Source organism: Bufo gargarizans, chromosome 7 (assembly GCF_014858855.1).
Source record: "Bufo gargarizans isolate SCDJY-AF-19 chromosome 7, ASM1485885v1, whole genome shotgun sequence".
Taxonomy (NCBI): domain Eukaryota; kingdom Metazoa; phylum Chordata; class Amphibia; order Anura; family Bufonidae; genus Bufo; species Bufo gargarizans.
Genome location: NC_058086.1, coordinates 150101602 through 150230162, shown reverse-complemented (window position 1 = coordinate 150230162; position 128561 = coordinate 150101602). Strand labels below are relative to the sequence as shown.

The 128561-nt window shown below is 45.0% G+C and overlaps 1 protein-coding gene across 3 annotated transcripts; it reads left to right on the top strand.

Moving 5' to 3' along the window:
* Nucleotides 1–13323: 13323 nt before the first annotated feature.
* On the top strand, nt 13324–124914 carry LOC122943764 (dimethylaniline monooxygenase [N-oxide-forming] 2-like). 3 transcript variants are annotated; one of them, XM_044301773.1, is made up of 9 exons: nt 13324–13350; nt 17210–17347; nt 58537–58725; nt 60712–60874; nt 66728–66870; nt 84052–84251; nt 106386–106741; nt 108390–108462; nt 121925–124914. In XM_044301773.1, the coding sequence occupies exons 2-9, from the start codon at nt 17216–17218 to the stop codon at nt 122298–122300; spliced, it is 1632 nt and encodes a 543-aa protein (XP_044157708.1). In that variant the 5' UTR covers nt 13324–13350; nt 17210–17215; the 3' UTR covers nt 122301–124914. The 3 variants fall into 3 exon arrangements, with proteins under 3 accessions (XP_044157708.1, XP_044157706.1, XP_044157707.1); XM_044301771.1 differs by lacking the exon at nt 13324–13350 and adding an exon at nt 14580–14711; XM_044301772.1 differs by lacking the exon at nt 13324–13350 and adding an exon at nt 16500–16583.
* The last annotated feature ends 3647 nt before the right edge of the window (nt 124915–128561 follow it).

The window sequence follows — 128561 nt, the reverse complement described above, 5'->3', positions numbered from 1 at the left end:
TTTTTTCAAGGTTGCTGAGTTCTGAAGTGTGAATGCGTTGATTCAACATCCACTGGTGCATGCACAGTTTGGGTCTTCTTTCTTACAAATCCACATCCTTTTTTGATAAGCCATGGCTCTTTGACAGGCTTGAAATTCTCTGAACCTAAATGTACCAAATTGTGCTATATTTTGGCGCAATTTACACCAGAATCTAGGTGCACTGGCAGTAAATATGGGCCATTGAGTTTTTTCTAACATACTACTTATAAAACGGTGACACTATTACGAAAAATAAGTGTTGACTGTTAGGTATTATGAGATATTTTCCACTCAAAGCATTGAGTCTAGGCTAGAATATGTCACTTAATGCAGACACAATACAGTAGTCATGACACTACACCAAAAGCTTTGGTACTGGGGACATTTCCAGTGCCAGGTCGCTGATTTGAAGAAAATGTTTAATAGGCTATGTGGTTACAGTGACACATGCAGTACAAGGTGCAGGCATACTGAGCACAATATTGTCAAGCAGTTTGTAGTTCCTCTCTTGCCATATTGCTCTCCTGTAGAGTCTCGGAGATGAAAGACGCCATCTAGGATGTTGCACATGTGCATCTCAAAGAGGAAAATGAGTTTGCCACTTAAAGCACCTTAGTTCTTCTGTTTCAATAATTTAATCCACTATGGCACATATACAGTACAAGAGTTGTGCATTGTCAAAAGTCTAGTCTTATTGGCCCCCTAAGTGGCCAGACAAAATGCTAGAAGCAAGCATCTTTGAACACATGGAAAAGTGTAAGTGAACTCAACTTGATGTGCAACCATAAATTGACCACCACTGTCTTCATAGTGGTCCGATTCATGGATGTTGGAAGAAATATACCAGGCTCATGCCATATAAGGCACAGCAGGAATCAGCAAACTTAACATGAATCAATAAATAGTATATAGCTCTACAGTCTATATCCAAGCATGAAATATCTCTGCACCAGGCTACAAATAGGCTCTTCTGTGGGCAGAGTACATCATTCTGTATATTGATATGTAATCGCCAGTGTTTGACATGTTTGAAAAACATTTGTAAGCCTGTAGCCAAGACCAATAGAAAGGAATGGGTCCATTTGCAAAATCCTGCCCCAGCTGTGCCACAGAATACCTCTACAGAAGCTGGGTTTCTGTGGTGGCCAGTGCGAGCTGCTAACATCTGTTCTATTCTTTCTCCAGTTGTCTCTAATTATGATATGGTAAAAAATGGCCAAGGAAAGAAAAAGGCGCTCATAGGGTAAATAAGTTAAAAGCCGAGCCTCCAAAGTAACAGGAAGAGTGGTACTGCTCACCTGTTGTTGTTGCACCTATTGTTCGGTGCAACTGAGCTGGAGGTGAATAGGAGTAATAACGTCTCACTGGTTGATGCTGCCGATTCTGCCCGCGTTTTCCTTTGGCGGGTGCCAAGCCGCCATCTGGGTCGATGAATAGGGTATTCTCTCCTCTTATTGTAAATGTTCTCTTTCCTCATCTTCTCCAGACCACCATGATGACTTCTTCCAGCCATGTCTCTTCTGTGCAGAGTTTGCCACACAAACATCTATTTCTCACTTTTCATCAACCTCCTCAGCTTCTTAACACAAACTCCCCATTCTGATTCTCCAACTGTGTACTCCTGCTGTTATTCCTATTCTGTGCCCACAGTGCTCCTCAAGGATCATTTTCTACTGGTAAATACAGGGCACAGTATAATACACTAGAATCTATATAATATAAAGATATTAGCCCTACCCCCAAATAATAATACAATTAGGTCATCATTTATTATATAGAAATAGGTCTATATTAGGCGTATTTCTGACACAGATTGTGATGCAAAGGTCCTTAGCACCGCAATCTGCATATTTTTCCCGCTCATGCCAGGTCTAAAAAAGGATGGTGTGGGCAGGAAAAGGGATACAGTTATGACCATTCAGTTATTGGATACCACCGCCATACATTGACCGGATAACACCTCTGTACAGTGACCAGATAACACTGCCTTACTGTTACCAGATAAAAGGGTATAAGAGGGCACAGTGCAGGGAATGACTAGGGGCACTGCACAGGGTGCGGTAAGAGGGCAAAATGCAGGGTATAAGGGGGCACAGTATGGGGTGAGGGGCACAGTACAGGTTGGGGGGCACTGTCACATGACCCTGTGAAATTAGAAGTAGGGATGAGCGAACCCGAACTGTATAGTTTGGGTTCGTACCGAATTTTGGGGTGTCCGTGACACGGACCCGAACCCGGACATTTTCGTAAAAGTCCGGGTTCGGGTTCGGTGTTCGTCGCTTTCTTGGCGCTTTTTGAAAGGCTGCAAAGCAGCCAATCAACAAGCGTCATACTACTTGCCCCAAGAGGCCGTCACAGCCATGCCTACTATTGGCATGGCTGTGATTGGCCAGTGCAGCATGTGACCCAGCCTCTATTTAAGCTGGAGTCACGTAGCGCCGCACGTCACTCTGCTCTGATCAGTATAGGGAGAGGTTGCAGCTGCGACGTTAGGGCGAGATTAGGCAGTGATTAACTCCTCCAAAAGACTTCATTCAGAGATCGATCTGCAGCTGTGGATGATTGAACTGCTGCTATTCAATTGCTCACTGTTTTTAGGCTGCCCAGAGCATTTTTCAGTCACTTTTTTCTGGGGTGATCGGCGGCCATTTTGTGTCTTGTGGTGCGCCAGCACAAGCTGCCACCAAGTGCATTTAACCCTCAATAGTGTGGTTGTTTTTTGGCTATATCCTACATCAGGGTGAAGCTGTCACACCAAGTGCATTTAACCATCAATAGTGTGGTTATTTTTTGGCCATATACTACATCAGGGGCAAGCTGTCACCAAGTGCATTTAACCCTCAATAGTGTGGTTGTTTTTTGGCTATATCCTACATCAGGGTCAAGCTGTCATACCAAGTGCATTTAACCATCAATAGTGTGGTTATTTTTTGGCCATATACTACATCAGGGGCAAGCTGTCACCAAGTGCATTTAACCCTCAATAGTGTGGTTGTTTTTTGGCTATATCCTACATCAGGGTCAAGCTGTCACACCAAGTGCATTTAACCATCAATAGTGTGGTTATTTTTTGGCTATATCCCAGTCTAATTCTGTATGTAAACGTATACCTGTCACCCAGCGCCTAAATAATAGGCCTCAAATTTATAGTGATCCAAATCTGTCGTTATTGCTGTAGCTGGTCAAGTTATTTAGTGTCCGTCAAAGCACAGTTTTTGTTCTGGGTTGAAATACAATTCCCAATTTAGCAATTCTCTAAATTAGTGGTTTCTGCTGTATCAGGCCTACTTTAAATTTATCCCTAAAAGGGTATATTAGATTCAAGGTGCAGATAGGGTCATTCTCAATAACTTCACACACATACTACTGTGCATATCCCAGTCTAATTCTGTATGTAAACGTATACCTGTCACCCAGCGCCTAAATAATAGGCTTTAAATTTATAGTCATCCAAATCTGTCGTTATTGCTGTAGCTAGTCAAGTTATTTAGTGTCCGTCAAAGCACAGTTTTTGTTCTGGGTTGAAATATAATTTCCAATTTAGCAATTCTCTAAATTAGTGGTTTCTCCTGTATCAGGCCTACTTTAAATTTATCCTTAAAAGGGAATATTAGATTCAAGGTGCAGATAGGGTCATTCTCAATAACTTCACACACACGCTACTGTGCATATCCCTGTCTAATTCTGTCTGTAAACGTATACCTGTCACCCAGCGCCTAAATAATAGGCCGAAAATTTATATTCAGCTAAATCTATGGTTACTGCTGTGTCTGTATTAGTGTAATACGGTACCTAAATAGATAGCCAGATAGTTTTAGGTGTCTTTAAAAAAAGGCCTGAATTTGAATTCAATACATTGGGCCAAATAATATTTTTGTTGTTGTGGTGAACGATAACAATGAGGAAAACATCTAGTAAAGGACGCGGACGCGGACATGGTCGTGGTGGTGTTAGTGGACCCTCTGGTGCTGGGAGAGGACGTGGCTGTTCTGCCACAGCCACACGTCCTAGTGTACCAACTACCTCAGGTCCCAGTAGCCGCCATAATTTACAGCGATATTTTGTGGGGCCCAATGCCGTTCTAAGGATGGTAAGGCCTGAGCAGGTACAGGCATTAGTCAATTGGGTGGCCGACAGTGGATTCAGCACGTTCACATTATCTCACACCCAGTCTTCTGCAGAAAGCGCACAGATGGCGCCTGAAAACCAAGCCCATCAGTCTGTCACATCACCCCCATGCATACCAGGGAAACTGTCTGAGCCTCAAGTTATGCAGCAGTCTCTTATGCTGTTTGAAGACTCCGCTGGCAGGGTTTCCCAAGTGCATCCACCTAGCCCTTCCCCAGCGGTGGAAGACATAGAATGCACTGACACACAACCACTTATGTTTCCTGATGATGAGGACATGGGAATACCACCTCAGCATGTCTCTGATGATGACGAAACACAGGTGCCAACTGCTGCGTCTTTCTGCAGTGTGCAGACTGAACAGGAGGTCAGGGATCAAGACTGGGTGGAAGACGATGCAGGGGACGATGAGGTCCTAGACCCCACATGGAATGAAGGTCGTGCCACTGACTTTCACAGTTCGGAGGAAGAGGCAGTTGTGAGACCGAGCCAACAGCGTAGCAAAAGAGGGAGCAGTGGGCAAAAGCAGAACACCCGCCGCCAAGAGACTCCGCCTGCTACTGACCGCCGCCATCTGGGACCGAGCACCCCAAAGGCAGCTTCAAGGAGTTCCCTGGCATTGCACTTCTTCAAACAATGTGCTGACGACAAGACCCGAGTGGTTTGCATGCTGTGCCATCAGAGCCTGAAGCGAGGCATTAACGTTCTGAACCTTAGCACAACCTGCATGACCAGGCACCTGCATGCAAAGCATGAACTGCAGTGGAGTAAACACCTTAAAAACAAGGAAGTCACTCAGGCTCCCCCTGCTACCTCTTCTGCTGCTGCCGCCTCGGCCTCTTCTGCTGCTGCCGCCTCGGCCTCTTCCTCCGCCTCTGGAGGAACGTTGGCACCTGCCGCCCAGCAAACAGGGGATGTACCACCAACACCACCACCTCCGTCACCAAGCATCTCAACCATGTCACACGGCAGCGTTCAGCTCTCCATCTCACAAACATTTGAGAGAAAGCGTAAATTCCCACCTAGCCACCCTCGATCCCTGGCCCTGAATGCCAGCATTTCTAAACTACTGGCCTATGAAATGCTGTCATTCAGGCTGGTGGACACAGACAGCTTCAAACAGCTCATGTCGCTTGCTGTCCCACAGTATGTTGTTCCCAGCCGCCACTACTTCTCCAAGAGAGCCGTGCCTTCCCTGCACAACCAAGTATCCGATAAAATCAAGTGTGCACTGCGCAACGCCATCTGTGGCAAGGTCCACCTAACCACAGATACGTGGACCAGTAAGCACGGCCAGGGACGCTATATCTCCCTAACTGCACACTGGGTAAATGTAGTGGCAGCTGGGCCCCAGGCGGAGAGCTGTTTGGCGCACGTCCTTCCGCCGCTAAGGATCGCAGGGCAACATTCTTTGCCTCCTGTTGCCACCTCCTCCTACTTAGCTTCCTCCTCCTCTTCTTCCACCTGCTCATCCAGTCAGCCACACACCTTCACCACCAACTTCAGCACAGCCCGGGGTAAACGTCAGCAGGCCATTCTGAAACTCATATGTTTGAGGGACAGGCCCCACACCGCACAGGAGTTGTGGCGGGGTATAGAACAACAGACCGACGAGTGGTTGCTGCCGGTGAGCCTCAAGCCCGGCCTGGTGGTATGCGATAATGGGTGAAATCTCGTTGCAGCTCTGGGACTAGCCGGTTTGACGCACATCCCTTGCTTGGCGCATGTGCTGAATTTGGTGGTGCAGAAGTTCATTCACAACTACCCCGACATGTTAGAGCTGCTGCATAAAGTGCTGGCCGTCTGTTCGCGCTTCCGGCATTCACATCCTGCCGCTGCTCGCCTGTCTGCGCTACAGCGTAACTTCGGCCTTCCCGCTCACCGCCTCATATGCGACGTGCCCACAAGGTGGAACTCCACCTTGCACATGCTGGACAGACTGTGCGAGCAGCAGCAGGCCATAGTGGAGTTTCAGCTGCAGCACGCACGGGTCAATCGCACTGCGGAACAGCACCACTTCACCACCAATGACTGGGCCTCCATGCGAGACCTGTGTGCCCTGTTGCGCTGTTTCGAGTACTCCACCAACATGGCCAGTGGCGATGACGCCGTTATCAGCGTTACAATACCACTTCTATGTCTCCTTGAGAAAACACTTAGGGCGATGATGGAAGAGGAGGTGGCCCAGGAGGAGGAGGAGGAGGAGGAGGAAGAGGGGTCATTTTTAGCACTTTCACGCCAGTCTCTTCGAAGTGACTCAGAGGGAGGTTTTTTGCAACAGCAGAGGCCAGGTACAAATGTGGCCAGCCAGGGCCCACTACTAAAGGACGAGGAGGACAAGGATGAGGAGGAGGTGAAGGAGGATGAGGACGAAGCATGGTCACAGCGGGGTGGCACCCAACGCAGCTCGGGCCCATCACTGGTGCGTGGCTGGGGGGAAACGCAGGACGATGACGATACGCCTCCCACAGAGGACAGCTTGTCTTTCCCCTGGGCAGCCTGGCACACATGAGCGACTACATGCTGCAGTGCATGCGCAACAACAGCAGAGTTGCCCAAATTTTAACGTGTGCGGACTACTGGGTTGCCACCCTGCTGGATCCACGGTACAAAGACAATGTGCCCACCTTACTTCCTGCACTGGAGATAGGAAGATGCGCGAGTACAAGCGCACGTTGGTAGACGCGCTACTGAGAGCATTCCCAAGTGTTACAGGGGAACAAGTGAAAGCCCAAAGCCAAGGCAGAGGAGGAGCAAGAGGTCGCCAAGGCAACTCCTCTGAGGGCAGGGTTAGCATGGCAGAGATGTGGAAAAGTTTTGTCAACACGCCACAGCTAACTGCACCACCACCTGATACGCAACGTGTTAGCAGGAGGCAACATTTCACTAACATGGTGGAACAGTACGTGTGCACACCCCTCCACGTACTGACTGATGGTTCGGCCCCATTCAACTTCTGGGTCTCTAAATTGTCCACGTGGCCAGAGCTAGCCTTTTATGCCTTGGAGGTGCTGGCCTGCCCGGCAGCCAGCGTTTTGTCTGAACGTGTATTCAGCACGGCAGGGGGCGTCATTACAGACAAACGCAGCCGCCTGTCTACAGCCAATGTGGACAAGCTGACGATCATAAAAATTAACCAGGCATGGATCCCACAGGACCTGTCCATCCCTTGTGCAGATTAGACATTAACTACCTCCCCTTAACCATATATTATTGTACTCCAGGGCACTTCCTCATTCAATCCTATTTTTATTTTCATTTTACCATTATATTGCGAGGCAACCCAAAGTTGAATGAACCTCTCCTCTGTCTGGGTGCCGGGGCCTAAATATATGCCAATGGACTGTTCCAATGTTGGGTGACGTGAAGCCTGATTCTCTGCTATGACATGCAGACTGATTCTCTGCTGACATGAAGCCAGATTCTCTGTTACGGGACCTCTCTCCTCTGCCTGGGTGCCTGGGCCTAAATATATGACAATGGACTGTTACAGTGGTGGCTGACGTGAAGCCTGATTCTGTGCTATGACATGCAGACTGATTCTCTGCTGACATGAAGCCAGATTCTCTGTTACGGGACCTCTCTCCTCTGCCTGGGTGCCTGGGCCTAAATATATGCCAATGGACTGTTCCAATGTTGGGTGACGTGAAGCCTGATTCCCTGCTATGACATGCAGACTGATTCTCTGCTGACATAAAGTCAGATTCTCTTTTACGGGACCTCTCTCCTCTGCCTGGGTGCCTGGGCCTAAATATATGACAATGGACTGTTACAGTGGTGGCTGACGTGAAGCCTGATTCTCTGCTATGACATGCAAACTGATTCTCTGCTGACATGAAGCCAGATTCTCTGTTACGAGACCTCTCTCCTCTGCCTGGGTGCCTGGGCCTAAATATATGACAATGGACTGTTACAGTGGTGGCTGACGTGAAGCCTGATTCTCTGCTATGACATGCAAACTGATTCTCTGCTGACATGAAGCCAGATTCTCTGTTACGTGACCTCTCTCCTCTGCCTGGGTGCCTGGGCCTAAATATATGCCAATGGACTGTTCCAATGTTGGGTGACGTGAAGCCTGATTCCCTGCTATGACATGCAGACTGATTCTCTGCTGACATGAAGCCAGATTTTCTGTTACGGGACCTCTCTCCTCTGCCTGGGTGCCTGGGCCTAAATATATGACAATGGACTGTTACAGTGGTGGCTGACGTGAAGCCTGATTCTCTGCTATGACATGCAGACTGATTCTCTGCTGACATGAAGCCAGATTCTCTGTTAAGGGACCTCTCTCCTCTGCCTGGGTGCCTGGGCCTAAATATATGACAATGGACTGTTACAGTGGTGGCTGACGTGAAGCCTGATTCTCTGCTATGACATGCAAACTGATTCTCTGCTGACATGAATCCAGATTCTCTGTTACGGGACCTCTCTCCTCTGCCTGGGTGCCTGGGCCTAAATATATGCCAATGGACTGTTCCAATGTTGGCTGACGTGAAGCCTGATTCTCTGCTATGACATGCAGACTGATTCTCTGCTGACATAAAGCCAGATTCTCTGTTACGGGACCTCTCTCCTCTGCCTGGGTGCCTTGGCCTAAATATATGACAATGGACTGTTACAGTGGTGGCTGACGTGAAGCCTGATTCTCTGCTATGACATGCAAACTGATTCTTTGCTGACATGAAGCCAGATTCTCTGTTACGGGACCTCTCTCCTCTGCCTGGGTGCCTGGGCCTAAATATATGACAATGGACTGTTACAGTGGTGGCTGACGTGAAGCCTGATTCTCTGCTATGACATGCAAACTGATTCTCTGCTGACATGAAGCCAGATTCTCTGTTACGTGACCTCTCTCCTCTGCCTGGGTGCCTGGCCCTAAATATATGACAATGGACTGTTACAGTGGTGGCTGACGTGAAGCCTGATTCTCTGCTATGACATGCAGACTGATTCTCTGCTGACATGAAGCCAGATTCTCTGTTACGGGACCTCTCTCCTCTGCCTGGTTGCCTGGGCCTAGATATATGACAATGGACTGTTACAGTGGTGGCTGACGTGAAGCCTGATTCTCTGCTATGACATGCAGACTGATTCTCTGCTGACACGAAGCCAGATTCTCTGTTACGGGACCTCTCTCCTCTGCCTGGGTGCCTGGGCCTAAATATATGACAATGGACTGTTACAGTGGTTGCTGACGTGAAGCCTGATTCTCTGCTATGACATGCAAACTGATTCTCTGCTGACATGAAGCCAGATTCTCTGTTAAGGGACCTCTCTCCTCTGCCTGGGTGCCTGGGATTAAATATCTGACAATGGACTGTTACAGTGGTGGGTGACGTGAAGCCAGATTCTCTGCTATGGGACCTCTCTCCTCTGCCTGGGTGCCTGGGCCTAAATATATGACAATGGACTGTTACAGTGGTGGCTGACGTGAAGCCTGATTCTCTGCTATGACATGCAAACTGATTCTCTGCTGACATGAAGCCAGATTCTCTGTTACGTGACCTCTCTCCTCTGCCTGGGTGCCTGGCCCTAAATATATGACAATGGACTGTTACAGTGGTGGCTGACGTGAAGCCTGATTCTCTGCTATGACATGCAGACTGATTCTCTGCTGACACGAAGCCTGATTCTCTGTTACGGGACCTCTCTCCTCTGCCTGGGTGCCTGGGCCTAAATATATGACAATGGACTGTTACAGTGGTTGCTGACGTGAAGCCTGATTCTCTGCTATGACATGCAAACTGATTCTCTGCTGACATGAAGCCAGATTCTCTGTTAAGGGACCTCTCTCCTCTGCCTGGGTGCCTGGGATTAAATATCTGACAATGGACTGTTACAGTGGTGGGTGACGTGAAGCCAGATTCTCTGCTATGGGACCTCTCTCCAATTGATATTGGTTAATTTTTATTTATTTTATTTTTATTTTAATTCATTTCCCTATCCACATTTGTTTGCAGGGGATTTACCTACATGTTGCTGCCTTTTGCAGCCCTCTTTCCTGGGCTGTTTTACAGCTTTTTTAGTGCCGAAAAGTTCGGGTCCCCATTGACTTCAATGTGGTTCGGGTTCGGGACGAAGTTCGGGTCGGGTTCGGATCCCGAACCCGAACATTTCCGGGAAATTCGGCCGAACTTCTCGAACCCGAACATCCAGGTGTTCGCTCAACTCTAATTAGAAGGTCATTATGGTGAATGCGGTTCATACGCCACCATAATGAGAGGCAGAGGAGTGAGACAGGGGTGTGACTATGTGGCTAGAGATAAAAAAAATGTACAGTGCTTTGCAAAATCGCCCCCCCCCCTTGACTTTTTTTGTATTTTTGTGTCTGACAACCTGGAATTAACATGGATTGTTTGAGGATTTGCATAATTTCATTTACATAATATGCCCAGAATGTTAAATATGTTTTTTTTTTTTTTTATTGTGAAGCAAACAACAAATAGGTCAAAATAACAGAAAAAGCCAATGTGCATAACTATTCACCCCCCTAAAGTCAATACTTTGTAGAGCCACTTTTTGCAGCAATCACAGCTCCAAGTCGCTTTGGATATGTCTCTATAAGCTTGCCACATCTTACTACTGTGATTTTTACCCATTCCTACTTGTAAAACTGCTCCTGCTCCTTCAAGTTGGATGGTTTGCGCTTGTCAACAGCAATCTTTAAGTCTGACCACAGATTTTCTATTGGATTGAGATCTGGGCTTTGACTAGGCCATTCCAACACATTTAGGCCTCATGCTGTTAAAAACTGACACACTGTCAGTTTTTCATGGCCATTTTGCATCAGTGTGTGCATCCATTTCCTAGCCGTGTGTACATTTTTTATATCCATTTTGCGTCCATTTTTGATCAGTTTTTCATGAAAAATTGATAAATTTGATTAGCAGTTATTTCTAGACCCACCCTTCTGAGAACACCCACAGGATAGTAGGCCCCCAGCTAAAATAATGTCCCCCATGTAGGCCCCCAGCTAAATAAATGTCCCCCAGGGTGTATATAATCTTTTTTAACTGCTCCTAGGTTTAATAATGCCCCCAATGTAGGGCCCCATCTTAAATAATGTAACCCATAGAGTGTGTTTTTATTTTTTGGGCCCCTAGCTTTATAATGTCCCCCGTGGTTTATAGATGCCCCCATGGAGTCCCACAGCCCCAAAACCCCCCAAAAACTCACCTTATCCACTTGCTCACGCTGCAGCAGTCTCTTCTCTCTTCCCAGAACGGGACCTGCTAAAGGTACGTGATGACGTCACTGCGCGCTCCCACGTGGTTAAGTCACCATGTAGATCGCAAGTCCTTCGGCAGGTCTTGCTCAATAAAGAGAGAAAAGATTGCCAAGATGTCGTGTGCATGTAGCCTTACATGTTTCCCCCTTAAAACACTCAAGTGTTGCTTTAGCAGTGTGTTTGGGAACCTCTGTCCTAGCCTCAAATCACGCACAGAGTGGTACAGGTTTTGCTCAAGAATGTCCATGTATTAGCACCATACACCTTTCCCTCAACTCTGACCAGTTTCCCAGTCCCGGCTGCTGAAAAACATCCCCACATCATGATGCTGCCACCACATCTTTCACTGTGGGGATGGTGTTCTTTGGGTGATGTGATGTGTTGGGTTTGCACCAGACATAGCGTTTTCTTTGAAGGCCGAAAAGTTCAATTTTAATCTTATCAGAACAGAGCACCTTCCTCCATACATTTTGGGAGTCTCCCACGTGCCTTTTCGCAATTTTAAGGGAAAAATATGCTGAATCAGAATTTCATGGTGTCAACAAATCCCAAGAAAGTTGGGGCAAGGCCATTTTCACCACTGTGTGGCATCTTCCCATTCTGTGATTTCCTTTACAGCAGCATTCCTGTTTGTGGTGCAGTGCCGTTTAAGGGCCCGGAGATCACGGGCATCCAGTATGGTTTTACGGCCTTGACCCTTACGCACAGAGATTGTTCCAGATTCTCTGAATCTTCGGATGATGTTATGCACAGTTGATGATAGATGCAAAGTATTTGCAATTTTTCGCTGGGTAACACCTTTCTGATATTGCTCCACTATCTTTCTGCGCAACATTGTGGGAATTGGTGATCCTCTACCCATCTTGGCTTCTGAGAGACACTGCCACTCTGAGAAGCTCTTTTTATACCCAATCATGTTGCCAATTGACCTAGTTAGTGTTAATTGGTCTTCCAGCTCTTCGTTATGCTCAAATTAACTTTTTCCAGCCTCTTATTGCTACTTGTCCCAACTTTTTGGGGATTTGTTGACACCGTGAAAATTTGAATCAACGTATTTTTCCTTTAAAATGATACATTTACTCGGATTAAATGTTTGATCTGTCATCTACGTTCTATTACAAATAAAATATTGACATTTGCCATCTCCATATCATTGCATTCAGTTTTTATTCACAATTTGTTTAGTGTCCCAACTTTTTGGGAATCCGGTTTGTACATTGCACCCCTAAATCTGTATATTTTGGAAGCAGGTATATCAAACCCCTTAATCAGTATTTTGTAAAAGCAGGTATATCACTCCCCTCAATCTGTATTTTGTGGAAGCAGGTATATAGAACCCCTCAATCAGTATTTTGTGGAAGCAGGTATATAGAACCCCTTAATCAATATTTGGTGGAAGCAGGTATATCGCACCCCTCAATCTTTATTTTGTGGAAGCAGGTATATTGCACCTCTCAATAAGTAATTTGTGGAAGCAGGTATAGCACACCCCTCAATCAGTATTTTGTGGAAGAAGGTATATTGCACCCCTCAATCAGTATTTTGTGGAAGCAGGTATATAGAACCCCTTAATCAATATTTGGTGGTAGCAAGAATATTGCACCCCTTAATCTGTATTATGTGGAAGCAGGTATATCAAACCCCTTAATCTGTATTTTGTGAAAACAGGTATATAGAACCCTCTTAATCAATATTTTGTGGAAGTAGGTATATCGCACCCCTCAATCTGTATTTATAGTCTATGGGGTCCTTAGGCTCTGTTCGGCTCACTTATGTGCCTTTTCCGTGCTTTCCATTCTCCTACGGAAAGGCTGAACGGTGATGTGAACGAAGCCTTAAAATGATTTCACATTATATGCACTAGATGGTGTACAAGAGCTATAGAAGATAGAATCAAATAATGTGCTTTTACAATTCAAAGAGGAAGGCATTCATTGTGTTGACAGACCAACCTCAACAAGCAAGCAACTAAGGTAAGGTCTTGAAAATCACCTCTGTATTTTTACCTTTTAAAAATGCTTTATTTTGTGAGATTTTAACCACATTTGATGGTGTTGTCATCAAATGATAGTGATATGTTTGTGGCTCCTTTGCGTTGATCTGTATTAGTACTAATGTTTGCCATGGTTATTTGTTAGCAGCTTAGACTTTAAGGGCTCATGCACACAACCATGTGCTGGCTGGTCCCGTGTTGTGGACTGAAAATTGCGGTCCACAATGCACAGGCACCAACTGTGGGGTCGCCGCATGCCGGTAGTGCAAGTCCTAATTTTTTGCGGTGCGGAGGCACTCCATAGTGCTTCCGTGGGGTTCAGATCTGTGCCTCCGTTCCGCACTGCATCTCCCGGATTGCAGACCCATTCAAGTGAATGGGTCTGCATCCGTGATGTGGGGTGCATACGGCCGGTGCCTGTGTATTGCGGACACGCTGTATGCGGGCCACAATATGGCCATGGCCGGGCAACAGCCGTGTGCATGAGCCCTAAGGCTGAGTTTTCACATTTTGTTTTTTTATGTAGTTTTTGATGCCAAAGTCAGGAGGTGATTCAAAAAAACAAAAAAACTCGGGAGTACTTTACTATGGGATATACGCCAATTTCCTCGCATTTATCTGCGACTTTTCACCGCTCACACAAGGACTAAAAAATGGGCGGGGCGTGGAAGGCGATGTGTCGGCATACCCGTCTCATTTATCATTTTGTACACCAGTTTTAGGCATAGAAAATGGTCTAAATTTAAGCCAGCAACAAAACTGGCTTACATTTAGGCTGGCGGTGGATTCGGGGCCGGCACCTCTTCATAACTTCAGTTGATCCACCGTCAGGGCAAGGGGTTATTAAGGCCAGCCTCTAAAATGCCGCTCTTAGGCCTCTTTCACACTTGCGTTGTCCGGATCCGGCGTGTACTCCACTTGCCCGAATTACACGCCGGATCCGGAAAAACGCAAGTGTACTGAAAGCATTTGAAGACGGATCCGTCTTCAAAATGCTTTCAGTGTTACTATGGCACCCAGGACGCTATTAAAGTCCTGGTTGCCATAGTAGGAGCGGGGGAGCGGTATACTTACAGTCCGCGCGGCTCCCGGGGCGCTCCAGAATGACGTCAGAGCGCCCCATGCGCATGGATGACGTGCCATGAGTTAAGCCAATACCTGCTGATGACCAAGATATTGTTTGTAAACTGTTTGGATTACCAGTTCATGCCTAGTAAAAGCAACTGTTCAACGTTACTACAAAGTATGGACTCCATCTATTCTACGTATTCCCCATCCAAGTTCACTTACCCTTTTGCACTGCTTCGGACCACACCATGTTTGGGATCCACAGATATCCAGGTAGGAACACCATGACACATGTATATAACATCTGCAGAGACTGTAGGTCACCCTGCACCACTCTGGAAATCCTACCCTGGGTATCAGTATTACCATCTACAAAAGGGAGCCTTGTGCGTCCGCTGCTTAACCGCAGCTGGCGTCACGTTTACTTGCTCTATAAGAGGGACATATTTTGTAGAAATCTCCTAAGGGGCAAGAGATTCCCCAGGCCCAGCCTTGTGGGCCCGAGGTCACTGCACACACATCACATTGATGACACTTACCCTCTCCACACCCACTTCAGTCCTACTCCTGTGCCCTGCTTGGCTGAAGGACTTTGAGCAGGTGACTGTGACATCACCAAAGGTCCTGCAGGTTTCTGCTGTGTACAGCTTGTAGCCCTGCCCACTGTCCAGTCCTCAGCTCACTTCTGGATTGCTGGGGGAGGGTCTTGCTGCTGGATCTGGAGGAGAGGCATCCCATGCAGGAGAAGAAACTGCCCAGGTAGCACAACTCTGAGCACAGCCTGGAGGAAACCAAAGAGATGGGGAGAAAAGAGCCATGACAGCTCTTCTCTCCCCCACCTCCTGCAGACTAGTGAGCGCTTGCATAATGGAAGCGTCCACTAGTATTCGCTTTATAAGATGCACTGCATCTTATAAAATGAAAAATAAGTAATTAGCAGTTTAGCTCATAACTGTGAACTCTGCGATCCCTAACGCTGCATTCTTCTATAAGCCTTTCCTAGATCAGTGATTACACGTTCATCGGTCACGTGATCTAGGCGCAGCTCAGCCTCATTTAAATAAATGGGGTTGAGCATGATACCAAGCACAGCTGCTATATAATGTTCGGCAATGTATTTGGTATGGCTACTTTCACACCTGCGTTCGGTGCGGATCCGTCTTGTATCCGCACAGACTGATCCGCACCGATAATGCAAACGCTTGTATCCATTCATAACGGATCCGTTTGCATTTTTATTTAAAAAAAAGTCTAAGTCAATACGGATCCGTCCTGACTTACATTGAAAGTCAATGGGGGATCAGATCCGTTTTCAATTGCACCATATTGTGTCAGTGAAAACGGATCCGTCGACATTGACTTACATTGTAAGTCAGGACGGATCCGTTTGGCTCTGCATCGTCAGGCGGACAACAAAACGCTGCAAGCTGCGTTTTAGTGTCTGTCTCAAAAGCGGAATACAGGCGCAACGGAGACTAAACGCAGCCAAATTGATGCATTCTGAACGGAACCTTATTTATTCAGAATGCATTGGGGCTGAACTGATCTGTTTTGGGCCGCTTGTGAGAGCCCTGAAACAGATCTCACAAGCGGACCCAGAAACGCCAGTGTGAAAGTAGCCTAAGCTGTGAGAAGGCCGCAACACTCACAGAAGTGACGCTGCCTTCTCAAACAGCTGATTGGAGGGTGTCCTGGACCCCCAATGATCAGATACTGAGGACCTATCCATAGAATAGGTCATCATCAGTATTAAAGTAATAGAAAACCCTTTTAAAGAGCTTGAAAGGGGTTAGATACAGTCCTAGGAGAACTCAGATTGGTATGTTTGACTTTTCATGGCAATTGAGGCACTTTCAATTCAGGTTGAACTTCAGACCCAAATCGAATCTGACTATTGACTCATGCAAATTGAACTTAAAGCGAATTTCAAGAAAAATGTTCATCTATGCCATCCACAGTATGACAACTGAGTCACCAATCCCCTCCCGAATGATCTTCTTGGCTGAATTACAATCAAACCAAAGTTCAATAAGAGGGAATTTATCAACTGACATGCCTTGATCTAGTTTGTGGTGGCGTGATCTGCAGTTCCATACTCCAGTAGCTGGCATACATTTCAGATGCAACCTGAACCAGAAAACTGGTGTAAGTAGTCTTAAATCTTTTAAGGCTCTGCCCTTCACACCCTCATCCTTTAATTTTAATATTTTTTAACAAAAGGGGAAAACATGGCATAAGATGATAAAAAGTGGCAAACTTTTCTACATCAGGCATAGGACCTTAAATAAGTGTCACCCTAATTGTATTGACAGGTTAAGTAGATCCCTTTAAAAGTTATTCTAATATGCATTGTTCCCCTCCTTGTGAACATAGGAACCATATCAGGAAATGCATTCTGTGTGTAGCACTGGATAATGTCAGCGTTGTGACTAGTTTACCATATTAGTAACCAAAAAAAGTCAAAAAGTAATCAAGTTCAACCTATTTTTAGGGGACAAAACTCCTTTCTACAATCAAATATGGCACAGTACACAGTCATGGAGGACAGTATACAGTCATGTATGGTTGCATGGAACATACATAACTGCATATGGTAGCCATAAATTCCTTTGCATGTCAATTTTACCAAGTGGTTTTTCACAGTATAACTTTACATTTACCAGGGTTAGGCTTTATTAGACTCCCCTGTTAGTATGTTAAAGTTCACTATATTACGGGTACAAATGCGTAAACTATTCATTAAAGAATTTGCTGTATTTCTTTATTTTCAGAACACTATGGCTAAGACAGTGGCTATAATTGGTGCAGGTTGCAGTGGACTTGCAGCCATTAAATGTTGCCTGGAAGATGGTCTTGAACCCACATGCTTTGAGAAAAGTGATGACATTGGTGGTCTATGGCGATACACAGTAAGTAGAATTGTACATTAAGAACCATGGCATTTGTACACGATTAAGCTTTTAAACTAAATCTGGAAGTTCAGTTTTTATCAAGATTTCAATGCGATTACCCAGAGTGAAGGTTAAAGAAAAAGGTGCCAATTTCAGCAGGTGGACATCGAAAGAGTAACTGATCTGGCACAATCTCTCATTTCTATGGTGGTGGAAATGAAACAAGTCAGATCAATGAACAAAGGTAACTGTTCGAAGAAGCGAATCGAAATTGATGAAGTGTAATTTGGTCTGAATTGTAGGAAAAATTCATTTTGCACCGAATCCAAATTTCCCAATGCTTTGTGGTAACGAATTACATTTTTTTCTAAAATGGCTGCTGCACGTGTGAGAACATGGAGCAAGGAACAATGGGAAGGCGGGATCACTCATAATGCCATGCATGCAGCCAATCAGCAGCCAGCCAGCCCTGTGATGTCACAGCCCTATAAATAGCTTTAGCCCTCCTAGATTCTGCCATTTTCCAGTGTACTTAGTGCAGGGAGAAACGTCAGCAGGCGCTAGGGACAGTGCTAGAAAAAACTTTATTGTGATAAAAAATATTTACAAGTGCAGGGAAAGAATATTCAAGGCGTAGGTAAAGGATGGGGAGGAATCATTCAATAGCATTTATGTTGAATAGGGTTCAGTAGGGGAAGTTACAGACTGGGTAATAGGAACAATCCTATTACACCTTGCTGCACTGACTGACTGGGGATACAAATTGCCATTATACAGGTCTAATTCCAGCAAAGCGTTCTTGTTATTGGGGTACAAGTGCTGTTTGATACAGCCATTAACAAGGTGTCATGGAACCATGAACCAGACGTACAACAAGAGATAAGTGGAAATAAGAAGGCTTTATTGAAAATCAAGCTGTAAGCAAAAGTCCAAACGGATGGCTAAACCGAAGCAGGGTCTTGTGTAGACAGAGGTCAGGAACCAGAAGGGTAGTCAGACGAAGCCTGGATCAGAAACCAGCAGGGTAGTCAGACGAAGCCAGGATCAGGAACCAACGGGGTAGTCAGACGAGGCCAGGATCAGGAACCAGAAGCAGCAGCAGTCTTAGAAGCATTTGAACACAGGAGGACCAAGCAAGGAACTGAAGCCACAGACCTCCTATATATATGAGCTAGGCATCCAGCTCCTCCCAGTGGGAAGGAGAAGCCGCAGGGTGGGAGGCTACAAGAAACCCAGAAACCAAGATGGCCGCCAGCACATGTCAAACGAAGGAGAACAGTAAGAAGGTAAGACCATGACAGTACCTCCCCCTCAAGGGCCCCTCCTCCGCGGAGTAAGGAACGGTTTCTGAGGGAAGCGTGCGTGGAAGGCTCGGAGCAAAGCAGGAGCATGGACATCTGCGGAGGGAACCCAGGAACGCTCCTCTGGACCATAACCACGCCAATGGACCAAAAACTGCAACCGACCGCGGACCAGGCGTGAGTCCAGGATATTGCTCACCTCATATTCCTCACGATTGCCCACTTGGACCGGACGGGGCCGAGGAACCGAGGAAGTGAAACGATTACACACCAATGGCTTCAACAGGGAGACATGAAACACGTTGGAGATCCGCATGCCAGGAGGAAGCGCAAGGGCATAGGCTACCGGGTTTACCCTGCGAAGCACTCGGAAGGGACCAACAAAGCGAGGCGCCAGCTTGGGAGTGGGCACTCGAAGGTTGAGGTTGCGGGTGGACAACCATACACGGTCTCCAACCTGGTAGGAAGGAGCGGGCGCTCGTCTGCGATCAGCCTGGAGTCTCTGGCGCTGCGCAGAGACCTCAAGGGACCTCTGGATCTGTACCCAAGAAGCACGTAGGACGAAAAGGTGATCCTCCACAGCCGGAATATCCTGGGGAGAGAATACCTCCGGTAACACGGCAGGTTGGAACCCATAATTGGCCATGAAGGGAGACGTCCCAGAGGAAGAGTTCACCGCCGTGTTCCTGGCAAACTCAGCCCAAGGCAGGAGGTCAACCCAATTGTCTTGGTGATCGGAGACATAGCAACGAAGGAATTGCTCCAAGGCCTGATTGGATCGTTCTGCGGCCCCATTGGACTGAGGGTGGTAGGCCGAGGAGAAAGAGAGATGAATCCCCAACTGGGAGCAAAAGGCGCGCCAGAACCTGGACACAAACTGACTCCCCCGATCCGACACAATCTCCTTGGGCAAACCGTGCAACCGGAAGACCTCCCTGGCGAAAATCGTGGCCAACTCTTGTGCAGAGGGTAACTTCTTGAGAGGAACACAGTGGCACATTTTGGAAAACCGATCCACAATCATGAGAATGACCGTATGGCCTCGGGATGCAGGGAGGTCCACAATGAAATCCATCCCCAGGTGTGACCATGGGCGCTCCCCGGTGGCTATGGGTTGCAAAAGGCCCAACGGAAGGTGCCGAGGGGACTTACTCTGGGCACAAACGGAGCATGCCGCTACATATGCGGCGATGTCGGAACGTAGAGAAGGCCACCAGAACAGACGTGAAACAGCCCAGGACAGCTGATTCTTTCCAGGATGCCCCGCGGCCTTGGAGTTATGGTAGGTTCGCAACAACCGAGTGCGCAACTCCTCAGGCACAAAACACCTGCCGTTGGGTCTCCCAGAGGGAGCACCAGATTGAGCCGCCAAAATCTGCTCACCCAGGGGAGAGGTCAGGCTGGTGCGAATGGCGGCCAGGATCTGATTCGGAGGTATGACCGAAGTCGGAATCGACTCCTCCCCGGACAGCTCGGAGTACTGCCGTGATAAGGCATCCGCTCTGATGTTCTTGGAACCGGGTAGGTAGGAGACCACGTAATTAAAACGTGACAAGAACAGAGCCCATCTGGCCTGACGTGGTGTCAATCTCTTGGCCTCAGAAAGGTAGGTCAGATTCTTGTGGTCCGTCAGGATGAGAACCGGAACCACCGAACCCTCGAGCAAGTGCCTCCATTCTTTAAGGGCCTGCACGATGGCCAATAACTCCCTGTCACCAATCTGATAGTTGCACTCCGCGGAAGACAGTTTCCGGGAGTAAAACCCACAAGGAAGCAGAGGACCCTCTGGTGTTCTACGCTGAGACAGAAGGGCGCCTACTCCCGTCTCAGACGCGTCCACCTCGAGGACAAAGGGCAACCCAGGGTTGGGATGCGACAGAATCGGAGCCGACACAAAGGCGGACTTTAGAGCCTCAAAAGCTCGGATGGCCTCGAGCGGCCAGACCTAAAAATTACTGCCCTTCCTGGTCAGATCCGTGAGAGGCTTGGCTAGCATAGAAAAGTCCCTGATGAACTTCCGATAATAATTGGCGAAGCCCAAAAAGCGCTGCAGGGCACGGAGACCACTGGGCTGGGGCCACTGTAAGACAGCCGAAACCTTCTCAGGATCCATGGAGAACCCCTCAGCGGAAATGATGTAACCTAAGAAGGTTACCTGGGATCGGTGAAATGCGCATTTCTCAAGCTTACCGAACAGCTTGTTCTCTCGTAACCGTTGCAACACTCGTCTGACATCCATAATGTGGGCCTCCATGGATTCAGAATATACCAAGATGTCATCCAAATAGACCACCACACACTGCTGCAACAGGTCACGGAAAACATCGTTGATGAATTCCTGGAAGACTGCGGGCGCATTGCACAACCCAAAGGGCATAACCAAGGATTCATAATGACCGGTCCTGGTGTTAAACGCGGTCTTCCACTCATCGCCCGCCTTGATCCTTACCAGGTTATATGCCGCCCTCAGGTCGAGTTTGGTAAAGACCGTGGCCCCTTTGAGGCGATCGAACAGCTCGGAAATCAAGGGTATCGGGTAAGCGTTCTTGATCGTGATGCGATTGAGACCCCTGTAATCGATGCAAGGCCTCAACTCACCGCCCTTCTTTTTCACAAAGAAAAATCCAGCCCCTGCCGGGGACAAGGATTTGCGAATGTGTCCGCGTGAAAGCGCCTCCCTCACGTACTCCTCCATGGCCTCATTCTCCGCTACCGACAGTGGATAGACTTTGCCACGAGGAGGAACGGCACCAGATTGTAACTCTATGGCACAATCGTATGGGCGGTGCGGAGGTAGGGCAACCGCGCGCACCTTATCGAATACATCCCGGTACTCTTCGTATTCAGGAGGCAACAGAGAGTCCGAGGAAGTACACAGCAACTTGACAGGCCCATGGATGCAACTAGCCCCACACTGCGGTGACCACGAGAGGATCTCGGCCGATCTCCAATCGAAAGTCGGATTATGCTTCTGGAGCCAGGGGTACCCCAAGACCACCGAGTAGTGTGGAGACGAAATCACCTGGAGACAGACCGTCTCTCTGTGAACTGCACCAATGGCTATCCCCACTGGAAGGGTCTCATGAGTCACGTGTGGCGGCAGAAGGGGTCTGCCGTCTATCGCCTCAAGGGCCAGTGGGGAACCTCGAGGCTGCAGAGGAATGGAATTGGCGGCAGCGAACACACTATCAATGAACAAACCACCAGCACCAGAGTCCACCAACGCCTGGGTCGTCACCGAGTCCCCGACCCAGGAGAGGACAACAGTGATCAGTGGTTTGTCAACACGGGAAACCGGGGACGAGGAGACTCCACCCAAGATCTGCCCCCGACAGGATCTCAGGTGCGAGCGTTTCCTGGACGGTTCGGACATGCCAACCGAAAATGCCCACCGAGACCACAGTACATGCATCGGCCCTCGCGTCTCCGGAGTACCCTCTCCCCCTCGGACAGGCGAGCAAACCCCAGCTGCATGGGTTCACCCCCAGACAAGTCATCCCCAGGAGGCGTGGGAGGAGAGGGAGGCACGGGTGGGACAGCAAACGTAGGCGCCAATCTGTTAGAAGACCTCCGCAGGCTCTCCTTAAAGGAAGGTCTCTCCCTGAGTCTGGTGTCAATCAAAATCAGGAAAGAAATAAGAGACTCGAGCTCCACTGGTAGGTCCTTAGCTGCAACCTCATCCTTCAAGGCATCCGAGAGACCATGAGAGAAAGCAGCGACCAGAGCCTCATTATTCCAGCCCACCTCTGCTGCCAGGGTACAAAACTCAATGGCGTATTCAGCTACGGATCGTGAACCCTGTCTGATGGACATAAGGAGCTTCGCAGCAGAGGCAGCACGAGCCGGCACATCGAATACCTTCCGAAGAGAAGCAACAAAACCGGAAAACTCGGCAACCACCGGATTGTTGTTCTCCCATAAAGGGCTGGCCCAGGCCAAGGCCTTGTCCGAGAGCAGCGAGATCAAGAAGCCCACCTTTGATCTCTCAGTAGGAAAGGCATGTGGCAGCAACTCGAAATAAATGCCCACCTGGTTAAGGAAACCTCGGCACTGAGTTGGCTCTCCCCCAAAGCGCTGTGGAAGGGGGGCAGAACCGGTCATACCCCGAGACACCGCAGGCGCAGCAACAGGTGTCGGGGTAGACTCTGGCGCAACAACCGGAGCGGCAGTAGGAGCGGGCCCAGGAGCGACAACCGACCCATCGGCAACGGAAGCGAAATGAGCCATGCCTTCAAGCAGGGTTTGCAACGCCACAGCGAACCGACCCAACAGGTGATCCTGCTGATCAAGTTTGGCAACCAGCGTAGGTAGCGAGGATGGCCCTGTACCGTCAAAATTCATGGCTTGGTCCTAATGTCATGGAACCATGAACCAGACGTACAACAAGAGATAAGTGGAAATAAGAAGGCTTTATTGAAAATCAAGCTGTAAGCAAAAGTCCAAACGGATGGCTAAACCGAAGCAGGGTCTTGCGTAGACAGAGGTAAGGAACCAGAAGGGTAGTCAGACGAGGCCTGGATCAGGAACCAGCAGGGTAGTCAGACGAAGCCAGGATCAGGAACCAGCGGGGTAGTCAGACGAGGCCAGGATCAGGAAACAGAAGCAGCAGCAGTCTTAGAAGCATGTGAACACAGGAGGACCAAGCAAGGAACTGAAGCCACAGACCTCCTATATACAGTCATGTGAAAAAATTAGGACACCCTTTGAAAGCATGTGTTTTTTTGTAACATTTTTAATAAAAGGTTATTTCATCTCCGTTTCAACAATACAGAGAGATTAAAGTAATCCAACTAAACAAAGAAAACTGAAGAAAAGTCTTTTCAAGATCTTCTGTAAATGTCATTCTACAAAAATGCCTATTCTAACTGAGGAAAAAGATAGGACACCCTCACATGTATTCCCTCTTAAATTGGCTCAGATCTCACACAGGTATATCACACCAGGTGCACATAATTAGTAGATCGTTACTCTGCATGTTGAATGAGGCTTGCCCTATTTAAACCTCAGACATTTAGTTTGGTGTGCTCCTGACTGTTGAAGTGAGAGTGAGCACCATGGTGAGAGCAAAAGAGCTGTCAGAGGACTTCAGAAAAAAGATTGTAGCAGCCTATGAGTCTGGGAAGGGATTTAAAAAGATCTCAAAAGATTTTGAAATCAGCCATTCCACTGTCCGGAAGATAGTCTACAAGTGGAGGGCTTTCAAAACAACTGCCAACATGCCCAGGACTGGTCGCCCCAGCAAGTTCACCCCAAGAGCAGACCGCAAGATGCTAAAAGAGGTCTCCAAAAACCCTAAAGTGTCATCTCGAGAACTACAGCAGGCTCTGGCTACTGTTGATGTAGAAGTACATGCCTCTACAATCAGAAAGAGACTGTACAAGTTTAACTTGCATGGGAGGTGTGCAAGGAGGAAACCTTTGCTTTCCAAGAGAAACATCGAGGCCAGACTGACATTTGCCAGAGATAAAGTTGACAAAGACCAGGACTTCTGGAATAATGTTCTTTGGACAGATGAGTCCAAAATTGAATTATTTGGACACAACAGCAGAGGACATGTTTGGCGTAAACCAAACACAGCATTCCAAGAAAAGAACCTCATACCAACTGTGAAGCATGGAGGTGGAAGTGTCATGGTTTGGGGCTGCTTTGCTGCAGCAGGACCTGGTCAGCTCACCATCATAGAATCCACGATGAATTCTACTGTGTATCAGAAGGTGCTTGAAGAACATGTGAGACCATCAGTTAGAAAATTAAAGCTGAAGCGGAACTGGACCATGCAACATGACAATGACCCAAAACATACTAGTAAATCAACCAAAGATTGGCTGAAAAAGAAGAAATGGAGAGTCCTGGAATGGCCAAGTCAAAGTCCAGATTTGAATCCCATTGAGATGCTGTGGGGTGACTTGAAAAGGGCTGTACGTGCAAGAAACCCCTCAAACATCTCACAGCTGAAAAAGTTCTGCATTGAGGAGTGGGGTAAAATTTCCTCAGACCGATGTCGAAGACTGGTAGATGGCTACAAGAACCGTCTCACTGCAGTTATTTCAGCCAAAGGAGGTAACACTCGCTATTAGGGGCAAGGGTGTCCTATCTTTTTCCTCAGTTAGAATAGGCATTTTTGTAGAATGACATTTACAGAAGATCTTGAAAAGACTTTTCTTCAGTTTTCTTTGTTTAGTCGGATTACTTTAATCTCTCTGTATTGTTGAAACGGAGATGAAATAACCTTATATTAAAAATGTTACAAAAAACTACATGCTTTCAAAGGGTGTCCTAATTTTTTCACATGACTGTATATGAGCTAGGCATCCAGCTCCTCCCAGTGGGAAGGAGAAGCCGCAGGGTGGGAGGCTACAAGAAACCCAGAAACCAAGATGGCCGCCAGCACATGTCAAACGAAGGAGAACAGTAAGAAGGTAAGACCATGACACAAGGTTTATTGCAAGTAGATATTTCTATGTCTTATTTGCCCTTGTGCGGTGCGGTTCTATGTTCTAAAGAATTTTTTGGCTTGTATTAGTGGTAAAAAAAAGGGCTTATTAACCGTTGTTTGGTGAAGTGAAAAAATGACAGCCCTTTTTGTTGTGTAATAGTGGCAAAGTAAAAATATATTTGCCATTCAGCGGTGTGGTTAGATGTTCTAATGTCCTTTTTGAGTGTATTAGTGGCAAAATAATTTTTTGCCGTTCAGCGGTGCAGTTATAGGTTCTAAAGCCTTCTGTGGCGTATATTAGTGGCAAAATAAAAATATATTTGCCATTCAGCGGTGCATTTATATGTTCTAAAGCCTTCTGTGGCGTGTATAAGTGGAAAAAATTAAGGGCCTATTTGCCATTAACACGTTCAGGACCTTGGACTATAATGCACGTCCTAACTGGCCGGTACTTAATGTCTTAGGACGAGCATTCTCGTCCTAGGGTTAACCGGCTGCCCCACACGCACTGCCACAATCAGCAGCAGGAGCCTGGATGATACTGGGCCCCTGCTATATCTGCCAGCATCGGTGAAAACACTGATGCCGGCGGATTAACCCCCTGCATGCCGCGGTCACATTAACCGTGGCATACAGGGGGTTTGCGGTAGCTTGTACATCCCCATCAGGTCCCCGTGCTGCAGTGACAGGGACCCGATGGTTGGTATGGCAGTGAGGCATCGGGACTACCAGCTACAGAAGCCCAAGAGATACAGACCCAGGGCTGTGTCTCCTAAGCAAATGTCAGTGTCTTACAATGTAAGGCACTGACAGTTCAATACAGCACAATACAGATGTATTGTGCTGTATTGAAACATGGATCAGACCCTGAAATGTTGAAGTCCCATAGTGGGACAAAAAAATTAATAATTAAAGTGAAATAAAAGTGTTTTTAACAATAAAAATAAATAAAGTTTCAATAAAAAAGCCCCTTCCCTATAAAAAGAGACATATAAAATTGTAAAAACTAGAAAATATTAAAAAAACCACACAAATTAGATATTGCTGCATCTGTAACAACCTGCTCTATAAAAATATCCCATGATCCACCCCGTCCGGTCAACACTGTAAAAAATAAAAATAAAAAAAACTGTGCTAAAAAAAGCCATTTTTGTCACCTTTTATCACAAAAAGTGTAATACCAAGCAATCAAAAAGTCATATGTACCCAAAAATAATACCAATCAAACTGTGATGTCATCCTGCCAAAAATGAGTCCCTACATAAGACAATCGACCAAAAAATAAAAAGAAATGGTTTCAGAAAATGGAGACATAAAAACATAATTTTTTGTTTCAAAAATGCTTTTATTGTTTAAAAACCAAAATATATTGAAAAAAACAGACATATTAGGAATCACCACATCCATAACGACCTGTTCTATTAAAATATCACATGAGGTAACCTGCCTAGTGAACACCGCAAAAAAAAAAAATCTGTGCCACAAAAAAACATTTTTTATCACCTTACATCTCAAAAACTGTAATACCAAGCAATCAAAAAGTCATATGTACCCAAAAATAATACCAATCAAACTGTGATCTCATCCTGCCAAAAATGAGTCCCTACATAAGACAATCGGCCAAAAAATGAAAAGAAATGGCTTTCAGAAAATGGAGACATAAAAACATATTTTTTTGTTTCAAAAATGCTTTTATTGTTTAAAAATAAAATATATTTTAAAAAAACAAACATATTAGGTATCGCCGCATCTGTTACAACCTGCTCTATAAAAATCACATGAGCTAACCCATCTGGTGAACACCGTAAAACAAAATAAATAAAAACTGTGCCAAAAAAAATATTATTTTGTTACCATACATCACAAAAAGTGTAATACCAAACGATCAAAAAGTAGTATGTACCCCAAAATATTAACATTCACAACGTCATCTCATCCCGCAAAAAAATGAGACCATAACTAAGACAATCACCCAAAAAATAAAAAAGATTTAGCTTTCTGAAAATGGAGACCTAAAAACATTATTGTTTTACTTTCAAAAGTCTTGCGCTCTGCCATGTTCCTGTACAGCAGTTTACGACCATATATGGAGTGTTTCTGTAAACTGCAGAATCAGTGTAATAAATATTGAGTTTTATTTGGCTGTTAAACCTTGATGTGTTACAGAAAAAAATCTCTTTTCCTTTAATTCTTGTGGAAGGGTTAAAAAAGTTTGTAAAATCAGTTTTGAATAACTTGAGGGGTGTAGTTTCTACAATGGGGTCATTTATGGTTGTTTTCCACTATGTAAGCCCCACAAAGTGACTTTAGAATTGAAGTGTTCATAAAAAAAAGTGGGTTTTGAAAATGTATATAAAAATGTAAAGATTTGCTTCTAAAATTCTAAGCCTAAGGGTACTTTCACACTAGCATTTTTTTTTTTCGGTATTGAGTTCCGTCACTGGGGCTCAATACCGGAAAAAAACCCTGATCAGTTTTATCCTAATGCATTCTGAATGGAGAGCATTCCGTTCAGTATGCATCAGGATGCATCAGTTCAGTCCCTCTTACATTTTTTGTATACAGCATGCTGTATTTTTCTCTCCGGACAAAAATACTGAAAATGAAATGTATTAGTGCTGGATCCGGCATTAAAATTGGCGCATTGACGGATCCATTCTTCCGGTCTGCGCATGCGCAAACCTTTAAATCTGTGGAAAAATGAATATCAGATCCGGATGACACAGGAAAGAACGATACAATATTTCAATGCAAACCGTTTACGTCCGGATTGCCGGATCCGGCAGGCAGCTCCCGCAACGGAACTGCCTGCCGGAATTCTCTGCCGCAAGTGTGAAAGTACCCTTATAAGATCCTAAAAAATAAAATTACATTTACAAAATGATGCAAACATGAAACTGGAAATCACCAATGTAATATGCACATATAACTTCATTACCTATAACATACAATAACACAAAGGCTATATGCCAAAAGCTGGGTATGTGCAAGGCAACAACCTATGGCCTCATGCACACGACCGTTGTGTGCATCCGTGGCCGTTGTGCCGTTTTCCGTTTTTTTTCGCGGACCCATTGACTTTCAATGGGTCCGTGGAAAAATCGGAAAATGCACCGTTTTGCAGCCGAGGCCGTGATCCGTGTATCCTGTCCGTCCCAAAAATATGACCTGTCCTATTTTTTTGACGGACAACGGTTCACGGACCCATTCAAGTCAATGGGTCCGTGAAAGAACACGGATGCACACAAGATTGGCATCCGTGTCCGTGATCCGTGGCCGTAGGTTGCTTTCATACAGACGGATCCGAAGATCCGTCTGCATAAAAGCTTTTTCTGATCTAAGTTTTCACTTCGTGAAAACTCATTTCCGACAGTATATTCTAACACAGAAGCGTTCCCATGGTGATGGGGACGCTTCTAGTTAGAATACACTGCAAACTTTGTACAACAAGACTGCCCCCTGCTGCCTGGCAGCACCCGATCTCTTACAAGGGGATATGATAGCACAATTAACCCCTTCAGGTGCGGCACCTAAAGGGGTTAATTGTACTATCATATTCCCCTGTAAGAGATCAGGGCTGCCAGGCAGCAGGGGGCAGACCCCCCCCTCCCCAGTTTGAATATCGTTGGTGGCACAGTGTGCGCCCACCATCGCCCCCCCTCCCTCCCTCTATTGTAATAAATCGTTGGTGGCACAGTGTGCCCCCACCATCGCCCCCCCTCCCTCTCTCTATTGTATTAAATCGTTGGTGGCACAGTGTGCCCCCACCATCGCCCCCCCTCCCTCCCTCTATTGTATTAAATCGTTGGTGGCACAGTGTGCCCCCACCATCGCCCCCCCTCCCTCCCTCTATTGTATTAAATCGTTGGTGGCACAGTGTGCCCCCACCATCGCCCCCCCTCCCTCCCTCTATTGTATTAAATCGTTGGTGGCACAGTGTGCCAACCACCATCGCCCCCCCTCCCTCTATAGCAGTAACATTGGTGGCAGTGTGCGGTCTCCCATTCCCCCCCCCCATCATTGGTGGCAGCGGAGTTCCGATCGGAGTCCCAGTTTAATCGCTGGGGCTCCGATCGGTAACCATGGCAACCAGGAAGCTACTGCAGCCCTGGTTGCCATGGTTACTTAGCAATAGTACAACAGTAGAAGATTCATACTTACCTGCTTGCTGCTGCGATGTCTGTGAACGGCCGGGAGCTCCTCCTACTGGTAAGTGACAGTTCTTTAGCAATGCGCCGCACAGACCTTTCACTTACCAGTAGGTGGAGCTCCCGGCTGGACACAGACATCGCAGCAGCAAGCAGGTAAGTATGAATCTTCTACTGTTGTACTATTGCTAAGTAACCATGGCAACCAGGGCTGCAGTAGCGTCCTGGTTGCCATGGTTACCGATTGGAGCCCCAGCGATTAAACTGGGACTCCGATCGGAACTCCGCTGCCACCAATGATGGGGGGGGGATGGGAGACCGCACACTGCCACCAATGTTACTGCTATAGAGGGAGGGGGGGCGATGGTGGTTGGCACACTGTGCCACCAATGATTTAATACAATAGAGGGAGGGAGGGGGGGCGATGGTGGGCGCACACTGTGCCACCAACGATATTCAAACTGGGGAAGGGGGGGGGCTGCCCCCTGCTGCCTGGCAGCCCTGATCTCTTACAGGGGAATATGATAGTACAATTAACCCCTTTAGGTGCCGCACCTGAAGGGGTTAATTGTGCTATCATATCCCCCTGTAAGAGATCGGGTGCTGCCAGGCAGCAGGGGGCAGTCTTGTACAAAGTTTGTAGTGTATTCTAACCTGAAGCGTCCCCATCACCATGGGAACGCCTCTGTGTTAGAATATACTGTCGGATCTGAGGTTCACGAAGTAGCTCATATCCGACAGTATATTCTAACATAGAGGCGTTTCCATGGTGATGGGGACGCTTCAAGTTAAAATATACCATCGGATTGGAGAAAACTCCAATCCGATGGTATAAAAGAACTCCAGACTTTACATTGAAAGTCAATGGGGACGGATCCGTTTGAAATGGCACCATATTGTGTCAACATCAAACGGATCCGTCCCCATTGACTTGCATTGTAATTCAGGACGGATCCGTTTGAAATGGCACCATATTGTGTCAACATCAAACGGATCCGTCCCCATTGACTTGCATTGTAATTCAGGACGGATCCGTTTGGCTCCGCACGGCCAGGCGGACACCAAAACGACTTTTTTTTCATGTCCGTGGATCCTCCAAAAATCAAGGAAGACCCACGGACGAAAAAACGGTCACGGATCACGGACCCACGGACCCCGTTTTTGCGGACCGTGAAAAAAAACTGTCGTGTGCATGAGGCCTATCCATGAGACAGGTACAGTCAGCATACCTTACAATGGCAGCATTATGGACTACAAGACATTCAAGTCCAGCTCTCTATCCACATAGACTTTATAGACATGAGCCTCAAAGTTGCTTGACTTTTGTTGGATGGCTTGGGGATCCTGCGCACCTAGATCATTATTATTAGGGTGACAAGAATTGTAATTTTTTATTTATTTTTTGGGGATGCCAACTAACTCTTCTCTCACTGCTTAGGAGGGCTGCATAAAAATGTTCAGTTTTCTAATTGTCCTAACATTTATATTCAATAACCTTTCTAGCCACAGGTTACCGCTGAGCGCAGCGCCCAGGACTGCGGCAATAAGCGGGCGAACAGCGACGTAAAGCAGCCGCTGTTACACTTTCCAGGCACTTCAGCCACTCGTACACAGCAAAGCACACCCTCCTTGAGCTGCAGTGGCAGAATGGCATCCCCCAACATAGGCTGATATGCGACGTTTCCACCCATTGTAATTCCATTGTATGTTGGACTGACTGTATGAAAAGATAAAGCCATAAACGATTTCTTGATGATCCAAGCCGACAAGAGTACTCCAGTGTGTAACTTCAATGTCAGCCAGTGGCAGCTCATGCGTGACACCTGCCGTTTGCTCAGGCCCTTTGAGGATGCCACGTTATTTGTCAGTCGCCAGGACTACGGGATGATGTCATTCCACTGCTTAATGTCCTGGAACAGATGCTGCTACATATGACTGGTCAGGGCACAGGAGACGTGGCACCTAGATCTCAGGGCCACATGAGCCCTGTGGGGGCTGAACTAAATTGGAGCACAAGCAATGTCTAGTGAAATGTGTGGTTTTGCTACAAAGGTGACAGGAGAGGAGGAGCAAGAGGGAGACGAGGCAGATGACCCAGACACATTGTGGCAGTATGCAGTGGAGATGGAGGCAGGGAGTCCCTCCGAGTCACTTGAGCAAATGCCCCGCTGCATGCTCACTTGCTTCTGTAGTGGTGTAGTGACAGCCGAATGGTCACCATTCGGCAGAGGGATGACTTCTGGCTCTCCACCTTGTTGGACCCTTGCTACCGGTCCAAAATGGGGGCCCTGAAAGGGAGGACAAACTGAACTACTATAGAGACATTCTATGTAGTCAGTTGGCCGCTGCCTATCTGCGTCATCGTCCATCCTCTCACAGGTCTGAACGGGGGGGCCCTATGCGCTCATGTTCCACTGCAATGGGTGCTGGTGAGGGGTGGGGTGGCAGGAGCAGTACCAGCTCCATCAGCAGCAGCCTGAGTCTAGAATCACTGATGAGCAGCTTTCTTCACCCGCTTAGTGAATAAACTACTCACCAGCAGCAGCATCTAGACCTGGAGCAGAACCTGAACCAGGAGGTGGTGGCATACTTGGCAGCTAAACTGGATTTGTGGCCGCAACTGGCCGAGTTTGCCCTGGAAAAGCTGTTCTGCCCGGCCAGTAGTGTGGCATCAGAGTGGGTGTTTAGTGCGGCAGGGGCTATAGTTACCCCAAGAAGAACTCGTCTGTCCACCCTCCACGCTATGTCACCTTGCCACTCTGTGGTCTTCTGGTGCTGCTGTCACCTCCACACTATGTCATTGTGCCAGTGGCGACTCTAAGAACAATATATAGGGGAGGGGGGGGGGGGACATAAGATACCACAGTCAAAAATGGGGGGACACTAATAATTTTTACCACTTAATTATACTGCTGAATAAAACTAAATAAGTATATATAAATAAGATTACAAAATATGAGAGTATTGCAGTATGCAGGGATACCATTTTATTGTACTAACCTAATACTTAAAAGACACGCTTTCAAGAGTTTTCATTTCTTCCTCTGTATTGCTGCAGACCTGAGATAGAGAGAAACACTCTCAAAAACTTTTCTTTATAGTTTAAAGCAGTTTCAGCAAATACCAGACCAGGGCTATGTAAATAATTCCATATGTTAAACATGTCACTAAAGAAGACCAATGAACAGACACTCACAGGCTTATTCAAAAAAGGGTGAAGAGTTTGGAAAAGGGAACAACCAAGGACAACATAACTGAATATGAAAGTGAGCTGAATTGGAGAATTTGTTTCAAATCAGCTATGTTGTCCTATATTGTTTACTTCTGACTTCTCCAAACTCTTCACCCTTTTGCAAAATAACCATGTGGGTGTAGTTGTGTGTGCAACTACTACTACTTATTCTGTTTGTAATGCAGAATGCGGCGGTCAGGGGTGCGTGTAACACAGAGTGCGGCGGTCAGGGATGTGTGTAACTCAGGGTGTGCTGGTCAGGGGTGCTTGTAACGCAAGGTGTGCTAGTCAGGGGTGTATGTGACGCAGGGTATGCTGGTCAAGAATGCATGTAACGCAGGGGGAGCTGGTCATGAAAGCATGTAACACAGAGGGCACTGGTCAGGGGTGCATGTAACGCAGGGGGTGCTGGTCAGGGGAGCATCGCAGATAGAAAAGGTACTTACAGTTCTGATGTGCTCTGTCCTTGTGCCTTCTTCCTCTAGGCGTAGTGGCGGGGGGAGGAGCGCACAACAATGTTTCCTGATGTTAAATCCCCAAGCCGCATTCTTTGCTGCCTCTGCAGGCCTTCTAGGCTGAAATACACAGCCAATGGCAGTGCTGCCCTCTTCCTCCCAGCCAATAGCAACTGAGGTGGGCGGGGGAAGATTCACTTGGCTGCCGAATGCCGAGGAGCCCGTAGTGAAGCAGGTGGGCAGCATGGGCAGTACTTTCAGTTTGGCAAAACTGACAGATCCAGGGCTGTCTTTAATATTGATTGGACCCTGGGCAAGAATTTACTTGGGCCCTCTGGATCCCCCCTTCCCACACCCTAGCATGCAATCACAATCTCCACCACAACACACATACACACAAAAAATCCACACACCTCATAGAGTAGTAACTTTTAATAATGATGAGTGGCCACTAGAGGTGTTCCTTGGAAGTAATGTAAATACTGCCTTTTTTTCGGAAAAGGCAGTGTTTACATTAAAAAGCTTGCAGAGATATGCTATAAGCACCAGAACTACTACGTTTAGCTGTTGTGGTTCTGGTGACTATAGTGTCCCTTAATATAGGGGGGGGGGGGAAGAATCATCACAAAAGTATCAAATAAAATGGCTGTATTATTATTCTAAAAACTTCTGACACAAATATATAGTATTTTGCAGATTACTTTTTTTTTTACAATGTGCAGATAGTACTGTACTACTCACCCCTTCCTTCAAACCCCTACATACAGGGTAATACAGCGCCACATACCTCTTACATCCAGTGACTTCTCTTTGATGTAGTGTCATGGTCCCTCAGGTGACTGACGTTAGGAAATCAAGGAGATTGGCTGAGCGCGGAGGAATCTAGCAGCCTCCTTTATTTCTCTTGATTCAGTGTTGATAGGGTTATGACCCCTTCCCTTTTCTCAGCTGTTGCTCAGTGGTCATCACTTATACCCTTCATAGTCTCACCCTTCTGACTATGCGGTTGATAGCTTCATTTGGGTTTGGCTGAGCTGGTGTGAGGTCATCTCTGGTGTTCCTATTCTTCCATAACTACAGAAGTTAAATGTTGAGCTTGTTTGTATTTGTTATATTCCCTGTTGTATCTGGACATGAGACAGAAACTTCCATTCGTCCATCTGGGGAGGAAAGGGTTGTCTCTGGTCCTATACTTATTCCAGGGCCTTATAGGGAAATCAGGACTTAGGTAACCTGTTTATAAATATTCCTACCTTCAAGGTCTATTCATATTGATAGGTAGTCGGGGCTTGGATTAGGGTTGTCTAGGAGGTGACCTGTTTTTTCCCTAGTTTCCAGGCCCAGTTATTGTTCCCCTTCCCTCCTGTGTTCAGTGTGGAGTCCCCCCCCCCCCACACACTGATCGTGACATTTAGATGTTCTCTTTACATCTTCTCCTTTCAGACCTTCAGACCAGACCACCATTTTTAAGCCATTTCTTGTCTCTGCAGTTTGACAAACAAAATTTTAGTTTACTACTTTTCCATCATCCTCCCATCTTCTGGATAAATCATCCTACCACCCCCAATACTGTGTCGCTGTGCTCCCCAATACTATACTGCAGAAACAGATAAACCCCCTGATAATAGTAGTACCATGCAGATAGTGCCCTTCAATAATTATTGGCATACAGTGCCCTAAAATAACTGCGCCTAGCAAATAGTGCCCCTTACACTAATAGTGTAAACATAATGTCCCCAAAAAATAATTGTGGTAAGCTGACACTGTGTCAAGGTGCCCCCACAGTAATAGTGCTCCCAAAAGTCCCACCAATAGGAATTATTCTCTGCTAGAGCACACATGGTAGTAATAGTGCTCCTACAGTGTCCCAACATGTTCCCACTGTGCCCCAGAAGTAATAATGCTCCCATAATGCCCATACTAGTAATCATGTTCCCCATAGACCCCTAGTAGTAATAAAGCCCATCATAATGCCCCCCAGTAGTAATAATTCTCCTTATAATGTGCCAGTGCAAAAAATACACCCTTTTAATGCCCCCAGTTAAGCTAATGTTCCCATAGTGCCCCCATAATGTGACAGTATAAAATACCCCTATATAGTGCCCCCAGTAAATGCCCCATAGTGCTCCTCTCCCTCTTCTTCCTAGTGCCCCCCATAATGTACCAGTATAAAATGCCCCATATATAGTATCCCCCATAATTTGCAAGTATAAAATACCCCTTCTTAGTGCCCCCCGTAGATGAGCCCATAGTACTCCTCTTTCCCCTTCACCATAGTACCCACCATAATGTAGCCCAGTATAAAATGCCCCTATACAGAGCCCCCCCATATAAAATCCTTCCTTGTGGCCTCAGTAGATGCCCCCATAGTGCCCCCAATAATGTGCCAGTAAGAAGTGCCCCCATAGTGCCACCCAATAATGTGCCAGTAAAAAGTGCCACCAATAATGTGGCAGTAAGAAGTGCCCCCATAGATGCCCCCACAGTGCCCCCCAATAAAGTGCCAGTAAGATGTGCCCCCATAGATGCCCCCAATCCTGTGCCAGTACCAAGTGCCCCATAGATGCCGCTAAATCATGTGCTAATAACAACTGCCCCCATAGATGCCCCCTAATCATGTGCCAGTAACAAGTGCCCCCATAGTTGCCCCCCAATCATGTGCTAGTAACAAGTGCCCTCATGGATGCCCCCCAATCATGTGCCAGTAACAGGTGCCCCCATAGATGCCCCCCAAGTATAAACACTTATACTTACCTCCATCAGTCTGGCAGCTATGCGATGCAGGCCTCTTCCAGCCTTTGTCCCGCGCTGTATGGCTCAGGCGGCGTGATGACGTCATTGCGCCGCCTCCCTCAGCCTCTGATAGGCTGCAGGCACTAGGCCTGCAGCCTATTAGAGGAAGGGGAAGGCAGACGCCTCTCCCTCCCCTGCCCTGCCGCAGCACTTCCATATGTATCGCTGTCCTGATATACCTGTAGATGACTATGGAGATGAGCTCTTCCACAATAGAAGCGCATATCTCCCTGTGCCCTTCCGCCACCCGCCCCCCCATGTCACCAGTGGCCAGCAGGGCTCAAGAGGCAGCTTTGGCCACGCTGTACTAGCGGCAACCAGCGTTTTAAAGGGGGGAATAACCCTTGGCCCCCCTGTAGTGACGCCTATGCATTGTGCCGCTCTGTGGCCTCCTGATGCTGCCGCCACCTCCACACTATGTCACCTTGCCACTCTGGTCTTCTGATGCTGCTGCCACCGCCACACTATGTAACTTTGCCACTCTGTGGTCTCCTCATGCTGCTGCCACCTCCACACTATGCCACCTTGGCACTCTGTGGCCTCCTGATGCTGCCCCATCTCCACACTGTCATTGTGCCACTCTGTGTCCTCCTTCTGATGCTGCCTCCACCTCCAGACTCTAACATTGGGCCACTCTGTGGTCTCCTCATGCTGCTTCCACCTCACAACTATGTCATAGGGCCACTCTGTGGACTTCTTATGCTGTTCCCACCCTCCCTACTTCATGACTGGGACACTATTTTGCCTTTCGGCCTGGCTTACATCATAATTTATTTGACCCTTCTTTTGATCTGTCAGAAGGAAGGAAAAATGAGACGCATAATGGATTCTGTCTGTATAGCAGCTGTAAGGCCTGTATGGTCCCATCAGAATTGGCTTGTGATTTGGTAGCCAAAAGCAGAAGTGGGTACAAAACACAGAAGACATGCAAATATTCCATTCATGTGTCATCTCTGTTTTGGATCCGCTCCAGTTTTTTTTGGCATTAGCAATACTGATGGATTACTGACCAAATGCCGACCGAGTGAAGGCGGATGCTCAACAGACAGGATCAATTTTTATGGGGGTTATTGTTCTGACGGATCAGAGGAAGAGCAAAATAATCAGTGACATCAACACACACTTACTGCTGACATCCTCTCCACTCTGTCAGGGGGGCTCTACTTGTATAAGCGTTTTATAGAACAGGTTCTGTAGACATCTATGTGGAATCAGCTGATGAGGGTGTAAAAGGAGTGCACTTCTTATTGGTGCTAACATCGACCTGTAAGGCTGAGTTCATACTTGAGTTATTTGGTCAGTTTTGAAGTGAAGTGTGCAGTGATTCTAAGAGCGACGCCTGTTATCGGTATGTCATACTGACTCACAGTATTATTTAACTACCACAGCAGACTCCCTATGCATGTTACTGCAAGGCACAGTGTTCTACACCATTGTAAAGGCTCTCTGCAGCCAGGAAATAGCTGTTTTTAATGCGATTCACCGCAAATAAATTACATTTTTTTTCGAAAAATTTGGCAAACCTCCGAATATATTTTTTTTTTAATTTGCTCATCTCTGTTACAGTAAATTTGACCAAAAACATAGCCTCAAATCACAGTCCTGGGGAGCAATACAGGTAACATAGGGTAGTCTGCAAACACTCCTATTTATAAATACAAAGTATAGTCAACACCTGTCACTCAAAACCCAACACATACACATTTAATGAAAAAAAATGATCACAGCTGAAAAAGCATTCAGTAACCGTGTATAGAAGAAATGAGCTATACAAATCTGTTTACATTTATCAGTTCGTATACAGTAGGTCTGCAATACTTAGGTATTTTTCTTCATTTAGTACAGGTGAACGTAAGTAACTTTGTAATATATTTTATTAGGAAAAAAATATAGCTTTTTTTCTACTTCAGGATCAGGATCTTCCTCCCCCTATACTAATATTCTTCATCTTGAGAGAGCAAGGTGGACTGTCAGCACACTGAAGAGTCAGGTGACATGCTGCTCGTAGAAGTGTTTGGGGAGGGAAGGGGAAGGATGAATGACAGACCTTTTTTTTCTCTATCTGATATGTGGAGAAAGAGCATTTTTTTAGAGCAAAGTTTCTAATAGTTACCTGTACTATTATTTTTTTAAAAGCTGTGTGAACTTTTATTTGTACATGATTAAGCTTTTAAACTAAATCTGGAAATTCAGTTTTTATCAAGATTTCAATGAGATTACCCAGAGTGAAGGTTAAAGGAAAATTTGCCAATTTCAGCAGGTGGACCTTGAAAGAGTAACTGATCTGGCACAATCTCTTGTTTCCATGGTGGTGGAAATGAAACAAGTCAGATCAATGAACAAAGGTAACAGTTACATTAAATTTGACCAAAAACACAGCCTCAAATCACAGTCCTGGGGAGCAATATAGGTAACATGGGGTAGTTTGCAAACACTCCTATTTCTAAATAGTGATGAGCGGGATGTGCCATATTCGATTTCGACTAAATTTGCAAATATTCACTAGAATATTAGTTTCATATTAGTCGAAATCGAATATTCGTCATTTTTCTAGTTATCGCGATTATTATGCGATTTAAAGAGGACCTTTCACTAGTTTAAAAACTAAAAACGAACTATATCAGTGTGCAGAGCGGCGCCCAGGGGTCCCCCTGCACTTACTAGTATGTCTGGACGCCGCTCCGTTTGCCCGGTATAGGCTCCGGTGTCTACAGCTCCCTCTGTTGTACTGGGCGGAGTTTTTGTATTAGGGTTGTCCCTTGCTGCAGCGCTGGCCAATCGCAGCGCACAGCTCATAGCCTGGGAGTCCAGGCTATGAACAGAGGGAGCTGCAGACACCGGAGCCTAGGCGCCGCTCTGCCCACTGATATAGTTAGTTTTTAGTTTTTAAACTAGTGAAAGGTCCTCTTTAAATAATCGCGTATTGCGATTGTAACTTAAGGCTACTTTCCTATTGGTTTGATATCTAGAATTAGCAAAGATGACGAAAATGACGAATGTATTCGTCATATTCCTCAAAACGAAGATAACGAAGTATTCTCCATCTTCGTTTTAGCTACCTATTCGTCAACTTCGCTAATTCTAGCAATCAAATAGGAAAGTTGACTATAGAGACAGCTAAGTTTAATTCGCAATGTGATTATATTACTTTGCTTTTTTTTATAAATAGAATAATTATAATACTTGATAATTATTATAATTATTCTATTTATAAAAAAAAAGCAAAGTAATATTATCGCATAGCGAATTAAACTTAGCTGTCTCTATAGTAAACTTTCCTATTTGATTGCTAGAATTAGCGAAGTTGACGAATAGGTAGCTAAAACGAAGATGGAGAATACTTTGTTAACTTCGTTTTGTGGAATATGACGAATACATTTGTCATATTCGCTAATTCTACCAAGCCAACCATAGTAAACCAGGTCCAAGTTGAAATCGCAATTCGATTATTATAACTTGAATTAATCAAATTGCGATTTCAACGTAATTCTCAAATCCGACAGTACATTCTAGTATGTAGATGTTCCCATGGTGATGGGGGCGCTCCATGAGCACGGAAGTCGGCAGAAGCGGCAACGGGCACTGACTGGAGCAGCCAGGAATCCTAAGGACAGGTAAGAACTACTTTAGGGAAGTGGGAAAGAAAAAAAATAACAATAAAAAAACAAACAAAAAAAAAAAGAATATTCGAAATATCGAATTTTTTGCACTATATTCGAAATATTCGCGAATTAGCGAAGTGCCGATGTTCGCTAAAAAAAATTGATATTCGAATATTCGCGCTCAACACTATTTCTAAATACAAAAGTATAGTCAACACCTGTCACTCAAAACCCAACACATACACATTTAGGCCTCTTTAACACGGGCGTCAGTTTTTTTGCCCGGATAAGAGGCGATGCGTTGCGGGAAAATGCGCGATTTTTCCACGCGAGTGCAAAACATTGTAATGCGTTTTGCACTCGTCGCGTGAGCAAAATCGCGCATGTTTGGTACTCAAACCCGAACGCTTGGGATTGATGTTCTGAAGATTGTATTATTTTCCCTTATAACATGGTTATAAGGGAAAATAATAGCATTCTGAATACAGAATGCATAGTATAATAGTGCTGGAGGGGTTAAAAAAAAAAAAAAAAAAGTTAACTCACCTTCTCCTCTTGATCGCGTAGTTCCCGGTCTCTTTACTTCTTGAATGAGCTGTGGGCTAAATGACCTGTGGTGATGTCAGATCACATGGTCCATCACCACAGGTCCTTTAGCCCACAGCTCATTCAAGAAGTAAAGAGACCGGGAACTACGCGATCAAGAGGAGGAGGTGAGTTAACTTTTTTTTTATTTTTTTTAACCCCTCCAGCCCTATTATACTATGCATTCTGAATTCAGAATGCTATTATTTTCCCTTATAACCATGTTATAAGGGAAAATAATACAGTGAATAGACTGTCACCTAGCAACCATGCGTGAAAATCGCACCGCATCCGCACTTGCTTGCGGATGCTATGCGATTTTCACGCACCCCATTCACTTCTATGGGGCCTGCGTCACGTGAAAATCGCACAATATAGAGCATGCTGCGATTTTCACTCAACGCACAAGTGATGCGTGAAAATCACCGCTCATGTGCTCAGCCCCATAGAAATGAATGGGTCAGGATTCAGTGCGGGTGCAATACGTTCACCGCACGCATCGCACCCGCACGGAAAACTCGCCCGTGTGAAACGGGCCTTAATGGAAACATTTTTATTACAGCTGAAAAAGCATTCAGTCACCGTGTGTAGAAGAAATTAGCTATGAAAATCTGTTTACTCTTATCAGTTCGTATACAGTAGGTCTGCAATACTTAGCTGTTTTCCTACATTTAGTGGATGTATCTTTAACCTGTTTTTGTATATAAGCTTTAGAGCTGAACCCAGACATGCCTCCGTTTTTACCCAGGCAGCCCCCCTGACTTGAGCATCGGAGCAGTTCATGCTCCCAAGCTCTCCTTTGCCCTGCGCTAAATCGTGCAGGGCAAAGGCATTTTCAGGAGTTCCGGTGACAAACCGGGAACTCCATGGGGCTGCCAGGAAGCCCGGTGACGTCACCGGCACTCATGGGCAGGCTTTATCGCTGCCCTAGCCAGTAAAACAGCTAGGGCAGCACTAAAGCACGTCCATCAGAGCCGGTGACGTCACCGAACACACTGTCGGGCAGAAGCCTCCACCCGGCAGTGTGTCATTGTAAACAAAAGAGCAAGGAAGCGCATCGGAGCAACCCGGACAACCCCTTTAAATGGTCCCTAAATGCAGTGTGTTGTAAATAAAAATCAATCCTTTAGGCCTCATGACCATGGTATGCAGCTAAAAAATGCGGCTAGGATGCGGACCCATTCAATTCAATGGGGCCGGATCCGCACGTCTGTTCCACAGCCCCGCCCCCAAAAAATAGAACATGTCCTATTCTTCTCCATATAATGTTCTACTGAGGGCCGGACGTTGCGTTTTGCAAAATGCGGAACGCACGCAGCTGGCAACGGTGTCTTGCAGATCCTCAATTTATGGACAACAAAGAAGACACGGTTGTGTGCATGAGGCCTTATTGTAATAAATCGCATTAAAAAATGCACATCCCCCTGTGATCTGATGCATTTCAAATAATAAGCAGTCTTAATATACAGACGTGGACAAAATTGTTGGTACCCTTTGGTCAATGAAAGAAAAAGTCACAATGGTCACAGAAATAACTTTAATCTGACAAAAGTAATAATAAATTAAAATTCTATAAATGTTAACCAATGAAAGTCAGACATTGTTTTTCAACCATGCTTCAACAGAATTATGTAAAAAAATAAACTCATGAAACAGGCATGGACAAAAATGATGGTACCCCTAACTTAATATTTTGTTGCGCAACCTTTTGAGGCAATCACTGCAATCAAACGCTTCCTGTAACTGTCAATGAGACATCTGCACCTCTCAGCAGGTATTTTGGCCCACTCCTCATGAGCAAACTGCTCCAGTTGTGTCCGGTTTGAAGGGTGCCTTTTCCAGACTGCATGTTTCAGCTCCTTCCAAAGATGCTCAATAGGATTGAGGTCAGGGCTCATAGAAGGCCACTTTAGAATAGTCCAATTTTTTCCTCTTAGCCATTCTTGGGTGTTTTTAGCGGTGTGTTTTGGGTCATTGTCCTGTTGCAAGACCCATGACCTGCGACTGAGACCAAGCTTTCTGACACTGGCTAGTACATTTCTCTCTAGAATTCCTTGATAGTCTTGAGATTTCATTGTACCCTGCACAGATTCAAGACACCCTGTGCCAGACGCAGCAAAGCAGCCCCAGAACATAACAGAGCCTCCTCCATGTTTCACAGTAGGGACAGTGTTCTTTTCTTGATATGCTTCATTTTTTCGTCTGTGAACATACAGCTGATGTGCCTTGGCAAAAACTTCGATTTTTGTCTCATCTGTCCACAGGACATTCTCCCAGAAGCTTTGTGGCTTGTCAACATGTAGTTTGGCATATTCCAGTCTTGCTTTTTTATGATTCGTTTTCAACAATGGTGTCCTCCTTGGTCGTCTCCCATGTAGTCCACTTTGGCTCAAACAACGACGGATGGTGCGATCTGACACTGATGTTCCTTGAGCATGAAGTTCACCTTGAATCTCTTTAGAAGTCTTTCTAGGCTCTTTTGTTACCATTCGGATTATCCGTCTCTTAGATTTGTCATCAATTTTCCTCCTGCGGCCACGTCCAGGGAGGTTGGCTACAGTCCCATGGATCTTAAACTTATGAATAATATGTGCAACTGTACTCACAGGAACATCTAGTTGCTTGGAGATGGTCTTATAGCCTTTACCTTTAACATGCTTGTCTATAATTTTCTTTCTGATCTCTTGAGACAGCTCTTTCCTTTGCTTCCTCTGGTCCATGTCGAGTGTGGTACACACCATATCACCAAACAACACAGTGATTACCTGGAGCCATATATATAGGCCCAATGGCTGATTACAAGGTTGTAGACACCTGTGATGCTAATTAGTGGACACACCTTGAATTAACATGTCCCTTTGGTCACATTATGTTCTGTGTTTTCTAGGGGTACCATCATTTTTGTCCATGCCTGTTTCATGAGTTTATTTTTTTACATAATTCTGTTGAAGCATGGTTGAAAAACAATGTCTGACTTTCATTGGTTAACATTTATAGAATTTTAATTTATTATTACTTTTGTCAGATTAAAGTTATTTCTGTGACCATTGTGACTTTTTCTTTCATTGACCAAAGGGTACCAACAATTTTGTCCACGTCTGTACATACACATACCCTGCTTATATATAAGGTAAGCCAGCCCACTATAGCGTGCACACAATCAGCACAAATATGATTATTTATGCAACACAGAATCACAGTTTAGCAAAGCTCAAGATCCTAAATTTGAGCAATATGAGGAGAGCGTCAAATAAGGGACGTGGCCCAGGTCGTGGTGCTGCTGGTGCAGCTCCTGTTGCGGAAAGAGGACGTGGTTAGGGATGAGCGAACTCGAACTGTATAGTTCGGGTTCGTACCGAATTTTGGGGTGTCCGTGACACGGACCCGAACCCGGACATTTTCGTAAAAGTCCGGGTTCGGTGTTCGTCGCTTTCTTGGCGCTTTTGTGACGCTTTCTTGGCGCTTTTTGAAAGGCTGCAAAGCAGCCAATCAACAAGCGTCATACTACTTGCCCCAAGAGGCCGTCACAGCCATGCCTACTATTGGCATGGCTGTGATTGGCCAGAGCACCATGTGACCCAGCCTCTATTTAAGCTGGAGTCACATAGCGCCGCCCATCACTCTGCTCTGATTAGCGTAGGGAGAGGTTGCGGCTGCGACAGTAGGGCGAGATTAGGCAGATTAACTCCTCCAAAGGACTTGATTAATCGATCGATCTGCAGCTGTGCATCATTGAGCTGCTGAAATTCAAATGCTCACTGTTTTTAGGCTGCCCAGACCGTTTGTCAGTCACTTTTTTCTGGGTTGATCGGCGGCCATTTTGTGTCTTGTGCGGTGCTGCGACCAAGTGCATCCAAGCTGCGACCAAGTGCATTTAACCCTCAATGGTGTGGTTGTTTTTTGGCTAAAGCCTACATCAGGGTGAAGCTGTCACACCAAGTGCATTTAACCAGCAATAGTCTGTTTATTTTTTGGCCATATACTAAATCAGGGGCAAGCTGCGCCCGTCACCAAGTGCATTTAACCAGCAATAGTCTGTTCATTTTTTGGCCATATACTACATCAGGGGCAAGCTGCGCCCGTCACCAAGTGCATTTAACCCTCAGTAGTGTGGTTGGTCAAGCTGTCACACCAAGTGCATTTAACCAGCAATAGTCTGTTCATTTTTTGGCCATATACTACATCAGGGGCAAGCTGCGCCTGTCACCAAGTGCATTTAACCCTCAATGGTGTGGTTGTTTTTTGGCTAAAGCCTACATCAGGGTGAAGCTGTCACACCAAGTGCATTTAACCAGCAATAGTCTGTTCATTTTTTGGCCATATACTACATCAGGGGCAAGCTGCGCCCGTCACCAAGTGCATTTAACCCTCAGTAGTGTGGTTGGTCAAGCTGTCACACCAAGTGCATTTAACCAGCAATAGTGTGGTTATTTTTTGGCCATATCCCAGTCTAATTCTGTCACTAAATCCATACCGGTCACCCAGCGCCTAAATACTAGGCCTCAAATTTATATCCCGCTAAATCTGTCGTTACCGCTGTACTGTTGTGGCTGGGCAAGTTATTTAGTGTCCGTCAAAGCACATTTTTTGTTCAGGGTTGAAATACAATTCCCAATTTAGCAATTTCATAATTTAGTGGTTTCTGCTATATCAGAGCTATTTGAAATCTATCCCTAAAAGGGTATATAATATTCAAGGTGCACATAGGATCATTCAGAATAACTTCACACACACGCTACTGTGCATTTCCAAGTCTAATTCTGTCACTAAATCCATACCGGTCACCCAGCGCCTAAATACTAGGCCTCAAATTTATATCCCGCTGAATTTGAATACAATACATTGGGCCAAATAATATTTTTGTTGTTGTGGTGAACCATAACAATGAGGAAAACATCTAGTAAGGGACGCGGACGTGGACATGGTCGTGGTGGTGTTAGTGGACCCTCTGGTGCTGGGAGAGGACGTGGCCGTTCTGCCACATCCACACGTCCTAGTGTACCAACTACCTCAGGTCCCAGTAGCCGCCAGAATTTACAGCGATATATGGTGGGGCCCAATGCCGTTCTAAGGATGGTAAGGCCTGAGCAGGTACAGGCATTAGTCAATTGGGTGGCCGACAGTGGATCCAGCACGTTCACATTATCTCCCACCCAGTCTTCTGCAGAAAGCGCACAGATGGCGCCTGAAAACCAACCCCATCAGTCTGTCACATCACCCCCATGCATACCAGGGAAACTGTCTCAGCCTCAAGTTATGCAGCAGTCTCTTATGCTGTTTGAAGACTCCGCTGGCAGGGTTTCCCAAGGGCATCCACCTAGCCCTTCCCCAGCGGTGAAAGACATAGAATGCACTGACGCACAACCACTTATGTTTCCTGATGATGAGGACATGGGAATACCACCTCAGCATGTCTCTGATGATGACGAAACACAGGTGCCAACTGCTGCGTCTTTCTGCAGTGTGCAGACTGAACAGGAGGTCAGGGATCAAGACTGGGTGGAAGACGATGAAGGGGACGATGAGGTCCTAGACCCCACATGGAATGAAGGTCGTGCCACTGACTTTCACAGTTCGGAGGAAGAGGCAGTGGTGAGACCGAGCCAACAGCGTAGCAAAAGAGGGAGCAGTGGGCAAAAGCAGAACACCCGCCGCCAAGAGACTCCGCCTGCTACTGACCGCCGCTATCTGGGACCGAGCACCCCAAAGGCAGCTTCAAGGAGTTCCCTGGCATGGCACTTCTTCAAACAATGTGCTGACGACAAGACCCGAGTGGTTTGCACGCTGTGCCATCAGACCCTGAAGCGAGGCATTAACGTTCTGAACCTGAGCACAACCTGCATGACCAGGCACCTGCATGCAAAGCATGAACTGCAGTCGAGTAAACACCTTAAAACCAAGGAAGTCACTCAGGCTCCCCCTGCTACCTCTTCTGCTGCTGCCGCCTCGGCCTCTTTCTCTGCCTCTGGAGGAACGTTGGCACCTGTCGCCCAGCAAACAGGGGATGTACCACCAACACCACCACCACCTCCGTCACCAAGCGTCTCAACCATGTCACACGGCAGCGTTCAGCTCTCCATCTCACAAACATTTGAGAGAAAGCGTAAATTCCCACCTAGCCACCCTCGATCCCTGGCCCTGAATGCCAGCATTTCTAAACTACTGGCCTATGAAATGCTGTCATTTAGGCTGGTGGACACAGACAGCTTCAAACAGCTCATGTCGCTTGCTGTCCCACAGTATGTTGTTCCCAGCCGCCACTACTCTCCAAGAGAGCCGTGCCTTCCCTGCACAACCAAGTATCCGATAAAATCAAGTGTGCACTGCGCAACGCCATCTGTAGCAAGGTCCACCTAACCACAGATACGTGGACCAGTAAGCACGGCCAGGGACGCTATATCTCCCTAACTGCACACTGGGTAAATGTAGTGAGAGCTGTTTAGCGCACGTCCTTCCGCCGCCAAGGATCGCAGGGCAACATTCTTTGCCTCCTGTTGCCACCTCCTCCTTCTCGGCTTCCTCCTCCTCTTCTTCCACCTGCTCATCCAGTCAGCCACACACCTTCACCACCAACTTCAGCACAGCCCGGGGTAAACGTCAGCAGGCCATTCTGAAACTCATATGTTTGGGGGACAGGCCCCACACCGCACAGGAGTTGTGGCGGGGTATTGAACAACAGACCGACGAGTGGTTGCTGCCGGTGAGCCTCAAGCCCGGCCTGGTGGTGTGTGATAATGGGCGAAATCTCGTTGCAGCTCTGGGACTAGCCAATTTGACGCACATCCCTTGCTTGGTGCATGTGCTTCAATTTGGTGGTGCAGAAGTTCATTCACAACTACCCCGACATGTCAGAGCTGCTGCATAAAGTGCGGGCCGTCTGTCCGCGCTTCCGGCGTTCACATCCTGCTGCTGCTCGCCTGTCTGCGCTACAGCGTAACTTCGGCCTTCCCGCTCACCGCCTCATATGCGACGTGCCCACCAGGTGGAACTCCACCTTGCACATGCTGGACAGACTGTGCGAGCAGCAGCAGGCCATAGTGGAGTTTCAGCTGCAGCACGCACGGGTCAGTCGCACTACAGAACAGCACCACTTCACCACCAATGACTGGGCCTCCATGCGAGACCTGTGTGCCCTGTTGCGCTGTTTCGAGTACTCCACCAACATGGCCAGTGGCGATGACACCGTTATCAGCGTTACAATACCACTTCTATGTCTCCTTGAGAAAACACTTAGGGCGATGATGGAACAGGAGGTGGCCCAGGAGGAGGAGGAGGAGGAAGAGGAAGAGGGGTCATTTTTAGCACTTTCAGGCCAGTCTCTTCGAAGTGACTCAGAGGGAGGTTTTTGGCAACTGCAGAGGCCAGGTACAAATGTGGCCAGCCAGGGCCCACTACTGGAGGACGAGGAGGACGAGGATGAGGAGGAGGTGGAGGAGGATGAGGATGAAGCATGGTCACAGCGGGGTGGCACCCAACGCAGCTCGGGTCCATCACTGGTGCATGGCTGGGGGGAAAGGCAGGACAATGACGATACGCCTCCCACAGAGGACAGCTTGTCCTTACCCCTGGGCAGCCTGGCACACATGAGCGACTACATGCTGCAGTGCCTGCGCAACGACAGCAGAGTTGCCCACATTTTAACCTGTGCGGACTACTGGGTTGCCACCCTGCTGGATCCACGCTACAAAGACAATGTGCCCACCTTACTTCCTCCACTGGAGCGTGATAGGAAGATGTGCGAGTACAAGCGCACGTTGGTAGACGCGCTACTGAGAGCATTCCCAAATGTCACAGGGGAACAAGTGGAAGCCCAAGGCCAAGGCAGAGGAGGAGCAAGAGGTCGCCAAGGCAGCTGTGTCACGGCCAGCTTCTCTGAGGGCAGGGTTAGCATGGCAGAGATGTGGAAAACTTTTGTCAACACGCCACAGCTAACTGCACCACCACCTGATACGCAACGTGTTAGCAGGAGGCAACATTTCACTAACATGGTGGAACAGTACGTGTGCACACCCCTCCACGTACTGACTGATGGTTCGGCCCCATTCAACTTCTGGGTCTCTAAATTGTCCACGTGGCCAGAGCTAGCCTTTTATGCCTTGGAGGTGCTGGCCTGCCCGGCGGCCAGCGTTTTGTCTGAACGTGTATTCAGCACGGCAGGGGGCGTCATTACAGACAAACGCAGCCGCCTGTCTACAGTCAATGTGGACAAGCTGACGTTCATAAAAATGAACCAGGCATGGATCCCACAGGACCTGTCCGTCCCTTGTCCAGATTAGACATTAACTACCTCCCCTTAACCATATATTATTGGACTCCAGGGCACTTCCTCATTCAATCCTATTTTTATTTTCATTTTACCATTATATTGCGAGGCTACCCAAAGTTGAACCTCTCCTCTGTCTGGGTGCCGGGGCCTAAATATATGCCAATGGACTGTTCCAATGTTGGGTGACGTGAAGCCTGATTCTCTGCTATGACATGCAGACTAATTCTCTGCAGACATGAAGACAGATCCTCTGTTAAGGGACCTCTCTCCTGTGCCTGGGTGCTGGGCCTAAATATCTGACAATGGACTGTTGCAGTGGTGGGTGACGTGAAGCCTGATTCTCTGCTATGACATGCAGACTGATTCTCTGCTGACATGAAGCCAGATCCTCTGTTACGGGACCTCTCTCCTCTGCCTGTGTGCTGGGCCTAAATATATGCCAATGAACTGTTGCAGTGGTGGCTGAAGTGAAGCCTCATTCTCTGCTATGACATGCAGACTAATTCTCTGCTGACATGAAGCCAGATTGTCTGTTACGGGACCTCTCTCCTCTGCCTGGGTGCTGGGCCTAAATTTATGAAAATGGACTGTTGCAGTGGTGGGTGACGTGAAGCCTGATTCTCTGCTATGATATGAAGACTGATTCTCTGCTGACATGAAGCCAGATCCTCTGTTACGGGACCTCTCTCCTCTGCCTGGGTGCTGGGCCTAAATATCTGACAATGGACTGTTGCATTGGGGGCGTCATTACAGACAAACGCAGCCGCCTGTCTACAGTCAATGTGGACAAGCTGACGTTCATAAAAATGAACCAGGCATGGATCCCACAGGACCTGTCCGTCCCTTGTCCAGATTAGACATTAACTACCTCCCCTTAACCATATATTATTGGACTCCAGGGCACTTCCTCATTCAATCCTATTTTTATTTTCATTTTACCATTATATTGCGAGGCTACCCAAAGTTGAATGAACCTCTCCTCTGTCTGGGTGCCGGGGCCTAAATATATGCCAATGGACTGTTCCAATGTTGGGTGACGTGAAGCCTGATTCTCTGCTATGACATGAAGACTGATTCTCTGCTGACATGAAGCCAGATTGTCTGTTAGGGGACCTCTCTCCTCTGCCTGGGTGCTGGGCCTAAATTTATGAAAATGGACTCTTACAGTGGTGGGTGACGTGAAGCCTGATTCTCTGCTATGACATGAAGACTGATTCTCTGCTGACATGAAGCCAGATCCTCTGTTACGGGACCTCTCTCCTCTGCCTGGGTGCCGGGGCCTAAATATCTGAGAATGGACTGTTCCAGTGTGGGTGACGGGAAGCCAGATTCTCTGCTATGGGACCTCTCTCCAATTGATTTTGGTTAATTTTTATTTATTTAATTTTAATTTTTATTCATTTCCCTATCCACATTTGTTTGCAGGGGATTTACCTACATGTTGCTGCCTTTTGCAGCCCTCTAGCCCTTCCCGTTTTAGTGCCGAAAAGTTCGGGTCCCCATTGACTTCAATGGGGTTCGGGTTGGGGACGAAGTTCGGATCGGGTTCGGATCCCGAACCTGAACATTTTCGGGAGGTTCGGCCGAACTTCTCGAACCCGAACATCCAGGTGTTCGCTCAACTCTAGACGTGGTCGATCTGTGCAAGCTACACGCACAATTGAAACCCCTTCCTCAGGTGCGAGTTGGCAACAGAATCTGCTGCGGTACTTGATCGGGCCTAATGCGGCTCTATGAATGGTGAGGCCAGAACAAGTACAGGCGATAGTAGATTGGGTTGCTGACAGTGCCTCCAGTTCCTTCACATTGTCTCCCACCCAGTCTCCTGCTGAAAGATCAGAGTTGGCACCTGCCGATGTCCATCAGTCTTTCACCTCACCCCCTTGCAAATCAACCAAGCAGTCTGAGCCCCAAGTTCCTTCTGCATTTTAATGACTCTGTTAGCAGGGTTTCCCAGGGCCATCCACCTAGCCCTGCCCCAGAAGTGGAAGAGATTGAGTGCACCGATGCCCAACCACTTATGTTTCAAGATAAGTACATGGGAGGGCCATCGCAGCATGTTTCGGATGATGACGAAGCACAGGTGCTAACTGCTGGGGCTTTCGAAAGTGTGCAGACTGACAAGGAGGGCAGGGGTGAAGACTGGGTGGAAGATGATGTGGAGGACGATGAGGTCCTCGACCCCACATGGAATCAAGGTCATGCGAGTGACCTATGTAGTTCGGAGGAAGAGGCGGTGGTCGCACAGAGCCACCAGCACAGCAGAAGAGGGAGCAGGGTGCAAAAGCGGAGCGGCCGTCCCCTAGACAGTACACCTGCTACTGCCCACCGCAGCAAGGGACCGAGCACACCAAAGCCAGCTCCAAGGAGTTCCCCGGCGTGGCAGTTCTTCAGACAATATGCTGACTACAAGACACGAGTGGTTTGCACACTGTGCAATCAGAGCCTGAAGCGATTCATAAACGTTCTCAACCTGAGCACAACCTGCATGACCAGGCATTTACAGACGTGGACAAAATTGTTGGTACCCTTTGGTCAATGAAAGAAAAAGTCACAATGGTCACAGAAATAACTTTAATCTGACAAAAGTAATAATAAATTAAAATTCTATAAATGTTAACCAATGAAAGTCAGACATTGTTTTTCAACCATGCTTCAACAGAATTATGTAAAAAAATAAACTCATGAAACAGGCATGGACAAAAATGATGGTACCCCTAGAAAACACAGAACATAATGTGACCAAAGGGACATGTTAATTCAAGGTGTGTCCACTAATTAGCATCACAGGTGTCTACAACCTTGTAATCAGCCATTGGGCCTATATATATGGCTCCAGGTAATCACTGTGTTGTTTGGTGATATGGTGTGTACCACACTCGACATGGACCAGAGGAAGCAAAGGAAAGAGCTGTCTCAAGAGATCAGAAAGAAAATTATAGACAAGCATGTTAAAGGTAAAGGCTATAAGACCATCTCCAAGCAACTAGATGTTCCTGTGAGTACAGTTGCACATATTATTCATAAGTTTAAGATCCATGGGACTGTAGCCAACCTCCCTGGACGTGGCCGCAGGAGGAAAATTGATGACAAATCTAAGAGACGGATAATCCGAATGGTAACAAAAGAGCCTAGAAAGACTTCTAAAGAGATTCAAGGTGAACTTCATGCTCAAGGAACATCAGTGTCAGATCGCACCATCCGTCGTTGTTTGAGCCAAAGTGGACTACATGGGAGACGACCAAGGAGGACACCATTGTTGAAAACGAATCATAAAAAAGCAAGACTGGAATATGCCAAACTACATGTTGACAAGCCACAAAGCTTCTGGGAGAATGTCCTGTGGACAGATGAGACAAAAATCGAAGTTTTTGCCAAGGCACATCAGCTGTATGTTCACAGACGAAAAAATGAAGCATATCAAGAAAAGAACACTGTCCCTACTGTGAAACATGGAGGAGGCTCTGTTATGTTCTGGGGCTGCTTTGCTGCGTCTGGCACAGGGTGTCTTGAATCTGTGCAGGGTACAATGAAATCTCAAGACTATCAAGGAATTCTAGAGAGAAATGTACTAGCCAGTGTCAGAAAGCTTGGTCTCAGTCGCAGGTCATGGGTCTTGCAACAGGACAATGACCCAAAACACACCGCTAAAAACACCCAAGAATGGCTAAGAGGAAAAAATTGGACTATTCTAAAGTGGCCTTCTATGAGCCCTGACCTCAATCCTATTGAGCATCTTTGGAAGGAGCTGAAACATGCAGTCTGGAAAAGGCACCCTTCAAACCGGACACAACTGGAGCAGTTTGCTCATGAGGAGTGGGCCAAAATACCTGCTGAGAGGTGCAGATGTCTCATTGACAGTTACAGGAAGCGTTTGATTGCAGTGATTGCCTCAAAAGGTTGCGCAACAAAATATTAAGTTAGGGGTACCATCATTTTTGTCCATGCCTGTTTCATGAGTTTATTTTTTTACATAATTCTGTTGAAGCATGGTTGAAAAACAATGTCTGACTTTCATTGGTTAACATTTATAGAATTTAAATTTATTATTACTTTTGTCAGATTAAAGTTATTTCTGTGACCATTGTGACTTTTTCTTTCATTGACCAAAGGGTACCAACAATTTTGTCCACGTCTGTAAGTGCAAAGCACGAGCTTCAGTGGAGTAGACACCTCAAAAACCAAGAAAGGTCTCTTGCTCCTCCTGCTTCCTCTTCTGCTGCAGTCTCGGCCTCTTCATCCACCTCTGGAGTGACAGTGCCACCTGGCACCCCACAAACAGAGGATCTGGTGGCAACACCACCACCTGGGTCACCAAGCATCTCCCCAAAGTCCCACGGAAGCGTTCAGCTCTCCATCTCCCAAACACTGGAGAGGAAGAGGAAGTACCCCCCTACCCACTCGCGATCCCTAGCCCTGAATGCCAGCATTTCTAAATTACTGGCCTTTGAAATGCTGTCATTCCGTCTGGTAGAGACGGAGAGTTTTAAAGGCCCTATGGCGCTGGCTGTCCCACAGTACGTCATGCCCAGCCGCCACTACTTTTCCAGGCGAGCCTTTCCTGCACAACCAAGTGGAGGACAAAATCAGGTGTGCACTGCGCAACGCCATCTGTGGCAAGGTGCACCTCACTACGGATATACGTGGACCAGTAAGCACGATCAAGGCCGTTATATCTCTATAAGAGTACACTTGGTAAATGCAGTGGCATCTGGGGCTGAGGTGGATAGCAGTTTGGCGCATGTCCTTCCACCACCGAGGATTGCAGGGTGCTTCAGTTTGCCTTCTGTTGCTTCCTCCTCTTACTCCGCTTCCTCATCCTCAACCGGCTCATCATCCGGTCAGCATAACACCTTCACCACCAACTTCAGCACAGCCAGGGGTAAACGACAGCAGGCAGTTTTAAAACTTATCTGTTTGGGGGACAAACCCCACACCGCGCAGGAGCTGCGGATGGGCCTAGAACAACAGACCGATGAGTGGTTGGTGCCAGTGAGCCTAAAGCCCGGCCTGGTGGTGTGCGATAATCGGGCGAAATCTCGTAGCAGCTCTGGGACTAGCCGGTTTTACGCACATTCATTGCCTGGCGCATGTGCTGAATTTGGTGGTGCAGAGATTCCTTAAAAATTACCCCGATAAGAGCTGCTGCATAAAGTGCGGGCTGTCTGTGCACGCTTTCGGTGTTCTCACCCTGCTGCTGCTCACCTGTCAGAGCTGCAGCATAACTTCTGCCTTTCCGCTCACCGCCTCATATGCGACGTGCCCACAAGGTGGAACTCCACCTTGCACATGCTGGCCAGAAGACTGTGCGAGCAGCAGCAGACGATAGTGGAGTTTCAGCTGCAGCACGCACGGGTAAGTCGCTCTGCGGAACAGCACCACTTCACCACCAATTACTGGACCTCCATGCAAGACCTGTGTACCTTGTTGCGCTGTTTCGAGTACTCCACCAACATGGCCAGTGCCGATAACGCCGTTCTCAGCGTTACTATCCCACTACTATGCCTCCCTGAAAAAACGCTTCGGGCGATGATGGAAGAGAATGTGGCACAGGAGGAGGAGGAGAAAGAGGGATAATTTCATATAGTTTCCAGCCAGTCATTCACAAGTTTCTCCGAGGGTGGGTTCCTGCACCCGCAACGCCAGGTACACAATTATCCAGCCAGGGCACAGTTCTGGAGGATGATGAGGTGGAGGATTAGGAGGAGGAGGAGATGGAGGAGGAACCGGTTAAAGACAGGTTAAAAAAATTAAAAAATTTGTCTGTTGCATTTTTGTGTGAAATTCACCAATTTTTGGGTGTGATGTACAACTGCTATACCTAGTAGACAGGTAAAAAAAAATATAAATATAAAATTTTCAGGTGAAATTCACAAATTTTTGGGTGTAATATACCCCTCCTCTACCTATTTATACCAGCTTAGTAGATTTCAATAATTTTTCTTTTACATTTTCGGGTGACATTAAAAAAAAAATTCTGTCATAGACCACTGCTCTGGTTAATACATTTCTGTAATTTTTCAGTTATATTCTTGGGTTGACATTTTACAATTTTGGACGTGAATAAACCCCTGCTCTGCATAGGTGACAGGGAATACAATTTCTGAAATTCTTCTTTAATTGATGCGCGCCACCTCCTTTCATTCAATGCTTAAACTTTAACAAGTTGTCCCACATTTGCGCTTCAATAATTTGTCCCACATTTGCGCTTCAATAATTTGTCCCACATTTGCGCTTTACTAATTTGTCCCACATTTGCGCTTCAATAATTTGTCCCACATTTGCACTTCAATAATTTTTCCCACATTTGCGCTTCAATAATTTGTCCCACATTTGCGCTTAAATAATTTGTTCAACTTTTGCGCTTTAACAGCTTTTCCCACATTTTCGCTCGATTCTAAAAAAATGTAATCCATTTCTCTCCCTTGGATGTGGTCTCCCTTTCTCACGCTCCCTCTCCGGTGTGGAACCCTGATTCGCCGATAACCGTGATCAACATGGCAGGCTCAAAAAAGTATATCGAAAGTTGATGGAGAAGATATCCAAAATGGATGGTGGACGTCACAGCGGCACCTTAGAAACCCCTGCTCTGCATAGGTGACAGGGAATAAAATGTAAGAAATTCTTCTTTAATTGATGCGCGCCACCTCCTATCATTCAATGCTTAAACTTGAACAAGTTGACCCACATTTGCGCTTCAATAATTTTTCCCACATTTGCGCTTCAGTAATTTGTCCCACATTTGCACCTTAATAACTTTTCCCATATTTCCGCTCGATCCAAAAGAAAATTAATACATCCCTTGGATGTGGTCTCTCTTTCTCATGCTCCCTCTCCGGCGTGGAAGCCTGATTCGCCGATAACCGTGATCAACATGGTAGGCTCAGAAAAGAACATCGAAAGTTTATAGCGAAGATATCCAAATGGATGGTGGACGTCACAGGGACATGCGATCAGGCATAAGTTATCTAGAGTCAACAAAGCGGCAGCAGGGCCTCTCCTGGCTAATGCTTACAAATCCAAAATACCACAGTGACAGTCCCTATAATTTTTTATTAATCATTCCAATAACAGGGCATCTTAAGAGTCCTGTATTGTTATTTATCGTCACTACCTCTTCAAGTCGGGAGTGGGTAATTGCCGCGCGCCCCCTCCTTAACTTGGAAGCTTGTGCTTCAATACTTTATCCCACATTTCTGCTCAATTACATTAAATTTTATCCATTGACCTCCCCTGCATGTGGTATCCTTTTCTCAGGCTCGCTCTCCGGCCTGGAGCCCTCATTCCCTGCCACCCGTGATCACCATGGTAGGCGCATAAAAGAACATCGAAAGTTTATAGAGCAGATATCAAATTTGATCGTGAACATCACGGGGACGTGCGACATGGTGGGGCAGTAAGTGTGCACACACCTACCAGGGGTTAGCCCCTACAACTTCTGGGTCTCCAAATTGGGCACATGGCCTGAGCTTGGCCTTTACCCCTTGGAGGGTCTGGCCTGCCCTGCAGCCAGTGTATTGTCTGAGCCTGTGTTTAGCACAGCAGAAGGGGGTTATCACAGGTTATATTTCCCAATGTTTTGGGGTGTACCCTAATTTAGAAAAATAAAATAAAAATTTAAAACCAAAAAGCAGTGTAGGCTACCTCCTCCGCCGCTTCCACATACACCGCCTCCTCAACCTCCTACTCCATATGGACCTCGTCCTCCTAGATCAAGATTATTATTTTTTCTTTTTACGTATATTTTATGTAATTTAAAGTCATTTCCCTATCCACATTTGTTTGCAGAGCACTTGCCATGCTTTTAACCACATTTGATGACATTTGCAGCCCTCTAGCCATTTCCATGACATTTTTACAGCCATTTTAGTGCTCAAAAGTTCGGATCCCCATTGACTTCAATGGGGTTCGGGTTCGTGGTCAAGTTCGGGTCCCGAACTCAAACTTTTTTGTGAAGTCAAACCGGTCGAACCCGAACATCCAGGTGTCCGCTCAACTCTATTAGAGACCCAAATGTCTTTTCAAGGACTATTGTTGTATCTGGCAGCAATATATATTTTTAGTGCAACCTGCGCTAAATAGCTTGCAATTGTTTGGCGACTGCAGACAGCGACATTATCTGCGCTACATCTCCTGTGTAACGTATGCACAGCCTTAAAATATCTGTGACATCCATTGTACTTTTTCAATTCCATTGAAATGTCCCGTTTCTGGGGTTTATGGCATAAAGTGAAGAGATAAGCATATTTGCAAAAAAAGTTGGCCACATGTTGAATAATATCCTTGAGCAATAACAAGTTTTAGGTTCAAACCTCTTACCAGCATACTCTATATTACAATAAATTAACAATGGGTGTAGTTTGTGGGAGAATGAATAAAACACTTGTGATACTGTAGGTAGGAGATGATGTACACTACATACCAAGACAGGGTGAAAAGTTATTGCTTAATTTACATACTTATGAAAGCCTCCAAATATCTACCACAGTGCTCCACAACCAATGGCTTGGGGGCAACATGTGGCTCATGACCCTCAGCAATGTGGCTCATTAAAGGAGTTCCTGAGCTATGGTAATGCATTGACAATTACAATTTTACATCTACATTGACAATATTGCAGATGTAATCTCAGATGGCTCATAAAGTTGACAATATTGCAGATAGCTCATAAAGTTGTGGAATGCGTTGAATGTAGCAAGCTGTGGAAAAGCTTTAAAAACCTTGGATATTATAGTCTAAATTATGTACCCAGCTAATGTCTGACACAGGCTTTCTTATCTCCTTCTTCTAGACTTCCACTGCAGGCATCATTGACATATCTATAAGATTTAACTGGAGAAATGCATTACTGACTTGTTAAAGCAAATAGACAGCTACGCTATGCTTGTTGGTGTTGTTGTAGGCATTCATAGAGGTCTGAGAGATCTTAAACTCACAGATGAGATATTCTATCAATATTCCATAAATGCCTATAGTGGGAAGACCCCTTTAAACTGGCCAAGATTTTCATTATCAACATGGTCATCATGGATTCCACTGGAGCAGCTGCAATGTGGCGGCCAGAACTCCTTCCACCTAGGGAGACCTAAGCCCACAGACCACATACATTTCAAGATTATACCTCAGTGCAGCTGTCCAATGGAAAGGGGTTGTCCAGATTTTTTTTTTTTATCCCCCACCCAGCCATGCATGTGAATAGATCTATACTTACCTTCTCCCCACCACCACTCCATTCCAGTTCTTTGGCTCATAAGCAGTTTTTACTCGACATCCAGTCCCCACCTTTCCACTCCCACATGGACAGGGTCTTGCGCGCTGCTACACCCAATGAATGGCCAAAAAGGTGACGTGTCCAGCATGGATGGAGTCATGACAGCACATAATCCAGCCAGTAATGACTTCATCCATGCTGAAGTTGACAGTCAAGAATCTGAAGTCCAGTAAAGACAGCCTGGGGGCCAGAAGCTGGACTGGAACAGAGCAGTGGTGAGCAGGCAATTAGATATATCTTCACAGATACCAAATTTGTTTTGGGGGGGCAATTAAAAAACGAAAACAAATAAGGGTCAGGAAAATTTTAATTCATTTCTGACTTCTATTTGTCAGAAATCATTAATGTTTTCACCATGAATGTAAATATTTACCCATTCAGTAATATTGACATAGAACCAAAAAAGAAGGCCTCACTATAAAGCCGTAAAGTAGGGCAAACGGAGAACCAATCATATAAACCTAAAAGTGTTGCTAAAAAACAACCATGGAATACCCAGTATATTTAAAAATATATATACTTTATTATGTCATAAATTAATCAAAATTCATAAATATAAGACATTATTACACAGAATTAATTTGGAAAAAGTCAGCAAACAACCTGGATGCCGTATTCCCCCCGCCGGTGTCTCAATAACCCGCCAAACAGATGGAACACATGTAAGGTGTATGTGCAATATGCAGTGGGGTGATTTACAAGTAAATAGTATCTGGTACAAAACAACTACAAGTAACTGTGATCCTCACTCCACTGCATAGCCCTGAGGCGAGTCTATAAAGGTGTAGGGCCCTAAATAATGTATAAATAATGACAAAGCAGATAACACAGTATCTATCTGGAATGTTCAGGTAGATACGTCCCTATACACCAAGCCATCAATATGGAGGCTACAAGCAAAAAACTCGCCCATAGGTACCTGCTGGAAAAACAAACATACCCAAGGACATGATGGAGGTCAGAGACAACGGTCACAGGGCAGGCTGCCTATATTGATACTATTGATACTTTGGCCTTCAGTCTCTATGCTATTTCTATAACTATATATAAAATTAATCCTTACTATATATAGTGCAAACTCATTAAGATCTGGTAATTTCCCATTAATTTACTTACAGGAAATGGTGGAGGATGGAAGAGCAAGTTTATATAGCTCTGTGGTAACCAACATTTCCAAAGAGATGATGTGTTACACAGATTTCCCAATGCCAGAAGATTTTCCAGCTTATCTGCACAATTCAAAGGTCCTGGAGTACCTAAGACTTTATGCTGAGCATTTTAGACTCCTAAAGTACATAAAGTTCAAGGTAAGAGTTTCACAATGCTTCCTATAGCTGGAAATAGTTTTTGAAACTAAATTAAGGCTGTCTATACACATTTTTGCCGGCCATAGAATCCAAATTGCCACAGATGGACTACACCTTAAAATAAAAAAATACATTGCAAAGTCATGAGAAACAGCTTGCAATTTAACCCACCATATTACCCAACACATAATCCACATGAGTGTTTAGAGTAAAGGTTTGCAGTTTTAGAAGCCTAAGGCCTCTTTCAAACGGGCAAGTTTTCTTTGCGGGTGCAATGCGTGAGGTGAACGCATTGCACCCGCACTGCTTCCGGACCCATTCATTTCTATGGGGCTGTGCACATGAGCGGTGATTTTCACGCATCACTTGTGCGTTGCGTGAAAATCACAGCATGCTCTATATTGTGCGGTTTTTTTGCGCAACACAGGCCCCATAGAAGTGAATGGGGCTGCGTGAAAATTGCAAGCATCCACAAGCAAGTGCGGATGCGGAGCGATTTTCACGCATGGTTGCTAGGAGACGATTGGGATGGGGACCCGATCTTTATTATTTTCCCTTATAACATGGTTATAAGGGAAAATAATAGCATTCTTAATACAGAATGCTTAGTAAAATAGGGATGGAGGGGTTAAAAAATAATAAACAAATTTAACTCACCCCATCCACTTGGTCGCGTAGCGGATCTCCTCTTGTTTCTTCAGGACCTGGGTAAAGGACCTTTGATGACGTCACTGCGCTCATCACATGGTCCATCACATGATCCATCACATGGTCCATCACATGGTTCATCACCATGGTGGCTGAGCTTTTCTTTACCTCGAACAAAAATTCAGTTGGCCACCCCAGGACTATATCTAAAGATTCTGGACACTGCAAGACCTCATCTATACAACTATTACCCCTGCCTTATCCTATTAGAACTGATACCTTTATGAAAACCTGGTATCATTGGAATCAATGGCTGTAAAAGTGAATCCAGCCATTCTGACATCCTTTCTGAAAAGGTTCCAATGCCCGCCACTATAGGTCTCAGTGGCGGAGGAAACGAGCCCTTATGGATTTTAGGTAGGGCATCGAAGACAGGGATGACCGGATTTAACACAAATATATAATCACGTTCTTTTTTAGTCAGAAATCCTGACTCCATTCCTAGGGTTAAAATTCTACCAAGTTCTATTTGAAAAGAGGGGAGCGGGTTACTCCTCAGCTCAGCGTATATTGCGTTATTCTATAACATAGTAGAGACCTGTGTCTTATACACTGAGCTGTCTAGAACAACTACCGCTCCACCCTTATCTGCGTTTTTTATAATCAGGTCATCCCTGTCTTCCAAAACCCGCAATGCCTTTTTTTCTTCAGCAGACAAATTTATCCGGCGTGTACCTTTGCGAACACCTGATTGTAACTGTCCTATTACCTTGTCATTCAGGGCACAAAGGTCTCTTTCAACAAATTCTTGGAAGCGGTCCAAAGCCGGCGACCTGGACTGCAGGGGATAAAAATCCCTAATGCTAGTTTTGAACAATAATGATTTATTAACCAGTTCATGGTCAGCCGGCTTGGTACGCATCTCCTGTAAAGAAGCTGAATGCATAAGTTCAATCAAATTCATCGAACTACAAATAGGTACAACATAAGTATCGAATAAAGGGGTAACTATAACTGTCTTGCTAAAAGGATTGTCATCTACAAGTATTATAATAGTCATACATATAAATGTTACACTAACAATACATTAGCTTTAATATGAAAGGAATCTAGACCTTATATTGCATGGTGTGTGCTGGTTATGCAGTGTCTGATAGGCCTGAATTAGAATATAACAATTTTGACTAATACAGTTTTTTTGGACCATAGTAACGCATCACGTTTCATGTTCTTATAAACGTGTTTCAATCATCAGAATTGGATTTTTTACACTAAGGTTATAAGTTTCTCAGCTAGCAATTTCCAACCAACAGTGTTATTATTTCTGATTTCTTCAAGACTGAAGTTTGCGTTGTGACAAGGAGTCCAGATTACTCAAAGACAGGTCAATGGGAGGTCATAACAAAGAAGAGTGGTGTAAAGGAGAAGGAGTGCTTTGATTCTGTTTTGGTCTGCAATGGCCATCACGTGGATCCATATTTACCTTTAGGGTCTTTCCCAGGTAAGTGACTGGCACACAGGCATGAGCTGTTAACGCCCTCGCATGCCACATGTCTGTACTGGTCCATGTTTCTGAGAATTTATAAATTTTGTTGCTTCTCCCATTTATCGGTAATTGTTTCTATCTATGAAACTGGTAATGTGTAAGCGACAGTGCTACAATCTGATTTATTTAATTGCTTTCAATAGTAGAACACATGAAACATGCAAGTCTATATGCATGGGCCTACATTAATAACTACAGGCTACCACAGGGCACCAATGTCCCAGCGTAAACATTTCTGAATTTCAGATTTGTACCTATGACACTGGCTGACCAGTTACATGTGTGCTTGGGAGCTAAAGGCATCTGTGTTGGTCCCATGTTCATGTGTTCCTGCGTTGGTGAGAAAAATGCTGTTTTGATATAAGTAAATGAGCCTCTAGGAGCAACAAGGGTGTTTCCATTACACCTCGAGGCACTGCTCTCTCTGCAACTGCCACGCCCTCTGCACTGTAAGTGATAGGGCCTGACATGAAGATTTTTTCAATGACTGGTCCTGTTAATCAAAGTGCGGAGGACACGGCAGTTGTAGAGAGAGCAGAACTTCCAGGAGTAACGGCAAGTACACGCTGCTCCAAGAGGCTTATTTGCATATATTAAAACACTATTTTTCTGAGCAATGTGGGCATATTTGAAGTTAAATAAATAAATAAAAGTATACATATTAGGGATTGCCACATCTGTAATGACCTGCTCTATAAAAATATCACATGGCCTAACCCCTCAGATGAACACCGTAAAAAAATATAAATAAAACGGTGTCAAAAAAGCCATATTTTTGTCACCTGCCATCACACAAAGTGTAATACCAAGCAATTAAAAAGTCATAAGCACCGCAAAATTGTACCAATCAAACCGTCATCTCATCCTGCAACATATTAGCCCCTACCTAAGACAATTGCCCAAAAAGTAAAAAAAACTATGGCTCTCAGAATATGGAGACACTGAAACATGATTTTTCGGGTTTAAAAAATGCTGTTATTTTGTAAAACTTCAAAAAATAAAAAAGTATACAAATCAGGTATTGACCCGTTCATAACAACCTGTTCTATAAAAATATCACATGATCTAACCCCTCAGGTGAACACCGTAAAAAAACATAATAAAACAGTGTAAAAAAAGCCACCTTTTGGCACCTTACATCACAAAAAGTTTATTACCAAGCAATTAAAAAGTCATATGCACCCTAAAATAATACCAATCAAACCATCATCTCATGCCCAAAAAAATGAGCCCATATATAAGACAGTCGCCCAAAAAAAAAAAAAAAAAAATGTCATTCAGAATATGGAGACACAAAAAAAATTTTTTTTTCAAAAATGCTTTATTATGTTAAACTGAAACAAACAAAAGAGAGTACTCAAATTTGGTATTGTCGCGTCCATAACAACCTGCTCTATAAAAATAGCTTATGATCTAACCTGTCAGATGAACAATGTAAATAACAAAAAATAAAAACAGTGCTAAAAAGAGCTATTTTTTTGTTTTTTGTTGCCTTGCCTTACAAAAAGTGTAATATAGAGCAAAATCATCTGCACCCTAAAATAGCACCAACAAAACTGCCACCTTATCCCGTAGTTTCCAAAATGGGATCACTTTTTTGGAGCTTTTACTCTAGGGGTGCATCAGGGGGTCTTCAAGTGTGACATTAAGTGATCCCAGTAAAATCTGCCCTCCAAAAACCATATGGTGTTCCTTTCCTTCTGCTGCCTGCCGTGTGCCTGTACAGCAGTTTACGACCATATATGGGGTGTTTTTGTAAATTACAGAATTAGGGCAATAAATATTGAGTTTTGCTTGGCTGTTAACCCTTGCTTTGTTAGCGGAAAAAAATTATTAAATTGGAAAATCTGCCCAAAAAGTGAAATTCTGAAATTTCATCTCCAATTTCCATTAATTCTTGTGGAAAACCTAAAGGGTTAAAAAAGTTTGTAAAATCTGTTTTGAATACCTTGAGGGGTGTAGTTTCTAAAATGGGGTCACTTTTTGGAGTTTCTACTCTAGGGGTGCATCAGGGGGTCTTTGAATCGGACATGGCGTAAAAAGTCCATCAAAATCTGCCTTCCAAAAGGCGTTCCTTTTCTTCTGCGACCTGCCATGTGGCCTTATAGCAGTTTACAACCACATATGGGGTGTTTTTTTGTAAACTACAGAATCAGGGCAATAAATATTGAGTCTTGTTTGGCTGTTAACCTTTGCTTTGTTAGCGGAAACAAAATTATTAAAATGGAAAATCTGCCAAAAGTGAAATTCTGAAATTTCATCTAAATTTTTCCATTAATTCCTGTGGAACACCTAAAGGGTTAACAACATTTGTAAAATCAGTTTTTAATACATTGAGGGTGTAGTTTCTAAAATGTTTTTTGGGGTGGTTTCTATTATGTAAGCCTTCCAAAGTGACTTCAGACCTGAACTGGTCCTTAAAAAGTGGGTTTTGGAACTTTTCAGAAAAATTTAAAGAAATAACTATTATATGAGGTATCTGTTTTCAAAGCCGAGAAAAAGAAATTTGGAAAGTTGCAAATTTTTCAATTATTTTGGTGACATTTTTTTTTTATAAATAAAAATTAAATATTTTGATTCAAACTTACCACTGGCATGAAGTACAACATGTGATGAGAAAACATTCTCAGAAAATGGCTTGGATATGTAAAAACGTTTTAAAGTTATCACAACATAAAGTGACACATGTCAGATTAGCAAAAATCAGTCTGGTCCTTAACCTGTTGGGGACACATCACATACCAGTACATCATGATGCCCTGGTACTTAAGGACACATGACGTACTGGTACGTCATGTGTATTTACGATCACCGCGGCGTGGCTTGTGGTGATCGGAACAGAGTGCCTGCTGAAATCATTCAGAAGGCACTCTGTGACAATGCTGAGGGGGGGGGGCGGGTCCTGTGACCCCCCTGTATCGGCGATCAATGCAAACCACAGGTCAATTCAGACCTGCGGTTTGCAGGGCTTTCGGAAGTTTCTGTTCCCCACTGTTCGTGACAGCGGGGATCAAAAACTTTAAAATTACATATCTTGTAATTTTTAACCTCCCCTGCAGCCCTCATTATTAGTTCCTGGCGGGCTGTGCGTGGGGGAGGGGGGGCGGTGCGGGCGGTGCTGGGGGGGCGGGCGCGCAATCATCCACCCGTCCTCTCATTTCCAGGATGGCCGAGCAGTTAGCAGAGTGTCATCACATTGCTGTCACTCTGCTTGAAACAGCCTACAGATGTCAGCCGTTTAACCCCTTCCATGCCGCGGTCCATAGGGACCGCTGTATGGAAGAGTTTAACAGGGAGGGAGCTACCTCCCTCTCCCATCGGGGGCTGCTGTGCCATTTCAGCCCCCGATTCTTGATGGGATCACAGAGGGAGGGGGCCCCCCTCCCTCCCCATCACCCGCTGCTCTGTTGTGGCAGTGAGTGATGGTTACCATGGCAACTGGACGACTTCACAGGCTTCCGGCTTGCCATGGTAAGGCTAAGTCTGATCAGACTTCTGCTAAAGGCAGAAGTCTGATCAGACTAAGTGTAAAGTAAAAATACAGTAGGGTACACTATATAGTGTACTGTATTGTATTATACAGACATCAGACCCACTGGATCTTAAGTGGGTCTGGGTTAAAAAATAAAAAAAAAACACATTTATCACTGATTAAAAATTAAAACAATTAAATGCACTACACATGTTTGATATCGCCGTGTCTGTAATGACCTGATCTATAAAATGGTCATGTTACTTTCCCCGCACGGTGAACGCCATAAAAAACAAAAAACTATGATGAAATTTAAATTTTGCCCACCTTACTTCCCAAAAAAGGTAATAAAAGTGATCAAAAAAGTCGTATGTACGCCACAATGGTACCAATCAAATCTGCACCTCATCCCGCAAAAAAACAAGCTCCTACATGAGACAATCCGCCCAAAAAGTAAAAAAAAAAAATATGGCTCTCAGACGATGGAGACACTAAAACTTTTTTTTCAAAAATGCTGTTATTGTTTTAAAATAAAATAAAATAAAATAAACTATACATATTAGGTATGGCTGCATCTGTAAGAACCTGCTCTATAAAAATATCACATGACCTAATCCCTCAGGTGAATATCAGAAAAAAAAATATATATATAAACGGTGTAAAAAAAAGCCATTTTTTGTCTCCTTACATCACAAAAAGTGTAATAGCAAGCGATCAAAAAGTAATACGCACCCCAAAATAGTGCCAATCAAACCGTCATCTCATCCCGAAAAAAATTGGCCCCTACACAAGACAGTCACCCAAAAAATGAATAAAACTATGGCTTTCAGAATGTGGAGACACTAAAGAATATATATATTTTTTAAATGCTTTGTTATGTAAAACTGAAACAAACAACCAAAAAAGTCATTTGGTCATATTTGGTATTGTCGGGTCTGTGACAACCTACTCCCTAAAAATACATGATTTAACCTGTCAGATGAATGTTGTAAATAACAAAAAATAAAAACGGTGCCAAAAGAGCTATTTCTTGTTACTTTGCCTCACAAAAAGTGTAATATAGAGCAACCAAAAATCATATGTATCGTAAAATAGTACCAACAAAATTGCCACCCTATCCCGTAGTTTCCAAAATGGGGTAACTTTTTGGGAGTTTCTACTCTAGGGGTGTATCAGGGGGGCTTAAAATGGGACATGGTGTCAAAAAAAACAGTCCAGCAAAATTTGCCTTCCAAAAACCATATGGCGTTCCTTTCCTTCTGCGCAATGCCGTGTGCCCATAGAGCAGTTTACGACCACATATGGGGTGTTTCTGTAAACTACAGAATCAGGGCCATAAATATTTAGTTTTGTTTGGCTGTTAACCCTTGCTTTGTAACTGTAAAAAATGTATTAAAATAAAAAATCTGCCAAAAAAGTGAAATTCAGAAATGAAATCATCTCTATTTTCCATTAATTCTTGTGGAACACCTAAAGGGTTAACATAGTTTGTAAAATCAGTTTTGAATACCTTGAGCGGTGTAGATTGTAAAATGGGGTCGTTTTTGGGTGGTTTCTATTATGTAAGCCTCAAAAAGTGACTTCAGACCTGAACTGGTCCTGAAAAAGTGGGTTTTAGAAATTTGTCATGAGAAATAACGTTATGTAGCTGACTGACATTAGTGATGTGCTAATGTCAGTAGGACATAACAGTATGCTTTATAACTTCCTGTCTGCCGCCGTTCTCTTAAAATAAAGACTTTAAAAATATGCTAATGAGCCTCTAGATGCTACTGGGGCGTTACTTTAGCAGTGAAGGAATCACTCCTGCTGCCGGCTTCCTCACTGCGCCTGCGCCAAAGGATGGAAAGCAGGCGCCAGGATCGCATATTTCACTCACTGCGCCTGCGCCGAATACTTAATTTACTGGATTTACGTGACGATGAGGAGAACTCGACAGTCAATCAACGGGACCTGGGCGTGCCAAAGGGTGCGTAGACCGAGCCTCTAGATGCTGAAGCAATGCCCCAGTAGCACCTAGAGGCTCATTAGCATATTTTAAAAGTCTTTTATTTTAAGTGAACGGCAGCAGGCAGGGAGTTATAAAGCATACTGTTATGTACTGCTGACATTAGCACATCGCTAATGTCAGTCAGCTACATAACCTTATTACTGATAACAGAAACCCTTTAATGTGAAAAAAGCCCGTTCCTTAAGGGGTTAATAAAAGAAACAAAAACACTATAAAATAAAAAGTCCTGAGTTCTGTTACAAAGGTTTGATTAATCATCGACAAGAGTTAATACAAAATGTTTTTTCTTCTTTGGACTGACTTTAATTTTCTGTACTGCTGTCAGGTATTGATAAATTTAAAGGTTGCTACATCCACAGCCGGTTTTATAAGAAATATGAAGATTATTGTGGGAAAACTGTATTGATCGTAGGAATTGGGAATTCAGCAGGAGACATTGCTGTGGAAATTAGTGGCATAGCTAAGCAGGTAAAGTCTCTACTTTCCATAACTCGATGATATTTTGTAAACATAGGAAACAACAGAATAATGAACCTGACTTCTGACCTCCTGACTAGAGTTGAGCGAACACCTGGATGTTCGGGTTCGAGAAGTTCGGCCGAACATCCCGGAAATGTTCGGGTTCGGGATCCGAACCCGATCCGAACTTCGTCCCGAACCCGAACCCCATTGAAGTCAATGGGGACCCGAACTTTTCGGCACTAAAAAGGCTGTAAAACAGCCCAGGAAAGAGCTAGAGGGCTGCAAAAGGCAGCAACATGTAGGTAAATCCCCTGCAAACAAATGTGGATAGGGAAATGAATTAAAATAAAAATTAAATAAATAAAAATTAACCAAAATCAATTGGAGAGAGGTTCCATAGCAGAGAATCTGGCTTCCCGTCACCCACCACTGGAACAGTCCATTCTCAGATATTTAGGCCCCGGCACCCAGGCAGAGGAGAGAGGTCCCGTAACAGAGAATCTGTCTTCATGTCAGCAGAGAATTAGTCTGCATGTCATAGCAGAGAATGAGGCTTCACGTCAGCCACCACTGCAACAGTCCATTGGCATATATTTAGGCCCAGCACCCAGGCAGAGGAGGGAGGTCCCGTAACAGAGAATCTGTCTTCATGTCAGCAGAGAATTAGTCTGCATGTCATAGCAGAGAATGAGGCTTCACGTCAGCCACCACTGCAACAGTCCATTGGCATATATTTAGGCCCAGCACACACACAGGCAGAGGAGAGAGGTCCCGTAACAGACAATCTGGCTTCATGTCAGCAGAGAATTAGTCTGCATGTCATAGCAGAGAATGAGGCTTCACGTCAGCCACCACTGCAACAGTCCATTGGCATATATTTAGGCCCAGCACACACACAGGCAGAGGAGAGAGGTCCCGTAACAGAGAATCTGTCTTCATGTCAGCAGAGAATTAGTCTGCATGTCATAGCAGAGAATGAGGCTTCACGTCAGCCACCACTGCAACAGTCCATTGGCATATATTTAGGCCCAGCACACACACAGGCAGAGGAGAGAGGTCCCGTAACAGAGAATCTGTCTTCATGTCAGCAGAGAATCAGTCTTCATATCATAGCAGAGAATCAGGCTTCACGTCACCCACCACTGTAAGAGTCAATTTTCATAAATTTAGGCCCAGAACCCAGGCAGAGGAGAAAGGTCCCGTAACAGACAATCTGGCTTCATGTCAGCAGAGAATCAGTCTTCATATCATAGCAGAGAATCAGGCTTCACGTCACCCACCACTGTAAGAGTCAATTTTCATAAATTTAGGCCCAGAACCCAGGCAGAGGAGAAAGGTCCCGTAACAGACAATCTGGCTTCATGTCAGCAGAGAATTAGTCTGCATGTCATAGCAGAGAATGAGGCTTCACGTCACCCACCACTGCAACAGTCCATTGGCATATATTCAGGCCCAGCACCCAGGCAGAGGAGAGAGGTCCCGTAACAGAGGATCTGGCTTCATGTCAGCAGAGAATCAGTCTGCATGTCATAGCAGAGAATCAGGCTTCACGTCAGCCACCACTGCAACAGTCCATTGTCATAAATTTAGGCCCAGCACCCAGGCAGAGGAGAGAGGTCCCGTAACAGAGGATCTGGCTTCATGTCAGCAGAGAATCAGTCTGCATGTCATAGCAGAGAATCAGGCTTCACGTCAGCCACCACTGCAACAGTCCATTGTCATAAATTTAGGCCCAGCACCCAGGCAGAGGAGAGAGGTCCCGTAACAGACAATCTGGCTTCATGTCAGCAGAGAATTAGTCTGCATGTCATAGCAGAGAATCAGGCTTCATGTCAGCCACCACTGCAACAGTCCATTGGCATATATTTAGGCCTAGCACACAGGCAGAGGAGAGGTTCATTCAACTTTGGGTAGCATCGCAATATAATGGTAAAATGAAAATAAAAATAGGATTGAATGAGGAAGTGCCCTGGAGTCCAATAATATATGGTTATGGGGAGGTAGTTAATGTCTAATCTGGACAAGGGACGGACAGGTCCTGTGGGATCCATGCCTGGTTCATTTTTATGAACGTCAGCTTGTCCACATTGGCTGTAGACAGGCGGCTGCGTTTGTCTGTAATGACGCCCCCTGCCGTGCTGAATACACGTTCAGACAAAACGCTGGCTGCCGGGCAGGCCAGCACCTCCAAGGCATAAAAGGCTAGCTCTGGCCACGTGGACAATTTAGAGACCCAGAAGTTGAATGGGGCCGAACCATCAGTCAGTACGTGGAGGGGTGTGCACACGTACTGTTCCACCATGTTAGTGAAATGTTGCCTCCTGCTAACACGTTGCGTATCAGGTGGTGGTGCAGTTAGCTGTGGCGTGTTGACAAAAGTTTTCCACATCTCTGCCATGCTAACCCTGCCCTCAGAGGAGCTGGCCGTGACACAGCTGCCTTGGCGACCTCTTGCTCCTCCTCTGCCTTGGCCTTGGGCTTCCACTTGTTCCCCTGTGACATTTGGGAATGCTCTCAGTAGCGCGTCTACCAACGTGCGCTTGTACTCGCGCATCTTCCTATCACGCTCCAGTGCAGGAAGTAAGGTGGGCACATTGTCTTTGTAGCGTGGATCCAGCAGGGTGGCAACCCAGTAGTCCGCACAGGTTAAAATGTGGGCAACTCTGCTGTCGTTGCGCAGGCACTGCAGCATGTAGTCGCTCATGTGTGCCAGGCTGCCCAGGGGTAAGGACAAGCTGTCCTCTGTGGGAGGCGTATCGTCATCGTCCTGCCTTTCCCCCCAGCCACGCACCAGTGATGGACCCGAGCTGCGTTGGGTGCCACCCCGCTGTGACCATGCTTCATCCTCATCCTCCTCCACCTCCTCCTCATCCTCGTCCTCCTCGTCCTCCAGTAGTGGGCCCTGGCTGGCCACATTTGTACCTGGCCTCTGCTGTTGCAAAAAACCTCCCTCTGAGTCACTTCGAAGAGACTGGCCTGAAAGTGCTAAAAATGACCCCTCTTCCTCATCCTCCTCCTCCTCCTCCTGGGCCACCTCCTGTTCCATCATCGCCCTAAGTGTTTTCTCAAGGAGACATAGAAGTGGTATTGTAACGCTGATAACGGTGTCATCGCCACTGGCCATGTTGGTGGAGTACTCGAAACAGCGCAACAGGGCACACAGGTCTCGCATGGAGGCCCAGTCATTGGTGGTGAAGTGGTGCTGTTCTGTAGTGCGACTGACCCGTGCGTGCTGCAGCTGAAACTCCACTATGGCCTGCTGCTGCTCGCACAGTCTGTCCAGCATGTGCAAGGTGGAGTTCCACCTGGTGGGCACGTCGCATATGAGGCGGTGAGCGGGAAGGCCGAAGTTACGCTGTAGCGCAGACAGGCGAGCAGCGGCAGGATGTGAACGCCGGAAGCGCGAACAGACGGCCCGCACTTTATGCAGCAGCTCTGACATGTCGGGGTAGTTGTGAATGAACTTCTGCACCACCAAATTCAGCACATGCGCCAAGCAAGGGATGTGCGTCAAATTGGCTAGTCCCAGAGCTGCAACGAGATTTCGCCCATTATCACACACCACCAGGCCGGGCTTGAGGCTCACCGGCAGCAACCACTCGTCGGTCTGTTGTTCTATACCCCGCCACAACTCCTGTGCGGTGTGGGGCCTGTCCCCCAAACATATGAGTTTCAGAATGGCCTGCTGACGTTTACCCCGGGCTGTGCTGAAGTTGGTGGTGAAGGTGTGTGGCTGACTGGATGAGCAGGTGGAAGAAGAGGAGGAGGAAGCCGAGAAGGAGGAGGTGGCAACAGGAGGCAAAGAATGTTGCCCTGCGATCCTTGGCGGCGGAAGGACGTGCGCCAAACAGCTCTCCGCCTGGGGCCCAGCTGCCACTACATTTACCCAGTGTGCAGTTAGGGAGATATAGCGTCCCTGGCCGTGCTTACTGGTCCACGTATCTGTGGTTAGGTGGACCTTGCCACAGATGGCGTTGCGCAGTGCACACTTGATTTTATCGGATACTTGGTTGTGCAGGGAAGGCACGGCTCTCTTGGAGAAGTAGTGCCGGCTGGGAACAACATACTGTGGGACAGCAAGCGACATGAGCTGTTTGAAGCTGTCTGTGTCCACCAGCCTAAATGACAGCATTTCATAGGCCAGTAGTTTAGAAATGCTGGCATTCAGGGCCAGGGATCGAGGGTGGCTAGGTGGGAATTTACGCTTTCTATCAAATGTTTGTGAGATGGAGAGCTGAACGCTGGCGTGTGACATGGTTGAGACGCTTGGTGACGGAGGTGGTGGTGGTGGTGTTGGTGGTACATCCCCTGTTTGCTGGGCGGCAGGTGCCAACGTTCCTCCAGAGGCGGAGGAAGAGGCCGAGGCGGCAGCAGCAGAATAGGCCGAGGCGGCAGCAGCAGAAGAGGTAGCAGGGGGAGCCTGAGTGACTTCCTTGGTTTTAAGGTGTTTACTCCACTGCAGTTCATGCTTTGCATGCAGGTGCCTGGTCATGCAGGTTGTGCTCAGGTTCAGAACGTTAATGCCTCGCTTCAGGCTCTGATGGCACAGCGTGCAAACCACTCGGGTCTTGTCGTCAGCACATTGTTTGAAGAAGTGCCATGCCAGGGAACTCCTTGAAGCTGCCTTTGGGGTGCTCGGTCCCAGATGGCGGCGGTCAGTAGCAGGCGGAGTCTCTTGGCGGCGGGTGTTCTGCTTTTGCCCACTGCTCCCTCTTTTGCTACGCTGTTGGCTCGGTCTCACCACTGCCTCTTCCTCCGAACTGTGAAAGTCAGTGGCACGACCTTCATTCCATGTGGGGTCTAGGACCTCATCGTCCCCTGCATCGTCTTCCACCCAGTCTTGATCCCTGACCTCCTGTTCAGTCTGCACACTGCAGAAAGACGCAGCAGTTGGCACCTGTGTTTCGTCATCATCAGAGACATGCTGAGGTGGTATTCCCATGTCCTCATCATCAGGAAACATAAGTGGTTGTGCGTCAGTGCATTCTATGTCTTTCACCGCTGGGGAAGGGCTAGGTGGATGCCCTTGGGAAACCCTGCCAGCGGAGTCTTCAAACAGCATAAGAGACTGCTGCATAACTTGAGGCTGAGACAGTTTCCCTGGTATGCATGGGGGTGATGTGACAGACTGATGGGGTTGGTTTTCAGGCGCCATCTGTGCGCTTTCTGCAGAAGACTGGGTGGGAGATAATGTGAACGTGCTGGATCCACTGTCGGCCACCCAATTGACTAATGCCTGTACCTGCTCAGGCCTTACCATCCTTAGAACGGCATTGGGCCCCACCATATATCGCTGTAAATTCTGGCGGCTACTGGGACCTGAGGTAGTTGGTACACTAGGACGTGTGGATGTGGCAGAACGGCCACGTCCTCTCCCAGCACCAGAGGGTCCACTAACACCACCACGACCATGTCCACGTCCGCGTCCCTTACTAGATGTTTTTCTCATTGTTATGGTTCACCACAACAACAAATATATTATTTGGCCCAATGTATTGTATTCAAATTCAGCGGGATATAAATTTGAGGCCTAGTATTTAGGCGCTGGGTGACCGGTATGGATTTAGTGACAGAATTAGACTTGGAAATGCACAGAAGCGTGTGTGTGAAGTTATTCTGAATGACCCTATGTGCACCTTCAATATTATATACCCTTTTAGGGATAGATTTCAAATAGCTCTGATATAGCAGAAACCACTAAATTATGAAATTGCTAAATTGGGAATTGTACTTCAACCCAGAACAAAAAATGTGCTTTGACGGACACTAAATATCTTGCCCAGCAACAACAGTACAGCGGTGGGTAACGAGAGATTTAGAGGGATTTAAATTTGAGGCCTAGTATTTAGGCGCTGGGTCACCGGTATGGATTTAGTGACAGAATTAGACTTGGAAATGCACAGAAGCGTGTGTGTGAAGTTATTCTGAATGACCCTATGTGCACCTTCAATATTATATACCCTTTTAGGGATAGATTTCAAATAGCTCTGATATAGCAGAAACCACTAAATTATGAAATTGCTAAATTGGGAATTGTACTTCAACCCAGAACAAAAAATGTGCTTTGACGGACACTAAATATCTTGCCCAGCAACAACAGTACAGCGGTGGGTAACGAGAGATTTAGAGGGATTTAAATTTGAGGCCTAGTATTTAGGCGCTGGGTCACCGGTATGGATTTAGTGACAGAATTAGACTTGGAAATGCACAGAAGCGTGTGTGTGAAGTTATTCTGAATGACCCTATGTGCACCTTCAATATTATATACCCTTTTAGGGATAGATTTCAAATAGCTCTGATATAGCAGAAACCACTAAATTATGAAATTGCTAAATTGGGAATTGTACTTCAACCCAGAACAAAAAATGTGCTTTGACGGACACTAAATATCTTGCCCAGCAACAACAGTACAGCGGTGGGTAACGAGAGATTTAGAGGGATTTAAATTTGAGGCCTAGTATTTAGGCGCTGGGTCACCGGTATGGATTTAGTGACAGAATTAGACTTGGAAATGCACAGAAGCGTGTGTGTGAAGTTATTCTGAATGACCCTATGTGCACCTTCAATATTATATACCCTTTTAGGGATAGATTTCAAATAGCTCTGATATAGCAGAAACCACTAAATTATGAAATTGCTAAATTGGGAATTGTACTTCAACCCAGAACAAAAAATGTGCTTTGACGGACACTAAATATCTTGCCCAGCAACAACAGTACAGCGGTGGGTAACGAGAGATTTAGAGGGATTTAAATTTGAGGCCTAGTATTTAGGCGCTGGGTCACCGGTATGGATTTAGTGACAGAATTAGACTTGGAAATGCACAGAAGCGTGTGTGTGAAGTTATTCTGAATGACCCTATGTGCACCTTCAATATTATATACCCTTTTAGGGATAGATTTCAAATAGCTCTGATATAGCAGAAACCACTAAATTATGAAATTGCTAAATTGGGAATTGTACTTCAACCCAGAACAAAAAATGTGCTTTGACGGACACTAAATATCTTGCCCAGCAACAACAGTACAGCGGTGGGTAACGAGAGATTTAGAGGGATTTAAATTTGAGGCCTAGTATTTAGGCGCTGGGTCACCGGTATGGATTTAGTGACAGAATTAGACTTGGAAATGCACAGAAGCGTGTGTGTGAAGTTATTCTGAATGACCCTATGTGCACCTTCAATATTATATACCCTTTTAGGGATAGATTTCAAATAGCTCTGATATAGCAGAAACCACTAAATTATGAAATTGCTAAATTGGGAATTGTACTTCAACCCAGAACAAAAAATGTGCTTTGACGGACACTAAATATCTTGCCCAGCAACAACAGTACAGCGGTGGGTAACGAGAGATTTAGAGGGATTTAAATTTGAGGCCTAGTATTTAGGCGCTGGGTGACAGGTATGGGTTTAGTGACAGAATTAGACTTGGAAATACACAGTAGCGGGTGTGTGTGAAGTTATTCTGAATGACCCAATGTGCACCTTCAATATTATATACCCTTTTTGGGATAGATTTCAAATAGCTCTGATATAGCAGGAACCACTAAATTATGAAATTGCTAAATTGGGAATTGTATTTCAACCCAGAACAAGAAATGTGCTTGAACGGACACTAAATAACTCGCCCAGCTACAGCACTAGGGACAGATTTAGCTGGATATAAATTTGAGGCCTAGTATTTAGGCGCTGGGTCACCGGTATGGATTTAGTGACAGAATTAGACTTGGAAATGCACAGAAGCGTGTGTGTGAAGTTATTCTGAATGACCCTATGTGCACCTTCAATATTATATACCCTTTTAGGGATAGATTTCAAATAGCTCTGATATAGCAGAAACCACTAAATTATGAAATTGCTAAATTGGGAATTGTACTTCAACCCAGAACAAAAAATGTGCTTTGACGGACACTAAATATCTTGCCCAGCAACAACAGTACAGCGGTGGGTAACGAGAGATTTAGAGGGATTTAAATTTGAGGCCTAGTATTTAGGCGCTGGGTCACCGGTATGGATTTAGTGACAGAATTAGACTTGGAAATGCACAGAAGCGTGTGTGTGAAGTTATTCTGAATGACCCTATGTGCACCTTCAATATTATATACCCTTTTAGGGATAGATTTCAAATAGCTCTGATATAGCAGAAACCACTAAATTATGAAATTGCTAAATTGGGAATTGTACTTCAACCCAGAACAAAAAATGTGCTTTGACGGACACTAAATATCTTGCCCAGCAACAACAGTACAGCGGTGGGTAACGAGAGATTTAGAGGGATTTAAATTTGAGGCCTAGTATTTAGGCGCTGGGTCACCGGTATGGATTTAGTGACAGAATTAGACTTGGAAATGCACAGAAGCGTGTGTGTGAAGTTATTCTGAATGACCCTATGTGCACCTTCAATATTATATACCCTTTTAGGGATAGATTTCAAATAGCTCTGATATAGCAGAAACCACTAAATTATGAAATTGCTAAATTGGGAATTGTACTTCAACCCAGAACAAAAAATGTGCTTTGACGGACACTAAATATCTTGCCCAGCAACAACAGTACAGCGGTGGGTAACGAGAGATTTAGAGGGATTTAAATTTGAGGCCTAGTATTTAGGCGCTGGGTCACCGGTATGGATTTAGTGACAGAATTAGACTTGGAAATGCACAGAAGCGTGTGTGTGAAGTTATTCTGAATGACCCTATGTGCACCTTCAATATTATATACCCTTTTAGGGATAGATTTCAAATAGCTCTGATATAGCAGAAACCACTAAATTATGAAATTGCTAAATTGGGAATTGTACTTCAACCCAGAACAAAAAATGTGCTTTGACGGACACTAAATATCTTGCCCAGCAACAACAGTACAGCGGTGGGTAACGAGAGATTTAGAGGGATTTAAATTTGAGGCCTAGTATTTAGGCGCTGGGTGACAGGTATGGGTTTAGTGACAGAATTAGACTTGGAAATACACAGTAGCGGGTGTGTGTGAAGTTATTCTGAATGACCCAATGTGCACCTTCAATATTATATACCCTTTTTGGGATAGATTTCAAATAGCTCTGATATAGCAGGAACCACTAAATTATGAAATTGCTAAATTGGGAATTGTATTTCAACCCAGAACAAGAAATGTGCTTGAACGGACACTAAATAACTCGCCCAGCTACAGCACTAGGGACAGATTTAGCTGGATATAAATTTGAGGCCTAGTATTTAGGCGCTGGGTGACCGGTATGGATTTAGTGACAGAATTAGACTGGGATATGGCCAAAAAATAAACAGACTATTGCTGGTTAAATGCACTTGGTGTGACAGCTTCACCCTGATGTAGGCTTTAGCCAAAAAACAACCACACCATTGAGGGTTAAATGCACTTGGTGACAGGCGCAGCTTGCCCCTGATTTTGTATATGGCCAAAAAATGAACAGACTATTGCTGGTTAAATGCACTTGGTGTGACAGCTTCACCCTGATGTAGGCTTTAGCCAAAAAACAACCACACCATTGAGGGTTAAATGCACTTGGTGACAGGCGCAGCTTGCCCCTGATTTTGTATATGGCCAAAAAATGAACAGACTATTGCTGGTTAAATGCACTTGGTGTCACAGCTTCACCCTGATGTAGGCTTTAGCCAAAAAACAACCACACCATTGAGGGTTAAATGCACTTGGTGACAGGCGCAGCTTGCCCCTGATTTTGTATATGGCCAAAAAATGAACAGACTATTGCTGGATAAATGCACTTGGTGTGACAGCTTCACCCTGATGTAGGCTTTAGCCAAAAAACAACCACACCATTGAGGGTTAAATGCACTTGGTCGCAGCTTGTGCTGGCGCACCACAAGACACAAAATGGCCGCCGATCACCCCAGAAAAATGAGACTGACAAACGGTCTGTGCAGCCTAAAAACAGTGAGCAATTGAGGATCAGCAGCTCAATGATCCACAGCTGCAGATCGATCAGTTAATCAAGTCCTTTGGAGGAGTTAATCTGCCTAATCTCGCCCTACTGTCGCAGCCGCAACCTCTCCCTACGCTAATCAGAGCAGAGTGACGGGCGGCGCTATGTGACTCCAGCTTAAATAGAGGCTGGGTCACATGGTGCTCTGGCCAATCACAGCCATGCCAATAGTAGGCATGGCTGTGATGGCCTCTTGGGGCAAGTAGTATGACGCTTGTTGATTGGCTGCTTTGCAGCCTTTCAAAAAGCGCCAAGAAAGCGTCACAAAAGCGCGAAGAAAGCGACGAACACCGAACCCGAACCCGGACTTTTACGAAAATGTCCGGGTTCGGGTCCGTGTCACGGACACCCCAAAATTCGGTACGAACCCGAACTATACAGTTCGAGTTCGCTCATCCCTACTCCTGACCAACCATTTTGGTTTTGTAGAGTACAGTTTGAGGAAGTACTGGTGACACATGAAAAAAAATAAACATGCAACCAGCTTTTCTATAATAACAAAGGTGACCATGCTGGAGGTTGAGGGTCCTATGCAAGAACAGGAAAGTGTTCTCGATTAGGGCAATGTTTCTTTAAGAAGGCCTGAGTGTGTTATAGTTCTGTGCTCTGAAATAACCCGTTGTGCCACAAAAGTGGCTTTAAAAAGTCCCAAGCTGTGTGTTTGTGACTTTTTAAATGCAACTTGTTTTAAATAGTTGGAAGTGCCTCTATTTACGTCACTTTCTTTACTTTTCTAAAAGGGGCATGGCAAAGGTGAGAAAGTGGCGTGACTAACATCCAAAACAAATTTATCCTCATTTACACCAGTTTTCTGGTGCAAATAAAGCAGAATTCTACAGCAGCTCTGAACTGTTGTACATTTCTGTTAAGGCGCACGTACTGCTAGAGTATGCGCCTAATTTATGCACAGGAGAAATCTTGGAGTCTATTGTGGGAAGAGGCGATAAGAGGAGAGGAGAGAAGAAGGTCTTGTAAGGATCGGAGAGTGCGTGTGGGGATGTATCGGGAAAGTAGCTCAGAGATGTGGGGAGGGGACCGGTTATGGACAGCCTTGTATGTATTTGTTAGTACTTTGAAGTGAATTCGCTGGGCAATGAGGAGCCAGTGAAGTGATTGGCAGAGGGGACAGTCAGAGGAGTAATAGGGTGAGAGGTGGATTAGTCGGGCAGCAGAGTTCAGGATAGATTGGAGGGGTGTGAGAGTGCTAGATGGAAGGCCACAGAAGTGAGTGTTGCAGTAGTCTAGGCGGGAGATGATGAGGGCATGTGCAAGCATTTTCGCAGATTCAAAGTTAGGGAGTTGGAGGCGGCAGGTGGTGGAAAGGGCTTGGATGTGCGGTCGGAAGGAAAGGGCAGAATCCAAGGTCACTGCAAGTCAGCGGACTTGGTTGACCGGGGAGAGTGTGCAGCTATTGATCGTGATAGATAGGTCTGTTGGGGGGGTTGAGCAAGATGGGGAAAGATGATGAATTCTGTTTTATCCATGTTAAGTTTTAGAAAGCGAAAGGCGAAAAAGGATGATATAGAAGATAGACATTGTGGGATTCTTGATAGTAAGGTGGTGATGTCTGGACCAGAGAGGTAGATTTATGTGTCGTCAGCATAAGAGTGATATTGAAAGCCGTGGGACTCTATGAGCTGTCCCAGGCCAAAAGTGTAGATAGAGAAGAGCAGGGGTCCTAGGACAGAGCCTTGCGGGACACCAACAGAGAGGGAATGAGATGAGGAGGTGGTGCGCTAGTGAGAGATGCAAACGTCTGGTCTGTGAGGTATGATGTGATCAAGGAGAGGGCCAGGTCAGTGATGCAAAGAGATGAGCGAGTTTGTAACAGAAGGGAGTGGTCAACAGTGTCGAAGGCAGAGGACAGGTCAAGGAGAAGGAGGACAGAGTATTGTTTCTTGGTTTTGGCTGTTAGAGGGATAAAGAAGAAAAAAATCACCAAATGGCGCCAACTGCTGATAACATGTAGTGAATGCTATGGTATAGAGTGTCTCAGAATACGGCAGAAGAAACACTGTTAGATAAATAATTAATTAAAAGCCCCTATGGGGTCACGAGGAGTAACAAATATAAAAGAATGTAGAATAAAAGGTAAACAACACCGAAACTCACTTCACCAGGGAGGGGTGTAGAGGGATAAAGCTCAAGACACCCAATACAGCCGCCTCCCTCGCCTGGTTCGTATGTAGAGTGGTAGAAAAATACGGCAGTCCACACCAAGGGTCTTCAGGTATAATCCCTTTAATTGAAGAATAAATCAGGTAGGCTCAACGCGTTTCGGGGACACATAAACCCCTTCCTCAGGAGCAGAGTCAGTAATAGTCATTGGTGACTTTGGTGGGGCAGTCTCAGTCGAGTTGTGGTTTCGGAAGCCAGATTGTAGGAGGTCAAAGAGGGAGCAGGAGGAGAGGTGAGAGGACAGTTCAGAATGGACATGTTGTTCAAGTAGCTTTAAGGCATACGGAAGAAGTGATATGGGGCGATAACTAGACAAAGAAGATGGGTCAAGTGAAGGCTTTTTGAGGATGGGTGTAATGGTGGCATGTTTAAAAGCAGAGGGGAAAACACCAGAGGTGATAGGTTGAAGAGATGAGTTATGGCTGGGATAAACACTGTGGTGAGGTTTGGGATGAGGTGGGATGGGATTGGGTCAAGTGCACAGGTGGTCAGATGAGATCTGGAGTAGAGTGGAGAGTTATTCTTCTGTAATGGTGGAGAAGCGGGTTTTGGGAGAAGAGGACCAAGCAGTTGTGTAGAGGGTCTGTGGGGACTGTGTAGTGAAGCTTTCTCTGATGTTGACTATCGTTTGTTTAAAGTATTTGGCAAAGTCCTCAGCTGAGAAGAGAGGAGAGGGTGGGAGCTCTGGGGGACAGAGAAGAGAGTTAAAAGTGTTAAAAAGTTGTTTAGGGCTGTGGGACAGGGAAGATATGAGAGATGAGAAGTAGGCCTGTTTTGCATCAGCGAGTGAGGATTTGAATATGAGGAGGGATTGCTTGTATGCGGTGAAATGATCTTTAGAATGGGATTTCTTCCATCGCCGCTCAGCAGCCCTGGAAGCTTGTCTGAGTTTTTTGGTCAGGTTGATGTGCCAGGGTTGTCTGTTATTTTTCGGGCTTTGTTGTGTGTCAGTGGGGCAACAGTGTCCAGAGCTGTACTTATTGTGGTGTTATATAGTGTGGTGGCAGCATCTGGGTCTTGGAGGGAACAGATGGTAGAGATCGGGAGAAGAGAGTCAGAAAGCAAGTGAAAGTCGAGATGTTTAAGGTTCCTGCGGGGGTGTGCTAGTGTGTGGACCGGGGGAGCAGCAGAAGAGACCAATGAAGAGAAGGAGAGTAGGTTGTGGTCGGATAGGGGGAGAGGCGAATTAGAAAGGTTAGACAGGGAGCAGAGACAGGTAAAGATAAGATCCAGAGTGTGACCATTTCTGTGGGTGGGAGCTGAAGACCACTGTGATAGGCCGAAGGAGGAAGAGAGTGATAGGAGTTTAGCAGCGGCTGAGTGGTAAGTGTCAATAGGGATGTTGAAGTCACCTATAATGATAGTGTAGTAGCCAGATGTTAAAGTGGTCAAGAAAGATGGTGGCTGGGCCTCGGGCGGTAAATGATGGCTACTTGAAGGTTGGAGGGTGAGTAGATGCGAACTGAGTGTACCTCAAATGAGGTGAGCGTAATGGAGGGTGGCAGTGGGGTTGGGCTGTAGGAGAAGACCTATGACCCATGTTTGCAGCCGGGGCAGGGGGTGTAAGTGAATTGAAATCCACTATATGAAAGTGCAACAGGGGAGGAGGTGTCAGAGGGTGTCAGCCATGTTTCTGTGAGACCCAGAAAGGAAAGTTTTTGAGAGATTAAAAGTTCATGAATGTAGGACAGTTTGTTACAGACAGAGCGTGCATTCCAAACTGCTCCTGCAAGAGGAACCAAAGGAGCAGGGGTCAGAGGAATGGTTATTAGGTTTAAGGGGTTGCAGAAATTTGTAGAAGGAGATTTGTACTGGGACATAGATGTGATAGTGGGGATTTGCTGAGGGGGGCGAAAGTGTGAATAGGTGAGAATAAGAGTGGGCAGGAGGTATCTGTGTGTGTGTTTGGGAAGGATGTGCTTTATGTTCGCAAACAGGTTTGTGCAAGCTGTCAGATGAGAAGGTAAAGTGGAGAGAGAGATGAACAGTTCCTTGCTGGGTAAATGGATGTTGGGATATTTCAGGAGGTTGTGGAAAAGTTGGAAGAGTAAGTTGAAAAATTGAAACATTGTTTGCAGTAACTATGTATGTAATCACCTGCGGTCCCCGTATGGTCCCATTCTAGTATAATTCAGTATGTGCACTTAAGAGTTGCATTTGAGAGATGTTGCATTTGGAAAAACCAAGGTCTGGAAGACCTAGGAACTTAGATTTATACCACTCAGTGTTCAGTCAGGTGTGACCAAGAGGGGAGGCGGCTACATTTGGCCTAATCAAGGAGGACCAGATACAGGGGTGAAATAGTCAATGTAAACAAATACTCAATAAATCCAGCAGGGAAAGAGACAATAAAGTTCAGTCAGGACAAACCAGGATTTAGAAGGAAAGATGAGAGGGGTTGACAATATCAGACTGTGGAAAAGCTGGGTGCAGCAGTAAGCTTCAGTCAAGACATACCAGGATTTAGAAGTAAAGATGAGAGGGGTGGACAGTATCAGACTGTGGAAAAGCTGGGTGCAGCAGTAAGCTTCAGTCAAGACATACCAGGGTTTAGAAGGAAAGATGAGAGGGGTGGACTGTGGAAAAGATTGGGTGCAGCAGTCTTATCAGACTGTGGAAAAGCTGGGTGCAGCAGTAAGCTTCAGTCAAGACATACCTGGAGATGAGAGAATTGGGTGATGGTCAGTAGGCAGTGATGACAAAGTGAATTTATGACAAGGTATCCGCCTGATCATAAATTAGGTGCATCTTTCGGCAGCGTAGAGAATACCAAGCCCAAACAAATTGTATGAAACTCCAAATGGATGATCACCTTTTAGGGTTGTGGTATAATAGGCACAACTCTATTGTAGTTATGCATGGGTAATAATAAACTCCAAAAGTGTCTGGTATTCAGCCATAGAAGTTAAAACTTATTCGGCGGAGATGCTGATGCGCCTGAAGATGGGTACTTTCAGTGATAGAGAACCCTTCGGCGCAAGGAACCAGAAGGGGACACGGAAATAAAGTGAAGTTGATCCTCTTGTTTTATTTTTGAAATATAAACATGTTTCGTAGGAAAAAAAACTTCATCAGGTTGAGCAATTGAAACCTGATGAATGTTTTTTTTTCCTCTGAAACGTTGTTTTGTTACATTGCTGAAATAAAACAAGAAAATCTACTTCACTTTGCTTCTGTGTCCCCTCCTGGTTCCTTGGGCTTCTCTACTACTGCCGGCCTGTTATTCAGGCCTTGTCTGCTATTGGAATAATTGAGCTCAACGCCTCAGCTCTGGCCTCAACTCTTCTTCAGTGCTTAGTTACATCTGTGCCCTAACTAGGCCTTGAGATGGTGTACCTTTATGGGTAGTACCACTCACTTCCACTGCAGTCTGCAGCTGTCTAGCTACATAAAGGAATCTGCAGCATCTTCTTTAGGCACGGCTGCATCTGACCATGTGGTTTGCCTGCACATCTTCTAACAGGTATGTGCTCTCACCACAGTTTAAGAACCTGAATAATTGTAACATTACGAAAACAGCAAATAACCTAACAGCAATAATACAAATAGTCACTAAGTGGCAGCATAACCTAAGTGTTGTTTACAGCAGGCACATATGCAGTACCTTTTTCGTGGTACCCCGGCTGGCATTTCCTTACTTGTGAGAGACCCACATTGCACATTATGGAACATGTCAAGTAGCATGTCAAAACATAGCCTGTCCTTATTGGTCCAAGTTACAAGGCACGCTTAAGTCTAAGGAAAGCATATGTTTTGTTTTCTTTTTGCAAGAGGAGCTGTACTGTACTTCGTTTCAACCCTCTTACATATTCAAGAAGTCCTTAAGTGGACAGGGATTTTAGATATATATTTTCTGAATGATTTGTTTTTGATAGTATGTAAAGGTTTATATTTTAGACAAAAAAAATCCTTGGGTTAAAATTTTCAGCTGAATCTCTGCCATAATCTTTGGCTTGGTCTGGCTTTCTGTTGATAGGAGGCAGGTTTGTCTTTTGACATGGATGACTTTTCAATGACGACACCTGGAATCCATAAAAAAATCCAACATGACAGATCAACCTTTGCACAGATACTTTTTATCTGCCTTCATTCACCATCACTCATGCTTGGCAGTAATAGTTACCAGAAAATGTTGTAAATAGTTTTGCTGGCCATCCAAAATCTCTAGTGTATGGTCAGCTTTACCCAAGGTTATGTACAGAAAAATAATATAGCAAAAAATGAATGACCCACTGCATTACAAAAACTCTGATTGGCAACTTGATTTGCTCTTTTTTAATTCAATGGCACTAAGCTGTGGCTCTTTGCGGAATAATGAACATGGTATAGATTTTAAAAGCTGTAGTGCCATGCAGAATTTTTTCTCCGCATTGTACAGTAAATGGGGTATGAAATATTCAATTTACTTACAGTAGCTTTGAAATGTCAATGGTTTCCATTTAGGAATTTTTCCAAATTCCTGGGATACTCCCTTATGCTATAAAAATTACAATTATAGTGATGCTTTAAATTTTGTGAACCCGTCAAATTGTTCTATAGTTCTGACCTTAAAGTACATTATATCAGTATTGGAATTCAATAAAGATACTCGGAAGGAAAAACCCACTTGTAGGTGGGGTTTATGTTAACCCCTCACATTTTTAGCCCAGGACAGCTCAAATTTTCTGGCACTGTCTATGAAAATCAGGGACAGTCCCGGCATATTCAGGACAGTTGTCAGCTATGCGAAAGATAAATGTGTTTAATATTAGACCACAACATTCAACTTTTTGCAATTAACTTTTAGCAGGGATGATACAAATGAGAAGTGCTTGTGTGAACCCATCCTAGACCTACCTTAATTTTACATTAAAAACACTAAAAACATTTCATCTATGCAGAATAATTAAAAATATTTAACAGTTGCTGACAGAAAATGCAAGTACCCATCTCATTTTTTTTTCTTTAGAAAATATAGGAAATCAGAAATGCTAGCTCAAGATAAGAATGGGTTTTGGCTTATATTTATTACAACTTGTTGTATAGATTCAATATCTGGATTTTGTTTCAGGTGTATGTAAGTACCAGAAAGGGAACCTGGGTATTAAGCCGCATTTACCATGATGGTCTACCCATAGATATGGCCCTCACAACACGCTGTGGTTTCTGGATCAGCAGCTCTTTACCTGCTGGACTTTTACACAAACTGCATCAAAAGCAGATGAACAGCTGGTTCGACCATGCAAATTATGGCTTACAACCTGAAGACACGTAAGTTCAAGATAAATAAAGTGTGGTCATTTTATGCTGGTCTATGATATCCGCTGCGCTGCCAGAAGATGTGCCTAATTTATGCTAAGGCACAGGCCTTGTCATGCATTAGGGGTATCCTCTGGCAGCCCTTGCACCTAAATAAAATCTATAGTACAGGATCTCTGAGCTACCATAGATTTTTATTCTTCATTTGCACCAGAGAATTGGCATAATGAAGATAAAAGTGCCCAGCCTGTTGGCTCCAACCCCTTCCCCACCCCTTTTTGGAAAGTGGCAAGGGCACCTTTATTGGGTGAATAAAGGGTGAATAAAAGACTTCACATTTATATATATTTATATCAATCAAATCACCCATCTCCCCCTAGTAATAGGCATTATTAAATCACTGGAACCAATATCCAATGGTTTAATATGTCTAATTTATATTTACTTGCAGCTTGGTTCCCCTGCTTCCTGGTGCTAAGCTCTAAAAATGGATGCTTATAAAGGGTATCATTCATCTGAGGCATCCATTCACTGTGCATAGAGAAGGGAGCTTGCGCATGCTCAGTCCACTCCAGTCTCCAACACTAAGAAGAAAAAGACAGGGTCTTGAACATCCCCCTCAGGTCCTGTCTAGGCTTTTTTTTTTTTTATAAATATTTTATTGTTTTAATGCAAAATTAATAACCATGTTACATATCTAATATTTTATAATCCATAAATCCGTCTAATCTAGTCCATGGACGTAGTTAACAATAATTGCATACAAATGTCCATATTTATGTGAAGAATTTAAAAACCAAGTGGAGGACTCTATCTGAGGAGAATGGCAGGATTCGCCCGGCATCCAAAGCCTAGTAAAGGAGTTGTGCGAGGTAGCCCATTTTACCTAAGTTCTCTATAATTGGCGTGGGCAGAGGCCCGGAGTCCGGACAGCCCCCCCAGCAACGAGCGCGCCCCGTGCACGCTCTCTCCCAGACACGGGCAGGCACGATCGACAGAGTCAACACTCATGTGGCCGATCACTTAATACTCGCATGCTACATACTGCATAAAAGATGAGCTTGCAGCAAGCTTTAATCTCAAGCTTTTTATAAGACAAAGGACAGAAAAGTTAGTGATGAAAGAACATCGTCCAGGCCCCATTCATTTTAATGGCAAGCAAACCTAACAAACCTTCAGGTCATTATTGCAGCCACCAAATACTTACAAGAAGCACACAAATCGTCCCACAACATGGGAGATACATTCACTTGCCGCTGAACATGGCCATGTAGCTCTGGGATGCCCTTCTGGGAAAAATATTTCCTTCCTGGGACCTTCCATTGCGGTGTGCCAATGGCCACACATTTTTTAAAGGTCTCCAAGTCCACCAGTTTATATGGCAATAGTTGGTGGGGCTAGCAGTTCCGACAAGCCGGCGGTCAGCCGTTGGGGAAGAGGGTTATCCGGCGTCATCAACTTTTCAGGTTCGAACATTTGGGCCACGGAAGCCTCTCTTTTTCCAGATAAATGCAACGACGGCACGGTGGAATTTGGAGTGGAGGACAAATAAGAGGAGAGAAGAGAAGAGAAGAGAAGGAGAAGGAGAAGGAGAAGAGGCAGGATGTGGCTTTGTGGGTGTTGCTCCCACTGAGCTCGGTGATGGGAGGCCAGGTGCCTTCTTAAGGCGGTTGTCCCTAGGTGAGTGTTGGGCTTACCGCGACTTATGCGTTGACAGCACAGGCTGCAGATGGAAACACAATTGTCAGCAGCTGGCACATTAAGAAAAGCCCATGTGCCGGTGTCCTGGGAGCGCCAGATGTGACCGTGCATGGTGGATGGCTCGCTCCAGATACATTTGCAGTCTGCTTTTTGCCTCCTGTGCACTGTGAGTTTTGCCTGATTCTCCTCCTCCTCCCTATCTGCTGCTCCGTCTCTACTCTGAACTCCCCTCCTCTTCCTTTCTTGTGGGCACCCACGTGACGTCCATCGACACGTCATCAACATCACCTTCACCACCACTGACATTAAAGATCTTGGAGTAGGCAGCAACAGCGGAGACCACCCTCCTTTGACTAATCTGGGTAATGTCGTCAGACCGCTGGGTGGCGGTCGTTGATACCTCCTCTTCCTGATCTGATGCCAAGAATGGCTGCGCATCGGTATGGTCTGTGAATGGATAGGAAAATTATTCCTCTGACTCGAGTGGAGGGGCTATGGTGTCTTTGGGGGTGCAGACAGCAGAGAGTGAGGAGGGTGCTGATACAGAGGATGAGGAGGGTGCAGAAACGGAAGGCTGAGTGAGCCACTCAACGAACTCTGGTGCATTCTTTGACATAATCGCACGCACCTTCTCCAACTTCCTACTTAGGCTCCGGCCTGGTGCACTTGCCCGACTCCTACCATCCCTGTATATTATAGGTATATCAGACCCCTGCCTCAATTAGTTTTTTGGGGGGGCAACTGCTATATCTTACTAGTTGCAATTAGTTGTTCCAATAGCGTTTGTCCCTTTGTATAGCTGCGGTATCACAGCAGAACCGCACACAAATGCTGCACAATACAAATGCACTATATAGAAAGTATATTATAGGTATATCACACCCCTGCCTCAATCAGTTTTTTCAGAGGGAAACTGGTATATCACACCAGTTGCAATTAGTTGTTCCAATAGCGTTTGTCCCTCTGTATAGCTGCGGTATCTCAGCAGAACCGTACACAAATGCTGCACAATACAAATGCACTATATAGGATCTATATTTTAGGTATATCACACCCCTGCCTCAATCAGTTTTTTTGGGGGGCAACTGGTATATCTCACCAGTTGCAATTAGTTGTTCCAATAGCATTTGTCCCTCTGCATAGCTGCGGTATCTCAGCAGAACCGCACATAAATGCTGCACAATACAAATGCCCTATATAGAAAGTATATTATAGGTATATCACAGTCCTGCCTCAATCAGTTTTTTTTTTTGGGGGGGGGGGGAACTGGTATATCACACCAGTTGCAATTAGTTGTTCCAATAGCGTTTGTCCCTCTATATAGCTGCAGTATCTCAGCAGAACCGCACACAAATGCTGCACAATACAAATGCAGTATATAGAAAGTATATTATAGGTATATCAGACCCCTGCCTCAATTAGTTTTTTTGGGGGGCAACTGCTATATCACACTAGTTGCAATTAGTTGTTCCAATAGCGTTTGTCCCTCTGTATAGCTGCGGTATCACAGCAGAACCGCACACAAATGCTGCACAATACAAATGCACTATATAGAACGTATATTATTAGTATATCACACCCCTGCCTCAATCAGTTTATTCGGAGGGAAACTGGTATATCACACCAGTTGCAATTAGTTGTTCCAATAGCGTTTGTCCCTCTGTATAGCTGCGGTATCTCAGCAGAACAGCACACAAATGCTGCACAATACAAATGCACTATATAGGATCTATATTTTAGGTATATCACACCCCTGCCTCAATCAGTTTTTTTGGGGGGGGGGCAATTGGTATATCTTACCAGTTGCAATTACAAACCGGATTCCCAAAAAGTTGGGACACTAAACAAATTGTGAATAAAAACTGAATGCAATGATGTGGAGATGGCAAATGTCAATATTTTATTTGTAATAGAACGTAGATGACAGATCAAACGTTTAATCCGAGTAAATGTATCATTTTAAAGGAAAAATATGTTGATTCAAATTTTCACGGTGTCAACAAATCCCCAAAAAGTTGGGACAAGTAGCAATAAGAGACTGGAAAAAGTAAATTTGAGCATAGCAAAGAGCTGGAAGACCAATTAACACTAATTAGGTCAATTGGCAACATGATTGGGTATAAAAAGAGCTTCTCAGAGTGGCAGTGTCTCTCAGAAGCTAAGATGGGTAGAGGATCACCAATTCCCACAATGTTGCGCAGAAAGATAGTGGAGCAATATCAGAAAGGTGTTACCCAGCGAAAAATTGCATAGACTTTGCATCTATCATTATTAACTGTGCATAACATCATCCGAAGATTCAGAGAATCTGGAACAATCTCTGTGCGTAAGGGTCAAGGCCGTAAAACCATACTGGATGCCCGTGATCTCCGGGCCCTTAAATGACACTGCACCACAAACAGGAATGCTACTGTAAAGGAAATCACAGAATGGGCTCAGGAATACTTCCAGAAACCATTGTCAGTGAACACAATCCACCGTGCCATCCGCCGTTGCCAGCTGAAACTCTACAGTGCAAAGAAGAAGCCATTTCTGAGCAAGATCCACAAGCGTTTTCACTGGGCCAGGGATCATTTAAAATGGAGTGTGGCAAAATGGAAGACTGTTCTGTTGCCAGACGAGTCACGATTCGAAGTTCTTTTTGGAAATCTGGGACGCCATGTCATCCGGACCAAAGAGGACAAGGACAACCCAAGTTGTTATCAAGGCTCAGTTCAGAAGCCTGCAGCTCTGATGGTATGGGGTTGCATGAGTGCCTGTGGCATGGGCAGCTTGCATGTCAGGAAAGGCACCATCAATGCAGAAAAATATATTCAGGTTCTAGAACAACATATGCTCCCATCCAGACGTCATCTCTTTCAGGGAAGACCCTGCATTTTTCAACAAGATAATGCCAGACCACATTCTGCATCAATCACAACATCATGGCTGCGTAGGAGAAGGATCCGGGTACTGAAATGGCCAGTCTGCAGTCCAGATCTTTCACCTATAGAGAACATTTGGCGCATCATAAAGAGGAAGGTGCAACAAAAAAGGCCCAAGACGATTGAACAGTTAGAGGCCTGTATTAGATAAGAATGGGAGAGCATTCCTATTTCTAAACTTGAGAAACTGGTCTCCTCGGTCCCCAGACGTCTGTTGAGTGTTGTAAGAAGAAGGGGAGATGCCACACAGTGGTGAAAATGGCCTTGTCCCAACTTTTTGGGGATTTGTTGACACCATGAAATTCTGATTCAACATATTTTTCCCTTAAAATGGTACATTTTCTCAGTTTAAACTTTTGTTCCGTGATTTATGTTCTATTCTGAATAAAATATTAGAAGTTGGCACCTCCACATCATTGCATTCAGTTTTTATTCACGATTTGTATAGTGTCCCAACTTTTTGGGAATCCGGTTTGTAGTTGTTCCAATAGCATTTGTCCCTCTGTATAGCTGCGGTATCGCAGCAGAACCGCACACAACTGCTGCACAATACAAATGCACTATAATATACTTTCTATGTTCTACGTATATCACACCCCTCAGTATGTCACACCTATCGATAGCACACCTATACCAGTCCTTAAAAGGACTTTTATGGCTCTATTAGCTAGCGTTTGGTGTCTCTAACAGTCTGTCCCTGTTCCACACTGCAACCTCTCTCTACACTGGCAAAAGACTGAATGTAAAATGGCGGCCATATCGAGTTTATTTATAGGGTAAGGGTGTGTCCATGTGCTAAAACATCTCAATTGGCTGTCCTGTCCCACCTGATGGATTTGTCATGGGTCAAAGTTCGGCACAATGCATAAGAATATGGTGCCGGCGACATCGCCATATGTTCGCATGTTCGACGAACCGCGAACCGCAAGGCCATCTCTAATGAGCATTTGTACAAATGATTATTCCCCATAATAGGCCAAATAATTATCCAATTCAAGGAGATCTTGAAGGGGTTATCCCATGAGTAATGAAACAAAAAGATAAAAACCATAAAGTACATGACAAGCTCTTTCTAACAAAGCTAGAACCAGCCATTTACCGTACCTTACATGGAACCAGAGATCATTCATTGCTCCAGTTGCTCCAAAAGGTTGTCAGCTGACAGGGTGAGTCCTTTCTCAGGGGGTTTGTTCTTTCTGCTGCAGCTTTCTCCCTGTAACTGGTGATGGACGAACATCGGCCGGGACGGTTCGCAAACGCGATTGCGCAAACGCTGTCAAATGTTTCAGCTCATATTTACAGCCACCAAATACTTACAAGATGTGCACACATCGTCCCACAACATGGACAGTGACATACCAGAGGGGGATCAATATCCAAAATTCCCACCAAAAATATGTATTTTAATCAGGGGCCATTTTTATGCGTCTTAAATTGAAACTCTAAAAAATGTGCCCTGCTGGAGCCTAGAAATTTTTTATTTTAGGCCACGGGAGTACAGGCCCCAAACATTAGGCATTCACTGGACAGAAAACATCAAGTGATTATGTGGCTGGAGGTATATTAGACGGTCATTAGATATAAATTTTACTGCAGGCCAGTGGAGTACAGCCCCCAAAAATTATTCATTTAATGTACAGAAAAGAACAAGCTTTGTCTTCTTCTCATTGTCTGTCGCTAGTAGAGGCCTAAGCATGACAGGCAGGTTCCCCCAGAAGTATCTTGCTGGATGAGCAGCCAATGAGCAGCCAATACCGCACTTGCAACACCCTCCACGTCGTTGAATAAACTGACTGGCCGATTCTCTCCTAAGAATTTTTTTTAATGTTATTATTAAATTTATTAAACATTTTATTATGAAATTTATTCTACATATATTATAACATTCGGTGTCTCCATGATCAATCTTCAGCGTGGGGGTCGCACATCGGTTCTACACACTTCCAAAATAAAGTGGGGCGAATAGATGATGGATGATCTTCCCAGAAGCTGCTTTTGGGAAACGCGGTTCATTTCTGAGACGTCTGTGTGGGAATCCGAACACCCTCTCCATCTCCGTGCACCACAGGATGTCCTCCTCCTCCTATGTTAGGAAAAATTTTATTTTTATTATAAAATGTTTTAAACATTTTATTATTAAATGTATTAAATAAAATAGGGATGCCCTCCTTTCCATTCCATGATGACTGGGAACCCCTGACGAAGAGACTGGGCCCTGGTTGGTTTGAATCGTGATTAAATTCGCAACTCTTCTGGGTTCCATGCAATCTTGAAGCTTTGTCTTCTACTCATTGTCTGTTGCTAGTAGAGTCCTAAGCATGCCAGGCAGGTTCCTCCAGAAGTGTTTTGCTGGCTAAGCAGCCAATACTGCACTTGCATCAATCTTGACAGGATTCGGCTCCAGGTGAAGAGTCATTTATTTTTATTTTTTTATACTTTCTCCATCGCAACACCATGTCATGGAATAAACAGAAGACTGGCAGATTCTCTCCTGTCTTACGCAACATTTAATTTTTATTATTAAATGTAATAAATATTTTAGCATTGATTTTATTAAACCAAAACTTGATTGAAATGATAAGAAAGTATACTTAAATTTGCCAAAACTGGCCTAATAACTCAAGTATGAACTCTGCCTTATAGGTCGATGTTAGTGTCAAGAAGAAGCACACTCCTTTTACACCCTTTTCAGCTGATTCCACATAGATGTCTACAGAACCTGTTCTATTACACGCTTATACAGGTAGAGCCCCCCCCCCCCCCCCCCCCCCCCCTGACAGAGTGGAGAGGATGTCAGCAGTAAGTTTGTGTTGAAGTCACTGATTATTTTGCCCTTCCTCTGATCCGTCAGAATAATAACCCACAAAAAACGGATCCGTTCTTTGGAGCATACGCCATCACCCGGTCAACATTTGCTCAGTATTGCTAATGCCAATAAAAACAGGAGTGGATCTAAAACAGAGATGACATGTGAATGGAATATTTGCATGTCTTCTGTATTTTGTACCCACTCCTGCTTTTGGCTACCAAATCATAAGCTAATTCTGATGGGACCATAGAGGCCTTACAGCTGCTACACAGACAGGATCTGTTGTGTGTCTAATTTTTCCTTCCTTCTGACAGGTCAGAAGAAAGGTCAAATAAATGATGATGTCAGCCATTAGGTGTGCCGAGGTAAATACAGTTCTGGTTACTCACCGTTATGTCGTCCCTGGGCAGGCCTGCACAAGTGATGAAGAGAACAGCACAGGAATTCCCTGGGGCACACTCTGGTTTAACCACCTCAGCCCCCTAGCTTAAACACCCTTAATGACCAGAACACTTTTTACAATTCTGCACTACACTACTTTCACCGTTTATTGCTCGGTCATGCAACTTACCACCCAAATGAATTTTACCTCCTTTTCTTCTCACTAATAGAGCTTTCATTTGGTGGTATTTCATTGCTGATGACATTTTTACTTTTTTTGTTATTAATCGAAATTTAATGAAATTTTTGCAAAAAAATGAAATTTTTCACTTTCAGTTGTAATATTTTTTTTTTAAAACAACATCTATATATACATTTTTCACAAAATTTATTGTTCTACATGTCTTTGATAAAAAAAAATGTTCGGGTAAAAAAAAATAGTTTGGTTAAAAGTTATAGCGTTTACAAACTATGGTACAAAAATGTGAATTTCCGCTTTTTGAAGCAGCTCTGAGCACCTGTCATGTTCCCTAAGGTTCTACAGTAAAAAAAAAACACAAATGACCCCATTACAGAAAGTAGACACCATAAGGTATTCGCTGATGGGCATAGTGAGTTCATAGAACTTTTTATTTTTTAAAGTTAGCGGAAAATGATGATTTAAATAAATAATAAACTTTTCCCATTTTTTTATACAAAGTTGGCATTTGGCCAAGATATTTATCTCACCCAGCATGGGTATATGTAAAATGACACCCCAAAACACATTCCCCAACTTCTCCTGAGTACGACGATACCACATGTGTGACACTTTTTTGCAGCCTAGGTGGGCCCCTAAAATGCCAGGGCAGTATAACTACCCCACAAGTGACCCCATTTTGGAAAGAAGACACCCCAATGTATTTCGTGATGGGCATAGTGAGTTCATGGAAGTTTTAATTTTTTGTCACAAGTTAGTGGAATATGAGACTTTGTTTGAAAAAAAAAAAAAAATCATTATTTTCCGCTAACTTGTGACAAAAAATAAAAAATTCTAGGAACTCGCCACTCACGGAATACCTTGGGGTGTCTTCTTTCCAAAATGGGGTCACTTGTGGGGTAGTTATACTGCCCTGGCATTTTAGGGGCCCAAATGCGTGAGAAGTAGTTAGAAATCAAAATCTGTAGAAAATGCCCTGTGAAATCCGAAAGGTGCTCTTTGGAATGTGGACCCATTTGCCCACCTAGGCTGCAAAAAAGTGTCACACATCCGGTATCGCTGTACTCAAAATAAGTAGAGCAATTTGTTTTGGGGTGTCTTTTTACATATACCCATGCTGGGTGAGAGAAATATCTCGGCAAAAGACAACTTTTCCCATTTTTTTTATACAAAGTTGGCATTTGACCAAGATATTTATCTCACCCAGCATGGGTATATGTAAAATGACACCCCAAAACACATTGCCCTAATTCTCCTGAGTACGGCGATACCACATGTGTGACACTTTTTTGCAGGCTAGATGCGCAAAGGGGCCCAAATTCCTTTTAGGAGGGCATTTTTAGACATTTGGATCCCAGACTTCTTCTCACGCTTTAGGGCCCCTAAAAAGCCAGGGCAGTATAAATGTGACCCCATTTTGGAAAGAAGACACCCCAAGGTATTCAATGAGGGGCATGGCGAGTTCATAGAATTTTTTTTTTTGGCACAAGTTAGCGGACATTTTTTATTTTATTTTTTTCTCACAAAGTCTCCCTTTCCGCTAACTTGGGACAAACATTTCAATCTTTCATGGACTCAATATGCCCCTCAGCGAATACCTTGGGATGTCTTATTTCCAAAATGGGGTCATTTGTGGGGTGTTTGTACTGCCATGGCATTTGAGGGTCGCCGCAATCATTACATGTATAGCCAGCATTAGGAGTTTCTGCTATTCTCCTTATATTGAGCATACAGGTAATGAGATTTTTTTTTTCCCGTTCAGCCTCTGGGCTGAAAGAAAAAATGAACGGCACAGATTTTTTCATTCACATCGATCAATATGGATGAAAAAATCTCTGCCAAAAAAAAAAAAGGAGGGGAAAGGCGTCTGCCAGGACATAGGAGCTCCGCCCAACATCCATACCCACTTAGCTCGTATGTCCTGGCAACCCCGATTTCTCCATTCACATCAATCGATGTGGATGAATAAATCATTGCCGGGATTTTTTATTTAATTTTTTATATACAAAGTGTTTGCCAAAGCATATGAACACCGCCGCCTCCTCAGCTCATATGCCTCGGCAAATGTATCTTTTACTGCAGAGGAGAAATCTCGTCTTGCAGCGCCGCATACACCGACTTTTGTGTAATCTGACAGCAGCGCAATGCTTCTGTCAGAATGCACATTAGTGCTGCAGCTAGTCAATCGGTTGGTCCACCTGGAAGGTAAAAAAAAAAAAAAAAAGAAAAAACCAGGCCACAACGCAATCAATTTATTAACTTTATAATAACATTTGAACGGAACATATAAACTTTATTTAACTTTTTGAACAGAACGTTAACTTTTTTGCTTACTGGTGATTTATTTTTTATTTTTATTTTTTACCTTTATAGGACAAACCTCTCCTTCCCCATGGGACAATGTGCAAAGGGCAAATCGCTCAAAGATGTGGTGAAGTACATTATGCACTTTGTCCCAGGTGAAAGGAGATGTTTGCAGCAACTGTGAGTAAAAGGGCCCTAATAGCCCTGTGTGCCTGTCCTGTCAGATGCAATCCCTATGCTAAGTGTACCTGTGTGTGGTACTTCCGGAAACACTCCCCAAAGCATAGGGCAGGGTGGTCAGGGCAGTCAGGACAGAAATAGCGGGTGTCACGCCTTATTCCACTTCTGCTACAGACACAACATCTTTTTCGGGGTGACGGTTGGGTTGAGGTACCAGCAACGACATTGGGGAAATGTCGCTCGTGCAGACGGCTCACTACACTGGTGGATGGGGCCACAGAACCTCCTGGATACAGGAGGTTCTCGATGATCTCTTCCTGAAATTTGAGGAAGGATCCTGTTCTCCCAGCGGCTCCATTCACACGTCCGCAATGTGTTTTGCGGATACACGGAGCCAAGGATCCGCAAAACACGGAAAGCGGCAATGTGCGTTCCGCATTTTGCGGACCGCACATTGCCGGCACTAATAGAATATGCCTGTTCTTGTCCGCAATTGCGGACAAGAAGAGGACATGTTCTATTTTTTTGCGGAAACGGAAGCACGGATGCGGAAGTGCAGATCTGCAAATGTGGATGCGGACAGCACATTCCGGCCCTATTGAAAATGAACGGGTCTGCACCTGTTCCGCAAAATTGCGGAACGGATGCGGATCCATTTTGCGGACGTGTGAATGGACCCTTACTGTAGAGAACAAAACTATTATATGCAGCCAACTGAATTAAATATACAGACACCTAGTTATACCAGCGTCTGGTGCGTTGGAAAACTAAATAGGGAGCCAACATCTGGTCATTGAACTCCACCCCTCCCATGAGCGAATTGTAGTCATGGACACAGAGGGGCTTTTCAATGACACTGGTTGCTCGTTCAATTTGTATTGTCGTGTCTGCGTTAATTGGAGGAGAGCATGTAAACGTCACGCTTGTCTCTCCATTTCACCGCGAGCAGTTCTTCATTACAGAAGGCAGCCCTCTCCCCCCTTGCAAGACGGGTGGTAACAAGCCGTTGGGGGAAGCCTCGGCGACTAGGTCGCGCGGTGCCACAGCAGCCAATCTGTTCTAGGAACAAATGCCTGAAGAGGGGCACACTTGTGTAGAAATTGTCCACATAAAGGTGGTACCCCTTGTCAAATAAGGGTGACACCAAGTCCCAGACTGTCTTCCCACTGCTCCCCAGGTAGTCAGGGCAACCGACCGGCTCCAGTGTCTGATCTTTACCTTTATAGATCCGAAATTTGTGGGTATAGCCTGTGGCCCTTTCACAGAGCTTATACAATTTGACCCCATACCGGGCACGCTTGCTTGGGATGTATTGTTTGAAGCCAAGGCGCCCGGTAAAATGTATAAGGGACTCGTCTACGCAGATGTTTTGCTCAGGGGTATACAAATCTGCTAATTTGTTGTTGAAGTGGTCTATGAGGGGCCGAATTTTGTGGAGCCGGTCAAAAGCTGGGTGGCCTCTGGGACGGGAGGTGGTGTTATCGCTAAAGTGCAGGAAACACAGGATGGCCTCAAATCGTGCCTTGGACATGGCAGCAGAGAACATGGGCATGTGATGAATTGGGTCCGTCTACCAATATGACCGCAATTCATGCTTTTTGGTTAGACCCATGTTGAGGAGAAGGCCCAGAAAAATTTCGGAAACTTGGACGGGTTTCCACCGGAAAGGCTGGGCATAAAAGCTTCCCGGGTTGGCGGATATAAATTGAGTGGCATACCGGTTTGTTTCTGCCACGACTATGTCCAAGAGCTCCGCAGTCAAGAACAGCTCAAAAAATCCCAGGGCCGAACCGATCTGAGCTGTCTCAACCCGAACTCCAGACTGGGCGGTGAAAGGGGGAACTAATGTTGCGGCTGAAGTTGGGGACTGCCAATCAAGGTTTGCTAGCACCTCAGGGACTCTAGGGGGTCTACGGGCCTGTCTGTACGGTGGCTGCGACGGGGTAACTATTGCACGTGCCACCGTACCAGCTTCAACTGCCCTTCTGGTGCTCGCCACTTAACCATGTTGTACGGCAGTGCTGGTACTAGGTCCAGGGTGGGCTGCGCTTCTGGTGTATGCCTCACCACGTAATCCGACAGCGCCAGCCCCACTCTGCTGCCCTTGAAGCGGATCCTGCGCAACCTGTGGTCTAGCAACACGGGGCCGGGTACGCCTGGTGCTATCAGGGACCTCAACCTCCTCGTCCGAACTTTGGGTCAGACTGCCACTGCTTTCTACAGGTTCATATTCTGACCTGCTAGATTCGTCAGATGAGGGTTCCCATTCCTCATCCGACTTGGTCAGAATTCTGTAGGTCTCTTCAGAAGAATACCCCTTGTTTGACATTTGGACTACTAAATTTAGGGGGTATTCCCTGAGACTACCCAAGAAAAAAAGCAAGCCTGTCTTACAAATGAGAGGCTAGCAAAGTACCAGAGGCCGCTGCGATTGATAAAAAATATCAAAACTGATTTTTTTATTGCCACAGCGCTTGGAAAGTGATTGTGCAGTGAGAAAAAAATAAAATAAAAATGTGTCACTGCGACGGGGCGGGCGTGGGTGAACGCACGTGTGGGCGACCGATCAGGCCTGATCGGGCAAACACTGCGTTTTGGGTGGAGGGCGAGCTAAGGTGACACTGATACTATTATAGATCTGACTGTGATCAGTTTTGATCACTTACAGATACTATAAAAGTACAAATGCTGATTAGCAGTACACTAATCAGTGAATCAGTGACTGCGGTGTGGTGGGCTGGGCGCTAACCGATTGCTAACTACCTAACCAAGGGGCCTAAACTATCCTAAAACCTATCAGTCAATACCAGTGAAAAAAAAAGTGACAGTTTACACTGACCACTTTTTTCCCTTTCACTAGGTGATTGACAGGGGCGATCAAGGGGTTAATTGGGGTGATGGTGGTGATCTGGGGGCTAAGTGAAGTGTTTGGTGTACTCACTGTGAACTGTGCTCCTCTGGTGAGACCAACCGACGAAAAGAATCAGCAGAGGAGCACAGCAGCCATTTAACACTTTATATTTATAAATATAAAGTGTTAACTGGCCTGTGATTCGTTTTCTTAAAAATCATCAGCCTGCCAGCGATGATCATTGGCTGGCAGGCTGATGATGCAATCCCCCTCAAACTTTTTCCGGCCCGCGATGCGCATGCGCGGGCCGGCTGTGAGCGTCATCTCGCGTCAATATGCGTGACTGTGCCTGAGACTGCCGCCTCCGGACCGCGATCCTGCGTTAGGGACACAGGCCAGATGGGTGTTCGAGGTGCCCTTGATGGTCTGTATTAATGTGCTTATGGCAAGGTCCCTTGTAGTCGTGACGCCAGTACCTTTTATGGTGGTACAACCATTTACTGTAGTGTTAACTGAGGAATTTGAGACTGAGACAAGGATGGTGCAAACTAGCTTATAATTATTACTGAACATTGCTCCTGGTAACAGTTACATCCAAGTATAAAACAGTCTCTAGTACATCCAGATATGAAATACAGTCTCTCTTGCATATGGGGGTAGGATATTGTAAATCCTCAGATAAAACAGGCTCTTTGTCTTTTACATATATGAAAGCTACTGCTTCAGACTAGGCTTTTGAAGTATAAAAGTCTTAGGCTGGTATTAACTCTCACCTTATTCTAACCTGAATCCTTGAACCTCTATTTTCAGTGCTTTTCTGACAGTTGGCCTAACTGTACTCATGATTTAAACTGGAGGTGTGAATGCCGGAAGCTGTGTCCTACACCTAATTGCAAAGGTGCCTGGGAAGCCGTTGAGTGCGGCCGTTTGCTATCTTTTGACTTGAATAAAATATACTAGTCCACTTGAATACTTGCTGTTTGCAGCTTATCACTGGTCACCCCAGAGGAGCGGGCTATAGAAGTAGATTTCTCACCTCTAGGCTGAATCTTGTAGGCTTTAACCCTGGACTGTGGAGCCAGCAGGCAGCTACATCATGGCTGCTCACTGACTAGACTTCAGGAAAGAACCTGAACACACACTCTATCTAACTAGGCCTGAGCTAAGCTATATATACACTGTAACACTGCCCCATCTAGTGGAGAATTTCGTGTAGTGCATACTAACTAGACCTGTATAAAGGATCTTACACATAGAATCACATAGTGACATGGAAGAATATGACATTAAATGAAGTAAAGCATACAGGCATAATATATGACAATAAAACACAATAAAACTAGTTTGCGGTGCCCATGATCATGAGTGGGACACTGCAGAAGCAGCATGAGGAGACAACACAGAGGCCCAATGACAAAGTCTGGAGGTAGCGGCAGCATCAGGAGGCCACAGAGTGGCACAATGACAGTGTGGAGGTGGCAGCAGTATGAGGAGGCCACCGAGTGGCACAATCACACAGTATGTAGTTGGCAGTAGTATGTGGAGGCCAACGAGTGGCCAGGTTACATAGTATGGAGATGGCAGCATCAGGAGGCCAGAGTGGCAAAGTGACATAGTGTGGACATGGCAGCAGCAGCATGATACAACAGAGTGGCACTGTGACATAGTGTGGACATGGCAGCACTAGGAGGCCACAGAGTGGCAAGGTGACAGCGTGGACATGGCAGCATCAGTAGGCCACAGAGTGGCAAGGTGACATAGTGTAGAGGTGGGTGGGAATACTAGTTCTTGATAAAGATGGTGGGTGAAAGAAGGAGCACTTGGCATCAGATGTGTGGCATCAGGCAGGTAACAGTATCAGAATAGTCGCTGAGGCAGGTAGCCAGAAAAAAATGGTCTCTTTTGTCAAAATGTTGGTGTGGCACCATGGATGATCTAGTTTGATGCATCAGGCATTGGTTGTGTGGAAATCCTGGCTGATCCACGCCTGATTCATCTTGATGCAGTGTCCAACTATGTGCTATATGTGGGCAATTTAAACTCTTGCTAATAATGCGATTTGTTACCAGCCACAAAGCGTGAGGAAATTCGCATTCGTTCAGAATCAAATTTTTCCTGAAATTCGGAATGAATTCTACTTCGTCAGCTTTGATTTGCTCAGATCACAACAGTTGCAATTAGTTGTTCCAATAGCGTTTGTCCCTCTGTGTAGCTGCAGTATCTCAGCAGAACCTCACACAACTGCCGCACAATACAAATGCACTATACAGGGAGTGCAGAATTAGTAGGCAAGTTGTATTTTTGAGGATTAATTTTATTATTGAACAACAACCATGTTCTCAATGAACCCAAAAAAACTCATTAATATCAAAGCTGAATATTTTTGGAAGTAGTTTTTAGTTTGTTTTTAGTTTTAGCTATTTTAGGGGGATATCTGTGTGTGCAGGTGACTATTACTGTGCATAATTATTAGGCAACTTAACAAAAAACAAATATATACCCATTTCAATTATTTATTTTTACCAGTGAAACCAATATAACATCTCAACATTCACAAATATACATTTCTGACATTCAAAAACAAAACAAAAACAAATCAGTGACCAATATAGCCACCTTTCTTTGCAAGGACACTCAAAAGCCTGCCATCCATGGATTCTGTCAGTGTTTTGATCTGTTCACCATCAACATTGCGTGCAGCAGCAACCACAGCCTCCCAGACACTGTTCAGAGAGGTGTACTTGTCACGACCCTTGGTCATGGTCGTGACTCCTTGGGTGCCGCATGCTGTTGCCCGCGGTTGGGGAGTTTGTCAACCGCAGCTGGGGCACTTAGTTGTTTGCCTCAGGTGCGGTTGCCGCGGACAACAAGTGTGCGTGCGGTTGCCCTTGGCAACGGGTTTTGTGTGAATGCCCGTTTGTGTGTCTGTGTGCACTTTGTGTTGTTTGTTGTGCACGAGGTGATGTTTTATGTGCACCTGGACTCCTCCCTTCACCTGCGGTTGTCCGCGGCAACGTCTGGCGATGTTTGCATGCTGTGGAGGTGTCTCGGCCTGTTGGCTGTTCTGGAAGACACGGTTGCCACGCATGCCGTTGCCGTCGGAGACAGGTGAGTGAGGTTGCGTGTTTTCCCCTTTATGTGAGTTTCCCTTCTGTGTTGCTGGAAGGGTTAACTCCCTTCCCAGTGTGTGTGACTTCACTGGGTGTGTGCTGATCGTTGGGTGGGGCCTCTTGGCCTATAAAGCCTCAGCCCCTGGCTGGGCTCAGTAGGTTGCTCTCAGCCATGCTGGCTGGAGCAGCCTCCTGTCTCCTCCATCTGCCTGGTGGGGACCATCCTTCTGGTCATAAACCTTTGTCAGTTTATTCTATGTTTCATGGTGTTATCTAGGTGTGTGTGGGGTTATCTTGTTAGTGCAGCTTATGGTTTCCTGGTTTCCCTTGTATGTCTGGTGTGTGCTGTGTCCTTTATGTTGCTGTGGACATCAGCACTTGTTCTTGGGTTCCAGGTTTGTGTGTCTGTGGCAGGTAAGTGCAGGACTAGTCTCACTTACCTGTCATTTCCATAAGTCTGTTATTGTATTCCCCTGTGTTGCTTGGCCGTTGAGACTCCTGCTCCCCCGTGCCAAGGAGGAGCAGGTCGTCTCACTCTGTCCCCTAGTACAGGGCCGACTTGAGGGTTCGTAGGGACTTTTAGGTTCCGGCGTATGAGCCCTCCTACCACCAAGGTCGGCTCATACTGACAGGAGACAGGGTCAGCGTTAGGGACGCTATAGGAGGTGACCTGCTCCCTAACTCTGTGGTCCCGGCCAAGGGGTAACCCCACCATCTCCTGGCACCGCACGGCTGGGGGTTTCCCCCACCGCCAGCCGTGACAGTACTCTTTTCCCTCCTTGTAAATCTCACATTTGATGATGGACCACAGGTTCTCAATGGGGTTCAGATCAGGTGAACAAGGAGGCCATGTCATTAGATTTTCTTCTTTTATACCCTTTCTTGCCAGCCACGCTGTGGAGTACTTGGACGCGTGTGATGGAGCATTGTCCTGCATGAAAATCATGTTTTTCTTGAAGGATGCAGACTTCTTCCTGTACCACTGCTTGAAGAAGGTGTCTTCCAGAAACTGGCAGTAGGACTGGGAGTTGAGCTTGACTCCATCCTCAACCCGAAAAGGCCCCACAAGCTCATCTTTGATGATACCAGCCCAAACCAGTACTCCACCTCCACCTTGCTGGCGTCTGAGTCGGACTGGAGCTCTCTGCCCTTTACCAATCCAGCCACGGGCCCATCCATCTGGCCCATCAAGACTCACTCTCATTTCATCAGTCCATAAAACCTTAGAAAAATCAGTCTTGAGATATTTCTTGGCCCAGTCTTGACATTTCAGCTTGTGTGTCTTGTTCAGTGGTGGTCGTATTTCAGCCTTTCTTACCTTGGCCATGTCTCTGAGTATTGCACACCTTGTGCTTTTGGGCACTCCAGTGATGTTGCAGCTCTGAAATATGGCCAAACTGGTGGCAAGTGGCATCTTGGCAGCTGCACGCTTGACTTTTCTCAGTTCATGGGCAGCTATTTTGCGCCTTGGTTTTTCCACACGCTTCTTGCGACCCTGTTGACTATTTTGAATGAAACGCTTGATTGTTCGATGATCATGCTTCAGAAGCTTTGCAATTTTAAGAGTGCTGCATCCCTCTGCAAGATATCTCACTATTTTTGACTTTTCTGAGCCTGTCAAGTCCTTCTTTTGACCCATTTTGCCAAAGGAAAGGATGTTGCCTAATAATTATGCACACCTGATATAGGGTGTTGATGTCATTAGACCACACCCCTTCTCATTACAGAGATGCACATCACCTAATATGCTTAATTGGTAGTAGGCTTTCGAGCCTATACAGCTTGGAGTAAGACAACATGCATAAAGAGGATGATGTGGTCAAAATACTAATTTGCCTAATAATTCTGCACTCCCTGTATATAAATTATATAATTATATAAAAGGTATATCACACCCCTGCCTCAATCAGTTCTTTTTGGGGGGGCAACTGGTATATCACACCCAGTGGTGTAGCGTGGGTTGCCAGCACCCAGGGCAAGCCATGTATTGCGCCCCCCCAAACCTGTGGACTCGCCCCTTTTTACAGATAATGTAGTAGATGTCACCTGCAGTCCTATGTAACACCACAGATAACACAGTGATAACTCTGAGTACAGATAATGTAGTTGATGGGTGTGAGGCCCCAGAATTCAGAACACGTACAGTGTGACCTGAATTCTGGGGCCAGGATGCGGCAGGGTGGGCCAAATTCTATATCCACCCCCCAAACCCTACCGTGAAACAGCATCACAAACCTCATCCATCCAGTGACATCTCCTGTGATGTAGACTTTCCTCAAAGTCTTCATTCAGAGATAAGACCTCCATGACACCTTCTTTCAGCTGCGTCTCTACAGAGTTTGACAGAAAACATTTTTAGATTCCTCACTTTACTATCATCTGCCCCTCCTTGTACCTCAACACTGTTATCCTGCTGCCCCCCAATACTGTGGTAGAGCCCGACAGATAGGAGGACCAGAGTTGAGGCACACTCTTATATACTAATATTACAGAGGGGCCATTATATATTATAATAATACATAGGGGGCTATTATATATTATAATAATACACAGGGGGCTATTATATATTATAATAATACACAGGGGGCTATTATATACTATAATAATACAGAGGGGGCTATTATGTATTATAATAATACAGAGGGGCTATTATATATTATAATAATACAGAGGGCCCATTATATATTATAATAATACAGAGGGGGCTATTATGTATTATTATAATACAGAGGGGCCATCATATATTATAATAATACAGAGGGGCCATTATATATTATACTAATACAGAGGGGACATTATATATGATAATAATAAAGAGGGAGCTATTATATATACTAATAATACAGAGGGGGCTATTATATATACTAATAATACAGAGGCGGCCATTATATATTTGAATCCGTGTGAAGGGGGCACAGCGGAGGCAAAACCACTGTGTAGGGATGAGCGAATTTCATGTTATAAAATTTGTTTGTGCTTTGTTTGGTGGTAGAAGCAGAATTGCATTATGGATTCCGTTGGATTCTAAGTCATAGAACTGCGTTATGGTCCGTGGTAACGGAATCCATAATGCAATTCTGCTTTTACCACCAAACAAAGTGTAAACAGATTTCAAAATCTGAAATTCGCTCATCTTTACCACTGTGTGGAGGGGGCACAGAGGAGACAAAACCCACAGTGTGGAGAGCGCACGGACGAAGCAAAACCACCTTATGGAGTTAACATACCTAATGTAAGGGGGATGTACTGTATGGTGAGCAATGTAACTGTGGGTGACTTTATAAAAGCTTCTAGCAGCTCTCACACCCCTCATATACTCCACTACAAACACATAATACAGGCCCCAAACCCCTCACCAGAAATCACTGACCACAGCATACTGTAAGTGCCTGCACTCTCCCTGCTCTGCTTCTCCTTACAGCCCTTTTCCTGCATCTGGCTCAGTCTGTAAGGGGCGGGAGGAAGCGGTCACATGATCTCATGACGTCATGCCCTCGAAGAAGCCAATACATTCTAGACCTGTCCTGAAGCCTATGAGGCAGAATGAAATGCCTGCTTCCCTCCTTTAAAAAATGCCTGCTGCCGGGCGCCCCCTGCAATTTGGCGCCCGGGGCAATGTCCCCCCCCCCCACGCTACGCCAGTAGAAATTATTGGTTCCAATAGTGTTTTTCACTCTGTGTAGATGCGGTTTGTGTCCCTAACAGTCTGTCCCTGCTCCACACAGCAACCTCTCCCTACACTGGCAAAAGACTTAATGTAAAATGGTGCCCAGATCAGGTTTATTTATAAGGTAGGGGGTGTGTCCATGTGCTGAAACGTCTCAATTGACTGTCCTGTACCACCTGATGGATGTGTCATGGGTCAAGGTTCTTCACAATGTAAAAGAATATGGCGGGCTCGAATATCGCCATATGTTCGCCCGTTCGGCGAACAGCGAACGAGCAAAGTTCACCGCAAAGAGACCACCGGGCGAACTGTAAGGCCATCTCTCCCTGTAACTATTACAGTTTCTAACAGAAGATATGGCAGTTAAAGGATGTAACTGAGCATGTGTGACCACCTCAATAAGGTAATGAAAAATAAGGAGAAAGGAAACAGCAGTTGGCATTACACAAATTTATTTTATTAAGTTCCTCAGTCGCTGTATTAAATATTTAATTACCGTACATCCAAAAGTATTGAGATCCAGTTGCTGTTTTGAAATATGTCAAATATTTTTTCATGGTACAACCCCTTTAAGTTAATACTTTCCATATAGTAGACAGTATTAGCAGATCTACCCCACTGTATTAGTTTTGCCTGGAGTGTTGTACTGAAACATGTAAATTCAATATATTTAGACATTGTGTTACTAATAACACTTATCTGATATCCATAGTATAGGGATAAGGATTTGGTCACTGAGGGTTTGACAGCTGGGACCCCCCTATGATCACAAAAATGGGGGTCTGCAATTGCTGCTGAACTGACCCATAAGAATGGAGTATGTGCCAACTCTGCGCCATTCACTTGCATACAGTGCTCGTAGAAGTCCCATCAAACTGAATGGAATGGAGGACACACATGTCGTCCACTGCTACATTCTCATGGGTCAGTCCGGCAGCACTTGCGGAACCTCATTTTGGTGATTGCAGAGGGGTCAACCACTGGATAGGAGATAAGGCACAACCCTTTTAACCAGTGGCAATTTACGGTAGTTTCGGATATTTAGTTTTGTTGTTGAAGGCTTTAAGGGTGCAACCATGTGGAGCAGGCAAGCCACAGTTTCAATATGTGAGCGCAGTACCCACAAAACCATGCTCCTATTAACAATGAAAACCAAATAAACAATTCAGTCCTAATAAGTTAATTTGAGCCCATTGTGACTCGCTTGGTAATTAGTGATGAGCGGCAGGGGCGAATATACTCGTCATATATTCGCAAATTCAAGATTATTTTCTTGATTGCGAAAAATCGGCAATGTAATACAGGCGTGGGTCACTTTTGCTACATTTTCCAAGCTGCTAGAAGTTTCCAGAGACTGGAGAAAATGGTTGGCACGGCAGAACAATAAAAATGGCTTTATATGCAGTTAGAATGCTCCAATATATTTGCGATTGCGCCAATCAGCACTAATGATGTAAGTATTTTGGCGCAATACGTGAAACTTCCCATTTTAGCAGGTCTACATATATGTATGGACAGCAGAACCTATCACACTACCTAACACCCTGCACTGCAACAGCTACACTATATCAGGATATAACCTACACTGACTATCTGTATATATATATAAAAGCTATCTAACTATCTATCTACTGTAGTGTGGAAAGCACAGAGCACAGCAATGACACTGCGGTCTCTCTCAGAACTTTAAAAAACTGGAGAAAATGGCTGCTGGGGAGGTTCTTATATAGTAAGGGGTAGGCAGCTTTCCTATTGGTTGCTAGGGATGTTGCTAAGCTCAGACAAAGTCATTGCAGCCTTCTCATTGGCCCACAAGTAAGAAGGGAGGTTACTGATGAATTCACAATTCGAATATTCGCACTATTACTAGTGGTAATCTGTCAAAAGGAATTGTGCTTTGCTGAAATAAAACTTTATCAATTCTAAAGGGCATTCTCAAATATATCTACTGTATGCATAATAGATTATGTAGATCATGTAAATCATTTTCATTATTTTCAAATATATGTTGAATATACAGGTCCTTTTTAAAAGAACCGATGGTTAATGACCATTTCCCCAGCCAAATTTTATGTGGAGCAATAAGGATAAAACCACACATCAGAAAGTTCACTGAATCATCCGTCGTGTTTGAGGATGGCTCTATAGTAGATGGTTTGGATGAAGTTATCTTTGCAACAGGATACAGCATCTCCTTTCCATTTCTGGATGACTCCATCGTCAGAGTGAATGATAACAATGTTACCCTGTACAAGAATGTTTTCCCTCCTCACCATGAGAAACCTACTCTGGCATTTATAGGGCTTGTCCAACCTCTTGGATCTCTACTTCCAGTATCGGAGCTTCAGGTCCGTTGGGCTACCAGAATATTTAAAGGTACTTTTTTTTTATACAATACATTCATCATAATCTCAAAATTGCAATGTGTTTATCAGAATGATAGCACCACAGTCTTCTTAGCACTTTTTAACATTGAGTTATCAAACATGAGACGACACAGCAGGGAATTATCGGAACAGTTTTTTCCCCCCAATAATTGCCTTCTAGTTATGGGAGGTGAAAGGAACATTTACATGTATAGGGGTGAATGATGGCTAGAGTGATTGCTTGTCCTCATGTGCATTCATTGTCTCTGAGCTTGAAATCACTGTTTAGGAAGCACAATCTGCTGCCCAGAAACAATGATTTTAGTGTCTGTACCAGTGATACTCTTACCCAATCAACAAGCATTTGCTCATTCATTGGGTGATTGGCATAACCACCTTTAGACAGGGCAATTATCAGAAATGAGCGTTCCTAGGACTGCTCAATCCCTATAATTGCCTAAAACATTGGCCCGTGTAAAGGAGTCTTAAAAGTTATGGATCTGCAGCTGATTTTCACATCCTAATCTTTGTTATGAGGCCCTATGAGATCTTATTAAGTGTTTGGCAGTGCTCTAGTCCCTACTCCATCTCGATGTCATCTGGGTGGGATGCACAGCTGGACACGGTAGTTACAGATCCGGCAGGCTGTTCCCCTGCCGGAACAGCCTGCTGGAACCAATAACGCTTGGGTGAAACAAGCCTAAGGCTTAAATGGCATTTTATTTCCCAATTTCAACCCACAAAGTATATTATTTCCCATTTATCAATACAAGTTATGGTGAATTAAATGGTGCTGTTAACAAATCCAACTTTTCACGCAAAAAACAAGCCCCCATACAACTATGTAAATCTAAAAATGAATAGAAAAGTAACAAAAAAAAACATTGCTCTTGGAAGACAGGGAGGAAAAAAAAAAGTTTTTTTTTAATGTTTCATGAAAGGGTTAATTTAAACATAGTCTGCAGGTAAATGAGTGTTAAACCAGGCACAATGAGTGGTAGGGCTTGCACCCCATAGTCTAACAGTACTTCTTTGATCTGTTGCATTCATGAGATGATCAGAGATTAGAGTGCTCTGGGAGCCAGTTTGAGCCTGTCAGTGCATCCTAGTTTTGATCCTTTTCTTTGCCAGCCATCCTCTCTTTTGTAGACGATTGTGAGGACCAGACTTCTGAATTGCCATCTCACCTGACCCTGAAATCTCCTACCTCTGCCATTCGATACACAACAATGGCACATGCATAGTACAGAAAATTACTCTGGCTGGTTCCCGCATCTCACAAGTACCTATAAAAATGGTGGAGATGGGGAAAGGGGGGGGGGGGGCTCAGAGAAGATGAAGGAGGAGCAAAAGGTGCACAGAGTGGCTTGGGTCCACCCTCCATAAACTTAGCAGACTATTGGCATATTGACTAAAGTATGTTTTTCTCCAGAATAGAGAAAATGATCACTAATTGAGGTTTCATCATATTCAGCAGTGCTGGCCCTACAAGATATTGTGCATGGTTTACCAGAGCAGTTCCTGGTGACAAGCACCCTTTAAGTTAAGTTGTATTACGTATGTGACCATAATTGAAATACCACATCAACTGCACAGTGAAAGATGAATTTCAAATAGTTCTCTTTGGTTTACGACATCTTATTATTATTTTTTTACAGGTGCTGCATGGTTACCTCCTGTGGCAAAAATGGAAGCCCACTTTAAGAAGAGTTTAGAACTCAGAAGAAAACGGTGAGTTTCTTCAGTATGTTACATTATTTTATGGCATAACAAGCAGATCATAAACAGGAAACTTCTTAGGTAAATAGTAATAATATAACTAATTCATATTTCAGAAAGAATTTGTAACACAATTGAGTGCTGCACTAATGCACCATCCAGAGGCTAGTTACACCATCCATAGCAGGGCTAGATTTAGGTTACATGGCACCCTCTGCGAGTCTTTTTGGTGCCATCCCCCCGGCCCCAACACACACACCTCTGCCACCATTATAGGATATTAAAAACATACATTTTTAAAAGTAACCTAATTTTATTGAGAAAAGAATGCACAGCTAATGCTTTAAAGGGGCTGTCTCACTTGAGAAAATTATATTTATCATGTACATATCGTTATACAGTTCAGACCAAAAGTTTGGACACACCTTCTCATTCAAAGAATTTTCTTTATTTTCATGACTATGAAAATTGTAGATTCACACTGAAGGCATCAAAACTATGAATTAACACATGTGGAATTATATACATAACAAAAAAGTGTGAAACAACTGAAAATATGTCATATTCTAGGTTCTTCAAAGTAGCCACCTTTTGCTTTGATTACTGCTTTGCACACTCTTGGCATTCTCTTGATGAGCTTCAAAAGGTAGTCACCTGAAATGGTTTTCACTTCACAGGTGTGCCCTGTCAGGTCTAATAAGTGGGATTTCTTGCCTTATAAATGGGGTTGGGGGGAACATCAGTTGCGTTGTAGAGAAGTCAGGTGGATACACAGCTGATAGTCCTAGTGAATAGACTGTTAGAATTTGTATTATGGCAAGAAAAAAGCAGCTAAGTAAAGAAAAACGAGTGGCCATCATTACTTTAAGAAATGAAGGTCAGTCAGTCCTAAAAATTGGGAAAACTTTGAACGTGTCCCCAAGTGCAGTCACAAAAACCATCAAGCACTACAAAGAAACTGGCTCACATGCGGACCGCCCCAGGAAAGGAAGACCAAGAGTCACCTCTGCTGTGGAGGATAAGTTCATCCGAGTCACCAGCCTCAGAAATCGCAGGTTAACAGCAGCTCAGATTAGAGACCAGGTGAATGCCACACAGAGTTCTAGCAGCAGACACATCTCTAGAACAACTGTTAAGAGGAGACTGTGTGAATCAGGCCTTCATGGTAGAATATCTGCTAGGAAACCACTGCTAAGGACAGTGTAATGACCGGTGTCACGCACAGGGAGGAAAACAGGGAAAGCCCTGCCTAAGGGAGAGGGAAAGGTGGTGACCCCTAACTCACCTTGCGGCTGGCACCTGACTGCTCTGACGTCCCTAGACGGGTTCCTCACCCGTGCGGCGATCACGTGCCTAAACCCTGGCTTTCCCTGAAATGAGCCCTAGATAGTGAACGGGCCGGTGGGATCGCTAGTCCTCACCACTGCACTAAGAGGGAAACACCAGGGAGAGGACAGACAAACACAAACACCCAGGTGGACGACAACAACTGTCCACAAAGGTCCAACAGGGATCCGGAGGGTAGCGTTCTGAATCAACAGTCAGAGAACGCAGCAACACAGCTCCAGTGGGTCAGGATAGATGTCCAGGCAGGAAGCTCTATCTCTGGCAACCAGAGAAGTGTGAGAGAGGAATATAAGGAGGTTTGGGAGTGCTGGACAAGGAACAGCTGAGGAGAAGGAGCTACGGATCCCTGAGTGAGCCAAAAGGGTTTGCAAAGCAAACCCAGAAAGCTACCATAAGGAAAACAGCCCTATCTTAAATAGAGCGTGCAGCCAACCGCTGCGACTTCCTGACCCCGGGTATAACGGAGTCAGGCGTGGTTCTCGATACCCTCGTGACAGTACCCCCCTCTCTACGAGGGGCCTCCAGACACTCAGGACCAGGTCTCTCAGGATGAGAAGCATGAAAAACCCGAACTAACCTGTCGGCGTTTACCTCAGACGCAGGAACCCACATTCTTTCCTCGGGACCGTAACCTCTCCAATGCACCAGATATTGAAGAGAGCGGCGGACCCGACGAGAATTAACAATTTTGGATATCTGAAATTCTAGATTACCATCCACGACAACAGGAGGGGGTGGCAGCGGTGATGGTTCTAGAGGTGGAACATATTTTTTGAGTAACGACTTATGAAAAACATTATGAATTTTAAAAGTCTGAGGTAACTCCAGGCGAAAAGCCACGGGGTTGATGATGGCTACAATTTTGTAAGGGCCAATAAACCTAGGACCCAGTTTCCAAGAGGGAACCTTCAATTTAATATTCCTAGTAGTGTACAACCACACATAGTCATTCACTCCTAGGTCCGGACCTGGCGACCGTCTCTTATCAGCCATGCATTTGTATTTACCTCCCATATTTTTCAAGTTAGCTTGCACCTTCTGCCATACCGATGAAAGAGATGACGAAAAACGTTCCTCTTCGGGAACCCCAGAAGACCCCCCCTCTTTGAAAGTACAAAATTGGGGATGAAAACCATATGCACCAAGAAATGGTGACTTGCCAGTGGATTCCTGACGACGATTATTTATGGCAAACTCAGCTAACGGTAAATATGATGACCACAACTCTTGGTTTTCAGACACAAAACATCTTAGATATGTCTCAAGGTTTTGGTTGGTTCGCTCAGTCTGTCCATTCGACTGAGGATGGAAAGCTGAGGAAAAGGACAAGTGTACCCCCAAACGGGAACAAAAAGCTTTCCAAAATTTAGAAATAAACTGGGTACCCCGATCCGAAACAAAATCGGAGGGGACCCCGTGAAGCTTCACGATTTCACTGACGAATACCTGAGCAAGAGTCTTAGCATTAGGTAGTGCGGGTAACGCAATGAAGTGTACCATTTTGCTAAACCTGTCCACTACTACCAAAATCACTGTTTTACCCGCAGACAAAGGTAAGTCAGTGATAAAATCCATTGACAGATGTGTCCACGGTCTATTGGGAATGACGAGTGGTAATAGAGACCCTGCAGGACGTGTATGTGAAACTTTTGCGCACGCACAGGTAGAACAAGAAGACACAAAATCCAATACATCCTGACGCAACCTTGGCCACCAAAAACGACAAGACAATAGCTCCAAGGTTGCTTTACTACCCGGGTGCCCAGCAAGTGCCGAATTATGATGTCCCTTTAATAATTCGAAACGTAGGTTCAACGGTACAAACAATTTCTCTGAGGGGCAAGAGACCGGGGCGTCCCCCTGGGCCTCTAACACCTTCCCCTCCAAAACAGAGTGTACCGCAGAGACAACCACTCCTCTTTGTAGAATGGGCACCGGATCACTCACATTACCCCCTCCAGGGAAACAACGAGATAGTGCATCAGCCTTGGTGTTCTTTGCCCCAGGACGATAGGTAATAACAAAGTTAAACCTGGTAAAAAATAGCGACCACCTAGCCTGTCTAGGGGTGAGACGCTTAGCTGATTCGAGGTACAGGAGATTTTTGTGGTCCGTAATCACAGTGACGGGGTGGACTGCCCCCTCTAAGAAGTGGCGCCACTCCTCAAACGCAAGTTTAATAGCTAATAGTTCCCTATTGCCAATATCGTAGTTCTTTTCTGCTGCAGATAGTTTTTTCGAAAAGAAAGCACAAGGACGCCATTTGCCAGGAGACGGACCCTGAGACAGCACCGCCCCCACTCCCACCTCTGACGCATCGACTTCAACAATAAAAGGCTGAGAGACATCAGGTTGGACTAGTACAGGTGCTGAGGTAAACCTCTCTTTTAGAGAGGAAAAAGCAACTTTAGCGGCGTCAGACCATTTAGAAAAATCAGTCCCCTTCCTAGTCATGTCAGTAAGCGGTTTTACAATAAGTGAATAATTTTTAATGAATTTCCTATAGAAATTCGCGAAGCCCAAGAACCGTTGTAGTGCTTTGAGGTTCTCAGGAAGATCCCAATCTAAAATTGCCTGGACCTTCCTAGGATCCATACGGAAACCTGAAGCAGATAAAAAATAACCCAGGAATTGTATTTCCTGAACGGCGAAGACACATTTTTCAATCTTAGCATATAATTCATTCGTCCGTAGGACCTGCAGTACTTGTCTGACATGCTCCTCATGTGTTCTCAGATCAGACGAATAAATTAAAATATCATCTAGGTATATTACCACAAACCTGCCGATTAGATGACTAAAAATGTCGTTAACGAAATGTTGAAAGACGGCAGGAGCATTGGTCAGACCGAAAGGCATAACTAGATTTTCATAATGCCCCTCAGGGGTGTTAAACGCTGTCTTCCACTCATCCCCCTCCTTAATACGAATCAGATTGTAGGCCCCCCTAAGATCAAGTTTGGAGAACCACCTAGCACCCGCAATCTGATTAAACAGGTCAGGAATGAGAGGAAGAGGGTATGGGTCTCGGATGGTTATCCGATTTAATTCGCGAAAATCTAAGCAAGGACGCAGGCCCCCATCTTTCTTTTTAACGAAGAAAAACCCTGCAGCCACGGGTGAAGAAGAGGGCCTGATGTGTCCCTTAGCCAAGCTCTCGGAGATATAATCTTTCATGGCTTGTCTCTCTGGACCCGAAAGATTATATAACCTGGTCTTGGGTAATTTTGCGCCGGGAATAAGGTTAACCGGGCAATCATAAGGACGATGAGGTGGTAACTTCTGACAACCCTTTTCAGAAAAAACATCCTCAAAATCCGAAATAAATGTAGGTAGGGTAGTTATGGAGGCGACTAAGCAATTGCTATTTAAGCAATTTTCTCTGCACTGCTCACTCCACTCCAATATCTCCCTGGCCTGCCAATCCACTACTGGATTGTGCGCTACCAACCAGGGAAGACCCAGCACCACCGGAGTGGGAAGCCCCTCCAGAACATAACCTGAAAGCATCTCGTTATGGTGGTCCCCTACCCGAAGGTGTATATTATGAACAATGTGGGTGAGGTTTCTCTGAGACAGGGGAGCAGAATCAATAGCGAATATGGGAATGGGTCTCTGTAACGTACAGAGAGACAAACCCAAAGTGCGGGCAAAATGGGCATCTATCAAATTTACCCCTGCTCCACTGTCTAAAAAGAAAGAAATAGTCTCCGTCTTATCACCAAAAACAATAACCGCTGGCAACACAAATTGCGATGTACGTATGGAGGAGACGTATACCCCCCGGCTGACATCCTCCACACAGCCTGGGGTTAGTAGTTTTTCCGACGGTCTTTTGTTTCTGAGGAAAGAAGGACAGACATTAATGAAATGACCCCTCTCCCCACAAAAAAAACAAACCCCACGCATACGGCGAGCCTCAGGAGGACGGACCTGACGAGTAGTTCCTCCTAGCTGCATAGGCTCGTCTAAGTCCGTACAGACTAACTGCTGCTTGAGAGGAGTTACCAATTTCTCCGGTTCTTTCAACCTGTCCCTAAGGCGTCTCTCTATACGGATAGAAAGGGACATAACCGCATCAAGGGAAAAGGGGGTCTCATATAATGCAAGCGCATCCTTAACCCTTTCGGATAACCCAGAGCAGAACTGACTCCTGAGAGCCGGGTCGTTCCATTGGGTATCCGTAGCCCACCTACGGAATTCAGAGCAATACTCCTCTACCGGCCGTTCTCCTTGTAAGAGTCTCCGTAATCTTGATTCAGCCAGTGCTACTCGGTGAGGGTCGTCATATATGAGACCCAAGGCCCTGAGCCTGGGAATCAGTAGGTAAAGAGAATGCCCAGGACTGCGGGTCCCCCTGCAGCAGGAAAATAACAACCCCCACCCGCTGATCTTCATTACCAGAGGAGTGAGGGCGCAGTTTAAAATATAACTTACAGGCCTCACGGAATGCCAAAAACTTGTCCCTTCCCCCAGAAAATCTGTCAGGGAGAGGGACCTTGGGTTCCGCAACAACCTGGTTACCAGTAGCAACCGCTGGGCTTGCGGTCAGTTGTAATTGCTGCTGTTGCTGGAGGACCGACGCCTTCAATCCTACCACCTCCAAAGACAGGCCATGAAATTGTTTGGACAGAGCAGCAATTTGATCCATACTGGATTCTAAGTAGGTAAAAAAAAAAGAATATAAATATATATATATATATATTTTTTTTTTCTTTACCTACACAAAATAAGGGCCAGAGTTAATGTAATGACCGGTGTCACGCACAGGGAGGAAAACAGGGAAAGCCCTGCCTAAGGGAGAGGGAAAGGTGGTGACCCCTATCTCACCTTGCGGCTGGCACCTGACTGCCCTGACGTCCCTAGACGGGTTCCTCACCCGTGCGGCGATCACGTGCCTAAACCCTGGCTTTCCCTGAAATGAGCCCTAGATAGTGAACGGGCCAGTGGGATCGCTAGTCCTCACCACTGCACTAAGAGGGAAACACCAGGGAGAGGACAGACAAACACAGACAAACACAAACACCCAGGTGGACGACAACAACTGTCCACAAAGGTCCAACAGGGATCCGGAGGGTAGCGTTCTGAATCAACAGTCAGAGAACGCAGCAACACAGCTCCAGTGGGTCAGGATAGATGTCCAGGCAGGAAGCTCTATCTCTGGCAACCAGAGAAGTGTGAGAGAGGAATATAAGGAGGTTTGGGAGTGCTGGACAAGGAACAGCTGAGGAGAAGGAGCTACGGATCCCTGAGTGAGCCAAAAGGGTTTGCAAAGCAAACCCAGAAAGCTACCATAAGGAAAACAGCCCTATCTTAAATAGAGCGTGCAGCCAACCGCTGCGACTTCCTGACCCCGGGTATAACGGCAACAAGCAGAAGAGACTTGTTTGGGCTAAAGAACACAAGGAATGGACATTAGACCAGTGGAAATCTGTGCTTTGGTCTGATGAGTCCAAATTTGAGATCTTTGGTTCCAACCACCGTGTCTTTGTGCGACGCAGAAAAGGTGAACGGATGGACTCTACATGCCTGGTTCCCACCGTGAAGCATGGAGGAGGAGGTGTGATGGTGTGGGGGTGCTTTGCTGGTGATACTGTTGGGGATTTATTCAAAATTGAAGGCATACTGAACCAGCATGGCTACGACAGCATCTTGCAGCGGCATGCTATTCCATCCGGTTTGCGTTTAGTTGGACCATCATTTATTTTTCAACAGGACAATGACCCCAAACACACCTCCAGGCTGTGTAAGGGCTATTTCACCATGAAGGAGAGTGATGGGGTGCTGCACCAGATGACCTGGCCTCCACAGTCACCGGACCTGAACCCGATCAAGATGGTTTGGGGTGAGCTGGACCGCAGAGTGAAGGCAAAAGGGCCAACAAGTGCTAAGCATCTCTGGGAACTCCTTCAAGACTGTTGGAAGACCATTTCAGGTGACTACCATTCAAGAGAATGCCAAGAGTGTGCAAAGCAGTAATCCAAGCAAAAGGTGGCTACTTTGAAGAACCTAGAATATGACATATTTTCAGTTGTTTCACACTTTTTTGTTATGTATATAATTCCACATGTGTTAATTCATAGTTTTGATGCCTTCAGTGTGAATCTACAATTTTCATAGTCATGAAAATAAAGAAAACTCTTTGAATGAGAAGGTGTGTCCTAACTTTTGGCCTTTACTGTATGTAATATATTCCACTTACCAATGCACATTCATTGTCCATATTGTCTCCTCTTCTTGTTTTAATCCTTTTTGTCTCCCATTATACAATGCCTGCTTCTACGGCCACCACTGCAGTTCAGCAGCCGTGGCCGCGCTTGCTCAGTAGAAGAAGAAGAACCTTCGTCTGTGGTGGCTGGGATTGTGGGAGCACACATGCGCAGCATCTCATGTCCCGCCCAGTTTGTGAAGAACAGTTCTAGGGCATGCGCAGAAGCCTTGGAGCTGTTCTAAACATCTAATGCACCTAACGATATATATCACTGGGAGAACATTTCCAGCGCTTGGAATATCATTGTGAGAGCATTCTCAGCGCAAGCACAGAAATATTACAGGTCCAGGGCTTGCTCAAAATAGCCCTGGACCCAGGCTCGGACTGGTCCACAGGGGTACAGGTGAATCCCCCGGTGGGCTCCTGAGCAAGGTGGGCCCCTTGTCATCCACCCCTGTAGAAGTGGCATAACACAGTAGACATACTGCACTACATATTGATAGATAGTGTACAGCACCTTAAGAAACTCCCCAGTTTATTATTATAGACACGTTCATGTGGCTATGATGACTTCTAGGTACAGAAGCAGGTCAGCCAGTGTCCTCCTTTCCCAGGGACCCACCTTCTCAAAGTCACTGCAGGGATCCCATAATCAATCATCTTGTAGCATCTTGCTGCTGTCTGCTGCTGTGTGAGCAGGTAATATTTGGATGTATCCGTATGGTGGGCCCTCAAAATAAATTTTACTGGTGGGCCTTAGACAGCCCAGTCTGACACTGCCTGGACCTGTAGTACAACTTGTCAGTGCTGGTTGTCAGGTCCTACTCTGCCAAAGCTGCTAATTAATATGATTTACTAGCAGCGTTGGGAGCGAGCACCCACAGGCAAGTATGGGATTACATCAGCTCAGCGTTCTTGCATGTGCCTTTATTCTTACTAACAGGAACCCCCCTCCTTCTACAGCACAGGAAGTTTAGCTTAGCAACCAGAGGCAGTACAAAAAAGGAGGAGGGGAGACAACCCCTTTAAAGGGTTGTCCCGCTTGGCACATTTATGGAATTTCAATAGAATATGCCGTAAATGTCAAATGGTGCAAGTCCCATCTCTGGGAACTGCTTCTACGTATGTCAAGAATAGGGTCCCGAAGTGAATGGAGAGCTTGCCATACATGCATGGCTGCCCCTCCATTTGCCACTATGGGACTTCCAAAAATAGCTAAGTGCTGGTTTGGCTATTTTCAGAAGTCCCATAACAGTGAATGGAGAGGACCCTGTGCATGCACAGTAGTAGTGGTGCCATGCTAAGCTCATTACATAATTACAGCAAAAGAACCAAGCACAGTACATAAATACAGCACAAGAACCAAGCACAGTACATAAATATAGCTCAATAATTAAACACGGTATATAAATCCAGAACCAAGCACATTACATAAATCCAGCAACAGAACCAAGCATAATACATACATACAGCACCAGAACCAAGCTCATTACATAAATACATCAGCAGGACCAGACACAGTTCATACATACAACACCAGACTCTAATTTAGTACATATATACAGCACCAGACCCAAACATGGTGCATAAATACAGCACCAGAATCAAGAAAGGTACATATTTACAGCACCAGCTGAAAAACAACTCAATACAGACATTGAGGCACATTTATTAAGATCAGCGCCAGTTCTAAATGTAAGACAGCTTCCACGCTGTCTTACATTTATACAATTTTCTATGCCTAAAACAGGCGTAGAAAATGGTGAATGAGACGTGCCTCCCTGCCCGTCCCTTTTACCGCCCATGCTACACACATAATTTTAGACATGGCGTGAGCAGGGCGAAGTCGCAGATAGCAGCGCAACTTACCATTGTGCCCCCATCTGCGCATGATATACGCCTAATTTAGGCTTATTTTTCAGAATAGTAAATGACCCCCATTATTTATATATTCAGATTAGCCCTTGCAATATAAGTATGTTAAGTGTTGCAATGCAGGTCCCAGTATGGCCTGGACAGGTATAAAGGTATGCTGGGAGTTGTAGTTTCACAAAAGAGAATATTACCACCCATCATGACACTACTATACGAGTGACTGTGTCTGAATAAACATTTACATTTAGTGACTTACATGTGACATCCCCTATGGAGTAATTTTCTTTCCTTTTCTTTCAACCTGGTTCAGACCACCATGATAATTTCTTCCTGCAGAGTTTGCCACAGATGTTCTCAGCTTTTTGCTTTACCAACACATCCACACCCTGTAAACCAACACAAACTCCACTTAGTGCCACACACGGTGCCCTATATATAACACTGCCCCTGAACACAGTCATCACATATCATGACCCCTGAAAATAAAGCACCACACATACAATACCCCATAGATAGTGCCTAATGTTCTCTGCCAAACACTTTGTGACACATGTATATAGTGCCACATACATTGTGCCCGCTGTATATAGTGCCAGGTTATGTAACCCTTTATATAGCGCCATGATCTGTGACCCCTTTATATTGTTCCTCTTCCTCTGTGCTCCTTATGGTGCCTCATACTCAGTTCCCCTCTTAGTGCCTTATGCTCAGTGCCCCCCTGTAGTGTTTCATGCTCTGTGCCCCCCATAATGCCTCATGCTCTGTAAGAATGTGTTATTGCCCCAACAATTATGCTCCATTAGTGTCCCACACAGTAGTTATGCCACCATTGGTGCCCCCTTCACAGTAGAATCCACCTAATACCCCCACACAGTAGTTATGCTTTCTCAGTTTGCCCCATAGCACCCTCACACAGTAGTCATCCCCCCTTAGTGTTCCCACATAGTCAAATTCCCCCATACAGTAAAATGCCCCTATAGTGCCCCCACACAGTAGTGCTGCCCCCTTAATGTTAATAAAATAAAAAAGTATTACTCACAGATTGATTCCCCAGCTGCGGAATGACCCTCGGCTTGCAAATTCTCTAGTTGCTGCCCAGTTCAGCAGGTGTGATGGTGTGATTGCATTATGCCTGCTTCTTGGGAGAGCAGCAGACAATAGATGGTGGAGCAAGGATCAGATGGTTCTCTGCTTCACCATATCATTGAAATCAGAACATACTCAGGGCTGGGACAAGGTATTTTGGTGCCATAGGTAGATTAAACAAATGTAGCCTCCTTTCTAGAATTAATTAAAAACTACCTTATTAGCTAATAAAATTAATTTAAAAACATTTTCTAAGGTGCACACACAGAATACTCACAACAGATGTTTCTCTGAGTGATGTGGTTTGCTTTTATTTTTGTTCTCCATTTGTCCCAATTGCCATGAAACGTTCTCCCAAAGACTGCAGAATCTCTTTGGCCAGTTACATAGCTTTAGGAGTTTAAAAAGTATCAATCGCATCTGGGCCTGTGGGACCAAAGACCTCTCTGCCGTATAACACTACACCAGTATTACGTATAACAGGATAAAATCTCAATTCCCAGCATGTTCCACACTGTTATTATGGGATAGTGGACATAAGATGGAGATAACAAATAGGAGATAACTACAACTCCTAGCATTACTAGAATGTTATTATAGACTATCAGAGGACATTACAGGGAGGGTATAAGGAAAGAACTACAACTCCTAGAAGAAAAACCACTAATCTCTCCTCCATGTGCAGCACAGGAGTGCTGTCCTCTCACATCATGACATCACACAGGTACTTCTCCACCACTTCTCCTCTGCACCGCTGAGCTCTTTCGTTCTGCACTAGTCACATGATGATGACATCACACAGGTTCTTCTCCCCACAGCTAGCTTGCCTACCCCTCATTCCAGCCCTGAACATACTGCTCAATTATATATGCGGTCTAGATGCAGATACAATTACATGCAGTGATCTTCTCTTCAGTATAGGGAAGAGCGATCGCTAATGCAGCGCTTGTCCCTATACTGTCTCATTGTTTTCCGGCAGCAGAGTGTCTATTACACAGGATTTTTTTAACATGTTGCTCATTCATCGGGTAATCGGCGGAAGTATTACACTGCCAGATGATCACTAACGAGCGTTCGTACAAAAGCTCATTAGCGGTCATCTTAACAATAATCTGCTCATGTAATAGGGCCTTAAGTAGACCAAAATGTTCGACCTGTATTAGTATCATTGGAAAATATTATTTTTCTTTTGTCTGGACTTAATTCTGTTGATGCCCATCAGTTCAATTATCTTCTGAATATAATATATAAAGTGGTTTTCATCTAGAGATTAACATAAAGATGTATCCTTACATTTCTTTCCTCGTGGCTCCAAATATCCCAAGATTAGTAGTGTGAGGGTACCAACTTAAAAAAAAACACATGATTTCTCACTATATCTAACAATATTTTGTCGCGATAAGTCTATCCTCTATAGGTCTATGGATGCTCAACTAGTATTTGTGTTTAGAACTGCAGTCTGTCAAAGGATTTGCTAGATTTTCACAATATTCTGTTGAATTTGTTCTGTGAGAAATGCGAGTCCTTAAAGAGGACCTTTCACTACTCTACAAACGAAAAACTAACTATACCTGTGGGCAGAGCGGCGCCCAGGGGTCCCTCTGCACTTACTAGTAAGTCTGGGCGCCGCTCCGTTCGCCCGGTATAGGCTCCGGTGTCTGCGCTCCCTCTGACTGATTTCTTGTAGGAGGCGTGTCCCTTGCTGCACTGCTGGCCAATCGCAGCGCACAGCTCATAGCCTGGCTATGAGCTGTGCGCTGCGATTGGCCAGCAGTGCAGCAAGGGACACGCCTCCTACAAGAAATCAGTCAGAGGGAGCGCAGACACCGGAGCCTATACCGGGCGAACGGAGCGGCGCCCAGACTTACTAGTAAGTGCAGGGGGACCCCTGGGCGCCGCTCTGCCCACAGGTATAGTTAGTTTTTCGTTTGTAGAGTAGTGAAAGGTCCTCTTTAACTGAAATTGAGTTAAGGTAAAGTCTCATGCACACAACCATATTTGTGTTCCACATCCAATCCGCATTTTATGTGGCCATCCCACGAAAAAATAAAACATGTCCTATTCCCTTTTTTGAACAAGGAGAAGCAATTTCTACAGAAAGGAAAAAGAAAATGATGCAATGCACATGGCCGGTATCTGTGTTTTACAGATCCTCAATTTTTGGACTGCAAAACAGATATGGTTATATGCATGACGCCTACGGATATCCTTTTCATAGAATGGAAAGCCTGCTGTTCAGTGCTGGCAATCGTTCTCACCAATAGGGGATTTTCTGTTTTCATGTTTGTAGTACTGTTTGAACACTGAACCACTGCTCTGTGTAGGAAATCAGACATATGCATTGGCCCATTGACTATAATGGGTCAATGTTCTATCCGGATCCTGTCCATCCTATACTTGGCAACACATGGAACTAACCATTGCTCGTCTAAATGAGCCCTTAAAGAAGTAGACACTCCTCCCTCCAATGTGGCCATACCTGCATACTTACCTAATCCCTACACTGGGTTGTGGATCATTCTTTCCCTCACCACCACCGCATCTCTTCGATCTCCCCGTGTCAACATCGATTTGATGTGGGTCACATTATTGCTGCAGATAACGACTGGCTGGAGCGGTGACTTGTACCCATGAGTTTCCTGACCAAGTGACATAATACATTGAGGGATATGATGTTGTTACTGGGAGAGCAGCATTGACGGTAGAGAAGTAAAGGCACCAGAACCCAACTGCAAGAGTCAAATAAGTATGAGTCCCTCCCAAGGTCTGGCCATGTTGGGGGATCTGCCTGAAAAGTCCCGAGGGGTGAAAAAAAACCTTTAAAGATTGTGCTCTTTGAACCCAAAGTGTAGACATTTTACGTTATAGAAAAAACACACAAAAATAATTGCATTATCCTAAAACCAACATTGTATTCTACCTGCTAAATAACATATCCCAATGATCTTTTCACAGTTTTGGAAAAGGCAAAAATCAGGCTTTACAAACATACTTTATTGAGTACATGGATGAAGTGGCCATGGAGATTGGCATCCGACCCAATATTATGCGTCTTTTAATCACAGATCCTAAACTAGGTTTGATGGTTTTCTTTGGTCCATGCACACCATACCAGTATCGTCTTACAGGCCCAGGCAAATGGAGTGGCGCAAAGAATGCAATTCTAACCCAGTGGAGCCGAACCTTAAACCCAGCCAGGACCCGTGTTGTCCAGAAATCTACAGACTCTAGACCAATGGTTAGATGCCTTTTTCTCCTGTGTGGATTGACAACAGCAATTTTTATAGGGTTCTATTGTGTGAAATTTAAAACACTGAGACTTCAAGCCTAGATTAGAGATGAGCGAATCAATTCTAAACAAATTGTTACTAATTTCACAAAAATTCTGCAGCTGAACTAATTTGAAGTTTTGTTGATTGGCTTTGGAGGGAACACACAAAACCATGCCTGAAGAGAAGCAGGGCAGAGAGGAAGAAGATGGAGAATCATATGACCCTGGGAGGGAGGGGGCTTGCCTTGATTGGCTAACAGGTTGACAGCTTGTAAGCCAATCAGGGGGAAGGATTTTGGAAGGTCCTTTACCTTTGTGTAAAGCACAGATGTCATTCTGAGGTCAGACTCCCATGGGAGAGGAGGTGTGCGCCTTGTGTGTTCGCTGGGGCAGATTGGCCATAGACCCTACAGGGAAACTTCCCAGTGGGCTGATGCCCAGGGGGGCGCCTGAGCCCTCCTCACAGACGTCTGGTTGCATTTCTTTTCATTTATAGGCCTAATAATAAAATGTCTGCACTTGTTGCTGCAGTGGTGATGGTAGGGGCAGTGGTAATGACAGTGGCACTCAGGTCAAAAACAGAGGAGGGAATCATGGGGAACCCAGGATTACATAACCTAGTGTGAAAAAAAAAATGGTAGGGAAGGCAGGGGCTATGATGATTACTGTGTGTTAGATAGGACCTGGGAGCCAGATTCGGGTGCTGAAGAAGAGATCACTTCAGAGGAGGATGGTGGTGGCTGTAGCGGCAATAAAGAGGAAATATATGGGCAAAAAAAAAAAAACGCCAGGGCTAAATCTGCTTCTATTATGTCAGCTTGGGAACTGGTGATGCCATGATACTATGGGCGCAGGCTCAAAATGTGCCAGATCTAGGCCAAGCTTGGCTGCTGCTAGCTCTGTGTGAGTGTAACAGTGGCTGCGGGGCTCACCGCTCACTGCTGCAGTCCTGGGCTCTGTCGGGGTTCTGCTATTGCTTCTAAGGATTCCGCTCCACAGCTTCCACTCAGCCCTGGACACAGCCTGTGTTCGGCTGGTTTCATGTTTCACTGCTCTAAGGGCGGAGCGCATCACTCCCTGGGCTGTGTGGGTAAGGTCAGGTGACCTCACTGACCAATCTTGGCTCTCCTTGCAGGTATTTCAGTGGCTCAGCCCTCTTCCCAGATGCCTCAGTGTCAAGGTCTTTGTGCTTGCTAAGTTCATGATACTCTCGTGTGCTCCTGATTTACGCTTCATTCTTGGACTCTGCTTCTCGTCTGTTCCCTGCCTGCTTGCATTGACTCTTCTGTTGCTGATCCGGATTGCCTGACCTGTACCTGTGCCGCCTGCCCTGACCTTTTGCCTGTCTGACTGTGCCTCTACTTCATCCTTGATCCTGCACTGTTGCTCCTGGTAACAACCACGCCTGCCTGACTACCCTATACTGCTGGCACCTACTCAGGTATGTCCTGGTCCACCCGGACCAGCTGCCTCTGACTCAGTAACTGCTCTGGAGTAGCTCCTGGCAACTACCCTAATGGCTCAAGTCTATCCTCACCATCAGAGGCTCTAGTGAAAACCAGGTAGTTGCTTAGACACGTCCCTCCAGAGTATAGCCAGTCAGTGGCACAGTGGATTCACATCACCTGATCCGAGACATTGAGCATCTCCCATCTGCTAGTTTTTCTCCATAGTACTAGGAGACAAAATAATTGAAATGTAAACGATCTGCAAAATGAAAAGAAGACATGGGCATTCAAACACAAACATAGGCACCACAGCTCTATTGCAGCACATCAAGTGGCATCACCAGATCCAGTGGGAAAATAGGGAAAAACTGTTGACACCATCAACCATGTGTTTATCCAAAGCTGCATGTCTGTGTCACTTTGACATTGTTTACCATTGCTTTCACTGCTTTAAGGAGCTTAAAAGGAGGAGAAGGGGAAGAGAAACGTTTGAAGAAAAAAAAAAAAAAAGAGAGAAAGAAATATCACTCCCTGGAGACCTCAGAGTGTCATATACCAATTTTTAGGCCAGTTGGAGAACTATTGATTAGGATAGAATGAATTCATACCCAAATCAAATGTTTAGACCAATTCTGTCTAATCGGACCTGAAACATATTTCAAGAAGCCCACTCACCTCTAGCCTGGATTGTGGATCATTAGACAAATCTTTTGTTGTGCTTTTAAAATGTTTGCCTAAAGAGGTTTGTATAGTAATTACTTTATTCATAAAAAATAGCACATATTCATATTAGGAAAAAATGTAATGATCACATTAAAAAAATCAAAATTAACATAAAACTACTTGCTTGATACAAATTATTATTTTTAAATGATAAAAAGTTCACTCCTCATAGCTCTTTGTTGTAACTTTATATGAACAGTTGGCTTAGTAAAGTTTGGTAAATATTTCATCATAACCAGCAATCAAATAAGAAGACAAGAAGAACAGTAAACACGTCAGTTACCAGCAATGAAAACTGTTAAGAAGAACCAGACTGATAATGCCTACTTAAACATTTTTCATTCAGTGGGTATGGTTTTATATTTGTATTATGCAAACTACCTTTCCAGTTCTCTGTTATTGTTATCTTGTACTTTTTAAGGAACACAACCACCCAAAAAAAGTGCAGTTTAGGGTTACATTTTGTAAATTATATATAAAAAAATAAATACAAAGTATATAGGTTCTGTTCTCATGATTCTCTTTTCTGATAGAGGTAATGTATTGAACTCTCCAATTATTCAAGGAAGGTTTGTGCTCATTGCATCTAAACCTTTCATTGACAATATAGGGACACTACCACTCCTAAATTCCAATTGCTAGCCTGTTTGCTGCCATTGTATGGGTTTGCACCACCAACCATCCACAAAGTGTCATTTTGTTATATGCAAAAACTGTTATTACATGTACTGTGCCTGTTCACCAGCAGGTGGCAGTGTAATCGGCATAGAGATCTTTAGTCAAAATGGAACTAACCATTCCATTCTCTCCCATTTGGGCAGTAGTGGGCTAGTCTCACTACCTACCAAGAAAGGGGTTTGCAGGAAGCTGTAGTTGTAGTTTGAGCTAGAGAGTGAAGCAGCATGGGGCAGTAAGGGAACATTTTCACCTCACTGCTGCAGTTGCTTTGGGAAATTAGCTCAGAGAGCAGTCCACTCCTGATATATTAAAGGACTTATGGGATCATTTATCAAACTGGTGTGAAGTAGAACTTGCTTAGTTGCCCATAGCAACCAATTAAATTCCACCTTTCATTTTTGACAGCTCCTTTGGAAAATGAAAGGTGGAATCTGGTTGCCATAGGCAACTAAGCCAGTTCTACTTTACACCAGTTTAATAAATGACCCCATTAGTACCTCTGAGAGGGAAAACAGTGCCAAAGATACCCTACTCGGCAAAATGGGTTCGATAGGATACCTCACTCTTATAAGAAACAGTAACTGAAGTTGATAGAAACCAGACTGAAGCCAGAGATTAGCAAAACAGCAGAGAGATAAAGCAAAGTTTTCAAGTGTACTTGGCAGTTTACCCTTAGTCTGCTGGAGCCAAGAGAAAGATCAAGTATTGTTTGGATGACACCAGTTTATTACAAGTAAAAACCTTTAAACTTCACAAAGTCTGGACTCTACTTACTTTACTAACTACAGATCCTTTGTTGCTACAGAGCCTAACTCCGGGGAGCTACAGTATCCAGGTAGGAGCACCATGACACAAACTATTAAGGCTGCATCACCACTTGGCATTCTTAAACACTGGGACCCGATCGCCCCTGGGAGGCAGCCTGCTGCATATTTTAGGAATATTCCCCCTTGTTTACCTGTAACAGATACATTACTGATAGCATTCCATTGTAGTAAAATCTGTTTCACACGGTATACTTTCTTCTTATTTTTTTTTTGTGTGGTGACTCTATCTAGAAAAGCGCAGTCTGGAGTGCTTCCTATACAGCTGAAGTGCTGTATACCGATGTTTACTGCAATAACAAGCACACTCTTTTGGCATGCATCAGGTGAATAGATCCCTATGGATATATCAAACGTATACACTAGGAGCTTTTACTGACATACTACATACAATAAACGCAGTGTGATCAGAAGCAGTGTGCACTGAGCCTAATAGATGTGGCTAAGCTTGGGGTACGGCTACACATTCAAGTTTCTTGATGCCGTTTTTTATGCCAAAAGGAGTAGATCATAAATCAATAGAAAGTATCCTTAAGCTGAGCGGTGCACTGTCAGGAAGGAAGCGTTCCTTCCTGGTAGCCGACTGCTCGTTCAGTAAAGGAGGCTGCTGCATTTACATGCAGTGATCTCTTTCACTGTATGAGGATGAGGGATTGTCCTTTGCAAACTTCTAAGGATGATTTTTGTGGTGAGGTCACAGCAGAGGTTTTCTTCTGATGACTCCATAAAAGCCATTTTAGTTCACGTGTCCCTGAAAAGTAGAACAATGTACCACTGCTCCAGACTATTCCAAATCTTCCTGAAGGTCTTTTGCAGTCAAGCAGGGGTTCTGATTTGCCTTCCTAGCAATCCTATGAGCAGATTGTCTCTGAAAATTCCTTCTCTTGACCTACATTGTTCCTGTTAACTATCATTTCTTAATTACAATTCAAACTGAGGAAATGGCAACCTAAAAACACTTTGCTATGTTCTTATAGCTTTCTCCTGTTTTGTGAGCCTGAACCATTTTACAAAATTTAACTGCAAATGTTAACAGCAAAACAAACCTCAACATTTTATTACCCTGATTCTACAGTTTACAGAAACACCCCATACATGTTTGGAAACTGCTACATGGGCACACGACATGGCTCAGAAGGCAAGGAGCACTATATGGTTTTTGGAGAGCAGATTTTGTTGGGCCCATCTGTCGTTTATGTTTTCAGGATTTCCTTAGTATTGAGCAAGTAATAGAATTTGTTTCAATGCATCAGGACTTACCACAGGTATTTATTCTGTAGGATATTCTCAAATCATGTCCGGCTGGTGGGCTCTGAGGACTGGAGTTAAGAAACATTAAGGTACCCCTACAGTAGAAACCTCCAAAAAGTGACCCCATTTTTGAAACTACATCTCTCAAGGAATTTATTGAGAGGTGTACTGACATCTTTGACCCGACAAACGATTCATCAAATTTAGAAACACTTGGTTGTGAACATGAAACATTTTATTTCTTCCAATGAAATGTTGCATAAGCTCCACAAGTGGTAAAAAGAGAAAAAAAAACACAGCAAATTGTGTTAAGCATTTTATTCTGAACATGGAAATACCCCATATGTGGTTGTAAATTGCTGTTTGGGCACACAGCAGGGATCAAAAAGGGTAGGAGCACCATATGGCTTTTGAGAGCAGATTTTGATGGCATGGTTATTGTGTGTCATGTCAAATTTGAAGAGACCCTAAGGTACGAATTCAGTGGAAACCCCTTAAAAGTTACCCCATTTTGGAAACTACTCTTTTCTGTTCTGATGTTAGCGTCAAGAAGAAGCGCACTCCTTTTACACCGTCGTCAGCTGATTCCACATAGATGTCTAGAGCAGTGTTTCCCAACCAGTGTGCCTCCAGCTGTTGCAAAACTACAACTCCCAGCATGCCCGGACAGCCTTCGGCTGTGCGGGCATGCTGGGAGCTGTAGTTTTGCAACAGCTGGAGGCACACTGGTTGGGAAACACTGGTCTAGAGAACCTGTTCTATTAAATTCTTATAGAAGTAGAGCCCCCCGACAGAGTGGAAAGGGTGTCAGCAGTAAATTTGTTTTGACGTCACTGATTATTTTGCCCTTCCTCTGATCCGTCAGAACAATAAGCCCCCAAAATCGGATCCTGTCTGTTGCTAATGCCCAAAAAACTGGTGTGGATTCAAAACAGAGATGACATGTGAATGGAATATTTGCATGTATTCTGTGTTTTGTACCCACTCCTGCTTTTTGCTACCAAATCACAAGCCAATTCTGATGGAACCATACAGGCCTCACAGCTGCTACACAGACAGGATCCATTGTAAGTCTCATTTTTCCTTCTGACAGATCAGAAGAAGGGTCAAATAAATGATGATGTCAGCCAGGCCGAAAGACAAAAAAGTGGCCCAGTCATGAAGTGAGGAGGGTGGGAACAGCATGAAAAGTCTACAGAGTGGCCCTATGACATAGTGGTGAGGTGGAAGCACTATGAGAAGATCACAGAGTGGCCCAATGTTAGTGTGGAGGTGGTGGCAGCATCAGTAGGCCACAGAGTGGCACAATGACAGAGTGTGGAGTTGATGTCAGCATCAGTAGGCCACAGAGTGGCACAATGACAGATTGTGGAGGTGGCAGCAGCAGCATCAGGAGG

What these genes read in the sequence shown, in the direction of transcription:
- LOC122943764 (XM_044301771.1), top strand. Translation starts at nt 14,616, where the DNA reads ATGGACTCCATCTATTCTACGTATTCCCCATCCAAGTTCACTTACCCT. An exon ending in TGGGATCCACAGATATCCAG is followed by an intron (nt 14,712 to 17,209) that starts GTAGGAACACCA and finishes CTTTATTTTCAG; the next exon opens with AACACTATGGCTAAGACAGT. An exon ending in ACCTTTAGGGTCTTTCCCAG is followed by an intron (nt 60,875 to 66,727) that starts GTAAGTGACTGG and finishes TACTGCTGTCAG; the next exon opens with GTATTGATAAATTTAAAGGT.